The sequence below is a fragment of the Cervus elaphus genome, chromosome 8, assembly GCF_910594005.1.
Source record: "Cervus elaphus chromosome 8, mCerEla1.1, whole genome shotgun sequence".
NCBI lineage: Eukaryota > Metazoa > Chordata > Mammalia > Artiodactyla > Cervidae > Cervus > Cervus elaphus.
The window spans coordinates 16,017,312-16,159,394 of NC_057822.1; the positions used below are offsets into that span (position 1 = coordinate 16,017,312).

The window sequence follows — 142,083 nt, forward strand, 5'->3', positions numbered from 1 at the left end:
GGATGGATATGCTATCAGTGGTGGTCATCTGGATCTGGGGGCCTTTTGACTGCCTCCCTCATGTTATCCAAGAAGAAACATAATGCCTCTCATCCAGACACAAAGTAAAGACGACCAATGAGGCCTCAAGGAAGCGGATGGCTTAGGGGTCAAAGAGGGGCGCTACTACCAAGTTAACTGCTTCATACCGCAGTGTCTCCTTCCCGAACTCAGAGGGTTTCCTGCTGCTGAGGACACCTCTTCTGAACATTCACTGTGTTGATATGGAAAATACTCATGCATATTTCAGACCCAAGCCTGGATGACACAGGCCAGGTGGGAAACTGCAGAGCTCGGAGGGCAGGCCTCCTAGAGTCCAGCAGAGCCAAGAACTTCCAGCTGTTCCCACAATGCTTGGTGCCCCACCCCACCTTCTGCTTCCTTACGAAGTGGCTGAGTGGGTCTGGGAAACAAGCTGTGATGTGTTGGGTGTCAGTTAAGAGCAAGAGGGGCCCCCAGAGGAATAAGCAAGTAGAAGGGTACTGAGGGTGAGTCTGGTGACCACCTAGAGAAGATAGCTGGGCACTTAAGTCCAGAGATCCGGGAGTCTTCATTTCACCCCTGAACACCAGGGGACTCTGAATCTCTGAGCTTCCATTATCTCACATGTAAAGTGAGGATGGCTCTAACAATACTTACCTTACCAATCTCAGGAGACTGTTTAATGGGAGGGATTCAATGACTTACTGTAGATGAAGCCATTCTGTAGAGCACCTTGTGAGTGTTGTTCTTATGACTGTCACTACTATTTGTAAGGAACAGCAGACCTGTGGAGAAGGTGAACCTGGAGCCCCTGAGGGCCTGGGGCAGTCAAACAAGTGCGTGCACACTTCCTGCAAATGAGTCACGTTTCCTAACCTGCTCCCTGGCAGGAAAGAGAAGGATGGATGACCACCTGCAAGAGCAAGTGACTGTTTTGGATCTAGAAGGAATAGGTGGAAAAACCTATAAGGCTGGGAGGTGTTTTTGAGAAATACTGTTTCCAAAAATATCTCCAAAATATGTTCCACCAAAAATTACCAAAAAGGATAGGGTGCTGAGATGAGTGTGGTAACCAGTTCCTCCCCTGGGCCTTCTCTGAGACCTTAACAATGAACTTCCAGTGAGGATATGGGATGCAGGATGTGCCAGATTTATTTAACAACAGAACCCCCTTTCCACAGAGCATCTACCAAAGGGTTTCATGAAACATACTTTGGGAATTAAACCCTCCAGCTGGGCATGTAATACAGGGACATGGATTATAAGAAAGGAAACAAGAACACTTTGTTAACATTCAATCAATGGTAGGCAGCTGCTGGACATTTTGGAAAAAGGAGAGATCTGTTTTTTACCATGGCACTGAAACAGTATCACCTGTTCCCTGAACCCTCTAATTCCAGCCCCTCGAGACCCACCAGCTACGCAACCCCACATTTTACAGTCATGTACATTAAATCTACATTTATTTTTTGTTCTAAAATGTGCTTTTTCTCTCTTTAATATCGCCCCAGGACCTCCACCTCCCCTTAAAAAAAAAAACCCAACGAACACCACCACACACACACATACACACACACCACCCTCCAACCAGGTGAAAATCCCCGGCGATTAGTCTATAACAAATATTGACACGAGGGGGAAAAAAGGCATGTTGAAATGTATTAGAATCAGAACCTGTACAAAAAAAAAAAAAATTAAAATATAACCTGAAACTGTTCAAGTTCAGAAAGGCTACTAGTCAAGTCCTTTTCTCTTGCCAGGAGAATGCCATCATCAGAGGGCTCTGGGTCACCAGCCAGGGAGGGTGGGAAGAAAGAAACAGAAGCAGCAACAAATCCTTCACCAGAGGGGCCGCGACACACCATCCCCACCATGGATGCAGCCGGGAGGAATTAAAGATCTCGGGAGAGCGAATGCTGGCAGACAGCCCCCATGGGCAGCTGGGGCCTTCACACCAAAGGCCAGTCTGAGTAGTCAAAAGGCAGCAGGGAGCGAAGCCAGCAAAGAACACCAGCCGGAAGAGACTTCTGCCACCCAGCAGACCCATGGCAACCCACCACTGGTGCTCAGATCCCAGGGGTAAAGACAGCCCAGTGCTCCCAACTAATGAGAGATTGGAGCTGGGCGTTAAGAGGCTGAAAACCCGCAGGTTTAGTAAACACAGCCCAGCATCGGCATCCCTCCATGGCCTGATCGGAGCTGCCAACAAGGGGTAAGGCAGGAGAGGGAAAACGAAGCATTTTGATACCTGGCTACTAGAGAGCGCCTGCACCTCTGTGGGTACTGTGTACAAGGGGCTGGAGAAGGAAGGCCCCCCCCCCACTCAGAGAGCACCCATCCCTGTGGGCCGGTTAAAGCTGCTTCTGGCTTATGAACAGCCTGACAAAATGACACGAAGCAAAAGGAAAACTAGGAGGGAGACAAGCCCTTAGACAGAGACGAGAACCTCCTGGAGGGAAGCTGGGCAGTGTCGGCCCTGTTGGGATGGCATCCGTGGAGCCCCTGAGTCTGAAGGGAGCAACTGGGGACAGGGGCGGTGGGTTGGTGGGGAGGGACTTAACGGTTCTTCTGGAACAGTACCAACGAGGGGGGAGGCGCTGGTGAGGGGACGGGCAGGTCTGGAACTCACGGAAGGTGGAGAGGGGAGGAAGCAGGCCCTCGGTGTCCCCTCCCCACCTGACCCAGGCCTGGTGAGTGCCAGCTGCCCCAGCCGGCCCTAGTGGCGGCTGGAGACCAGACCTTTCACTTTGGACATCTTCTTAGTGGGCTGCCTCTGCTCGGCGTGAGGGGGACACTCTCGTTCGGCCAATTGCTGTTCCATCTCCTGAGCAGAGGAGGACGCGGTAGCTTTGAGGGTCTTCTTAATGTTGGTAACCTGGAGGGAGACAGAGAATTGGGGTGCTCAGCTCCTACGTGCCAGAAACTCATAAGCTGCTCCTGCAACAATGGGGGCCACTCAGCAAAGAAACCAGAGCCCTCTGCAAGAAGACCTGAGATTATCTTCAGAAACCTACACAAGGGGAGAATGAGCAGGGGCTACTCACAGAAGATACATGGAAATGAATCAAGCAGAAAAAGCGGAACGAATGATGCTTTCTTGGTTGAAAACAGGAAACAAGCCAAGCGGAAGTGGACCATTTGGCAAAAAGGTACAACAGAGCAGGTCAAAGAAAGCACTGGCTAAAATGGCCGCAGAAAAAGAAAGGGTGACACAAGGTGCTATACTCAGCTGACCACTGTTCAGGTATGAAACCGCAGATTGTTTTCACAAGAACTCTGGAATACAATTGCATGAGCCTTTATTTCAGCTTCCCTGGTGGCTTCGATGGTAAAGAATCGGCCTGCAATGCAGGAGACCTGGGTTCAATTCCTGGGTTGGAAAGATCCCCTGGAAAAGGGAATGGCAACCCACTCCGGTATTCTCGCCCGGAGAGTTCCATGGACACAGGAGCCTGGTGGGCTGCATTCCATGGGGTCACAAAGAACACAACTGAGCAACTAATACTTTCTTTCTTGAACAAGCAACTAGAAGGTAAACTTCAGCCAACTAAGTGACCAATGACAAAAAATGTAGTCAAAGAAAAATGTAATCACAGTACTGTTTTCAGCAGACCTTTCTTAACAGATATTTAAGCACCTCCTGAACATATCCTATACAGTAACAAGGATGTACTGTTCTATGATGAATGTTCTACCATTTTTTAATTAGTTCCTAGTTTGCTTTTCACTTACGTATGGTGCTTCAATAAACAGCCTTTGCATACTTTTTTGAACACCCGTGGAGCTTTCCAGATCAAAGGGTTTACACATTTTACTTTAGTAACTACTGCTATACTGCCCTCTGAAACATGACTGTACCAACTTGTCCTACAAACTGTGTGCTCCTATTTATGTGCCCATATTTATACACATTTCCCAACGCCAGTTCCAATGGATCATTGCCCTTCAGCTAACTGAGAATAATAATAAAGGGAAGAAAAACAGAAGAGGAAATATCAACTTTTTTCCCCAATCATTAGAAGGAAGAAAGAGGAGAAGGCTGATGCAGAAAAAGGTGTACGCTTGTTGGTAAGAAAGTAAGTAGCTTCCCCTGTTTTGTGGCTTCTGTGTTCTCTGGGAAGAAGCCCTGGTTTCTTACAGAACAAGAAGGGAGTTATCAGCATCAACACTTCTCAACAGTCACAGTATCAGGAGCTTGAGTAAGAGACAGGCCGAATGCGGAGAGGAAAGCAACATAAAAATTAGGTTCCTGGAGGAGAGCTGTCATCTGGGGAATGGGCCTAGACTAGACTGCAGGTCATTTTTGTTTTCTGTTGTTCTGAGATGTAGGAACAGCCACGCCTCAAAACTGCTGTCCCCTCAGTCATCTCAATGACATTTCTAAGAGGAGCATCAACAGAGGACTGCGGGCAGGGACAGTGGACACAGAGGGCCACCGAGTCCACAGCTGGATGCATCCAGTGTCTGCCAGGCCAAGACATGCCCTCTCAGCATGTGGGCATCCCACCTTCCCGTGCTTACTGCTGCTCTGTTATCTCCTGTTCAGGAGAGTTACCTGGTGAGGTAGTGAGCGAAGAATTTGAAGCAAGTGGACAGCCTGCCAACTCTTTCTCTTAGAAAAGAGCTATTTTGCTTTACTTCAAAGCATATTTTGATGACCGTGGAGGAGAGATTAAGAAATGTGACTTTTCAGTTATCACTGCCCTATAAAACAACACTCCAAGGCTTGTCCAGTTTGCTGTTTTCTAAGCATTCAAGTGCCTATTTACCTCTTCAGTTTCTTATACAAACTATCTCCCAGTAAGCTGATATTTTGGGTGCTCAGTGACACGTGAAGAAATGAGACCTACCTCAAGGACAAATCTGGCTTGTTCTCCATTTCCAACACGCCACTCAAGACCTTGTACCATCTTTCCCTTCACAACATGTGCCCTCCATTTGAGCCATGCCAAGTCCCCGGCCGCACACGTGGAGCAGTCATTTCCCTCTGCCTGGCTGCCTGTCCTACACACCCTATCATTCCAGCCTGGGCAAGCCTCCTCCTTCTCTGGCCCCCTCTGACCCCACCTCTTCCACCCTTCCCACCCTGACCACTCACCCACACTGACCTGTCTCCCCTCAATTACACTGCCTGACAGTACCTCTCACTGTCAGATGGCGGCCTCCTACACGCTGTGTCTCCTCTGTTTCAGGGGTTCACATCTAGCTTCCTACGGTAAGACTACATGCTGAGCCCTCCACAGTCGGGGAAACAAAACACAGAAGAAAAGAGGGCTTCCTGAAGAAATGAGGCCCTTTATCCTCATAAGGCTTCAGCCGGATGTGGTGGGGGTCATGACGTGGCTCACAGTGGGTCGTTATGTATATACCATGCTCAATCAGTTTGACTGTTGGCATTTAAAATACACGGAACTCACAAAGGAGACTGCTGAGCCAGTAACAGACTCTCAGAGTTGAAGGGGAGTTGAGTCAACCAGCTTTCTGTAGTAACTCCCCAGGTCTAACCATAGACACCTCCTTCTAGAACCCAAGAGTGGCCACTCAGGCAGGTCCGCCAATTAAGCCTGTCTCAGCTCCACGGAACAATCCTGAGAAGTCTAACTCTGCCTTCACAGAGACGCCCTTGAAACAATGATTGATATCCCGCAGGCTGATCTTCTTTGGCCTCAATGTCATGCTGCCTTCTAACTTTCTTCCTTGAGCAGTCTGGCTTGCAGGCCAGCGCCATCCCATTACCCCAGATGACCTCGAGTTTGTCAGGTCCCTCAGATTATGAGCACCAGGAATTTTCACATGGGACTGCACCTGTTAACACAATCACAGCCTAGTTCTACTAGAGACTTTAGATATTCAGGTAAAAGGAGAACTGAGACAGCTCTGGGGCAGGAAAACACCTGTGAGCTGTGGGGCCGAGCAAAGGCAGACAGAAGTAGAGCGCACAGTGGGAAAGGGCCACTCAGAGAAAGGAGGACAGGGAGACGGAAAGAAGTCTCTCAGGAAGCACGGGGAAGCACACGCTAACAGCCAATGGGCTCAAGGTCTATCACCAACTCAGCTTCTGGAGGATTCGCCATACTGAAAAAGAAAAGAGTGTACTTTGTCCAGTTATGCTCTATTACCTACCTGAGTGGAAAATGGCCTATTTTGTAAATGTAGCAAGAGCTATACATTGACATTCCACCAAACATCAGACTTATAAGCACATTCAAATATGAAGAAGAATACATTCCAAAATCAAATATAAGTGATGAGGTACTTTGTAGAGGTGACCATTACCTCCCTCCAGAGCATTTGCTCAGAGATGACAAATAGTTCGTGACGTCACTGCTCTATCTCCTGCAGGTATGCTGGCATTGTGACTAATTAGTTCATGTTATTTCTGTGAAAGACTAAAAGGAGAGAATATTCTTAGGCAGTTTGTATGGGGCTGACTTCATTAAGAGGGAAAGCTCTTAAAACTGATAGTCACCAGAAGTTTGCTGTTATAAGATTTGAGGGAAAAAAAACATGAAGTTTTCCCCTCTGAGAACACTAATCTAACTTAAAAATAAATAAAGATCAACTTAGTTGAGAAGATGCCTAAAAAAGTTATGAGTAACAGAAGCATAAATAAAAGCAGAATAGAACAAAATTACAACTTGGTGGTAGACCTGTTTTCAAGTCAACAAATACTTAGTGAGCACCTTCCTCCTTGTGCCTTCAGCCAGGGCACAATCAGCACCCTACATGCAGTAGCCAGATCACGCATTTAGAAAAACTGACAAGGCTCTGGGCTTTGACCATGCTCCCATTCTTCTCATAGCTGTCTAGATTTCCTAGAAGAGTAACAAATTAGTGAAAAGTGAAAGTGTTAGTTGCTCAGTCATGTCTAACTCTTTGTGACTCCATGGACTGTGGCCCGCCAGGCTCCTCTGTCCATGGAATATTTCCCAGGCAAGAATACTGGAGTGGGCTGCCATGCTCTTTTCCAGGGGATCTTTCCGGCCCAGGGATCAAACCCAGGTCTCCTGCATTACAGGCAGATTCTTTACTGTCTGAGCCACCAGAAAAGACCAAATTAGAAGACTGCTTTAATTGGGAGTGGAGGTGACCTTGGTGGTTGTTGTCGCTGTTCAATTACTAAGTTGTGTCCGATTCTTTGTGACCGCATGGACTGTAGAACACCAGGCTTCCCTGTTTCCCTTTAGTTGGCTCAAATTTCTTTCTCTTGCACTTAAGCAAACCCTTACTGCCACCTGGTGGCAGCATCAGGCCCTGCCAGCTGGAGCAGCTGTGTTTCCAGCAGTGGACTGCTGACAGCAAGTCCACATGTGCTGGCTTTCTCGTTTCATAACCGTAATTAGAGTCCACACTGTTGTCTAAGTACTGGTCGGGTTTCAACATTAGGCAGTCATTGCCTTCTTTCAAACAGATGCCACTTATTATGGAAATAAACTGTAGCCACTCAAAGTTCTACGAGTATCATTTATTTTGGCAAGCCACCACAATCAAGCCCACCACCTGCCACACAATCAGCAGCGGTCCAACCACCCCGGTTCGATTCCTGGGTCAGGAAGGTCTGCTAGAGAAGGGATAGGCTACCCACTTCAGTGTTCTTGGGCTTCCCTTGTGGCTCAGCTGGTAAAGAATCTGCCTGCAATGTGGGAGACCTGGGTTCAATCCCTGGGTTGGGAAGATCCACTGGAGAAAGGAAAGGCTACCCACTCCAGTATTCTGGCCTGGAGAATTCCATGGACTGTACAGTCCATGGGGTCGCAAGGAGTCGGACACGACTGAGCAACTTTCACTTCACTTCACTTCACTTCAACCACAATGGGGCAGCCGGCAGTGATCAGGCTCCTCCTGGGCGACCAACCAGGTTAAAGAGCATCTCAGGTGATCCCGGGTCAGGTGGGTGTTTTGCCTCCAAATCTCCTGTTTCCAGGGTCTGATTTACAGGGAAGCGTCAGTGAAGAGGGGAGAGAGAGGTCAGTGAAGAGGAGAGAAAGAGGTTAGCCTTTCCTACTATGCTCAGACATCAATCCCAGGTTAGAGAAGAGACTACAATCTTCAACAAGGGGATTACAGAGTTTGTTGGAGAAGCAGCAGGCTTACTTTCCTAACTGTATTTGTCTTTGACTAATGCTAAATTAAATATAGATCACACTTCTGCAAGAAGTAGGGTTAAAAATTTACAACAGGTGGAACATTCCCAGAGTAGGTGTGCCTATGTAGTATACATGGGTATTTGCGTACATAAAATAAATTCTCTCTAGTTTGTGAAAAGCAGACTTCAGAGTTCACTGATACTTACAGTGTGTGCCTGAAATATACGACAATCATTTGAGCACTTATTATGCATAAGGCATGGGGCAAAGAGCTGGTCTTACAAAGATCAGGTTTTAATTTAAATAAGACACAGGTTTTATTTTCAAGGAATACATACAACAGAGTAGAGGAAATCTTCAAATGTCACAAATCCCCCTCTGAAAGGCACGGCCACTTATTTCTTATGTTCCTTACCTCTAATTCTGGGTTCCAGTCTGCCATACTCTAGGACACCTGACTTTTAAAATTCATTAAATACCATTAATGTCACAAGCTCCATCATACCAGAAAAGAACTTTCAGTGCTAAAATTCTGATCTTCAGGGCTCCAAACAAATTGGGAGATGACTCCCAGGGGTGTCCAGGCCACAGGCTCACAAATGCCCACTCACTGCAGGGCTGGAGCCTGCATCTCCCCAGAGGCTAAAAGTGTCCTAAACAAACAGGTGTCTAATACCACAATCACACACTTTTACCTTCACTTGCGTTTCTTTCACCAAATTTTTTCCCTTTCTTCCTTGTTCAGGATAAAACATATGACACATTTTCAAAGGTTACAACAAACATGCACAGATTAGAGAATAAAACGAACACGGAGCACCCACCACACCGCTGAGGAGCAGAGCAGCATTAGGCCTGGATGCCAGGTGCGTCCACCCAACCTCACCCTCCATCCACCCAGCCTAGTAACCATCAACCTTCCATCCACCCTTAAGGCCATCCCCAAACTTGTTTCTTGTGCTCTGCAGGTGCAAAGTATATGTGAACTGAGGAATTACAACATCCTGGTCTCCAAGCCCACTCACCCTCTGGCGACCGGGAATCAGAAAGGAGACAGAAAGCACCAAGCCCAGGGATGGGTCACACTGTCCTCTACCCGAGCACCTCGCCCAGGGCCCACTCATGAGCGCTTCATCTACACCAAGATTCACGAGACAAGGAACAAACAGGGATACCTGGGAGTGGGGACAGACACTCCCTGCCTTACCTCAGCCTCTACCTGCTGCTGAGTTCGGCTGTGGTTCTCCTTGTACTGGTTGGCTCTCAGAACTTGCTGCTCGATGCCCAGCAGGACTGCCTCGCAGCCATCACACCTACATAGGAGAGAACCAGCCCTGAGCTGCAGAGAAGCCTGGGAGTCCACCAGTCTCCCCAGTCTCCCTCCCCAACTCCACAGACACTTGCTGGAACATTCCGTCTGCCGGGGCTCCTGCCCCTTCACTCCTGCCAAAGGACACGTTGTTACTAAATACCTAAGACAGGGCATATGGAAACAAACACAGAGGACATGAAGCAGTTTCCTAGGAGTTTACTTTTGACCACGGCATGCAGAATGCAGGATCTTGGTTCCCCAACCAGGGATCAAACCCACACCCCCAGCAGTGGGAGCATGGAGTCTCAACCACAGGACCACCAAGGAAGTCCCTGGGGTGGTTTCTTAGAATACAGCTTCAATTTCCAACCTCTGTGTCCCACGGGAAGGTGGCACACACCATGCAATTAAAGGAATTAGGAGAGACTGCACAGGTGGCAATGCTTAATCAGTTTTCTCAACAGAAAAAATTATTTTCTAAAAGCATCCTATTTTGAAGATTGGCCTTTTTCTCAGAAGTGTGTTACTTCCTGGTTGCCACCCACCTCCTCATTATTTCACTTTCCCCACTTTTTATTTTGAAAATTTTAAAATGTTTAAAAAAAAAAAAAGGTTGACAATATAGTACAGTAAATACCCACCTCCCCTCCACTTCAGTCAGCAGTTGTGAACATTCCGCTGTACCTGTGGTACCACTTTATGTATATGTACCAGCTTTGTTTAAAATCTAACTCCAATGCCTAAAAACAAGGGGTAAGAATCTGTACTCGTAGACACTCTGGGATGGGAGGTAGGAGAGCCCCAAGTGCAAATATGTTGACGCCAGATGTTGGAGGTGAAAACTGTTGTCGGTCATCTCAAAGACAGAAACAGACAGCCAACTTCAGCAGGACTAGACACCGAAAGCTTCTCTTCCAGACCTTGTTCATGTTACGGGTATTTTCTAAGTTTATTTCCCTTCTATTCTGACTTAACAGTTTTACAATCTTTTGAAAGCTCCTGTTTGTGTCACATGTTGTAAAGGGAAGGCGTCTGGAGTCACACCTAGGACAGAACCTGGGGTAACGTGTGGGCAGCAAAAGCCTGGGGGTCTGACAGGAGCTGCAGTGAGGGAAGCTCAGAGGGCTTTGGACCTCTGGAAGGTCAAAGCCGGGCTGTACATCCCTGGATATACACGTCTTGTGGCTAAGCCGGAGAGTCAGTCTGTTTAAAGACAATTTTCACCCCTACCTCCACCCCTTGCACAAAGTCTACCTGCCCCGCTTCATGATCTCGAACATGCCATGAGCCCACCTGCAACTGTACTCTCCTCACCTCCAACTGTACTCTCATCCTGGCCCTCCTTCACAACTCGGTTTTTAATAACTGTAACAAATTCTTGTAGAACGTGCAACAGCTCTCACAAGCATCCAATTCTATTAAAATAGAGTATGTGCAAATGTCCCACTCCTTTTTATATACCAGAATACGGTTATCAAATATTCTGTATCTGAATCTATGTCCCAATTTAGAATAACCCATTCCTTGTCTTCAATATCCCTCACGGTGTTTTATAAACACTAGCCCAATGTTACTGATACTGAATATGGTTCTTTTATCCCCAAAATCTTACTGACACGAATTTCCCAGCTTGGTCGAAGGCTGAGGGTGAGTCTGTGAAGCAACAGGATCAGTGTCAGGCTTAAGAGACTCTACCTGCCAACCCTGGGCATTTCATAGCCTACTGCTAAAGAGCCCCCAGTTGCACAGGACAAGAACTATTCTACAACTATGACACTAGGCAGCCTGAAGTGATTCTTGCTGTCACACAGCTATAGTCACAAATGCAGTTTCACACTCTGCTTGCTGTCCCAAGGTCCCAGCACCCAGGCAGCCCCCTCTGATATCTGAAGACCATATTTCTCCAAAAAGAAACACGAAGGCCAGGACAGATATCCCCTTCCTAAAGGCGGAGTCGGGGGGCGGGCAGTTGGCTTCCCCGGTGGCTCAGCAGTGAAGAATCTGCCTGCGGTCCAGGAGATGTGGGTTCGATCCCTGGGTCGGGAAAATCCCCTGGAGAAGGAAATGGCAACCCACTCTAGGATTCTCGTCTGTGAAATCCCATGGACAGAGGAGCCTGGCAGGCTACAGCCCTTGAGGTCACAAAAGAGTCAGACACAACTTAACGACTAAACAACAACAAAGATGGGGGGTGCCTCCTTCCCTGAGCCTCACCATTCATGCAAGGTCTTGACAATATTATTGATATCTCTCTTTCGGATATCACGGCCAATGCAGAAATCCACTTCCAGCAGCTGGTTTCGCTGGTCCAGCTTGCCCTGGATGATGTCAGTGTAGACTGCCTCGATGATGAGGTCCTCCAGTTCCCGGAGGTTCCGCATCTCCAGGTCCTTCAGTAGCACGGAGTAGGGGATACACTGTAGAGAAGGTATGCGTCATACTTACAAAACCACTGGTAAACATTCAAGAAAATTCAGGTTATTACCCAGATAGCCAACGTCTGCCTCAGGGCTTTGGGAAGTGCGGTCCACTGATAATTATTAACATCTACGGTGTGGTGAGATCTGGGCTTCCCTGGTGGCTCAGCTGGTAAAGAATCTGCCTGCAATGCAGGAGATCTGGGTTCCAACCCTGGGTTGCGAAGATCCCCTAAAGAGGGGAAAGGCTATCCACTCTAGTAATTCTGGTCTAGAGAATTCCATGGACTGTATAGTCCATGGGGTCACAAAGAGTCGGACATGACTGAGCGACTTTCACTCAGAGCAACAAGAGGTGGATAAAAGAGCTGTGAGACCTGTGGGATCCAAACCAGACCCACAGTATCTAGGAATGCATTCTCCTCCATCCTCTGCCTCGTGGACGTTGCTCACCTTTCAGCTGAGAAGAGAGAAATACTCAGTATTTGGCACTCTGCTGCCTTCTGGAAGCTTGCAGAATTTGTGTAACATGCCAGGCCATCAAAAAACTCCAAACAATCTCAGACACCAGAGAGACAAACTGGCTGCTTGCCCAGCAGAGCACAAATGTTAAAAACTTACAGGCTAACACACCCACCTACAGGTGGCCACTGGGTACTGCCGGCTCAGAGGTCATCCTGAAATTTACATTTGCTTTCTTAGTCTCTTACCCAACAAAGTCAACTCCCCAATAGTAGTCTTGTAATAGGCTGTACCAAAATTCTGCATGACTTCAAGGAAACTGGATATTTAAATACTCAGTTTTCTGCAAATCCTCTGACACATCACTATTAGCTTGAAAATTAACAGAGCAATCAAATCTGCAGAAACAGACAGGAGGAAGATGTATGCAGAGAATATGACAAACCTACCTGAGGGGTGTTCTATGACTAACGGTCTGAAATCCAGAGTTGGTACATGGGCTTACAGGTTGCAAAAATGAGGTAAAGAGTCACTATTACTCTTTGTTATACTTGAGAAGTCCGTGATCAGGACAAAAGGGGGGAAAAAAGTTCAGGCCCTCATTTCCTAACAAAATAGGCCTCCCACCTGTAATGCCCAGCTGAGAATCAGAAATCTATGATTAGACCAGATAAAATAATATTAAGAAGTGAAAACAACAATCCAAGAACAAACATACATCTTTCTGGCTCAATCACAGAGGGAAAATGAAAAAAAGCAAACTTTTTCAAAGGCACAGCTTCACAAAAACGTAAGACATTTAGGTTAGGATTGAGCAGAGAGCCAAAAACCAACTATAAATTGACTGAATCTGGATCTGGCTATGAGCAGATGGTTGCAAGTCATCTAAACTGAGTGGGGCAAAGAACTCAGAGATATAGTAGAGCGATATTTTACAGAAGGTTAGGGTCAGAAATTAGAGAATTAAAGCAAAAATTCCAATTAGTATATTCAACCTTGAAAATCCCCAGAGGAAGGCAGCCTATTTAAAAATCAACCTCTCAGTAAGTCCAACATACAAGTTATTCCTCCAGCACAGGAACAGTTCACTGTGCATTGAGCAACAGCTGAAGTGGTTAACTTGCCTTGAGACGCCTTGTTGTTTGAAAAATCTGTATCTTGAAACAGCAGTCTCCTTTAAGCATGGCAAAGGCTCAAGCACATGGGGTACCATGGCATGCCAGCACTGAGACCTGCTGATTCACATCCCTCCTGGGCATACTTTCCTGAACAGAATCGTGAGTAATTATCTACACTATTTTAACTGCTATCTTATTCTCTTTTGTCCTTTGCCAGGCAAATTTTATGCATTTATGATGCAACTCTACACTGTGCAGCTGGGAGCTCCCACACTGATGCCAACAAGACACCTGCCTGGAGGTGAGGAAGGAGACAGGAAAGGGCTGGGGCCGTACCTTCATCCTCGACGCCAAGCTCACGATGGTAAGGTGTTTCAGCTTGTTCTGCTGAGCTGTGCTCAGTTCTGGCAGGCTCTCCTTGTTGGCTGCTCAGTCCCACCCACCACAAAAATCAAGACACAAAACAAAATTAGGATTTCTTCATGGAATAAGCACACAAACTCCCCACATCAAACCTACTACTGAATCACTGTCATGACTCTGCACTTACTCATGAGGCAAATGTTCCATAAGCACCTCCTGTCTTCACTCAAAGACCATGTGCTTCCAAAGAAGAAAAAAACTGAATCTCTACACCTAAAAAGCTGGGTCTCCTAAGAAGCCAGGCATGACTGCAAAAAATGGTATGACAATTATCTTAATGGAATACTATTTTCAATGTCTTCCCTAAGTATCTGTTATGTGCAATGCACTGTTTTAAGTGATTCAAGGGGAATGAGATGGGCCTTATCGGGGCTGCCGTGCTTCATAACTCCAGGAGCACCAACCACCACCCAGAGTTGGGCAACTCAATGGCCCTGGACTTGTTCTCAGTTGTCATCGACGTTTCAACAGCTACAAATGCAGGAGAACTACCAGAAGAAAGATACAAATTACCAGAAGATGACAAGAGGGTGAGAAGAAAGGGAAAAAGAGAGAACACAAGTGAATGCAATCACACTGGGGAGGTAGGAGAGAAAAAGAAAAACAGGTGGAGCTTCAGATGCCTGTGGAAGGACGGGCACAATGTGAGCAATGACAATAATGGAAACAACGGCGATGGCAGCTGCCAAGGGAACACAGACGGGAAGTTGTACTTAGTGCAAGTGCACACACAGATCCACACGTATACACACACAACCAGGGAGTCCTCACAGCAACCCCACATTTCAGATTCCAAATGTCTTCAGTTCCTTATCCATAATTCTAGATTCCAATTGGTGAATCCAAACTGCCTTTTTTTCCCCTTGAACACTGTGCTGAAATTCACGTGGTGGCAATTCCTGACCTAAATTGAGTTAGGCTTTTGAATCCCATTTGTTGTGAACAGTCATTTGTTTTGCTGCAAAACTTGAATGTGTCTGATTCCTGGTTTTGCCCACATCTCTCAAGGGTGTTAAATAAAAGAGTATATGCATCATATAACTTTTTTAAAATCATATAACCTTTTTAAAATCCCCGAAATTCTAAATGATGAAACATCCAGCCCAAGAAGTGCAGATAAAGGATTGTGGACCTTTTTATTACTCCCCTTTGACAGATGAGGGGACTGAGGTACAGAAGATCACTTAATTTGCCAAAGGACACACAACTGGTAGAAGTGGAGACAGAGTATAAAAGCCAAGAATCCTGGTTCCAGAGTCTGTAAAATGCTGCTTTTCAGTGAGGATGAAAACAAAGGATTCACTCACTGGAACAAAGTGAAGGTCAGAAAAAACTGGCAAGTGGCAAACTGTCCAGTGTGATGGCAGCACAGAGTTAAGTAGAAGTGACCAGGGAGAAAGAAAGTGAGAGGAAAAGAGAAGTCAGGGATACCACAGTGAAGACCTTGAGTCATACCGCTAAAATAAACTTCCAGGTCTATGTCATACCACTAAAATAAACTAGGAAAGCCAGACAAAAATGGCTTGAGTAGAATGTAAGTTAGTGTTTGGACATGCATGTACCTCACTCCTGACAGTTACAATGACTATGCTGTACAATAACTTACAATGACTCAAATGATCTAGAAAAGAGAACTGGGTAAGTAGATTATGGAGTATTAGATTATGGAATATTAAAAATGACTATAAAGATGTAAAACATGGATAAATGCCTATGAAATAAGTGAATAAAGCAAGATATAAAATTGTACACATAATCTAATTACACCTACAGAAATCATAAGCACAAGGGAGGAAAAGTCCAGCACCATAAAACTAACAGTGGTTATAGGTGGTACAACTACAAGTGACTTTTTCCCCTATTTTCCAAACCTTCTTCAATATGGTGACGGTATTTAGATAATATTTAATGCTTAAAGACTTTCCAAATGGGTATTCTGACATTTCACAATACTCCCAAGTGCTCTACCAACACCAGTCCTTAAGAACCTCATGTGAAAAAAAACAAGGGCTGTATTTATGGATGAGCATAAACATAGTCCCCTTTAACCCACTGGGAAATAAAAGGAGGGAACCAAAGTCCTCATGGGATGTCACCTACAGAGCACAGTGAGATGATAAACAGCCAGGTAAGTGCCCACCCCATTATATCCCAGACCTCAGTGAGCCTCAGGAAGACAACACACCCAGGCAGAGAAACATAATGAAGAGAAGTCTGTGGAGGATCTTAACCAACTCACCTATGTAATCTGGGTATGTTCCATAGGCAAACAGGTTCAGCAACTGCAAATAAGCTGCATTTGCTCCTTCTGCAAGCTGAGGAGGAAAAAAAGGAAACAGTTCACAGACCGAGCTGTCTACCCATCACTGCAGCATTCGAGCAGAGGGCAGGTGATCACGGGCCACAGTTCCATACTGTTTTATTGCTTGGTCCCTGAGATCCCTCCCAACTCTGATTCTTTGGGAAAAAATAAATAAGGTTATTAAAGGCCCATATTTAAATTTTCTCTCTCAGGAATACACACTTTACACTCTATCCAGCTTGCCCAAGGAACTACTTTTGTCACAGAGATGCGCGTACATGCACACAAAGCAATAAGTACTGGGAGCAGGAGGAATTTTCTCAGCGTTCCCACCACTGAAACGAAGACTGGAGCAGCTCTGCAGACACCCCAGCTTGGCAGGAACAGCACAAGTCACTCTGAATCCAAACTGAAAAAGTACAGGGGTGGCTCCAAGTCTCAGGACTACAAGGGGACTGTGAATGCCAGAGATCAGCAAAGCCTAAGATTCAACAATACAGCCCAGCTGGGACAGGAAACCAGGCTATCAGTCAGCCCCAAACAAAACTGTTCATTAAAATTACCTACTCCTCGCTAATACTAAGGGCAAAGAGCCACCTGCGGAAGAAAAAGCAAAGCGGCCCTGCTCTGCTGGGAGCTGCTCCACCCTGCTCTGCTGCCAGTCACCATAACTGTGTGCTTTCCCTACTTGCAAATATGACCTGTTACTCTCCCAATTTACCAAACTCAGCAAAGTCTAAACAGGAACCAAGTGGCATTCTGTGGGCACTGATAATACCACTCAACTTTAAAAGGTTCCAAAAACTACATCTGTAATTTCTGACCACTGAAAGGCAACTAGTTTATTCCCAGCTCACATATGGAAAGAAAACGAACTGTGGGAAGATAAAGGTGTTCTGCTGAGCACTCCAATGAGAACTCTGGCATCCTAATACCCTGGTCTACCTTCTCAGGTTATTGAGAATCTCCTGAGGTCCTGAATCAGAAGTGGATGAGACCGTCAAATCTAGCCCCCACTTTTCAGACAGACAGTTTCAAAACGAGCCATAAAAGACTATTTTCTCTAGGGCAGACACTCCAAAATTTCTCCCACTGGCCTAAATCAGTAACATCTTTCTGACTTTAATTTTCATCCATCTCCTCTTACCCAAACTTCCATAAAAAACAACTACTTGTTTATATTCATTCAGGCTTTTCACAAGCCTGAAGAAACAAATTACTCCTAGCTATCTCTTCTTTTGAAAGATGATGACCTATCAAGCCACAAAAAGACATGGCGGAAATTTAAATGCAATATTACTAAGTGAAAGAAGCCAATCTGAAAAAGCTACATAAGTATGTTTCCAACTATATGACATTCCGAGAAAAGTAAAAACATCAGTGGTTGTCAGGGATTAGAGGGGAGGAAGGGAAGAACAGGCAGAACAGAGAATCTTGGGGGCAGTGAAACGCTCTCCCTGATACTGTAATGGTGGATACATGTCATTGAACACTTCTCTAAATCCATACGGGCTTCCCAGGTGGCGCTGTGGTAAAGAGTCCACCTGCCATTGGAGTGGACACAAGAGATGTTGGTTCAATCCCTGGGTCAGAAAGATCCCCTGGAGGAGGGCATGACAACCCACTCCAGTATTCTTGCCTGGGAAATCCCATGAACAGAGAAGCCTGATAGGCTATAGTCCATGGGGTCTCAAAGAGTCAGACACAACTGAGCACACACACACACACAAAACCCATAGACTGTACAACACCAAGTGTGAACCCTAACGGAAACTATGGTCTTTGAGTGATAATCATGCATCAGTGACATTCCACACTGGTGGGGGATACTGGTAATGGTGCAGGCCATGTATGCATGAGAGCAAGGGATATATTAAAACTCTCTGTACCTTCCTCTCAACTTTGCTGTGAATCTAAAACTGATCTAAAACAATTAAGTCTTAAAAAAAAAGAACTCAAATTTTCTTAAATTTTCCTCACAGGATTCCTTTTCTATCTCTGGTAATTAAATTTTTACTGAATGTCTACCATGTGTCAGCGTACATAAGAAGCTCTAAGGAAACAACAGTGGACAGAATAGACCTTACCCTAACAGAGCTTACAGTCTAGCAAGCCAATCTGATGTTAAATGAAAATTTACAATTTAAAAAAAAGTGAGTCTTTCTGTTTTCAACTGTTTCAGGGACAGGAACTGATGCCATACCCATACATCTGCAAGGGATGACCCAGGGGAACTGCTCGAGCTACCTAATCAAGAGGAATGAGCACATGTACAACAGCAAGTCCAGAAGACCCAACTCCTTCTGCTACAATGGGCTGACTCACAGCAGGGCAATAAGCATGAAGCTGGCAGCCAACGGCAAAGGCGTCTGTCCTACTGTCATGAACTGAAGAACTGGCCAGCAAAAGTCAGTCACCCCATTTATGTGGACCACGATCGACAAGAAAGCCCAAGCAACCCTAAGTAGCATCTTGCACATGATCCTCAAGTACAAGGACCACCCAGACCTGCACATGGCAGCCTTCAGCAGAGCAGGAGTAACACTGGGCAACCAGGAAGAAGCTCTGACAGTGTAGAGGAAGCCAGCCTTCCCCACCAAGAGCTCCTGGTGTAATAAAGTACGTAATACAAAAAAGTATGTAATAAAGATGTCACCAGACTTTTTAATCAATCAACATAAAAGCATCAATCAATAAATATGAAAATATCTCAGGTGGGAAGCAGAGGTGGAAAAGTATGGGATCCTTTACAGCTCCATTCCACCTGGTTATTCTTCTCATTTTTAAGGTACAACAACCAAAGGTGATACCCAAGTTTTTAATAACCACTACCAAACAAACAAACAAGCAAGCAAACAAAGCAAAAATGACTACTTCCCAGCATTTCATGTCATATTGTTTTTACACATCTTCAGCACTACACTGCCCTTTTCACAGAAATAATACATTCTTTATCCATGCCCATCTCATGCTCAATAACAAACACTTCCTGCTATGTATGTGCCTGACCAATCTTCAATGTCCATGTTTACACTGGAGGCTTTTTGTCCCTAAGAATGACTGGAACTACTAGTAACATCATTCATGCTGATACTATACTTTTCTAATTTATAGGTTCAGCTGGATTTGTCCCCTATCTTTCAAATTACTACCACTTCCCCGGTGACTCAGACAGTAAAGAATCTGCCTGCAGTGCAGGAGACCCGGGTTCGATCCCTGGGTCAGGAAGATCCCTTAGCGAAGGGAATGGCAACCCACTCTAGTATTCCTGCCTGGAGAATTCCATGGACAGAGGAGCCTAGCAGGCTACAGTCCACGGGGTCACAAAAAGTGAGACACGACTGAGCAACTAACACTACTACTAATCTCAATTTACTCCAAATTCAGATGAAAATACCAGCCAGAAGGAGCCCAGAATTTCATCCCCACTCTCTTCCCCTGCCTCATCAATTCCCATTCCTCGCTCAAAAATAGCACCTCACAGGTCCACAATGCTTCAGCACCAATAATCCCTTGAAGCCTAGAGAATCTCAGGAAGGTTTAAAACAAAGAAAATAGAGAAATTGTCTGAAAACTGCCCTTACCTCCTGCACATTGGCCAGCTCCAGCAGTTCTCCAAAGACATATACTCCAGGAGCCTCCAAAACTTGGTTTATGAGAGCAGTGAGGGCTGAACCACTGGTACCTTTGGCTAGTAAGATAAACTGTTCCAGGAGGTTACTTGAGGGCTTCTGTTCACCTGCCATTCTCTGGCCTTGAGATCTGTCCAAAAGAAAAGTGTTTCGGTCATTCTTCCTCCTCCTCTGCAAAATCTATGCTTATTTCATGCTGGATCAGACATCAGAATAGTTTGGGGAGTATTCAAAAAGAAAAAACAGCTCCGGAGTCCAGATCTCACTTTGTGACATGGTAGGGTCTAACCTGGAGTTACAGGGATTTATTTGGTCCTTATTCTGAGATTTGAAACATTTAATAAAAGCCACTTCATTCCATCTGACCCTTCCCCAAAGGCAGCACCTTCGAAGCCCTTAAACCTAACCAGGACCTGAAGAAACACACAGGAGTAACTCAGTAGCTCTCTTATATTCACCTCATTTTTAAGACTCTGGTTAAGAAGCAGAGAATCTTGTCAAAACACAGAGGCATCAAATGTAAGCAAAAGCAATCAGTTATAGCTTCCATTGTGCCATTAGAATCCCACCTACAACCAGATACAGATAAGGGAAAACAAAAGGCAGACAAGAAAGATGATGCATTTAATCAACAAAATCACTGACTGAATAGAAAAGGGAAGAGGGGAATCATCTTGAAAGATAAAGAGCAACATATTCAAACTAAGAAAATACATGCACACATGCTGTTTAAGTCCATGTGGAAAATCCCTTTATTTGGCTTCCTACTGGTATTCCTATTTGAATACGACTTCAGAATTTGTAGAAAACCTCCAGAAAACAATAAAAAGATTTGAGGAAACAATGAAGATACAGTATAGCCATCCTGAAGACATTAGGACAAGAGGGTTCCTCGATTGTAAAATCTACTGACTACAAGCTGAGTGTATATGAACACACACACGCTGCATATCTACTCTACAGGAGTCCTACATAAGAAAAGATTACTTCTCTAAGAATGATATATCCTGGGCAGTGTGACAAAATGAAGGAGAATTATATTAGAGGGAAGAGAACAAATCGAAAAAGGATAGCTTGGTCCAAGAGAAACTAAGTTTTCCTTTGGAGGCAGGCACCAAGAGCTGCAGTCCTTTCATAGTATTACAGGAACAAGTATGTCGTTTCACCAGGGTTACCTAAGAAGGTCTTGTTGGAAACAGAAAAAAATGAAGTGCTAAATAAAGAGAATAAAGGTTGCTGAGGGGAGGGGAAACTGGACGGAGAAGAGGACAGGGTATGAGCGAGATGTCGGGGGAGGGTGATGTGTTTGGAGAGGAAAAAAAAACCCCTCCCTTCCAAGTGGAAATGTGTGAAAACACCGAATGATAGGGGATGGAGAAGGGGTAAAAACATGGACAGAACTTCGGTCCCTCAAAAAAAAAAAATCTCGGCCTAAAAAGCAAAGTCCGTGGGGGCAAAGAGATAATAAGGAGGCGCTGATAACCGCTTTCTTCTGGAGTGGGAGGGCCCAAAGAGGCGGCTAGGAACTCAGGCGAGAATTCCCGTCCCGCGGGGGGCGCTATTTTGATGGACCGCAGAGGGGCAAAGCCGCAGCCTTTGCGGGTGGAGAAGCGAGAGCAAGCGCGGTGCCGACGCTGAGGGTCGCGGGCTGGGGTGGGCTTTAGGGCGGGCGGCGTGTACCTCACAGGGCCGCGGGTGCAAGGTGAGGAGCGGAGGGGCGCGCTCCGAGGCGGGGCGGTGTGGCCGCGGGATTTTCCCACGGCTGGCGCTAGGTCTGACGGCCCAGCCGCGCCTGGCGCGCCGGGCCCCACCCTCTCGCCGGCCCCTACCTGTCCTCGGCCGCCTCTCTGTCCTCTCGGTCGCTGGCTTGGCCTCCCGGCGCCTGCCCGCAGGTTGTCAAGCGTCCATGATCGGCCCGGCGTCCGACGCTTTTCTACCTCCGCCGACCCGTTGCCCTTGCGGCTCCCCCGGAAGCCTCCCGCCGCTGCACTCGAGTTCCGCCCACACTAGGTTCCCCCGCCGCATTCGCAGCCTCGGAGCTCTAGTGAGGCCTGCACCAGAGAAAGGGGGTCCGAGCCGGCTGGGGTGGGGGTCCTGAGGAGAGAAATGCAGCGTAGACAGGACTGGGGCCCAAACCATCGCCATCAGCAGTTTGGGGCCCTAAATCCATTCTCCCCGCCGAACTGTGGCTACCCATGGGGTACAGAGCACTTTTGCATATGCCAGGTGCCGTATGCTGTACACCGTCTCGTCGAACTCTTACAACTCCAGGCCTATAACATTATTCCCATTTTTTCAGATCCAAAAGCCAGTGTGTCAAAGTCTGCTTTGAAACCCAGGCTCTCTGAAGCCAAAGACCATGTTCTTCGCCTCTATTCAGAAAATGTTTTAAAATAAGTAAAACACGGGTTGAACCAACCATGATTCTGTGACCAAAAAGATATTTGTGACGTTGCATCTGGTATTTACCAACTCACCTGGAAGATGGCTAGGAATGCCACGCAACTGAACACCTAAGCTGGCTCCTTTAACGTGTACACCAGACTAAGGTCTTGAAAATGAGAAGAAGGGAAAAAAAAAAAAGCCCTATTCACCTTTTGTGAATTCAAGTGCAGAAATCAGACAGCAGAAAAGGTGCAGAGCACCAACACATTCATTTGAAATTTTTCTTTAGTGCCTGTTATATTCTAGAAGGTTCTATGAAGATAAGGTTCTTGCCCTCAAAAAGCTTCAATCTGTTAAGTGCTATGAGAGACAGAGATGACAACACTTTGGAAGCACAGAAGAGAATGCGCTGGGGAAGAGAAAGTGGGCAAGAGCTGAGAAGAAAAGAGGTCTGCGCTATGTAGCATATACTGATGTAAAAAAGAAACCCAGAGTGACTGGAGCCCAGGGATCATGGGTGAGAGATGGGGGCTGCAGAGCTGGCATCAGGTCATCAGTGTTCTTGGAAACCACACGCAAGGCACTATACCCATGACAACCTAAATACAGCAAAGTTCCTACCTGGGAGAGTTCATGGTTCTGGGGGAGACAGGCCTGTCTGGCCAGGACAGATGGTGCCACAGGTATCCCAGGAGTACAGCCAAGGCTCTCCTGACTGTGCCCTGGGGAGAGGCGATTCAAGGCAGCCTTCTGGAGGAAATGAGGCTTGAGTTGAGCCTGAAAGAATGAGCAAGCAAATCAGAAAGAAGACAAGCCCTGTAAAAGAGTTTTGCTTTTATCTTAGAGGCACTGGGGAGCTATTGAGGGTTTTTAAGCTGTGGAGAGGTCTGAATAATTGCCATTTTGGACACTAGCTGCTATAGGAATGTACTGGATATGGAGAAAACTAGAGGCTGGGAAGCCCTCGAGGTGACTGATGGATTCCGGTTAAGAGATTGTGAGATCCTGAACAAAGGTGGCAGCAGTTGGGCTTGAAATAGAAAAGTCCTGGTTGGAGACGTTTAGACCATAGAATCTGTCAGACCTGGCAACCAGCTGAATGCAGGAATAGAGAAGGAAGGTATCACCCAGGATTCTGGCTGGGGAGGCCAGAGCTGTCTGGAGGTGGTGGTAAGTGAATAGGGCTGAGGAGGAGAAGGGACAAATTTGGTGTTGGAAGGAGGACTAATAAGTCTTGTTTAAATTCATAAACATTCTGGCTGTGCCTCTGCTTCCTCCAGAATAATGTTCAAATTTGAAGGCTCAGGATGCCTCCCCCACCCCATCCAGCTTTGTCTCACTGCCTCCCCCCCCCCCCATTAGAGCTCAAACTCCATGCCGTCCCAACCCACCAGGACTCAGATCTTCCCTCTCTGACACCGGGGCCTAGGCTCAGACTTGCTCTCTCCTCCTTTGTGCAATGTTCTTCCCTCACATTTGTCTGCTAAAATTCCACCAACTATGTAGGCAAAGAGTTAAACAATTCAAAAAGCACTAATCATGAAAAGGAAACACTGAACTATGGCCCTTCATTAAAATTAAGAATTGCTTTTTCTCAAAAGACACCAGTACAAGACTAAACGGACAAGCCACAGACTTGGAAAAGATATTTGTAAAGCGTGTATCAGACAAGGAACTCCGTATCTAGACCATATAAAGAAATACAAATCAACAAGAAGAGAATCAGCCCAATTAAAAAACTGGGCAAAAGACTTGAACAAGCACTTCACAAGAGGATATATAGCAAACAGTCAATAAGCATATGACAAGGATTCAACACCAAAGACAATGTAAATAAAAATATAATGGTATACCACTTTCAGTCAAAATGGCTAGGATTTTTAAAAACTGACACCGTTCTCTATTGCCAAGGATAAGAGTCAGCCAGAACTCTCTTATGTTGCTGTTTAAGGTGAAAATTGGTACAAATATTTTGGAAAACTGGCAATATCTACTATTGCTGATCACACACCCTCCACACAAGCCAGCAACTTCTCTCCTAGAAATAAGTGCACGAGTCCACAAAAAAAAAGAACCATTTAAGAATGTTCACTGCAGCTTTGTTAATAAAAGCCAAAAATTGGTAAATGAAAACCTAAATGTCCATCAACAGTAGAGAAGATAAACAGTGCTACATACCTACAATGGAATACTACTTAGCAATTAAAAATAAAAAAAAAAAAACTTAGCTACTGCTACATACAGCATAGATGAATCTCACAAAAATACTGAACAAAAAAAGCCAGACTCATACTGTACATAGTGTATGATTACATAGGAATTCAAAGGACTTCCCTGGTAGTCCAGTGCTTAAGAATTCACCCTCCAATGCAGAGGACATAAGTTCAGTCCCTGGTTTGGGAACTAAGATCCCACAAGCCGTGGAGAAATAGGGCACCACAACTATTGAGCCTGCCAGCCCTAGAGCCCATGCTCTGCAATAAGAGAAACCACCACAATGAGAAGCCAGGGCACTGCAATGAGACAGTAGCCCCCACTCGCCTAAACTAGAGAAAGTCAGCATGCAGCAACACAGACCCAGCTCAGCCAAAAATAAAGAAATAATAAATAAATAAATGAAATTCAAGAACAGGCAAAACTGATCTATGCTAACAGAAGTCAGAAGAGTGATTATCAGGACGGAAGGATGACTGGGAAGGGGAAAAGGGGTGCTGGAAACATTCTCTATCTGGATTTAGGGATTCATGACACAAGTGTATACATAAGCAAAAATTGTGCCCTTGCTGTGTTATATTTCATCAACAAAAACAATTTACAGATAAAAATTTTAATGTAGAAAAATATCCTACCCCTGCCACCTCCTCCATCAAGTTTTGCCAACTGAATATATCTTTCCATGGGGGCCTCTGTAGCATTCTAATGTCCTTTCTTTTGTGCCATTCCTAACAGTTCATCTTGAATTTCAGTGGAATCTCTTTATTTCCCTAACTAGATTGTTATCTTCCTGGTGGCAGTGACCATGTCTTTCACCTTCTACCAACAAAGTCTGGCAAATAACAGAAACTGGAAAAGGTGTTTGCTGAATTACATGGAAGGAAAAATCGGGTGGATGCCCAGATGGGCAAAAGGGATAAAGGAAGAGGAAGGAAGGCCTAGAAAAAGAGTAGCAGATCTCAAACTTTAGCTTAAACTACAGTATTTATCTAGTTTCTGAAATCATATTAAAGCTTTATTGTCTGAACCCTTGAGTAACATAGAACAAATCAAAACACCAAGTCTTACCTAGACTGAGGATAAACAAACACTGCACTCCTTCACTTGCAGGCAAGTCACCAAATAAATGTTCACCTAATATCCACTGAATAAAAATGCACAACCTAAAACTTGCAAGTTATGTTTTATACAGGGACCTTTCTGAGGACTACAGCCCAGGAGACAGCCTCATATAACCCTGAGGAACTGCTCCAAAGAAGTAAGGGAGGAGCCAGGATATATAGCAGTTTTTGCTGAAAAGAGAGCTTGTAGTTGAACATCAAAAGATTACTGCTAATTAACAAGAAACAGACAACTCAAATGAATGATTTCTGTGGTTTTTTATGCATGGGAAGATGCAAGTGTCTGGGCTCATTGAACTCATTCCTTAGATATGCATCGTAATTATCTAGGGCAAGTTCCTATTTTTCTTCATCCAGAATCCTCCTCTGGGCCTATCTTCAGCGGTGGCTTCAGTGACTGATGGCTTGACGGTGGGCAACGTTTGTGAAATGTCAGGCAACATTTTTTTGTCCACAGTAACCTCTGGGTGTTTCAACCTTGACAGGAAAACTTCACCAAGGAGAGTAAGATCGCATAGCCATGTTGCTAAAAATATCATTACTCTAGTGTAGTGCAAAAAGCCCAGACTGCAGCAGTCTTAGAACTGAATTCTAACTCTGTCCCAACTTTCTGTGACCCCGACAATCTCTCTGCCTCTCTGGGCCTCAGTTTCTTCATACGTAAAATAACAGAGGTTGGATTAGCAAATCCTCTGAATTCTGACTGTATTGATAGTCTGAGTACATAACCTTTACATCTCTTGGTCCACCGCGGGAGCACACCAGAAATCCCTGCGAAATACCTAACCTGTTCCCCAGGCCAACAAACAAGTACGACTTGAAGGAGTCATTCTGTTACATTCTCTTTCATGATTTCATCAGTGTTTGTTTGTTGTTTCAGCCTTACCATGATTTGCAGGAGATTTCTGGGTTCCATGTAAATAGAAGTTACCTGTCTGTGGGCTGTCATCTTTTGAGGCTGAAGAGGATGTTCCCGCCAGGTTTCAACCCCTGGGATCCAGAAACCACCAAGTCTACAAGCAGATTTATGGATTTGCGCACACTGCGCGGCACACTGGAATCTAAGTTAGAGGAACTGAGTGAGGGGAAGGCTGGGATTTGTAGTCCCTGGGCTTTCTGTTGCGTGCTGGGATCTGTGGTCCTCCCGGGCGCCCCCTGGAATGCTGGGAAGTGTAGTCTCCACCACATCGCACAGGGCAACCTGCTGTCATCTCAAAGCCCTAATGTACCCAGCCGCAGGAGTGCCTCTGCAAATCTGAAGCAAATTCTCCTCTGGGACAAACTCTAGGCAACCACGCCGAATAAAAATTTTGTCCTACGGGACTTCCCCGTGAGGGCCCTTCCCATTGACGCTCTCCGTCCCCCTGCGAAGCCGCTGAGTGTTTCTATTGGTCCATCAAGATGCCAATCGCCGAGGCGGGTTTTCTATTGGCTTCAGGGCGGGCGCTCAGAGGCTAGAGGGAAGGAGAAGGGATCAGGAGCGGGAGCTGAGGGGAGGGAGAGGCCGGTCTGGGTCTGGCCGCTGCCGCTCTTCGCCCGAGGTCTTCAGGCCGGGCTGCGGTTCCCTCCTCAGTTCCTGGGCACTGTCTGCGAGGCTCCGCCAGGCCAGCGTGAGAGAGCCGCAGGCGGCAGCCGCCGCATCATGTCAGCCAAGGACGAGCGTGCCAGGGAGATCCTGAGGGGCTTCAAACTGTATCCGCCCGGGAGCGGGGCGGGGCCGGGAGGACTCCGGAGGCGGCCGCTCGCTGAGGAGACGGGCCGGGGGCGGGGGCCGCGCCAGGTGGACACCCGGGGAAAGGGTGGCGGGAAAGGAGGAAAGGAACGGCGTCCGGGGGCTCCCGGCGGGACCCGGCGCGGGAGGCGGGGAAAGGGTCGTCCGGAGGGAAGGAGGGGACGTTGATGGGAGCCCCGTGGGTAGAGGCAGAGGAGCCGCCGAATGGGGCTGGAAGAGGCTCCGGGCGTCGGAAACCGGAGTCGGGGAGGCGCGCTTGGGTCCGAGAAGGGAGGCCGGGAAGGGGTTGCGGCCCGTAAGGCAGGGCCGAGGGGGCGCGGTGGGCTGGCCTTGAAGCCCAGCAGCTTCTCTGGCGGGAAGCCCACCGGGCAGCAGGGGGAAAGTGACTTGGAGCGAGTGACCTTGTGTGGGACAAATACAGATGCTGGTGTTGAATTCTCTCAATGCGAGCGCGGTTATCGCATCCCACTCCGCACCCCCCAACCCCGCCCCACCCCTCGCCCCCCACCCCCCGCCACTCCCCTTCTCGTTTCCACAACTTCTTTTCCTCACTTGTGGCTCCTTCCAGGGCTGGAGCGGAGGAAGGTTGGGAGTGAGAAGTCCGAGATGGACCTCATCTTAACTCTCTCTTGGCCCTTGGAGGTGTTGGACGGTCGCTGCTTCTCCCTCAGCTCCTCAGTTCTCTTTCCAGCGAAATGAGGACCCTGGATGTGTGCGTGAGATGCCTTGAGGCGTTTTGGTTTTGCACTGGGACTCCTGGCGAAGGTGTGTCTGCTCGCACGAGTTTGTGTGGTTAAGGCGTAGACACTCTGGAACTGTCCAGCAATTATTTGATTACGTTGGGGACACTGTAGGGTTTAGTAGGGTATAGAAATCATTGTCTCGGCCCTGTTGTGGTGCTGCGGGTACTACCTTCTCTCCTTGCCCTAGTCAAACTGTTTGAATGGAGTGTTCATCTTTGACCATTTGATGCACATGGAAAAAGTGCAATCTTGTCCGTTCCAATCTCACATTTTCCTGCTGACCTTAATCTCTTCTTACATCCTATGTTTACAATATGGAACATTCTTCACTTCGTCTCTTAGTGAAAATATATTCATCCCTGTAGGGCTCCTCCCCTGGAGATTTAGTCAGGCACGGTTCTCTGAGCTGACTGTGTGTTTCCACAGTGTCCATTTCACCCCTGCAAATTTTCATTGCCTTGTCATAATCAGAAACCAAGTTGGTAGTAAGTTTTAGAACCCAACAGCAAAAAAGTTTAACAGGAAGTTTTGGAGGTACAAATTAAGTTTTTCAAAGGGGAACTGACCTCCTTTGCTTTTTTTCAAGGGAAGGCATTATCACCTAAGCTTACTGCCATTCATGATAAACTTGCAGTACTTTTATGCAGTGAAGTTTCCTAACAGCCTCTTTTATGTATTAATAGCTTCATGTACCTTCCCCTGTTTCTCTTCCTAATAGTGCCTATAGATAGGAATGGCTGAAGTGTTACAAAAGCCATGACATGATTTTATTTTTCCCTTAAGTAATTTATATTGTTACTTAACATTTATGCTGTAAACGGTAAACTGAAGGCTATGAAGAATTGAGAGATTTCAGAAGCCATGTTTTTATCTGATTGGAGTTAACATGTTGTGACAATAAGAAAGGGTCTTTTTAATGGCTTTAAACAAACCAAAAAGGGAAAGTTTGAGCTTCTCACCTTCAGTCTTGGTTCTTGAATGTTGTTCAAGAGAAACTTTGGCTCTTGAGAAAGAGGCAAAGGACAAATATGGAAAAGAATAGAAAGTAGAACCTGTGTCGTTTAGTGCATCACGAAACAGGCTTTCAGGGAAAATTTGACCGGGGCTGATTAAATCACATGGGGAGCAGCCACCAAGAAAAGTTAGCATGGAGACAACAGAGTATCATCCTCTGGTAGCTTTTATTCGCATCTGAGAATTAAGAGAGAAAAGGAAAGAGTTCTAGGATTTGTTACTACCTTCAGGGAAAAATAAAATTAATGTTTTAATAAGAAACTACTTGACTGTCATCCACCTTTTATTGGATAAATTGTTCCGAGTATCTTTTTCTGTAAGAAGAGTCATTTCTACAAAAAGAAATCACCATTTTATTCTCCTGCCAACAATGTTGATAGTACTCATTTTCCACATTGACTGTGTTGGTTTTTTTCTTTTTGTCTGTTTGAACAGTAGATGACATCTTGTGTTAACTTGTGTTTCCCTGATACTGCTATCTCTGGAGAGGTAACAGCATAGTGGTTAAGAGATATACTGGCTTGAGAGCTTTACTGTCTGCAATGGAATTCCAGCTTAGGTTGTGTGTCCCTGAGGAGCTTCTTTTAACTGCTGCTACAATTTCCTCAGCAGTTAAAAAAGGATAAAAATAGTACCTTATCTCCTAGAGTTGTTGTGAGAATTAAATGAGTTGATCTCTAAAGCATTTAGCCAAGCACCTGATGCCTGTAAGCACATTGTATTAGCTATTATCATTGTCATTGTTATTAGAAGAAGTCACAAAATCTTCTGTTTGGCCATTTCTTTTTCTATGAATTGTTTGTTGATTTTGTTTTTTGCCCATTTTACTATTGAATCGCATATTTTCCTTATTGCTTTGTAGGTGTTCTTTATTGTAATATCAATCCTTTGTGTATATTACATATTGCCAATGTTTTCTCTCCACATTTTACTTTTTTGTTGTTGAACAGAAGTTTAATACTATAACTTCAGATTCATCAATGTTTTTCACATGGCTTTTGAATTTTATGTCTTGTTTAAGAATACCTTCCTTATCTTACTGTTAAAAAATAACCTCCTATGTTTTTTCTCTTTTCAATGTTTAGCTCTTTAATCTACCTGAAATGTAAATTAAATATACATATGGTATGGGGTAGAAATCTTACTTCCTCTGCTATTTGGATAGACAGTTGTCCACTACCATTTACCAAGTAGTTAGACCATCCTTTCCCCACTGTTTTGAAAGCTATCTTTGTCATGTACTAAGTCTCCTTAAGACCTGGGTGTATTTTTGGAATATTTCTGTTTCAATGCTCCATTTAGCTCTTCCCATTCCTTTACTGTATGCATTGGTTTAATATAGTTTTATAGCGTGATTTAGTATAGTTTACAAGAGGATTGATATGTCACAGACTTATGTGTTTTAAGTCATATAAGTTCCCTATAAATATTCATGTACTCTTTATACAAACAGAACTTTGCCCATGTGCTCATAATAGATACTCAATAAGTATGAATAACATACTTCATAAATCAGGCATAGTCTTTGTGTCTGAGAGAATCCAACATGGGCTTTATATTTGTCATAAGATTTTTCAAAAATGAAATATTAAAAAAAATTTTTTTGGCTGCTCAGCCTTGCAGAATCTCAGTTCCCTGACCAGGGGTCAAACCCATGCACCCTGCAGTAGAAGCTCAGAGCCCTTAACCAGTGGACCACCAGGGGATTCCCAAGATTTCTTTTTCACATCACTTCCACACCACCTGCTTTTAGCTCATACATGTTAGGAACTAAAGTTGTGAATGAAAAATGAGTTGGGGAGCAAATGTGATTCTCCTGCAAGGTTTTGAATTTGAGTATTTAAGTAGCTAATATGGAGATTTTGTTTGTGAATTCTACGTTCCGTATTTTATTCATTCAATAAATATCTGTTGGACGATTTCTGAACAGAGCACTGTGCACTTAAAGGACATAAAAATGAGTGAGTCACAGACCCTTCAGAAATCTAACCATTTTTGTGTCTGTTTAGAAGGGATATCTTATAAAGCAATGCATTTTTTAAAATAGTATTTAATTTTTCTTTTACAGACTCCAGCTACCTAGATATGACCTTTGTTAATATTTTAATATAGTCTTCTAGTGTAGCTAATGCTTATTGTATTTCCTTTTATTAAATGGAATCATAGGTATTATTTTGAAACTTTTTAAACTGAATAAATTTATCATGTTCATAATTGTCAAAGATAGTTATTAATACTTTGAGTTACAGTCAGTGACATAGATTTGTCACGGAAAGCCTTATACTAGTTTTGTAGTGTAGGCTGTAATGCACTATTCTGCCTATCAGATTATTTTTTCCTCAACATAAATCTATAATTTTATTAACTTAATTTCAAGAAACTGACCCACTGCCATAAGAAAGAATTATGCTTTTATGATCTCATTATTTTTAATCTGTCTGGAATTTGCTTTGGTATAAGGTATGAAGCAGTGATTTAATTTTTTTATAAAGACTGCTAATTGTCTTTATTTATTTCCTTATACTCCAAATATTAATATAATATCCAGAATATAAGTGCTACCTACAAATCAATAAGATAAATATTTAATTCAAAATGGGCAAAGGATATGAGAAACAGTTCACAGAAGAAAACTGCAAATGACCAATGAATAGATTCAGAGATGTCCAACCTTCTTAAAACAACAAGGGACTTCCCTGGTGTTCCAGTGGCTAAGACTTCTGCTTCCAGTGTAGGGAGTGTTCCTCGATCTCTGGTTGAGGAACTAAGATCCCACATGCCTCGTGGTGTGACCAAAAAAAAAAAATTATGCCTTTTTTCCCAATTAGTTAACAAAAACTTAAAAGATTGATAATAGTCAGTGTTGGCAACTATTGGGGAAAGGGGTGTTTTGTGTGTGTCTGTGTGTCTATTTAAGACCTTATGGAAAGTAATTGGTATCTATCAAAAGTGTACATGTAGCTGCAGCAAAGCACAGAGCAGTCATTGGAGCATGGACTATTCGTTCAGATTTTATTGCCTCTACCACTGTGACCCTAGGCAGAGCCCTCAACTCTGAACCTCAGTATCCATTTCATTTCTTTAGAGGGTTGTTAAGAGGATTAGATGAGACTGCATATAAAATGCCTAGTACAGTGCCTGGCTCATAGTAAGTAATAAATGTTAACTGCTATATTATTTGTCTTATTAATACTTATTAACACTAATAGTAGTGTTAACATTACTGTAAGTGAAAAAAGTGAAAGTGTTAGTCGCTCAATCATGTTCAACTCTTTGTGACCCCACGGACTGTAGCCTGCTAGGCTCCTCTATCCATGGAATTCTCCAGGCAAGAATACTGGAGTGGATAGGCATTCCCTTCTTCAGAGAATTTTCCCAACCCAGGGATCAAACCCAGGTCTCCTGCATTGCAAGCGGATTCTTTGCTGTCTGAGCCACCAGGGAAAGCCACCTATTTTTCTGAGGTCTAACCAATGACTTCATGCTACCATTCTTTCTCACTGAACAGCTATATCTGTTTTGCCTCTTTGAAGAAATGATTCAGTTAAGTAGCATCGATGTATACCTAGTATTTATCTTATTTTCTAGCAACTAATCACATTCCAATTTATGGCAGTGAGCAAAAAAAAAATAACTAGTTTGATTCAGAGGTTTCTGAAAGCAGCTTTCACTTATGTTCTTCCATTTCCTCTATATAGTTTGTTCCTGGATCCCCCACCTTCTCTTTCTCAGAGCACCTTGATCTTTGACTTTACTTCCAGTCAAAAGTAATTGGTTTTGCGTCATCTATTCACTTAGATTTCCTTGTTAAGAATAGTAGACTAAAAAAAATAATAAAATAAAAAAAAAAAAGAATAGTAGACTGTTGAACTTTTTTTTGAATGTCAGTATTGCCTAAGAGATACCTTGACCAAGTGTTAAAAGTGAGTCTGGAGTTTATAATTCCTAAAATATAGTTTTCATCTTATCAACCCCAAATTTGGGGAAAGTAAAATACACCACCCATACAGCCTGTGAACACACAGACTTTTAAAAATATTGATTGATTTTATGTATCTGGCTGCTCAAAGACTTAGTTGCAGCTTGCAGAATCTTTTTTATTTGGCATGTGGAATCTAGTTCCCTGACCAGGGATCAAACCTGGGCGCTGCCTTGGGAGCACAGAGTCTTAGCCACTGGACCACCAGGGAAGTCCCCAAATAGATTGTTTTGATCATAGATCATAGACTTCATGGAGATTGTGATTGGTAGTTTGTTCTCCAGGACCTTCCTGCGTGGGCTTAGAGAAGTTATTGTTATCCTGAATTGATTAAATAACTATAACATTCTATTGTTTTTGTTATTTAGGATTTTTAAACAGGAATTGCTCCTTTTGCATTTGGGGAAGGAATTTAGAATATAATTAGACACTTAAATTCTTCTTCAGACCTTCTAAATTTCTTTCCAGAATTATGTTTATAGTGAAATACAATACTGACTTCTGGAAAAATGGAACAGAATATGGTAAAACTGTCATGGAAAATTCCAGTTGTATCATCATTGTATTTGATAAAAGACTATCAGTGGTGCTGAGGTTTGCCAGCTGTAGGTTCTTATCAGGCTTGACCTCACTTTTGCCTCACAGGCATCACTTGTCAGCCCTCTGTGTCCACAAATCGCCATGTTAGAGGAGGACTTGACTTCTAAAAGTATGGACCTGTCCCTATTCCTGAGCCTTGGCATCAGAGGAAGATACTATAACGGCAAGGCCATCTTGTCTAATAAAATCTGACTGTTCCAACCATTGCTTGAATGCTTACAACTCAAATTATCAAGATTTTAGTAGCAACATTCTTCTTTTGCTTTTCACCTGCTGATGATTTTGAAGTTGAGAGGAAAAGCAAATATATTTTCTTAAGCCCTATATCCATAAAGAGCTCAGTGGATTGGACTAAAGAAAGAAGTACACTGTTTATAGAGGAATCTGCTTAGACTGCAGTGAGGATGGGGGGACACAGTGAAGTGGAGCTGGTCCAGAGGAGAGACACTTGAAAAATGTCAGCACAATAATTGGAGAACTGAGGGAGATTAACCTGAAGATGAGTTGGACAAAGGATATGAGTGTTGTAAAGTTTTAAAAAACTGTTCTAAAGAGTTAAAATTGAATGTATTCTTTGTGACTCTCAGAGGACACAAGATTAGCAGTTATAAGGGACAGAGTTTAGCTCAGTTGTTTTTTGTCTTGAAGGATTTTGCGGGGTGGGCCTCTGTGCAGCAGGCAGGATCTTAGTTCCCTGACCGGGGATCAAACCTGTACCTCCTGCAGTAGAAGCAGAGTCTTAACTACAGGACCACCAGGGAAGTCCCAGCCCAGTTTTAATAATTAGAATTACCTGAAGAGAAAAAATTTTTCCAGAAAATATTTTAAGCAGCAGATGGATGCCTATCCATCAGGAGTATTGCAGAAGGGAATTATATATGCATCAGACAAGATATTAGAGTACATGGTTTCCAAAAGGACTCAAATCCTTTCAACACTGCAGTTCTTTGATTTGGTGACAAACTTTCTTAGTTAACAAGGACTCTTCAGCAGCTTATTTCTATTGAGATATGTACTACACCTAAAATAGGCAAAACACTTTTTGTGATTTGATATAATGAAAGCATGATAGCGTTTCCTTTTTGTTTTTCAGACAAGTCTTTAGGAACTCAGTATTGTTAATGTGTTTTGTTTAGTGTATTGTGGATCCACTGATTCAAAGTTATGGAGAGCAATTTTTGCCTCTGAATTTGAATAAAGTCTAGAGAACTAAACATAAGTAGTTCTAATATAAAAAACACTTTACATATAGCCATAAGAAGAAAGGGGAGAGTCTAATAATATCTCACATTCTTGTAGTCTTTTTCAGTTTTTCAAAGCCCTTTGATGTATTATTACATTATTATTATATACAACTCTATACAATATTAACCTCACTTTATTAAGGAGAAAAGTAAGGATTGACAAGGTTGTCACTAAGATAAAGCCAGAACCTTAACTTAAACCTTGGCTTGTGTTTCTACAGACTACTATTTTCTATAGCATATCATGATGCCTCTCTGGAGAATTTATTTTTGTTGCTATATTATTGGTTTTGAGTTTGAAAATTTTCCTCAAAAGAAAAAGAAAATTTTCCTCAGTGGTCAAGTCACAGATTTATTTTTCAGTTGGAAATTATTCTCTTCTGTTGTGATCCTACCCCCTATATTCTTCTTTGTTTTTCCTCAATTCTCAGATACAGAGGGCAGGATTTAGCTTGGGGTAAGGGAACATTTCCTAACAATTAGAGTTAGCTGGGGGCGGGGGGAAGATGTTTCCCCCACAGACTGGGGGCCTTAAACAACAGAAATTTATTTCTCACAGTTCTAGTCTCGGAAGTCCAAAACCAAGGTACTGACTGATTTGGTCCCTGGCTCCCACTTGGCCACCTTCTCCCTGAGTCCTCACGTGGTGGAGAGTAGATGGCAAGTCGTAGGAGAGTCATCACTCTACCGTGTGTGGCACTGCTACCTGGCCGGCAGTTCTACTCGGAAAGGATGATTTGTAGACAGGTCACTGCAAAATAAACTTTTTTAAGGGACTTAATCTGAGAATCTAGCCTGATCACTTACCTTCATGGAATAGAAATTGAGAGATTTAAATTAAATGTCTTTTGCTTTTGAGCCACTTTCTGTGAGAAGGATAAAGGCAGAGGAGCTCTGGCCTTAGGACTGCCGCTTACTGGTGGTTCATTCAGATGTTTGTTAGCAGGGTCTGTAAGTGCCTGGTAATTTACTAAACCCAGGAGATGCAGAATAATAAGCCAGTTTCTGTATCCAGAGAGCTTTTATGAGGGAGGGAGAGACCGAGATGGAGATGATAACAAGCAGAATACAATGCAATAAATGCCTAGTAGTATGAAGTACTGAGGAACCTCAGAGTACTGTGGAACCTGCGGCTGGAGGCGTTCTAGAAGACTTCAGAATTGTCATTCGAATGAGGTCTTGGATGATGAGTAGGTGTTGAGCAGTTTAATTTTAAAGATACGCGACAGTAACATAGAGGAAGGAAAGTGATGGCATGGAAAATGAGGAAAGAGGATTTCAGGGGGGAGTTGGGGTCAAAAATGAGAAAGAGGGCTTCCCTGGTGGCGCAATGATCCCTGGTCTGAGAAGATTCCACATGCCTTGGACCAACTGAGCCAGTGCAACACAAATACTGAGTCCATGCTCTAGAGCCCACGAGCTGCAACTACTGAAGCTCATGAGCTTTAGAACCCGCATGCCACAACTACTGAGCCCATATGCCTAGAGCCCAGTGCTCCACAGCAAGAGAAACCCCCACAGTGCCCTGAACAGGTTAAACAGGGTGGCATAGCTACTTCTTTAAACCTCATTCTCTTGTGGAACCTGCAAAATTTGCAAGCTGCAGTAAAATCCTTTATAAAATCCTGAATTAAAAAAGAAAGAGAAGCTACCACAGTAAGCCTGCGCACTGCTACGAAAAGTAGCTGCTGCTTGCTGCAACTACAGAAAGCCCTCTCAAAACAACAAAGACCCTGCACAGCCATAAGTAAATAAATTTTTTAAAAAATGAGAAAGGATGAGGATCAAAAACAAGTCCTTGAGATTGCTGGAAATTTCATTCACTCATTGAATATTTGAGACTCTACTGAAAGTTCCATAATCCTTTCTTGGTGATCTTTTTGAGAATAGCAGCTATTTGGGAAAACAAATTAACTACCAAGATTTTAAAAGTGGATAATAGATGAGGAAATAAATTCAGCAAGAATAGATTACTTTTCCAAGAAATCTGGTGACCTGAGAAAGCAGAGATTAGGGAAGTAGCTTGAGTAGGCAGAGAGATTTTATTAAAGAGTGGAAGTCACTTATTAAAGCTTATCCAACTTTATGCAAGTTGCCTAACACCTATAAGACAAGGATAATGCTTGTTCCATCTGCCTTATAGAGATATTATGAAATTTAAGTGGAATAATATTTGTCACCTCACTTTAAAAACTGTGGCTCTCCAACTAATAAAAATAAATGGAAAAAAAAAATTAAAAGTGTAGCTCTATAGACACATTGTGCTTACTATTACACTGTTATTTATCTTTGCTTTAAATTTCAGGATTGCTTTCTATTTTTCAAATTTTAGATTCCATGTTTCAGGGTGTTGATAAAACCAGAGCCTTAGTGATCCTTTTTTTAAATTCTAGATTAGACATCTGAAGCCTTTTTCATAATTCTGGAGGATAATTATGGCTGCTGGAGTGATGAAATAAGCCCCTTCCATGGCACATATGTCCCATTTGAAAGCCAAAATCATCTTTGGTTTTCTTTTTTTTTTTTTAAGGGTTATAACTTCAGAAAGTTGATTTCTCAATACTGTAGCATTTTTAAAGCTAGGTAAAATTTGGGATCTCTAAATGTTGATTTCAGTAGGATTTAAGGTAATATTCCTGTTCCTCTGAATTATGTATAAGAAACAGCTGCTGATCCTTTTGGACAAGTACCCTGTGTTGTCTCTTCCTCCATCAGGAGGTTTTGGGAAGCAGGTAAAAATGCAAAGGGAAGATCTATGAATCTCTTTGGTTATGTCTCTTCTAGCTTGCTTCTGAGCAGTTTCAGGCACATAACCACACATATATCAGTAGAAGAATACACCTACTAGAAAAAGGTTTGTTTCATTGTTTGTCTTTGCTAGTGAGAAGGCTGTGTTATGTTTCAAATACTGTTCTTTTTCTCATTATAAATTACTTGGCTCCACTCTTTGCCCAGGCCAGTTTGAATTTTGATTGTGCACTTTCTGAGCATAGTACCTCTGCCAGGCCAGAGTATTATTTCACTGTGATATCGCCACTGATCATGGTGTGTGTATTATGTTTCAAGGATACTAAAACCAAGTTTCTCAGGGATCTTTATATTTCGTCACCTTGTCCCCATGCATAAGAGAAATACCACATGGAAAAATCACTGGGAACTTACTGGGCAAAGAAAGATGTTGTTCAGTCGCCAAGTCATGTCCAACTCTTCACAGCTCCATGGACTGCAGGAAGCCAGGCTTCCCTGTCCCTCAGCATCTCTTGGAGTTTAAATGTCCATCAATTAGAACTGGTTCTTTAAACATACTAAAAAGTGGGATGCTCTCTATAACCAATGCTAGGGCAGAAGGAGCCTAGAAGGAGGCTTTTGGTATTTAAGAATTAATGAAAAGCATGGGGAGTTCTCTGGTGGTTCAGTGACTAAGACTCCGTGATCCCAAAGTGGGGGGCCCAGTTTCCATTCCTGGTTAGGGAATTAGATCCCATATGCTACAAATAAAAGAACCCACATGCCACAACTAAAACCCAGTGCAACCAAATAAATAATTTTTTAAAGGATTGCTGAATGAATACCTTATTTAAAAAAAAAAAAGAATGATAATCGGAATAAGAGAAGGAAGTGAATTCAGAAAGTGAACAAAGAAGAGAGGGTTCTAGAGGGGAGAGATCATAAAGTGTTAAAGTACAGAGAACAAGAACAAAAAGAAAAAGCTACAACTAAAAATGAGGAAAGCAGAGCAAAGAAAGGCACTCTATGATGAAAATGCTCAGAATACCACTAAATAGAAATTCCCTTTGTTTACTGCTGGTCATTGCAGCTGCTTCCACCCCAGAGGAATGAGAAGGGGGAGGTTTTTCCTCATGCCTGTGACCTTGGTGTTGAAGATTTGCCTCCTATTGCTCAGGTCAACCATAGTAGATGTTAGCATATGTCATTTGTGCTTAGTCAGCCATTTTGCCTGACAATTCTACTTACCTTGAAATTCCTCCAGACTATAGGTAATGAGCCGCATTCCCATATATAATTTACTGTGCCGAGTGACGAATTCAACTTAATACAGAATGGGCTTTTCATTCTAATGTGTTTTCATGTACAGTTTGGCTTAGTGATGAAACTCTTCTCCCCAAGGAGAATGGGGTTTTGGGGTCTGTCTGTTGCCTTTTGTTTTTTGCCGAGCTCCATCTCTAAGCTGGCCTCTCCATAGCCTATTGGACCCTGAATGAGCAGCTCTACTTGTTTGGCTTTTAGGCACTTTTCAGTGAGCCTTGCTTTCTGGTTCCTCAGCCTGAACAAGAATCTAATCAACCCCTCTGACTTGCTCTCTGATGCTCAGTGTAGTTCAACATGTATTTGAAAGGCTACTATGTGCTGAGCACTGAGAAGAGAAGGGTAAATAATACAGTGCCAATGGAATTTGACTCACAGACTTATATTCATGGTACATTCTGATAAGTAATATGATGCAAGTTTAAACAAGTGTACAAGTGCACTGAGGAGGGATACGAGCTTTGCCTCAGGGTGTGTCAGGGACCACGTCAGAGAGGTTGACAGCAGCGCTGAGTCCTTAAGAAGAGTACTGGATGGGGGGATACACATTCTAGGTGGAGTGGAGCAGTAGTCTGCTAAACACTCAAGCAAAAGAAAATAAGGTCTTTGGGAAGTATAGCAATTAGGGGTAGCTGGAGGGTAGGCTGTACCTAGGAACTAAGGTAGGAGGTGACTGGAGAATGGAAAGGATGGCTGGGACTAGACTCAGTGTCTTCCTCCCTCCAGTAAGCCTTGACTGACCCTCTTAACTTCACTCCAGGCTTTCAGCAGTTCATTATACCTACTACCCTCCTGGCTGCCTGTTGATTTCCTATTCTTTATTAAATTGTCCTTTCTACTTGACCTGCCTTCTTATCTCACCCTTCTTCATTGTTTTTTTTAACCTATTATTAACTTATAACCTTTAAAAAAAGAGTCAGTAGTATTCCCCAAACCTATTTACAAAGCTTGAACTTTATATAAAGTTCCTTAGAAATGTGTGTGTCAGAGGATGGAAAGATTTTTTTTTTTTTTTAATGCTCACATGGGATTAATTGTGCCCATGTCAAGCAAGAGCCAGGGTCTTATCTTTCTGTCCTCTCAAATAGGGGTCCCCAACCTCTGGATCTAACACCCGATGATCTGGGGTGGAGATGATATAATAATAATAGAAATCAAATGCACAGTAATTGTAATGCACTTAAATCATCCTGAAATCATCCCTTACTCCAATCCAGGGAAAAATTATCTTCCACAAAACCAGTCCCTGGTGCCAGAAAGGTTGGGGACTGCAGCTTTAGATCAATGCTACTTAAACTATTACTGTAAAACAATTAAAAAAAAAAAGGGGGGGGATTCCCTGGTGGTCCAGTGGTTAAGACTCTGAGCTCCCAATGGAGGGAGCATGGGTTCTATCCCTGGTTGGGAACTAACATCCCACATGCTGTGTGTCCAATAAATAAAATTAAACTATTACTGGTAACAAGCCAGATTTTTACTTCTAATCCTTTATAGACTGATGTTTTTTATAAAATAAATAAAAATGAGTTATTAGAAAGATGACATACAAAATGTCAAAAATTTTATTATTAGAATCAACATTCAAATTACTCTGCTAAATTCCTGTTAAACTTTTTAGACCCTTGTCATAGACAGGTAACCAGTGCATTCACAAACCAGCACCAGTCTGTGGACCACGTTTTGAGTAACATGTCTGTAGAATCCCCAATACAATTTGTGCCTGATACACAGTCGAACTTCAGTGCGTGTTTAAAGAGTTAAGTATGCATGTTTAAAGAGTAAGTATGTGAATGAGATGGTTAGCATGATTATAGTAGTAGAAAGGGAAAAATGAACAATGGCGGTTCTCTTTAGAGAGTTGAAGGGAAATAATTTAGTAAGAAAGTAAAGAGTACCATAGCAGTGTTACCCTCCATGTAAAACAAGCTATTCACTCTCTGAACATTGTTCCTTTGGCTCTCTAGGCAAATACTAGTAAATCACCTGTGTGAATTTATGAGAAATACTAGTTTTGATCTTGACAAAAATATAAAATTTACTGTGAATGTCTGTAGAAAACTGTCAACCTGCTTATCTGAACTAGTTTTCAGGAGCAAAGCTACAGTTGGCAAGGATTGATTCAGATAGTAACCCTGCTTTTTCAGTCAAAGTACTCCTCCATGTCATAATATGAACCATACTGCCAAATGCTTTCCCTGCCAGAGATTTTCTTGTTTCCTTTTGCATCTTCTCAGAAGATTAGCTGAATAAGGTAAGAAGTCTTTCTATCAAAAACTATAATGAACAAGCTTTCTGTGTCAGGTAAGATAACTTCAGATTGCTTATTACACTACAGATTTTCAGTTCCTTAAAGCAAGTTGTTAAGTCTTGAATTCCTTTCAAATAAGAAATTGATGCTATTTTTCAGAGGATAGAAAAGCAGGAGGTGTACTCTTTAATATTCGAACACACGGATGCATTTCAAGGAGATCATTAATCTAAAATATTTCATTAACTGAATGCAGCTTATAATAGGGGACTTCTGCTGTCGTTAAGTAGAATTGTGTTTCCATTGTGGATCAGTAAAACCAGCCCTCCATATTCATGGGTTCCACATCCAGGAATTCAACCAACTGCATTACCAGAAATATTTAGGGGACTTCCCTGGTGGCACAGTGGTTAGGACTCCACCCTTTCAATGAGGGGGCATGGGTATGATCCCTGGTTAGAGATCTAGAATCCCACATGCCCAGTGGTGTGGCCAAATTTTAAAAAACATATATTCAAGAAAAAAAATTCCAGAAAGTTTCCAAAAAGCAAAACTTGAATTTGCCATGCCAGCAACTATTTACATAGCATTTACATTGTATTATATATTATAAATATTCTAGAGATTATTTAAAGTATAGGGAGAATGTGCATAAGTTGTATGCAAATACTATACCATTTTATAAAGAAGGGACTTGAGCATCCACAGATTATGATGTGAGGGGGTCCTACAACCAGTCCCCCACAGATACTGAGCGTACAGTTGTACAATATCAATAGCTCAATTCATAGTCCTTATTCTCTACTAACCATATCCCAAGAGAACATTGTTAGGTGGAGCAAAAGGACCATTTTGAGGTCTGCCTGCCTTTATCATCCTCTCATCAGTTTCCTCAGCTCTTCTAGCACTGGAGGCCTGTCCTCATAAAGATACCCAGGATCTTGCAGCTGCCTGATGTCACTTCTTTTCAAGAGCATGTAGTATGGACAAGCCTCACCTGAATTCGAGCTGTGTTGACTACCTGAGTACCTTTCTCATGAGTTCCTGAGAAAGGTATTTAACTTCTGAGATCACTACTGTTTCATGTGAGTGTCATTATCAAGTGAGATAAGATTGAAAAATAGAAAAGACAGGGGCTCTTAGGACAGTGCTCAACTGGTATATTGAATGTAGGTACTCAGATAGTAGTTCTTTCCCCTACCTCTTTCTTTGAAAGACCAGCTTTAAGCGATTAATGTAGCCAAATGTCAAATAAGGATGGAAATACTGTTTACCTTTTCCCTGGTACGTTTGCAGTTATCAAGTTGAACAAGACTGCTAGGAAACTGGCTTCTCGGGTGGCTTAGTGGTAACAAATTCGCCTGCTAAGGCAGGCGACGTGGGTTCCATCCCTGGGTGGGGAAGATCCTCTGAAGAAGAAATGGCAACTCACTCCAGTATTCTTGACTGGGAAATTCCATGGACAGAGGAGCCAGGCAGGCTGCAGCCCATAGTGTCCCAAAGAGTTGAACGTGACTGCACACGAATGCATGCTAGGAAGCTAGCTCTGAGAAATGCAAAGAAGTTAGGACTTTCTTTATCTGTCTGCACTGGTAGTGAATCGTTGATTAAGAATTATTGATCTTTGTTGCCACTGTTCAGCTACCTTCAGTGAGGTTTCCCTTAGCCTTTGGAGATTTTTACAGAAGCTCAGTAGAAAGACATGAACCTCAATCTGAGACAGATTTCTTTTTTCCTAGTCCTAACTGGACTAAATTATCCAGCAACCCTCCTTACCATTTGAATGTGGAGGAGACCAACCCCTCAACTAGTACTAGATCTCTTTATCTGGACATGTTGTGACTTTCTTGATTTTATAGAATTATATAATGGTTCAGTAATTTCTGGAAAGCTTGCCTAAGCTAAAAGAAATTATGTCTATAGTCACATAACGTGTCTTCTTTGTAAATATGTCTTCTGCTCATCAAGAATATATAAAAGAGCAAGAATCAGGGACCCCAAAGGTAAATAAGTTCTGACCCATGGAATACACCAGTAGCATAATCTGAGCTGACATGCCACAACACCACACGGCATCCTGTATTCTACAGTGTTTGAAGTACCTTTCCATCCTTGTGTCCCAGGAGAACTGCTTGTCCTGTACCACAAGCTTAGGCATCACAATTTACATTCTATCCCCCAGTCTTGAGTATAGTTTCTCCCTGGTACAGACTTAGCACATAGGAGGGCTGTTTATGTCATATAAATGTTAAGAGAATAGGTGTTGAAATCAGGCACTCAAAAACCAGCTTTATGACATACTGGCTTCATGACCTTTGAGCATGGTACTTGCCATCCCTAAACTGCAGATTTCTCATCCATACGAGGCCTGTAATAATCACGCCTACTTCATAGGGTTGTGCAGATTAACTTAGATGTGGATAAAGCACTTAGCCAACATCTGGCACTCAACACATGTTAACCATCACCGTTACACAGTAAGTAAGTGCTGAATATACAGATCAGTGGGACCATTGTGGTTGGGTATGATTCTGCCAAAGATTCTTACATCCAAGAGATGTGTAACATGAATCATGACATCAGAATTATTTTCATTACTTGGTAAAGTCTTCGCCTTTAGTTTCTTCCTCTTTAGTTTATTTGAACAGAACTTTACTCAGACATGGCTGATCTGATAAGGAATATCTGATAAAGTGTCCCAGCTGATTCAAATAATTCTCCAGTTTTATGCAAAAGTTTTCCTATGTTATTGTTTTTAGAAGTTATTTTGGAGGACAGTCTGGTGACTTATTAATACTTTTATATTTTCTGTTTATGAATACTTACATACTTTGTCATTCTACAAAATAGGCTAAACTTTTCTAATTTTCATGGGAAAGCCCTTGGGGCGGGGGGGGGGGGGGGGCGGGGGGGACCCTTTTTGTTCCATCTCCATTGAAATTTAGAAATCTGAAGTAGAGTGTTGCCAGGAAGCTTCATGCATGCTGAGTCGCTTCATTTGTGTCTGACTCTGCGACCCCATGGACTATAGCCTGCCAGGCTCCTCTGTCCATGGAATTCTCCAGGCAAGAATACTGGGGTGGGTTGCCATTTCCTACTCCAGAGGATCTTCCCAACCTAGGGATCAAACCTGCTTCTCTTATATCTCCTGCATTGGCAGGCAGGTTTTTTACCACTAGTGCCACCTGGGAAGCCCCAAGAAGCTTCATAAGACCCTATGTTTGAGCATCTCAGTGTTCCTTCTCAGAGAAGGCAATGGTACCCCAAACCAGTACTCTTGCCTGGAAAATCCCATGGACGGATTGCATGGGATGGTAGGCTGCAGTCCATGGGGTCGCAGAGAGTCAGACATGACTGAGAGACTTCACTTTCACTTTTCACTTTTATGCATTGGAGAAGGAAATGGCAACCCACTCCAGTGTTCTTGCCTGGAGAAGGCCAGGGATGGGGTCGCACAGAGTCGGACACGACTGAAGTGACTTAGCAGGAGCAGTAACTGTTATTTCTGCACACAGTGAGAAGCATTTGGGCAAATAGTCCACTGTTTGTTTGCTGGTTCCTTAAGTGCTGCCAGGAGAAACTTATACTCCTGGGGTCTCTTTTTTGGTCCCAGGAGTGGGTTGGTGGAGGATGGTTAGTAATCTGCACCAAGTTTATTAGCTGTACTGCTTCCCAAACATGTTTTTGGCAGTGAAATATTCTACAGGTCTCCTTGTAGTGTTTCTCTATCCATTTCCAGCACAACAGCCAAAGATTTTGTTTTTCCCATAACAATTCTTTAGACAGTTGATTTTTTTTTTCCTTACACTGCCAACCTTTCTTGTCTTCATTCTCGCTTGTCCTTCTTTATGCACACAAACTATATAAGCTCTAGCGACTATTTTCCCCTGAAAAATGTAGTTATTCCAGACTTTCACTTCCCTAAAATCCTATTTTTTAGAAACATCTTTTAACTCCCTGTGTCAGTTCTTTGTCCATCTGTGGTAGACTGCCCTCCCTGCCTGGTGGCACAGAGCGTGGGCTTCAGTGGCTATAAATGTTTCTTTCCATTTAAGAGTTTTTCTTCCCAGAACCCTATAGCTACTCAGACCATGGCCCTTGAGCCAATGCTGAATCTCAAGTCCTACGCCAGACGTACTGAGCCAGAATCTAGACTTTGACAAGATTTCCACATGATCTATATGCACATGAAAGTTTAAGAAAGCACTGCTGTAAATCACTGTTTTGCTCAAAGCGGGAAAGCTGTCAAGTGGTGGCTCTTAACCCTGATGTTTAGTGGAATCACCTGGGGAACTCTGAAAACTACTAATACCTAGGTCCCATCTCCAGAGATTTTGATTTAATTGGTCTGTGGGAGTAGTCCAGACATTTGGAATTTTAAATATTCCCCCAGGTGATTCTAATATGCAACCAAGGTTGAAAACCACTTATGTGCATGAATCTTATAATTTACCCTAGTTTCCTAGAATATCATTATATGTTAATCAGTGCAAGACTAATGACTAAGCAAAAGATTAAGCTTTTCACAATTACATTTATTGGGAGGATATATATATACGTAGATAGAAAAAATTGGAAATACCGACACAAATATTAAATAGTAATCTCTGGTTTATAGGAATACAGCTATTGTTTTTTGTCCTCTATTTTCCAAATTTTCTATAATAGCCATGAATCCTTTTGGTAAAAAATCCTCACATATGTATATATACTTTTTAATAAATGTGTTTTGTTAACGCCTTAATTTTAAACTTTTATCTTTTTTCACACACCAATAAATTACAAACATTTTCTCATGCCATTAAATATCATTTAAATAGGCTTTTATATTGTTTAAAGTGAATCTTGACCCAGGGTGACTGTATTTTTACTTAAAAGATACGTTTATATACTGACTAGAATCTTTGAGAGACTAACTCCTGGAGAAAGGTATAGTGTTTGGAAGCTTTCCTTGTCCACAGACGGAACTGTTTATTTATGTATATTTTTTCATTTATTTTTATTAATTGGAGGCTAATTACTTTACAATATTGTAGTGGTTTTTGCCATAGATTGACATGAATCAGCCATGGATTTACATGTGTTCCCCACCCTGATTCCCCCCCCACCCCCCACCCTGCTCACATATTAGGAACTATGTTTAAATGGAGACGTCAGAACTGCAGTGAGGTCAGGTCAGACCTTCCCAGAGGCTTTTGCAACTGTCATCAGTTGAGTACCAGCATTTTTTTGAGCACTTAAACCTAACACAGAAAACTTGACTTTTACCATCCCAGAAGATGCTGCCCCCTAGGGAATCCTTAATGATATTTGGATTGCAGCCTACATGTCCTGTTGAAGGGCATTATATTTTTGAATTTCCTCTGCAAATCCTTTTGGTTTAGTTGGAATTGTGCTTCAAGACAACAAATGCCTCTCACAGTTTGAGTCTCCCCTGCATTACTGTGAACATTATGGTATGTAAAACTAGAATATCCTTTGAGCAAAATCTTGAAAATATCAACGGTGTATTATAGTGCTGTAAATCACCACTATATGTAAATCAAACACATCCAGGCTGTGTTGTAATTAAAGAAATTCAAGTACCTCCTTTTTCCCAAACTTGGGAATAAATACTAGTCCTCCCCCAACTTCAAAAGAAAAAATAAATGATCTGCCTATTCTTCTTGACTATTCTATTGTTGACCCAGACCAGTTGCACTATTAGGGAAAGGAATAATTTTGCTGATAGTCTCTTTACAATTGGAAGAAAGGAGATGCTTTCTATCGTTGGGGAACCTTTTAAAAGAGGCACAGTAACTGACTTTGTGGGAGAAAAATTCTGCTTGTTATTTTTCACTCCATTTAACCTTTTCTCTACCAAAATCTATATAAAAAAGGTTCAGAAATGTACAGTCTTTAATTTCAGAGAAATAAGCTTAATGTTTTATTTGCATATTTTTAGTTCTAACTGAGCTTTTAAACTTAGCTTTTCTTCTGAAGAGAAAGATTTCAAAACAGTTCACAACCTAAAGACTTCAGGAGCTATACCTACTAAGATCATGAGGGAATTTGTGTTCCTTTGAGTAGTATTTGATCTGAGTTTGTGCCTTAACCTGAGACAGTAGTGCTATCAACCTGGGCTATCTTGCCTAGTTATGCAAATCAGGAAGAGAGGAGACACCTGGGTATGGCACAGTATCGAAAGGTGATACAGGTTAGTGAGTGGATATTCAGCTTTAGAGGCATGTTTTGGACACTGATACTTATCTTATCTCACAAGACCTGATCATAAGCAAGCCAAAGATGGTACTTTGTACAAGTCTCCATTATAGATAGTCATTCTCACATTGCATTGTAATTATTCTTTTACCTGATAGTTTTCCCTACCTGGAGGAGCACTCCAGAGAACATGTACACAGTCATGTCTTATTAATCATGGTGTGTGCTAGCCCTGAGCCTAACAGTCATAAATGTTTAGTAAAGTTAGACAAATGAAATCTCCAATTTAGCCCTGTTGTAATACAGAACCCTTTGGCCATATTCAAATGTAGATTCAACGGACTTCTTTCTTTTTTCCCGACAATTATAGGTTGATCACTACTTAACACCAGTGTTTAACAACTGTATAGTAGATGACTGTTCTGGAGTTCTGGACATTCTGGAAGGAAAATAAAAGGGAAATGACTTAGGAAAACTTCTATCTAAAATTATATCAAAATTTGGGGATTAGCTTTTCAGACCATATTTATGTTCAGAATGGTATTCTGTTTTGGAGGACATGCATATACTATGGTATCTGTCATTATAGTGCCTTAATTCTTAAATAAGATATGAAAACACAAATTAAGGAAAGACTGTTTCCTGATATTAGTATATTAGGTAAATTAAATGGATGAGACACACATTTAACTTTTGAATACATAGCAAACTTATTGCCCAAAAGCATTACTTTGACTTCTTAGCCATTGGTCAAAAGCATTATTTTGACTTCTTAGCCATTAGTCAAACTCTGTAGTAGTCAGCTTGGAATTTGTACATTCTGAGTAATTGTTTTTGAGGGGTTTTTTGGCTGCACCACACAGCTTATGGGATCTTAGTTTCCCAACCAGGGATTGAACCTAGGGCCACAGCAGTAACAGTGCCAAGTCCTGACCACTGGACCACCAGGGAACTCCCCGTGTAATTGTTTTTTTATCTTTAAAAATGAAATATATGATTGAAATTAGTATAGAATATATGTTATACTGTATATTAAACTATATTTCAATCTGGACCAAACTGCTATTTAAAATTAGTTCCAAACAGTTTTTGTAAGAGAAAATTCAATAAGAAAAAAATTGTATTTACTAAAAGAATATTGTATACAAAAGAGCAGTTTCTTTATAAACGTAGAAAGTGGCTTAGTAGAGTGAGACCTGTGTTCTAATCTGTCTATACCTCTCACTAGGTGTGAGGCTTTAAATGTCTGTTAATGTTTCTGAGGCTCTTTCTTCATCTTTAAAATGGGAGTGATACCTGCTTTGATAGGATCAGCTGAGATAAAATGTGTAAAAGAGATTTATAAACTTTAAGGTACTATGCAAATGAATGATGGATTTCATTGATGGCCTTAGTAAATCTGATAGCCTAATTCTGTATCTTTTTATTATTATTAGAACAATGATTTAGAAAATACTAGGGTGGAAGGTGTGTTTGGCATGAGAAATAACTACTACTAAGCTTTTCCTGTATCTAAAGAGCCCATGTGCAGACCAGACCTTTTTGTCATTTATTAATATCAAATAAAACTGCAAAAAAAAAAAGTTGTAATAGTTTGTGTTAGACTCTCCCTCTTGTGTTTTCTAAATTTTTTCTAGTTTTATTGAGATAGAATAGACATAAAATGTGTTTTTTAAATTGAAATATAGTTGATTTGCAAAGTTGGTTAATTTCAGGTGTACAGCAGAGTTGTTCAGAGATAGTTCAGTTCAGTCGCTCAGTCATGTCCAACTCTTTGTGAGAGATATTCAGAGATATTCTTTTTCAGATTCTTTTTCATCATAGGTTATTACCGGATATTGAATATAGTTCCCTGTGCTATACAGTAGGTCTTTGTTTATCTTTTATATATATATATTTTTTTTTTCTTTATATCTTTTTTATATATGAAACAAAGTGTTAGTTGCTCAGTTGTGTCCGATTCTTTTCAACCCCATGGACTTTAGCCTGCCAGGCTCCTCTGTCCATATGATTTCCCAGGCAAGAATACTGGAGTGGGTTGCCATGCCCTCCTCCAGGGTATCTTCCCACCAGGGATCAAACCGGAGTCTCCTGCATTGCAGGCAGATTCTTTGCCATCTGAGCCACCAGGGAAACCCAGGGATTAATGTATACACACTACTATATAATGTGGCTCAGATGGCTGCAGTCCATGTGGTCTCAAAGAGTCAGACTGGAGTGAGCCACCAACACTTTCACTTTTCATATGTTATCTCAAACTCCGTCTATCCCTGCCCCCCATAGTGTGTTTTTTAAAAATTTGTTTTTCAGAATAGATCCAGACCAAGAATGTTTTTACTTTCTTTCTATTCCTACAGCTTTCTTTTTCGCATACTTACCAAGTGTTTTTCTGATTATTTTGTGGATTTTTGTTTTTGAAACATTTCCTGACCTTTTCATTAATTTTGAAGGCTTTTTCTTGATATCCCTGTAATTCTTTTTAAAATGCACATTTAACAGCTTTATTGAGATACAGTTCACCCATTTATAATGTATAGTTGAGCGGTTTTTATTCTATTCACAATGCTATGCAGCCATCAACAGTCACTTTGGGAACATTTCATCACCTTTTTAAAAGAAACCTCTGTTTCCTCTTGCAGTCATTCCTCGGCAGTCATTCCTCGTTTCCTCTACCCTCCCATCCCAGCTGTAGGAAACCACTAATCTACCTTCTGCCTCTGTAGATTCCACTATTCTGGATATTTCATACAAATGGAATCAAGGAATTTGGGGGCTTTTGTGACTGATTTCTTTCACTTAATGTTTTCAAGTTTCATCCACACTATAGCATATATATATAAGTGTCTAATTCCATTACAATTCCAGACAATAGTCCATAGTGTGGATGTACCACATTTTGTTTATCCATTCATCGGTTGATGAACATTTGGGTTGTCTTCACTTTTTTTTTAGTTATTAGGACTAATATTGCTATCAACATTCACGTACAAGTTTTTGTGTGAACATATGTTTTCATTTCTCTTGGACATATACCTAGGAGAAGAATAACTGGGCTATAAGGTAACTCTGTTTAACCTTCTGAGAAACTGCCAGACTCTTCCAAAAGTTGCACCATTTTACATTTCCACCAGCAGTGTATGAGGGTTCTAGTTTCTCTACATGGTTGTGAACACATGTCTTCCTACTAATACTCATCCTGGAGGGTGTAAAGTAAATATCTCAGTGTGGTTTTCATCTGCATTTCCCTGGTGACTAATGGTGTTGAGCATCTTTTCATGTCCTTTTGACCATTTCTGTATCTTTGGAGAAATGTCTGTTCAGATTCTTGCCCATTTTTTAATTGGGTTATTTGTCTTATTGAGTTGTAAGAGTTCTTTTTTTTTTTTCTTTTTTCTTTTTTTTTTTTGAGTTGTAAGAGTTCTTTATATATTCTGGATACAATTTGCTCCTCAGATCCACGATCTGCAAATATTTTCTCCCACTATGTAGATTGTTTTTCCATTTTCTTAATGGTGTCTTTTGGAGCATATGAGTTTTTAACTTTAATGAAATCCAGTTTATTTTTCTTTTGTCATCTGTGTTTTTCTAGTCTGTCATATCTAAGAAGGGTTTTAACTTACCCAAGGTCACAAAGAGTTATTACTGTATTTTTCCTAAGAGTTTTGTAATTTTAGCTCTTACATGTGAACCTATGATCCACTTGAAGTTAATTTTTATGTATGATGTGAATGTTGGGGGGTCCAGCTTTATTTTTTTGCATGTAGATAGCCCATTGTCCCAGTACCATCTGTTGAAAAAACTATTCTTTCTCCCATTGAATTGTCTTGGCAGCCTTGTCAGACATCAAGTGACCATAAATGTGAGGTTTATTTATGGACTCTCAGTTCTTCCATTGATCTATATGTCTGTCCTTATGCCAGTACCACACCATCTGATTATTGTAGCTTTATAACAAGTTTTGAAATCAGGAAGTGTGATTTGGCCAACTTTGTTTTCTCTCTCAAGGTTGTTTGAGTTCTCTGAGTCCCTTGATTTCCATATGAATTTTAGGGTCATTTTGTCAATTTCAGCCAAAAAAAAAAAAGCCAGCTGGGATTTTGATAATGATTAAGTTGAATTTGTAGAGCAGTTTGGTAAATATCACCATCTTAATCTGCCCAGTCCTCATAATTCTCTCCTGACATGTAGGAGAGAAGCATTGTAAAGAAAAAAGTTCTTTGCCCTCTTTTCACAAGTAAAGACCCTCCAAGCAGAATCTGATAAGTGGGTGAATGAAGGGAGAAACCTCAAAACTCCTGTTGGTCATCCACCAATCCCAGTCTCCCAACTCAGGAAGTTACCGACACTGAGCCTTAGAGAATCCATGCCCAGGGTTATCTGTCCAGAGGCTGGCAGTGGGCAGCTCCCCTACTGACAGGAATGTATATCTACTCCTTCTGACCTCTAAAGTACCCTTGGTAGTTAAGAGATAGTAAATCGGGGGAGGCATGTTTATTTCCTAAGTAGGTGAGCTTGTTTTGTTTTATGGCTGTTGGTTTCTTTTGTTTGCTTGTTTCAAAGTTCTTTAACCTTTATCAGGCAAAACAGTTTGAGAGTTAGCAAGGTAAAATTTGCAGGTTTCACTCAGAGGCAGTGCTTTCTCACCATCTGGAAACTGTAGGTTCCTGAAGAGGCCTAATGTGTGATGCTTCTACTGGAAATCAGTTTATAACCATAATTACCGTGTCAGTTAATACTGGAACCAGTGGTTCATTTTTATGTTTGTTCAGTTCTTACCAAACAAATCTAGTTGTATGTACTGGCACTCTCATGTAATAAAGATCAGAGTAAATAATACACAGTTGTTGTTAGAAAACGCCGCGGGAGAAAGAAAAAGCCGCCTCTAAGGACCGGTGGTAAAGACCTTTTTATTAAGCGTCGCTCTCGCTCTCGGGCAGAACTCCCGGGGGGCTGGTGAGTGAGGAGACAAAGGGAGTCTGCAAGGTATGAGGGGTGGGGAGGGGTTTTATAGTCCGGGCAGGGCGTCCAGGCCAGGTCTTTTCATATAAGGAAGAAAGCGCGGGCTACAGCGGTGGTCAGTGTCCGAGGGCTCTGTGTTGGTACCTGATTGGACCAGGCTGCAGGGGGCCAGCCCCTGAAAGTTTAGCCAGCCTCCGGAATTTGCCTTGTAGCACTTTCCCGGGGGCATGCCCCGACCTTTCAGTTGTGAGGTCTGTCCTTTTGTCCTTTAGGGTTTTGTCTTTTGACTCTTTAAGACTCACACTCTTTTAAATGTTGCCTTTGGGAAAGGTTGGCCTCTTCTGTACTCAGAAGGCTTGGTTCTATTAAGAGCCTCTCTTTCTCCTCAGAAAGACAGGGTGCTTCTCATTGATGGAAACCTGGTTTTTATTCTGATGCCTTATGGCATGATTTCTCATGCCAGAAATGATCTTCCTCTCTTATAACAAAACATGGGGCTTCTAGTGTGCTTTCTTTCTTAAAGTCAGAGGGTCAGAGCAGTCCCTGGAGGAAAGCACAATCTCTGGCTGTTTGGGGAGTGAAGCTGAAGCCAGATCTGGTGACAGTGCTCAGTTCTCCCTGGGAGAAATCTCCTGGTGAGGGAAGACCAGACCTGACTCATTAGGACTGTCCAGTGATCATTCATGGAAATCATAGACAGTTTTCAACCTTAAAAATAGATCAATCAAAAGAAAATCACCTGCTGCTTCCAGCTGTTTAATATTAGGTTCAGTCTTTAATATCTCCAAATTTAGTTTTCCCACCCAGAAAGTGAAGTGATGGAAGTAACAGTACCTAACCCATGTGATTTTGTATACGTAAAGCACCTAACGTAAAGCTTTACATCCAGTGTTAATGAGTATAAAAAATTTAAATGTAAGAGAGAAAATAGCAGTGCCCATAAGCACCAACTCATAAGAGAAACTTTATACTCAGAGAAAAGAAATGTATTTGGACAGTAATAATGAGTACTATCTAGTGAGCTTCCAGGCATTACTACTGATCTCCTGTGCTCCAGGCACTGTGTTAGTTTTACATACATCAGTTCTCATTGAATCTTCACAAAAATTGTACAAATATTTATTACATTTTGGAGTTGAGGCAAACTAAGCCTTAAGGAAACCACTTCCCTGGTGGCTCTGACGGTAAAGAATCTGTCTGCAATGAGGGAGACCCGGGTTCAATCCCTGGATCAGCAAGATTCCCTGGAGAAGGAAATGGCAGCCCACTCCAGTATTCTTGCCTGGAAAATCCCATGGACAGAGAAGACTGGTGGGCTACAGTCCATGGGGTCACAAAGAGGCGGACATGACTGAAGCAACTTAGCGTTCAAGCCTAAAGAAAGTGACCCCAAGGTCACAAAACTATTAAATAATGGTGCCATGATTATCACCGGGGCTGTGAGAATCCCCTCTTGTGCTTTAAGCACATTGTATACTCACGGGAGAAGAGGGGATGAAACTGAATGTGAAGGAAGGCTAGACCATGGAGAAGTAACAAGGAAAGGGTCGGGAGAAGAGGGGATGAAACTGAATGTGAAAGAAGGCTAGACCATGGAGAAGTAACAAGGAAAGGGTCTTTCGAGTGTAAAATCAGACTTAGGAAAAACATAAAAAAGGTTTTGGGGGGATGGTGGCACATACAGGGACAGGTCTGTGATGGAACCAGTTTGGCTAGAACAGGTGTTTTTGAAATGAACCTGAGACTCCTTGTGGTGTCAGATGAGCGTGTGTGGCTTGACCCAGTGACAGCAGAAAGCACTGAGAGGTTTATGAGCAGGGAGGAGAAAAGATCCAAGTGATATTTTAGAAACATATAGTCTGGCAGTAGTGTGCAGATTGGATGGGGGGGGGGGGAGGTGAAACTGCACTTTATTGGAAGAAAATAGCAGAACTTGCTGACTGACTGGAAAGGAAGGTCAAGAGAGGTCAGGAAGGTCAATGCCCAAAGAAACAAAGCCCTTTGGGCAAGTTTAGCACCAAAATAATTTTGTCAAAAGTTGGAAACTTTTGAGAACAGGCTATAAATGACTCCATAAACTTCCTTTACCCTCCCAAAGCGTAGGCTCCTCCAGGCACCAGTCTATTCTGATGGTCTCACCCTCTTGCCTCTTACTCCACCCAATTCTCCCCAACACCACCCCATCAGAAAGCCCTTTTTTGCTCTAAACACCGTCTCCTCCCTCCAGGAGCACTTCCTGGAGCCCTCCCTTTCCCTGAAACCTGATCCTCCCTCTAGGAGGCACCTCTCCCTCCGGGTTCCAGGGAGGCAGCATTTTCTCTCTCACCTTCTGTGAGGGCCAGGCTGGGCTGGGGGAGTGTGACAGGTGAAAACTTGCATTTCCTGCATTTTTTTGCCTACTGTTCTTTTGAGCCATTTTGTCTTTTTCTCATGTAAGTGCTCCTTCTGTGGTAAAGACATTGTCCCTTTGCTTGTCATATTTTTCTAATTTTTCATTTGACTTAACTTTGTTTATGATGATTTTGAGGTATACAGTGTTCTATGGTTTGACTTTTGAGGTACTTTTTAAATTAAGTAATAGAAATACATTCTTCTTGTAAACAAAGCAGTTTGAAAAACCTAGTCTGCTTCAATCTCTGTCCCCAGAGCACTCTGTCTAGTGAGCACTCTGTCTAGTGCTCGCCCCCTCCTGCTGAAACCACTTGGGTTTTAAACTGTTTTTCTGGAATTTGTACGTACTTTATTCTTCTATGGTTTATTTTCTTTTGCATTTCTTTTTAGAGAAGCCTTCTTTATCCTTAGGTTACATATTCATCTATATTTTCTTTATATGTAATTCTTGAGGCCAATTGTAATATATTATAGTAAACAATATGAGATAATCAACCATTTTTCTTCAATAATTTGGAATTTAACATATGGTATAGAATGAAGCAGGGCTTACCTGGTGGCTCAGACGGTAAATTTCCTGCAATACAGGAGACCTGGGTTCAGTCCTTGGGTTGAGAAGATCTGCTGGAGAAGGAAATGGCAACCCACTCCAGTATTATTGCCTGGGAAATCCCATGGACAGAGGAACCTGGTGGGCTGCAGTCCGTGGGGTTGCAAAGAGTCAAACACGACTGAGCATGCTCATAGTCTTAAATGTCTTAGAAACTACTACTAGTGTAATATACATATGGGTGTCTATTTTTAAAATTTTCAAATTCCATTTTGGAATAATTTTAGGCCACGAGAAGTTGTGAAAATAGAAAGTGAGTTCTCACGTACCTTTCATCCAGTGTCCCTCGATGATAACATCTTACATAGCTATACTACATTATCAAAACTGGGAAAGGGACATTGGTACAGTACCATTAACCACTGTTTTTCCTGGGTCACATACCTTCTAGGATTACCCTGAGAGTCCACTTGGTGAATAACCATGCCAAACAGTCCTGGAACTAGCTGCTTTTCAGCTATCTTATTTACAGTCAGACTCCACAGTGTGTATTAAAAGAAATGAGAAGTGGAGTAAAGAAACCGAGGATATCAAGGAAGCTAGTGGACATTCTGGTCAAAGCCAGCTCTACACAATTTCCTTTTTCTCCTTTCTCTGACAGACTTTTCTGTTGTTCCCCAAGTAGCCAACCAGACGTTTCATAGAATAGCAGATTTCTTGTCCTGTTTGGTATGGATACATCTGTCTCCAGCTTTACCCTGTTTCCAGGCAAGGAGCCAGGAATCAGGTTCGTCAGAGCAGCAGAGGGAATCCATAACCTCTGCTGTTGTTACAAGGTGGAAGCAAACCCTGTTGCCCTCCCCTGTGGCTTCTGACTGAGACAAAGGAAAATAATGTGACAGGAGCGAATTGACAGCAGCCACCTCTGCCAGCAAACACTAATACAGCCGAGAATTTCAGGTTACCTTGGTTGAGTAAACTTAATGCTGCCCTGGACGTTGTTTCTCATGCAGATAATTTGGTCTTGGCACTTGTTTGAGGTCATATTGAAAGAAAATGAAAGTATTAGTTGCTTAGTCATGTATGATTCTTTGCAACCCCATGAACTGTAGCCCACCAGGCTTCTCTGTCCCTGGGATTCTCCAGGCCAGAATATTGGAGTGTGTTGCCATTCCCTTCTCCAGGGGATCTTCCCAACCCAGGGATGGAACCCAGGTCTCCCACACTGCAGGCAGATTCTTTACCATCTGAGCCACCAGGGAAGCCAAGCATATGCTTAATATAAGGTGCCATTGATGTGATAATGATGTACTTCAGGTTCTTAAACTTAGGGGAAAAAAAGGAAACAAAAATGTCACTTTATGAAGACATCAAAGATATCTTTTCTAAGAGAGAGGCCTTGTGTGGTAGGGAAAGATATATTACAGTGATGTAACAAATTAAGTTCTGGCTTTTTAGGGGGTTCAGATCTGAAATATGATTGTATCTAACTGGGATATAATCTTCAGAAGTTGTTAACTAACATGACTGGCATTTTTGCCTATCACAATGAAAACTTACCATGGATGTGCCCTGCCTGAAGAAATCACAGTAAACAGAAATTTGCTTTTAGAGATTTGCTAGTTAATCTCAAATTAGGGCTTTAAACATTTATTTCAGAAAATTTTCTCCATTTATGAGATAACTTATTTGGTACTTTTAAAACAATAAATTCCTGAAGAGCGATTTAAACCATGTAATTTACAAAAAGAAAAAACAAAACCCAAACAAAAACCACACTTCATTTTCACACAACTGTTCTAAACCGCTAACATTAAATTCATCTGCATAAAAAAGCAGGGGCACTCTCCCCTCTCTCACCCCCTCTCTCCCACTTTTCTCTCCCCCTTCCTTCCCTCCCTCCCCCTCCTCTCTCTTTCCCTCCCCCTCTCCATATCTGTCTGTATCTCTGTCTCTCTTCTCTCCCTCTTCTCTCTCTCAATCTCTGTCCTGGTATACAAAGGAATATCACAGGATCTTAAATATGGTACCTCATTCTAGTTAAATGTGTGCATTTGAATGACCAGCAGGCAGACATTTATTTTTACAAACTAGAAAATCTCTAAAAATAGTATGAAAATATAAAGGATACTCTTCTATTTATTTATAATAATAATAGTCCATTTAAAAATGATCCCTTTGTCCTCGGTCAAGTTTCAACCTAATAGAGCTAATGATTTTTGTTTTCTCTGGCATAGTTTAGGAATGTGCCCCTGTTTTGATTTTGGTAGCATCTGTAAGAGACTACATTTTTGAAAGTTTATAATTCTAAACTGTTATTAAAATGGAAAAAAGGGATTATGTCTAGAAATTGATTACTTTTAGGAAGACTGGAAATGAGAACTAAGTGCTGAGTAAACAAGAACTGTACAGTAACTTTAAGATACCTGTTAATAGTGACGTGAAAGTCGCTCAGACGGAATTCTCCAAGCCAGAATACTGGAGTGGGTAGCCTTTCCCTTCTCCAGGGTGTCTTCCCAACCTAGGGATTGAACCCAGGTCTCCTGCATTGCAGGTGGATTCTTTACCAGCTGAGCCACCAGGGAAGAATAAGTGTCATGAAAAAAAGTACTTTACAAAGTAGAATAAAAATAAAATACTAATTAAGAAATTAGTCCCTTTTTTGCCTTAATTCAAGCATTATCCTAAAAGAAAAATCCTTTCCAAGAAAACATACTCTATGAAAACTAATGTTGACTGTCCTTATACAGAGTACCCTAGACTTAATAATTTGGAAGCAAATTCTTATTCATTCTACTTAACCCTATTACCCCATCCCCCCCAAAATTTTTTTTTTTTGCTAATTACTTTTGGCACACTGGAAAGTTATTGATTGATGTGATGCAAAAGCCAGGATAGCCAAAGATTTCCCTGTTTTTTGCTATCAACTCAGTGAGTGGGAATACCTCTGCCTTCAGTAAGTCCATAAACCAAATTAGGGAAACAGTAACTAGTACACAAAACAGCTGCTAAAAGCTTGTGAGTATTCAGAATAAAAGGAATAATGAGGAGCAAGTACTAGAAAATCAGACAGAGGAAGACAAAAATAGACATTCAGGAGGGCCATTTGGCAAGCAGAGGCTCATTTTTAAATCTTGATTCTTTCAGAGATGTTGGATTATAGTGTCTGTCTTAGCCAGGAGATACAAACATGTGACGCAATTATTCTGCCCCTCTTTTTAAAGAAGCCCGCACACCTCTGCCTTTATGAAACCAGTGACACCAGAATTGACCGGGGCAGAAGCTGCTGCAAAGGTTAATCTGATCAAATTCAATAGATCCTCCTGGAATCCTCTCCATCTGCAGAAGTTACCATATTATTAGAGCAGTGAGGGAGCCAGGGCCAAGTCTTCACTACAGAGAAAAGCTTCCAGAGAAAGAAATTCAAGTGACCTAGGGTATGAAAAATTAGGCCTGTTCTTTGGTTAAGAATTAGGAAGTGATTCTTATTGAAGTTATTTGTGCTTTTGTTTTTAAGTAATATACAGATTAAAATGTTTTCAAATAGTGTAAAAGATTATACAGTGAAAACTAAAACTTTTGCAGTGTAAAAGCTGAACTGTGTTTTCTTTAAAAAAAAATCAGATGGAGGAATAATTTATGTATTAAAAGAAATAGCCTCTAGAAGATTTAAATGGGAGGAATAAGACAGTGACAGAAGAAATGAGGATTTCTGGCAGTTTGCAGTTTTGGTCAGAGAAGGAAGAGACTTCTGTAAAGGCTTCTGGATTTTTCATCATATTAGACCTTTCCCAATCCTACATTATAAAAACAATCCCCATATTTCCCTCTGTATTTTTCTCCTTCCTTGCTTTCTTTCTTTTTTAACTTTGATCTGTCTGAAGTACATTTTAATAGAAGGAGTGAGATAGAGATTTAATTTTTCTATATGACCACCCTTTTGTCCTAACACTATTCAATAGTCCCATCGTTTTTTGCTACTGATTTTAAATGTTTCCATTAATATGTTCAGTTCAGTTCAGTTGCTCGGTCATATCCGACTCTTTGTGACCCCATGGACTGCAGCATGCCAGGCTTCCCTGTCCATCACCAACTCTCAGAGTTTGCTCAAACTCATGTCCATCAAGTCGGTGATGCCATCCAACCATCTCACCCTTTGTCGTCCCCTCCTCCTGCCTTCAGTCTTTCCCAGCATCAGGGTCTTTTCAGATGAGTCAGCTCTTCACATCAGGTGGCCAAAGTACTGGAGTTTCAGCTTCAGCATCAGTCCTTCCAATGCATATTCTGAACTGATTTCCTTTAGGATGGACTGGTTGGATCTCCTTACAGTCCAAGGGACTCTCAAGAGTCTTCTCCAACACCACAGTTCAAAAGCATCAATTCTTTGGCGCTCAGCTTTCTTTATGTCCAACTCTCACATCCATACATGACTACTGGAAAAACCACAGCTTTGACTAGATGAACCTTTGTTGGCAAAGTAATGTCTCTGCTTTTTATTTATTTTTATTTATTTATTTATTTTTTTTTAAATATGGAATGCTTCACGAATTTGCGTGTCATCCTTGCGCAGGGGCCATGCTAATCTTCTCTGTATCGTTCCAATTTTAGTATATGTGCTGCCGAAGCGAGCACATGTCTCTGCTTTTTAATATGCTGTCTAGATTTGTCATAGCTTTTCTTCCAAGGAGCAAGCATCTTTTAATTTCATGGCTGCAGTCACCATCTGCAGTGATTTTGGAGCCCCCAAAAATAAAGTCTGTCACTGTTTCCATTGTTTCCCTATCTATTTGCCATGAAGTGATGGGATCAGATACCATAATCTTAGTTTTCTGAATGTTGAGTTCTAAGCCAACTTTTTGACTCTCCTCTTTCACTTTTATCAAGAGGTTCTTTAGTTCTTCTTCACTTTCTGCCATAAGTGTGGTGTCATCTGCATATCTTAGGTTATTGATATTTCTCCCGGCAGTCTTGATTCCAGCTTGTGCTTCACCCAGCCCAGCATTCCTCATGATGTACTCTGCATATAAGTTAAATAAACAGGGTGACAATATACAGCCTTGATGTACTCCTTTCCTGATTTGGAACCAGTCTGTTGTTCCATGTCCAGTTCTAATTGTTGCTTCTTGACCTGCAAACAGATTTCTCAGGAGGCAGGTCAGGTGGTCTGGTATTCCCATCTCTTGAAGAATTTTCCCATCTCTTTAAAAATTCTCTTTAAGAATTTTAATATGTACTGAATTCCATATGATTTTTTTCTCTTCCATTGATCTGTCTAGTCATATTCAACACTATTTTAGTTCTTAAAGCTCTATAAGTTTTAATATCTGTAAGGATATATTTCTTGTTACTTTTTTCTTGTTACTCTTCAGGATTTTCCTGATGATTCTCATACTTTCCATATGAATTTTAAGATCAGTTTTCAGGTTTTTTAAAAATCCTAGAGTTTACATTTATTTGGATTGCATTAAATTTACAGATGAATCTATGATATTAATTTTTTCCATCCAAAATTAGGATATGCTTTTCCATTTATTTAATATTTCTTTTGTGTCCCTCAGTAGCATTTAGAATTTTTTTCTGATAGAGCTTGAGCCAAGCAGCCTTACTTTTATTGTTTATTATTTACAGTAACTTTTCTTTTGATTCTTCTCAGTTTTCCAGATATATAACGATATCACTGGCACATAATGATTATTTTATTTTCTCTTTTCCAATTTTTATATTTCCTATTTCTTTCTCTTATAATTATGTTGTCTAGTACCTCCAGAATAAAATAATAGTGGCACTAGAAGATATCTCTGCCCTACTTCTGACTTTAAAGGGAATGTTTCTAGCGTTTACCCAGTAAGTGTGAATCATGGTTTGTTTTACATAAACACCTTTATTTCTCCTTGCTCAACATTTTTTTGGGGAGTGGGTAAAGTAGAAAAGGGTAGCTTTATTGCTTTGCCAGGCAAAGGGAGCCATAGTAGGCTGATACCCTCAAAGTAAGTACCCCTTACTTAACATTTCTTTCTCTTTTTTTTTTTTAAAGGGGAAATCTTTAATTTGTAAATCTCTTATGTGAGTCGAGAATAAAAAAGAACCAACAACTTCTAAAAATGAAGTAGATAGTATTGGAATATTTAAAGCTTACTGAGTGGGACTTCTTTTTTTTTATTGGGGTATAGTTGATTTGCAACGTTGTATTAGTTTCTGCTGTACAGCAAAGTGAATCAGTTATATATATTCTTATATCCACTTCTTTTTATTTTTTTATTTTGGGGTTTTTTTTTTTTCTGGCCACACCACACAGCTTTTGGGATCTCAGTTCCCCAATCAGGGATTGAACCCAGGCCACAGCCATGAAAGCCCGGAATCCTAACCATTAGGCAACCAGGGAACTCCCTCTCCACTCTTTTTTAGATTCTCTTCTCATGTAGGCCATTACAGAGTACTGAGTATAGAGTTCCCTGTGCTATACAATAGGTCCTTACCAGTTGTCTGTTTTATGTATAGTAGTGTGCGTGTGTGTCAGTCTGGGTCTCCCCATCTATCCCTCCACCCCACCTCTTTTCCCCCTTGTTCACCATAAAGTTGTTTTCTGCACCTGTGACTCTTTCTGTTTTGTAAATAAGTACATTTATACTCCACATTTCTTGACTCACTCTCTCACCTGAATCCGAAACATTTCTTTTCATCCATTGTTAAAAAACTTATATTTGTTCTTCCATTGCCTAATAGTCATCCTCAATTGCATCACCCAAAGACAGTAAAACTCAGGATGTGGATGAATGGGCGAAGTAAAGGAGACCTGAATTAATGGTTGAAAGAATTAAAAGCTCTGTTCTACCTGTGAGTCAGTTTCTTGAGCAATCAGCTTCACCTCGAGTAGGAGCCAGTGACTGAAACTGGAATTGCCATTGGCTTGAGCAGTTTGGTGTTTCTAGAAGTGCTGAAGACTTAAGAGTTTTTCTGGGTCTTCTTAAAAATAAGTTGTTTGGAACTCTCATTAAGAAAAAAACATGGTAGTTTTAAAAATTATAATAGAAGAGTAGATTTTAATCTTTGAAGGATAGGAAAAGAAATTTATTCCCTGTCATGGAGAGACAGTGGGAATAGTGGAAGAATCTTAAGCTTCAGAGTCTGACCATCATTCCAAATCCGGGGCTGCTGCCTCTTGGCTGTGCAACTTTGATTAGGATACTGAGCAGCTCTGCTTTATGGCCTTTTTCTTAGTCATCACATGATGAGGAACTGCCGTTCTTTGGGACAAGTTTTGCTCTACAGCATTTATGGCATTATATGAAAGTGGCATAAATAAATGTTTAAGCCACGAAGAGTGTTTCCTTCTCTCAGTAATGGAAGTGGAGACTAGTCACACTTGATATGTTTTAGAGAGATTTTCTTGGGATGATATGGGGACCATTGCTCTGCAGTTGGTACATCTGGGGCATTTATAGCCGGCCTTTGCCAATGATAATTACTGTGTCTTTGTTGCTCTGCTTCTCTGTCATGGTTGCCTCCACAAGGGTCCTCTGAGCTAAAGACTGGTTTCTTCCCATCTCCTTTTGTCAGCTTGTCTGGTGTGGCCTTGTGGTGATCATAACACTTGATTGGGTTCCCAAAAAGCAGCTTGACTCTCCTGATCTTTCTGGCTCCTCTCATGAGAGACCTCAAACAAGTATCCAGGCTAACCAGAGAGCACAGAGGTGCGTGTGCATGCAGGCCAGATTGCTTCAGTTCTGTCTGACTCTTTGCAACCATAGAGGACCATAGCCTGGCAGGCTTCTCTGTCCATAGGGTTCTCTAGGTAAGAATACTGGAGAGGGTTGCCATGCCCTCCTCCAGAGGATCTTCCAGACCCAGGGATCGAACCTGCGTCTCTTAGGTCCCTTGTATTGGCAGGCGGGTTCTTTACCACTAGTGCTGTCTGGGAAGCCCCTGGAGGTGCATGGGCCACAGTATATTCACTGTGCCTAGATAAGAATGGGGTACAGCAAGGGATTGGAAGGGATATGAAGCAGAAAGGAGACTAGAGAGATGCTGGGGCACAATGTAAAGAACTTTAAATGCCAAGCTAAGAAATTAGCAACAGTGAAAATCTTTTGAAAATTTTTGAAGAGGAAGTAATGATATGATCCAGCTTGTACTTTAGAAGTGTAACTCTAGTCATACATTGTAAAGGCTAGACAAATGGTACTTCAAATTTATTGCACATAAGAATTGCTTTTTAAAATGAGCATCGCCCGGCCTCACCTGAAGAGATTCTGATTAAATAAGACTGAGATGAGGCCTTGGGAACAGCGTTTTTAACAAGATCATCAAACCACACTCTAAGAAAACAATGTGGAGAAGGAAATGGCAACCCACTCCAGTACCTTTGCCTAGAAAATCCCATGGACGGAGGAGCCTGGTATGCTACAGTCCATGGGGTCGCAAAGAATTAGACACGACTGAGCGACTTCACTTTCATCATATTATCCAGTAATTCCACTCTTAGGTATAGAAAAAATGAAAATGCATCCACACAACTTGTAAACAGATGTTTATAGTGGCATTATTTGTAACAGCTAGAAATCAAAACAAGTCAAATACCCATAAATAATAAACAAAATGTGGCATATCCAGACAATGGAATATTATTCAGCAATTAAAAAGAAACTGGGAAAAAAAAAAGAAACTGGGTACTGATACATGCCATGACGTGGATAAACTTCAAGTGAAAGAAGCCAGGCAGGAAAAGCCACATATTGTGTGATTTCATTTGTATGGAATGTCCAGAATTGTCAAATCTCTATATGGAGAAAGTAGATTAGTGGTTGCCTAGGGCTGGGGGATGTTGGGGAGAAGTGGGAGTGACTGCTAATGAATTTGGGGTTTTGGGGAGGGAGATGATGAAAATGTTATAGAATTGATTTTGTGGTAATGGAGGTACTACTCTGTGACTATACTAAAAACCACTGAATTGTGCACTTTGTGTGAATTGTATGGGGTGAGAATTATTTATCAAGTTGTACAAATAAAACTTTATTTTTCTCCTTGAAAAAAAAGAAAAAAGAAAACAATGGACTACAGATTGAAGGAGAAAAATTAGTTGGCAGACTATTGTATCAATAATATACAGGAGAAAAAATCAGAACTAGCTTTAACAAGTACAGTAGAAGAAAAAATCATTTTCTAATGACTTTTCTCAAAAAACAACACCTAATTTTTAATTTTAGTTAATACATATCACTGTAAAGTGAAAGTAAAAATGAAAGTGTTAGTTGATCAGTTGTGTTCGACTCTTTGAGATCCCATAGACTGTAGCCTGCCAGGCTCCTCTGTCCATGAAATTTTCCAGGCAAGAGCACTGGAGTGGGTTGCCATTCCCTTCTCCAGGGGATCTTCCTGACCTAGGAATCAAACCCAGGTCTCCTGCATTGCAGGCAGATTTTTTTTTACTGTCTGAGCCACTAGGGAAGCCCTATCAGTACAAAATGTGAGTCAAACAGAAAACCAGAAGGAGTTATTAATAAAAGTTAGGTTTCATTTCAAATGGAAAAACTAAGAGAGCCATCCCTGCCTTTATTTATTTTTTTTTTCAGGTTAAGGTACTCAAACCCCTAAATACAATTTCTGCTATCTATCTAATATCTAGGATATGTGTATTTACAAATATAAAGTAGGTTTAAGTCTCACCTGTACTCTTAAACGGGCTTCCCAGGTAACACAGTGGTAAAGAATCCGCCTGCCAGTGAAGGAGACCCAAGAGACGTGGGGTCAATCCCTGGGTTAGGAAGATCCCTGGAGTAGGAAATGGCAACCCGCTCCAGTATTCTTGCCTGGAAAATTCCATGGACAGAGGAGCCTGGTGGGCTACAGTCCTTGGGGTTGCAAAGAGACTCAACTGAGCAACTAAGTACACATACATACGTTTAAACAGATGAAGGTGGGAAAAGAAATACTGATTAATATATGAGCAACAAAAAGGACAGCAAGAGATTTTCTAGGAATTATAAGGTTTGAGTGAATAAACCAAAGTCAAACATTAATTCATATAACTAAACTTATAATTTTTCCCTTGTTGAAGATTATACAGCATTTAAGATAATGTGCTTTTATTAGAGAATGTGAAATGGCTCAGAAGAAGCTGCTTCCTTTTTTTTTTCTTTTTCCAATCCTGAATAATTATGATATATTAATGTCATACTTTTGTATCAAGTTTGTGTGTGTGCTCAGTCTTGTCCGACTCTGCAATGCCCATGGACTGTGGCCCACCAGGCTCCTTTGTCCATGCAATTTTCCAGACAAGAATACTGGAGCAGGTTATCATTTTCTACTCCAGGGGTTCTTCCCGACCCAGAGATTGAACCCACATCTCTCGTGTCTCCTGCACTGGCATGCAGATTCTTTATCATGGTGCCTCCTGGAAAGCCCTGTATCAAGTTTATCAGTTTATAAACCATTTTTGTAGGTATTTCATATAATCCTGCAGTAATCTTAAGGCTTAAAGTATTATCAGTAGTTGACAAACTAAAACTTGGGCAGGATTAATGACTTAATCTAAGATCACACAACTATTATATGATAGAAATTGGACTCTCATCCAGGTGTTCTGCTCCAAACCAATTTGGTTTTCCTCTGTCTCAGCTTTTCCTTGTTACTGTCTACTAATATACCCTGTGGTGTCTATCTTCCCCTCTACAATCCAAATGAATCCCTGAGATTTACAGGTGAACATCTTAAAACATTTTTTTTAATATTTATTTACTTTTATTATTCATTTGGCTGAACCAAGTCTTAGTTGAGGCATGCAAACTCTTAGTTGCAGCATGTGGGATCTAGTTCCTTGACCAGGGATGGAGCACAGGCCCTCTTCATTGAGACAGGTGAGGCTCAGCCACTGGACCACCAAGGAAGTCCCATCTTAAATATTTTTAAACAAATTGCTTAGTGTTGAAATATTTTCATGTAGATAGATAGTTTAGGTATCAGAGCACAGTTATTTGATAATAAAACCAACTGAACTGATATAAATAAATAATTTGATTTAAAAATAAATGGGAAAAAAAAGACAAATCTCCATTGCAGAGTTCCAGATAATTCATCTAGTTATTCTTCCCACTGGGACGTGGAGTATAACTTCCTACCCCTTAATTCATGCTGCATACAGTGACTTCCTTCTAAGAGTACAATATGGAAAGAAGGGGAAATGACTGTGTACAATGGAGAAGGCTGACAAGTACTGCCTCAGCCAGACGATTGAGGTCAACATCAACAGTGATAAGTCATGTTGATATTATGTACCCTTGACATGATATGATGGAAATGGCCCTTTACCTCAGTGGTCTTCCTCCTCAAAACCCATAACTCCAATCTAATCATAAGAAAAAACATCAGCCAAACCCTAGTTTTTGGACATCCAGGAAATATCTGACCAGTGCTCCTCAACACTGTCAAGGTCACCAAAAACAAAGAAGGTCTGAGAAATTCTCACAGCCAAGAAGAGCTTCAGGGGACGTCCCTGGTGGTCCAGTGGTTAAGACTTAGTGTTCCCAATGCAGGGGACACCAGTTCAGTCCCTGGATGGGGAACTAAGATCCTGCATGCTACATAGTGGCACAACCAAAATAAATAAATAAAAATAATTTTTAAAAAAAAAAGAACTTCAGGAGACATGACAACTAAATGTAACGTGGATTCCTGAATGGGATCCTGGGACAGGAAAAGGACATTACAGTAAAACTAAGGAAATTTGAACAAACTATGAAGTGAAGTGAAAGTCACTCAGTCGTGTCTGACTCTGCGACCCCATGGACTATACAGTCTGTGGAATTCTCCAGGCCAGAATACTGGAGTGGGTAGCCTTTCCCTTCTCCAGGGAATCTTCCCAACCCAGGGATCGAACCCAGGACTTTAATTAATGATAAGGTATCAGTGTTGGTTCATAAGTTGCGGCAAACATAAGATGTTTATAAAAAGGGAAACTGGTGTTGGGTATATGAGAACTCTACTATCTTACAGCTTTTCTGTAAATCTAAAACTATTCTAAAATTAAAAGTTTTTTTTTTAAAAAAAAAAGGGCTAAAATAGAATAACGCTTGATAAACCAATTCCCTTCTTGGTGAATTGCTGTGAATAGAAATCTTATGTATCTTCCATCCTTAGATTGATATCAGGGTTGCAGTTAATATCATTAGAGAATTATCTCAGTATCATTGCAGATTATCCAGCTTGAGTATGAATTATCTTGAAGGAAGTGAGTAAATAAATTTTTTGGTTTTAAGTAAAGAAAACCCACAAAATTATCAGAATGATGCCTAAATATATGGTGACCCTGAGTATAAGGCAATTTCTTATCTTTCCAATGAAAAACTGTTTTAAAAAGGAATGTGGATAAAATATTTTTACATACATATTTAAGATCATTATTTTAATAATATAGTATGAATTTAGATCTATTATTTCCCTCTACCTGTCACTTTTTTCTTTTTCTTTTTAGTTCTACCAGTTTATTGCTACCAACTCATCTTCCTCCACCCTGATGTACACATGGTCAGTCATGTAACCCCATGGACTGCAGCCCACCAGGCTCCTCTGTCCATGGACTTTTCAAGGCAAGAATACTGGAGTGGGTCACCTGTCACCTTTTATGAGACAACATTGCCTGGATTTTTTCACATGTGACTTTGATGTCAGTCTTCAGCACACAATAGGTTGTCAGTAAACATTTATTAAATGAATGATAGTTTGAAGTCAGATATATGGGGAGCCCTGCATCAGTCTGGGAGGATCCATTGAAGGTTTTTGACCAAGAGAGCAACACACGAAGGTGGAGTGGTATTTAGCCTTTTTTTCAGGGGAGATGGAGGTACTACAAATCCTCTGCTTCTGGGAAGCCAGCTGTGGCCAGGTGTTAGCCTTGGGGCAAGAAGAAACCCTGACCCAGGAGTCAGGCACACCTGGTTTTAGAAACTGCTGGAAACTGAGTGGTCCCAGGTGTCTTTGAGGAGGTGGCACTGAAGCCAGGACCTGAGGGTGTGAAGAGTCAGGACAGAAGCAGGCAGAAAGAGACTCTGTCAGAGATGTAGAAGGAGCCCACTATGAGCAGAACGTAGCAACTGGGGGACCCTGGAACCAGACAAAGGACTTCTTTAATTTTAAGTGCAAAGGAAAAAATGGGGATTGACATCTGATTTACAGTTCTAAAAAACCTCTTCCATCTGTGAGGATGGGCTGGAGGAAGAGGCAGGAATGGAAACAGAACTTCCCTGCTGGGCCAGTGGTTAAGAATCTGCCCGCCAGTTCAGGGGACACAGGTTCGATCCCTGGTCTGGGAAGTTTCCACATGTTCTGGGGCAACTAAGCCAATGTGCCACAGCTGCTGAAGCCCTTGCACCTAGAGCCTGTGCTCTGCAACAAAAGAAACCACAGCAATGAAAAGCCCGAGCACCACAATGAAGAGTAGTCCCCATTCACCACAAGTAAAGAAAGCCCACACAAAGCAATGAACTCTGTGTGGCAAAAATAAATAAATTTTAAAAAAGGAGACTGGAAGCACGGAGGCCAGGTTGGAAATGATAAGCAATAATAATGATAATAACACATGGCTAACTAAATGCCCAGGCACTTTTTAAGCACTTGTGAACCAATTCATTTAAGTGTACCTCCCAGTAAGCACCTCTTTCATTCTCAAAAATACCACAGTTGTTTGTTGTTGTTGTTTTAAATATAGTTGCTGGACAATATTAGATAAGTTGCAGATGTACAATATACAGTGATTCACAATTTTTAAAGGTTATACTCCATTTATGAAAGTGTTCGTTGTTGACTCATGTCCAACTCTTTGCAACCAACCCCATGGACTGTAGCCCATCAGGCTCCTCTGTCCGTGGGATTCTCCAGGCAAGAATACTGAAGTGGTAGCCATTCCCTTCTCCAGGGGACCTTCCTGACCAGGTCTTCTGCATTGCAGGCAGATTATTTACCATCTGAGCCACCAAGGAAGCTATCTATACTCCATTTATAGTTACTATAAAATATGGCTGTATTCCCCATGTTGTTCAATATATCCTTGTAGCTTATTTTATAGCTAATAGTTTGTACTTCCTCTTCACGTACTCCTACATTGCCCCTCAACATACCCTCTCCCCACTGGTAACCACAGTTTGGATAATAAATTCCAGAGAACTATGAATCCAATTAACACTGTCAGAGGGGCTTAATGATTGGATTGCTGTTTCCTTCTCCATCCATCAATTTCAAACCATTCTGTGAAAGCCATTAACCAAAATGCTCTATAGTGCAATATTAAAGTAGAAAAAACTAGAGTCTGATCTCTCAACTTGCTGAACCTCTTCCTTTCTGTTCCCTTCTGTCCTCACCCTGTCTCTTGGTTCTGAGTTTATATGGGCATTTCTGTCTCTTTTTCTCAGTGACTTTTTTTCTTTAACTCTCTCCCTCAAGTCCCTTTTCCTGTTCTTGTGTGCTCTGTGTTTCTTTCTTTCCTCTTTCCCCTCTTTGCCTTCCTCATTCCCTCTTTACTCCCTTGCCTTCCCCTAATGTCCCTCATTTTTCCCTCCCTTAAGTGGCCAGTGAGATACTGCCATGCCCAGTGAATCTGTTCTGTTCAGTATTTTAATGTTGTTAATATAATGTATATTATATATACAGTATAATAATGAATGTTCATCTTATTCAGTAATTAATCAAAAATTAATGTTTACTATTTCCATTTAAAACTAATTAAGACCCACAAGACTCAATGTACTCTTCCAAAATGCTTCTATAGATGATTGTTATGAAGTGTTTTAAGTCTTTTTATCCCAGTTCCCGAACTGACATCTCCAGGAGAAATTTACCTAGTACCCCATTCATCTCCAGGATCCTTGCCTGGAGAATCCCATGGACAGAGGAGCCTGGCAGGCTACAGTCCACGGGGTCGCAGGAGTTGGACACAACTTAGGGACTAAACCACCACCACCACCACTCATCTAACTGGTTTCTTCCAACCCCCACATGCTCCCTCCCCAGCCCGCTACCACCTCTGCACCTCCACTGCCTTCCGTACCTCAGGACTGTCCCCAGCTCCTACGCTGGACTGCATCTAATTCATACCAGATCACATCTGTTCTTTAAAACATTAGAGGACTTATGCAACTGTCCATGTTAAACCAAATGCCTCATTCTTCCATAATGTTTATCTTAGTTTATTTCCTCTGTTAACTTTCATAAAGCTTGATACTTTACAAACTATTGCTTTTGTTCTAAAGCTTCTTTTTAAGATGCATTTATTTTTACATGTAAGAGTGCGTCTCCTTTTGGGTGCCTGGTTCCAAATATGGGGGTTTTGGGGACAACCCTTCTTCCCCAGCAGAGGCTTCCCTTAGTAAAGGAGCGTTCCTCTGTGCTCATCTCATATATAAATCACCAGGGAGCTTTTAAATGAGAAAAGACCCAGCTGACCCAGAAGATGGTATTTATAAATAGTTCTCTAGTTCCCCCTCCTTAAAGCTTGTCCACCTAATCCTCTTCTCTTAAGATAGGAAGTGACTTGAACTTTGAGCCTTAAAATCAGGTTCTTATTTCTTTTAAAAATCTGTTGGAAAAATAAAATAAAATAAAAATCTGGTTGGCAAAAAGCTGTTAAAAAATGTTTTCAGCCACATGATGATCAGTCATAAGAGCTTGTCTTTTATTTCCAGCATTTTTAGGCAAATATGCTTCCTTTGTAGACTAGCTTTTCTCATTGTTATTATTATAAGACACTTTCCTCCATCATTTTTATTTCTTTTTACTGATAGGGTATCCTGGATTTGTATTTTTATGATTTAGAAAGCTGTTCCCAAATGACTGCACAGGAGATGTGGGTTCAATCCCTGGGTCGGGACAATCCCCTGGAGGAGTAAATGGCAATCCACTCTAGTATTCTTCCCTGGGGAATCCCATGGACAGAGCAGCCTGGTGGGCTACAGTCCATGCGGTCACAAAGAGTCGGACATGACTTGGTGTCCGAGTAATGACAACAACAACAAAAAATGACTGCATCTCTGTCATGAGCTAAGAGCCTTTCTTTTCACCCTTAAAATCACAAAACTTGAAGGATCTCTAAGTTACCTTCACCCCAGTATCTTTGAATGGAGCTCTGTTTGTATTTCCCTGATTTTGTGTTGTATGTGTGGATGTGTGTGTATGTATGTGCTCAGTTGCTTAGTCTTGTCCAACTTAGACTTGTGTGACCACTTGGACTGTGGCCCACCAGGCTCCTCTGTCCATGGGATTCTCCAGGGAAGAATACTGGAGTGGGTTGCCATTTCCTCCTCCAGGGGATCTTCTCGACCCTAGGATCAAACCCATGTCTCCTGCATTGGCAGGTGGATTCTTTACCTCTCTGCTACCTGGGAAGCTTTTTGTGTTATTTAATGAGGCTCAAATGTCACAGGTTTAGGATTATGAAATGAACATATGATATAGACACTAGTAAATAATATTCCAGATTAGGGTACACACAGGAAATGCCTAATTGTTGAAGTGGCCAAAGATACTTTTTTTTTAAACTATATTTTCCCCAAAGATAATTAAATCCTTAATCTGATTATTTATAAAGATAAGAGATGCTTATATTAAGGAATTAAGCTATATGTTTTTAGCAGTCTCTCTCCCTTATAAAATGGAGGAAACAAATTCACTATCCACTATCAGACAGAATAATTTAAGTCTATTTTCTTTTTATCCCCTGACAGATTGAAGAGTAAGTCCTGGTCCCAGGCTTTTGTTTGCTGACCTGGGTCAGGGACAATAATGCTTTTTCTAGAAGCTACTAGGTCTGATCCATCTGTTGCTTTGTGAGGAGAACCCCTTCCCCAAGGGTTTTCTTATAGTAGTTTTGCTAGAATGTCCTACTTGCATTGTGAGCCTGGAAATTTAGAAGTAATTTTAGTTCTCTTATTTAAGAAAGGCTGGTGTCCATTGTGGCTATATTAGTACATAAGAGACTGTCTGCAGGAAAAGAATGAAAAGCATGTACACTGCAGGTTGAATGAGTACTGTTGTCTTCTGAGAACCTTGGGCTTAAATGTCTAAGGCAGTTCTGTTTAGATCTGAGTTCAGCATGGACTTGCTAGAGCAGTAGTGCCTGTTTTATTTCTCCAGTTGGGGAAGTTTTATCTTAATACACGGAGACTCTAGAATGGGTAAGTATATATGTATGTTGTTGTTCAGTCGCAAATTTGTGTCTGACTCTTTGTGACCCCCATGGACGCCAGGCTTCCCGGTCCTTCACAATCTCCCAGAGTTTGCTCAAACTCATGTCTATTAAGTCGGTGATGCCATCCAGCCATCTCATCCTCTGTCACCCCCTTCTCCTCCTACCCTCATTCTTTACCAGCATTAGGGTCTTTTCCAATGAGTCAGCTCTTTGTTTCAGCATCATTCCTTCCAGTGAACATTCAGGGTTGATTTCCTTTAGGATTGACTGGTTTGATCTCCTTGCTGTCTAAGGGACTCTCAAGGGTCTTCTCCAGCACCACAATTTGAAAGCATCATTTCTTCGATGCTCAGCCTTCTTTATGGTCCAACTCTTTCATATGTACACAAATACTGGAAAAACCATAGCTTTGACTCTATGGACCTTTGTTGCAAAGTGATGTCTCTGCTTTTTAATATGCTATCTAGGTTTGTCATAGCTTTCCTTCCAAGGAGCAAACATCTTTTAATTCTGTGGCTGCAGTCACCTTCCACTGTGATTTTGGAGCCCAAGAAAAGAAAATCTGTCACCGTTTCCACTTTTTAAGATATGGGCTAAGCAAGGGTGGATACTTTTAACTTGCTTTTAGATTCAGTTGCTAAAATAAAAAAGTGGAATGTAAAAAAAAAAAAGTGGAATGTAGAAATATGAAAGAGGTGAGAAAACCACATAGTTGCAACAGAGCAACCGTATCAAGTGATATAATGAGCTTGCAACAGAATTTGTTAGGATTTCACACACTGAGAGGAGAGTAGCACAACCAACACAACTTCAAAGCAATGGTGGGGTCACGTCGGAAGACAGTGCCCAAGCAGGTCTAGGGCACAGGAGGTTTAGGTACCAGTCACACTCAGGGCACACTACTGGATAACCCTTGATTCTCTTTTGTGACCTTTTTCACAGAGCAGCAAAACTTAGAGTCTCTCCAGAGGGTTAAATGTAGAACCATTCCATACATAATGATGCTCATCAACTATGTTGTTCAGAGTTCTGCACTGCAAGCTACCCAACCCATGGAAAAGACTCTCAGAGGCTCTCTGCTGCTTCAGAACTGACTGGCAGTCAGAGGGACAAGGGACACACTGCAGGAAGTGTCAGGTTGGCACAACCTGCTGCCCCACCCTGAGGAACTGCTGGCTTTTCCTCAAATCCTTGTGTAACAACAGCTTCAGGGCCCCAGGTGTCCCCAGCCTGGGTCATGTGCTTGCCCCCAGCTGCACCGTGACCAGGAGAGAAGAAGCTGAATCTTCTAGTTGCTATAGTGCAGAGCACTCACTGCCTCCCACAGGGGACACGAGGCTGCGGGGTGCTGGTTGGGAAGAAGGTTTGGTTGCTAGACAGCCGGGAGGGAAAAAAAAGACATATAAACTATCAACTGTATTTATCTGAAGTTCAGTCTCTTAACAAATATTAACCATCTTTCTCAGGCTCAGCCATGCATGGAGAATATTAATTTTCTTTTCCTTTAATGCTTTGTTCATTGTTTTTAAAAACAAAAACCAAAAAAAAAAAAAAAAAAGAAAACTTGGGACTATCTTTAAATTTAGTCTTTATTTTTATCAGAGTTGTATGTATACTTCACGTAGAGTCATTGTTCTACCTGGTTTCTAAAGACGAAGAGCATTTCATTGCTCTTTTTCATTGCGATTTTCTACTCCCCAGAGAAAACTATTTTCACTTCTTTCTAACTGATTTATTTGGTGTTTATCTTGATATTTCCAAATAGTGCACTGTGGTTATATCTTAGTGTTTCCCTTTTAAGCATTATTTATCGACTTTCCACGATGAAAATGAGTTTTGTTCTGTCTCAATACTTTACTCTTAATCACACATACATTCTCTTCTCCTTTCCCCTCCTCCCAGGATAAATGTGTTGAATCTATGATCTGTGTTTTTATCATCACTTTGTGAGCACTGCGATGAAGCTGTGTAGTATGCTGTGACTACTCCTTTCTCCAGTACCACATTTAATTTTTCCCTGATGCTAATAATTGTTTTTTTTTTTAATTTGCTTAAATTTTCTATACATCTCACTAATTTGACCCCCAGCCTTCCCCTAATTGAATAAACCCTCTTTCCATATAAACACATCAGATGTTCTATGAATTTCATCTTTTTGTTTTTGCTGTTTTTAATTTCATCTTCTAAAATGTCTCCATGAGTGTTATGGCTTGCTCTTGTCTGGACCCTGGACCAGTCGCCCTCCAGGCCTGCTAAGGAGCTCTTGTCTTGGGGTTTCCTTCACCGTCACTCTGAGGACCCCTTTGCTGTTTCTTGTTTGTAGATCCCTTGCTTCCTGGATTCCATGTCATCCTCTTCCTTGGTCTTCCCTGTCACTTTGAAGGAGCATGTTACCATTAGTTTCTTGAGAAAGTAAAGGTTTATTAGTTTCAGGAATCATTTATTTAAGAATTTTAAAGGCACTGCTCCATTTTTTTCTGTCCTCCAGAGTCCCCGTTGAAAAGTCTTATGCATTCTGATTTTGACCTTTTGGGTAACAACTCATTTTCCTTTTGGAAGCTTGTCTTTAACCTCGATGTTCTGCAAGTTCACAGTGATGTGATTTAAGCCCTTGCTGGACCTTTTCAATCTGGGACATTTTCTTGAATTCATTTTTTTTGATGACTTCTTCTCCTTGTTTTTTTCTGTTCTTAAAGTTATATTAGCTAGTTGTTGGACCTTCTGTACTGGCGTCCAGTTTTTGTATCTTTACGCTCATTTTCTATCCTTTTGTCTTTTTTTCTTTCTAAAAGTATCTCTCAACTTTGTCTTTCATCCCAGGGGACTGGGGCAGTCCCGGGGCAGGGTCCCAGTTCTCACAGCTTATTGTCCCTGACCTGACAATAGGAGGGAACGGCAGAGGTCATCTTGGTCTTGGAAGCTGACTTCTTTGAAATGCAGCCTTCAGTTAAGCTCTTCATGTGTTCAGCTCGATGGCCAACTTCCATCTCTGTCTATGTTGTACTCCTTCATGTTGACTCAAGGAGGCGCCACCTGAGAGTCATCTGTAAAGGCTGGAGATGTGGGGTCACTGTTCTGTGTCTCTGTCTTGGGAATGGGCTGTTTAGTGTTAAAGTGATGTTTGTGAAGCCATTGCCTTGAGGCCCAGAATAACCAAGCATGTAAAATTAGACCAGGGATGAGGTTCAGGTTCGGGATGTTTCAGACTGAGGCACCCACCTGTGAACATTCAGTCATTTTATGTGTTCCAAATGTATTTTTATAATCATATGTGTGACATGTATGTACATATATGCATGTATCTCTCAGGAAGTAGGGAACTGGAAATGAGGATATTATAGCCTCAAAATGGTGGTAAAGAACCCGCCTGCCAAGGCAGGAGATGTGGGAGATGCACTTTTGATCCCTGGGTTGGGAGGAGGACAAGGGGAACCCACTCCAGTATTCTTGCCTGAAGAATTCCATGGACAAAAGAGCCTGGCAGGCTAAGATCCATAGGGTAGCAAAGAGTCGAACATGACTGAAGTGACTTAGAATGCACACAGGCTAAAAATTAGGTAAGAGACATTTGCCTACATGCAATGAATTGTAATAGAAATGTGATCTTCCCATGTCATTGGGAAACTTGTTTTCTGCTCAGCCCTCAGAGAATCATAGATGGTTGGGGTGAGGACTAAGTGAGTCCCTATTGGGTTTTTCTACATAGCAGACAGACAGTATGGCAAGCTTGACGCCTCTCCCATCTTGCTGCCTAGGCTAGGCTTGTCCTGAGAACATTCCACAGCAGTATGGTATCATCCCCGTGACCTTTGGGTCACGTGACCTTTGGCCCAGCTTGAGGAGGCCAAGGTCTACTCAGCAGCTCTTCCTGCTCCCAGGTTAATGGACTTGATAGATCCCTTGTCCCCGCCTCCCCGCTTGTCATGCAGGAAACAACAGCTAGAAAATGCATAAGTGTAAAGACTATGCTGAGCCCATGTGACCCCCTTAGGCTCCCTGCTGGTCTCTGGCTGCCAGTCTCCCAGATTGATACCTCAGTTTTGCCTTTCATGGTTTCTAGGCTAGGGGAGCAGCCTAACCCAGACATAGCCCATTGGCTTCCTTTGCAGCAGCTACTTAACTTGGACAGAGCCGAGGGAACCCCCTTATGCCTGTGGCTATGATGTCTGTCACGGGCCTGGCTCCAGCAAGGAGGACAGCCAAGTTCCAATCTCAGACCCTGGCTTTCCTGAGATTGAGGCCTGGGGCTTACCATTTGGAATACAAAGTGAAGGGGTTTTTGTTCCATTTTTTTTAATGTAAACTTGATAATTTTATTGCCAATTTAAAAATAAATGACTTTATATTGATTGTGAGGGGGGAAGAAAGCTACTTGAGGGAACTCCTTGGCAGTGGTTAGGACTGTAACGCTTTCACTGCTGGGCCCAAGTTCAATCCCTAGTCAGGGAACTGAAATCCCAGAAGCTAAGTGGCACAGCCAAAAAAAAAAAAAAAAGCATTGTTTGAGAGGTCTGGATTTGTGAGTAACGCTTGTGGACTGTGATTTTCACTGTAGGGCGATATCCATGAGTCATGTCCTGGGATTTCTCTCATACCTGTTTCTTTAGGTCTTTTTATCTCAGCTGGCCAGTTTCTGTTGGAAAATTTTAAATTTTGCACTGTTCATTTTCTACCTCTTTCTTGCAATTGCTAGACGTGTACCATCTGTGAGCTCTCATGTTGCAGATAAAAATATCTCCCCTGGGTCTCTGCATCTTCCTTTAGATGTCTTCTGCACTCTATTCCACATTTGTATTTGCTTTCTTGGCACTTAGCGGTCAGGCCAGTTTGCTGAGAAGTAAACAGGAGTCCATAAGAGCAAATCTGAGACACCTGGAGGACGAAGTAGGCAGCTTCAGGGTCTTCTTTTTCCTTAATATACTTGATCAGAAATTGGATGAACCTTCGGGATGCTGAGACAGGGAAGATACTCTGGCAAGGAACAGAAGACCTGTCAGTCCCTGGCGTGGAGCACGAAGGTACTTTCCACCCTTTTCTGCGCAGGGCTGATGACGCAGAGCAAGGCCGGGGCGTCAGGGAGCTGAGTTGACGCAACACCACCAGTGGACAGGCCTCTACAGGCACAGCACGTCCATCCACGTGATGCTGAGATTTCTAGTGCCTTCCTTATGTTTCTTTCTCCTACTTCCCAAAACCAACTCTGTGCTGAAATGTTAGCATTAGAACATACCCAAAGATATAAAGTAAGATCTGGACTTTTTCTCTGAAAGAAAATTTGTGTTTTTATCTCCCTGAAATAAAAGAAAAATCAAGGGGTTAAAACCCACAGGACAGACTAGTAAGAAGGCTCCCGTTCAGCCTCCTTCCTGATAAGAGGAGCTGGGCAAGGCCTTTAGGTGCACTAAATCTGGTGTTCCTTGAAGATCTTTCAGTCAGATGCATTGGACCAGTTTGGGACCTCTGCCTTTAATTAAAAAGTATAATTCTGTTACCGAGGCGTTCTCTGAGAGTTAGCATAGACAAGATATGCTCTAAATCATCTCTAAGAAGCTCCCAGAAATGGTTTCAGTATTTCTTTTTCTTTACCAGCCCGTGTTCCCAAGAAAATCCTCAAATGCAAGGCAGTGTCTCGAGAACTGAACTTCTCTTCAGCAGAGCAAATGGAAAAATTCCGCCTGGAACAAAAAGTCTACTTCAAAGGGCAATGCCTGGAAGGTATTCTGCTGCCTACATGCCTCGTATCTGGGCTTAGGGTGACAGGGGCAGAAGTCAAGACTCAGGGAACTAAAGCCCTGCTTTGATAACATCCATTTTGCAACTCAGCTTGGATAGGGTTCCTACACCCTGGCAGATCGGGAGCTTGGGCAAAAAGCAGAAACAAAGCTGGCATCTGTGAGGGGCTTTGAGCCCAGTGAGAGGATTACTGACCCTGGAGAGCTTGGGGCTGGTGCCGGCTTTGTCACTGACAGGGTCGCAAGGAAGCTGCTGGTTAGGCCCTGGCACAGTGCTCTTCATACTGTCACGTACAGATTCCACCGGCAGGGGCTCCCTGCAGGGAGTTTTCTTCACCGCCAAGTGTAAGAGTGCACTCTGTGTCTTAGATCTGAAGTGACAAGTGAAAAGGCCTGTTCTGTGCCTCTGTGTACAGTTTACATCCAGCCTACTTATAAGAAAATGCTGCTGGTCCTAGTTCTTTAGATCTCAGAGCATGGGGAGCAGGCCTCTGGTGTGGTTCAGGGCACAGCCTGAAGGGGGCTTCCATGTCCTTTCTCATGGTCTCTGGTCTGGGAGGTTTCTGATGGCTTCATTGGTGGTTCCTGCAGTAGGAAGAGGCTTGCTCAAAAGGATGGGGAAACGGAACCCCAAGACTCTGCCCAGGGCGCCAGCTCACCCATTTTTCCTTCTTCCTTCAGAATGGTTCTTCGAATTCGGCTTTGTGATCCCTAACTCAACAAACACCTGGCAGTCCCTGATAGAGGCTGCGCCCGAGTCCCAGATGATGCCAGCCAGCGTGCTAACGTGAGTGAGTGGGCCGCAGGGACGGTGGAGGTGTCTAGAAGCAAGTCCAGGCACATGGGACTCGTGGTTCCATTCAGCAGACAGGCAACCTAGGTTGAGGAGAGGGGTAAAACTGTCCAGGGTATCCGAGGTCACAGCTTACTGACTTCAGTCACGTGAAAAAGACAGTATGATAGAGTGGAAAGAATTAAAAACTTCAGACTAGACCTTTAGACTAAATTCCTGATTAACCCTGACTAGCTGTGTAATCTTCGGCTATGTACTTTACTTCTCTGGGCCTTACTCTTCTCTCTAAACAGAGAATTAATAATCCTGTCTCACAGAGGTAGTAAAGATAAAATGAGATCGTATGGAAGGAAACTAGCACATAACACAAATTAAATCAATGCTAATTTGCTCCCTTTCCTGACTATCAAACTTCTGATACTCTGTACTTCGTTTGACCTTGAGGAGAATGTGGCAAAGTCCTAATTCTGTTTTAGAGGATAATGTTTGATTGTAGTTTTTCAGAGACTCACTTACCATTTTTATAAATTTGCTTCCTGCTCAAAGAATAATTAGTTTGTCCGTTGTCCCCCAAATCAGTCAGTCACTGCCCACCTACCATTTTCTCTTGGGAAAAGATTTTAGTCTTTTAAAGGTTTTAGCAGTACTGCCTGGTTTGCAGCAAATCATGTACATAGATAGATAATGGTGTGATATTGGATCACCTCTTTAAACAGGTCCTTTATGAAAACCACCTTGAATTTGTAAATAGAGGTTTTTTTATTTTATGTCTTGGATAGATTTTTATTTACATAATAGTATAAACTATAAAATACTATAACTTTATATAATAGTATAAATTATAAAATAATATAAATTTATATTTAATCAGTCAGTCAGATCTTGAGTTCCTTATTTACCCATTTTTTTATAATTAATTACCAGCAAAATGTATCTGGTAGATATTAACTACCCTGGGAAAGTACAGTGTCATAGGTAGAAGGGCATTTTTTAGATTTTGTTAACCCTAGCTTGGGTTAGGGTTATAGGCCTATAGGGTTATAGGTTATAGGGTTATAGGCCCTGCTTCTTGGCCAGGCCTGATTTCTTTCAGGTGCTAACACCAGCAAGTCTATGATAATATATTCAGGTTATTTAAGTTCTGTCTTACTTTTTAGAACCCAAATATAGCACCACTCTTGCTTTTAACTCAGTTCAAGAGGAGTTTGATTTGGAAACACTGACATACCCACCAAGAAGAATGAAATTGCACCCTGTGTACAATACAGGTGTATCGTTTGGGGTTATTGAGCCATAAGCCACAGAAACTGACTCTGGCTTACAGAACAGAGTTGAAAGGGTAGGGCTGAGACCTGAGCAGCCAGAGGATACAGGTGGCAGGAATCATGGATGGATTCCTCAAGGAGCAGCCATGGGAATGATATTGCTCAGGGGAGAGATTCTGATTGGCTCAAATTATATTCTGTGCCTCACCTTTGCCAGGTGAGGGAGGGGCCACTTGACTGACCATGGACTGGAGATAGGGTGGTTCCCCTAAGAGAAGAACAGAGTGCTGTTACCCAAAGTGAGGAGAAAGATGCAGGACAGGCCAACCCACAGCTTCCACCAGAGTGAGTTTTATAGGAAAAGATACCACCCCTGCAGTCTCAGGTTTTCATGTGAATCAGAAAGTCGTATTTATAGGCACCTCTGCATGCAGAGCACCTCAGAGGGCCTTGGGTGTACTGTGGGTTAAGACATGCGCCCTCTTCTAATTTCTGAACTTGAAGAAGATGAACCTCATCACATAAGTTAAAGGTCATGTGAGATGTCTAACCCCATGTGATCTTAATATCCCCAAGCCAAGGTTATATACGTGAGTGCATGTCCACAGGCCCAGTCGACCCAGATTGAAACTACTTTGTGGAAATGAAATCTGTTGCTAACACGCTCACTCTTCTGCCCTCTCTTCTGATTTACAGCGGAAATGTTATCATAGAGACAAAGTTTTTTGATGACGATCTTCTCGTAAGCACATCCAGAGTGAAGCTTTTCTACGTTTGAGAGAAGAATGTGTGTGCATTTCAAGAATTCATTTTTTTAGGGGGATGGAGGAAACTGTTTACTTTTTTCCTCTATACCTTTGATTTTTGGCACTTTCACCCCTGATTCCTTCTACGGCAAAACCCACCTGCGGCCACCAGGGGACCAGCTCTGTGTAGGTAACCAGATGGCTTTTTTCTCTTAAGCCACCATCTTCCGTTGACCAGAGTATAAACTCCCAGCCCCAGACCAGGGCAGAGGGCATGCCTCGACTCCTTCCTGGAGTAGACCCGGCGACAGACACACACCACGAGCTGTTCCCGTCACCCTCCCTGCCTCCTTCTTGGGCCCTGCAGGCAACACATCTTCTTTTGGCCCCTGGTTTTGGAAAACTTCATGTTCCTGACCCACGTTTAGTTTTTTCCTACCGTTTCTATTTCATACATTCTCATACATTTAACTTGTAAAATAGACTGATATTATTATTATTAATTAATTAAAACGTGAATTAAAATATTCCTATGTCTTTGGCATGACACTGCTTTCATCTCTCTTTTTTTTGGAATGTGAACCTGGCTCCATGATGGGAAGAAAGACATTTATCAGACTATAGGATCACAGCTCTGTTTTGCTCCAGAGAGGACTGATAGATCTTGCGGTTCCTGAGTGCTTCAGTCACTGCTTTCCAAGAATGTACAACACACTTGAGCAAGACCCATGACCTTGACATTTGTCTTTCAGACGTGGTATTTAGTGGCTCTCTTCTACAACATACATGTGACCTCCGTTTGTCTATTGTTTTTAACTTTTCCCCTTCTTTTATAATGTGCATTTGTTCAAGAGGTTTCCAGAGAGGTTGGAAGTTCTAAGTTGGTCGAGTAAGGACTCTTACCTTCTTAAATGAGAGACTAGAAGTTACAAAATGAAGAAAAGGTCTCCCTAAACTCACCTGGAGAACAATGATGGGGAAGTATCTGGATGGGGAGGGATGCTTGGAGACCTTGAAAACCGAGGTCAGAGGGAACCCATGTAGGGAAGCAGTAGTTATGTCTGCAGTGCTTTTAAGTCTGACAATAGAAAGAAAACTAAAAAGGGTTCTTCTGGGGACCTCCTTGGTAGTTCAGGGGTTAAGCGTCTGCCTTGCAATGCAAGGGATGTGGGTTTGATCCCTCATTAGGAGCTAAGATCCCACATGCTGAGCAGGGTGGCCAAAAGAGTTTAAAAAAAAAAAAAACACAGAACAACAAGAAAGGGTTCTTTTTTAGGAACTTACCTGTGAGCTATCAGTAGCCTTCCCTGTCCTTTATAAAATACCAGCAATGAAAAGTCTTCTGGTTCTGAGACTACCCTGGAGGTCCAGGGGTTAAGACGTCACCTTCCAATGTACATGCCTTCTCATATGTCTCACTACCAAGAAAACAAACTTAAAAGAGAAGCAATATTGTAACAAATTCAATAAAGGACTTTAAAAAATGGTCCATATCCAAAAAAAGATTTTTTTAAGCAAACTTTTCTGGTTCCTAAAGTAGTAAGGTCTGAGGCCAGAGGAGGGAAAATACACTGAGTGGGCCCTCTTGGTGGAGCCCCTGCTCCTAGATCCCTGCTCTCCTTCCATCTGTTACCGCAAAGGGCCTGTTTGCATCTGTGGGTGGGAGGAGAAGCAGAACATTTTTAGTACTGTATCTCCATCTTTCAGTGATGACTCCATTCTTAGATCTGTTATCTTCAAAACCTAATTTTTAAATACCAAAGGTTGGATTAAAAAAAAAAAAGATAAAAGTGAGTCAAGCTTTTCTTTTTCTTTCCAAAAATGCCTTGTCTTTTCTCAGCGTCAACCTGTCTCTTTCCTTCTTCCTGGACTGTGTCTTCTCCCCGGAATCCACCCAGGGAAGGCTCTTGGGCCTGGACACATCCTGATGGAGAAAAGACTTCCCAAGGGGCTTCTCCACCTGCTTAGACTTCCTTTACTGCCCTGCTCCACTCACCCACCCAGCTAGCACTGCTTTGCTAGCTGCTCTGAGAAAAACAAAAAGAACCATGGCCCAGTCCTTCTTAGAAGCTTGCCATCTCTCTAAGGTTCATGTGCTCAGGAAATATTGAACATTTGCAAAGAACTGATGCTTTTTTACTGTGGTTCTCGAGAAGACTCTTGAGAGTTCCTTGGAGATCAAGGAGATCAAACGAGTCAATCCTAAAGGAAATCAAGCCCGAATACTCAATGGAAGGACTGATGCTGATGCTGGGAAAGATTGAAGGCAGGAGAAGAAGGGGACGACGGAGGAAGAGATGGTTGGATGGCATCACCAACTCAATGGACATGGGTTTGAGCAAACTCCAGGAGATAGTGGAAGACAGGGAAGCCTGGCCTGCTGCAGTCCATGGGGTCACAAAGAGTTGGACATGACTGAGCGACTGAACAAAAACAGCAAATCATGAAACAAACAAGGAAGAAAAGCGTGTGCTTTGGGAACAATGCCGATCAAGCGGTTCCAAGCACGAGTGGGACTTGAACTGATGGGGAGGATGGCTGAATGCTACAGTGGGAGGAGAAGGGAGGTGGTACAGGCTGGGCGGAAGGAGAGGACACGGGAGCTGCAGGGACCAGGATCCTTGGTGGGTTCAGGTCAGCCCCTGTAGGGTTAGTGCTGGTCCAAATGCCTGAAAATCTGTGTGGGGTGGGGGGTAGATATATTAAAGATCACAAAATGTTATTGGAAGGAGACGCATTCAGATCAGACCTGGCACAGTGTACAGCCACTCTCTCAAACATTTATGGACATCTGCCCATCCCCAGAGATGATGACTCGGTGGGTGTCAGGCCCAGATACCTGCCTATGGAAGCACCCTGGCTGATTCTGCTACAGCTGGTCTGTAGAACAATCTTTGAAATACAGCACTGTCCCTGTATTTCAACATGGATACAAATACAACACAGTGCATCCCTGACAGTGCTGGCTGGGTGGGTGAGTGGAGCAGGGCAGTGAAGGAAGTCTAAGCAGGTGGAGAAACCTCCCCTGGGAAGTCCTTTCTCCATCAGGATTTGTCCAGGCCCAAGAGCCTTCCCTGGGCAGATTCTGGGGAGAAGACACAGTCCAGGAAAAAGGAAGGAGACAGGTTGATGCTGAGAAAAGACAAGGCATTTTTGGAAAGCAAAATAAAAGCTTGACCCACTTGTACATTTTTTTTTTAATCCAAAATACTGGCATTCAGTATTTTGGATTAGAGACATATAATATTATTAGAGACATAATATGTCCACTGGTGACCATAAGATAAACTGAGATCTCCAAGCAACATGCTTAAGGAACAAAGGCAGTCCCAGTTCTGACCTGTGCAAGTGGCCTGTTCTGACCTGTGCAAGTTCTGACCTGTCCAGTTGCTTGGGGCCATCCAGAGGAACTTTGTCATCTTTAGAGGAGGACAGAAGAGCCCCAGGCAGCATGGCCTTTGAGAAAGACTTGGGAGAACTTAAAAGACTCTTTCAAACACAGACTTCTATTTAGAGAGTTTTGGTTAAGGTTTCCTGTGTGATGTGAGTCAGCCGTCTCATCCACCTTCCCATCTGTGTTACTGGCCAGAGTGCTGGGTGGTTTCTGTGATGGGGCATGTGGTGAAGCCCTGAGTGGCCCCGGGCGAGTGTGGGAGTTGGAGGACGCGCAGTCTGACAGAGGGGATCTGGCCCATTCAGGCTACACTTGTGTACCAGTTAGAGAGCACAGGTCTGTCTTCTCGAGCCTCATCTCCAGTTGAGCAGTTATAAGTGCCTGCCACAAGAGAAGGACAAGGTGGGCATTCAAAGGAAGAGATGACACGCAGTGCAGAAAAAATCAGGAAAGCCCTCTCTTCTCTGGGTCCTTCAACTCTCAGCTGACAAGACATGTTCAAGTTGCCCTAAAAAAAAGACGAATTAAAAAAAAAAAATAAGGCTTTCCTTCAATCCCGCGTAGCCTTCAGCTCCTGCTCCATCCTCTTCCTTCTCCACAGTCAAGCTCCCCAGAATTATCTCCTCACACTCTTTGCACTCTCTGCCTCCTCTCATTTACTGCTCGACCCTCTGCTGTCTGACCTGGCCTGTGGCCACCTCTCCTCCAAGGCATCAGAGAACTCTGAGCCCCTGCCCCCGTCCAGCCCTTCTTGCTTTACCTGCTGGGGTCCTGGGAGCCCCTTTCCTGAGCATTTGCTCCTTGTTCCTTTGCAGGCTTTTCATTTTCTTCCACCTGCCCTGTCCCTAAAATGTTGGTAAATTCTGGATTTTTCTTTTTTTTTTAGTTAGTATATGTTGAAAACATGCTTGTCAAATTTTTTAAGCATTATACATTCACTCCACACATACTTATTGAGCACTTTTTATGTGCCAGACGCTGTTTTAAGTGATGGAGACACTTGCTGGACAAGGTGAGCAAAGTCCCTACCATGTGAGCCTAATGAGAAGAGACAGAAAGCAGATAATTTCAGATTGTAATCAGTTTGCTCTGAAGAAAACAGGGCAGTGCAGTGGCAGCGTGTATGAAAGGAGGAGGTGAAAAAAACGGAAAGAAGTCAGCATTCAGCCCTTGACCCGGAAACGGGATTGACAAGCCCCCCGCAGCAAGCCAGCAGTCTGGATAGCCAGGTTTGACTCAAACAGAAAGATATTTTACACACTTTAACCTGTCATCAACAAAGTAAGAACCAGATGTGCCAGGCTTGATACTTCAAAGACCTCCGGGTGTGACGGGAAAGCCCTGCCCTGTGGGAGGAGTGACCGCCTGCCCCTTCCACCTGGTGAAGGATGGGGAGCAGGGTGAGGAGGAAGCATGGCACAGACACCCATGCTCTCCACCCCTCAGGCCTGGAGGGGATGGCCGGACAGAAACATCTGCCTGGGACTTCCCTGGTGGCTCAGCCGTTAAAGAATCTGCCTGCCAATGCAGGAGTTGCAGGTTCGACCCCTGATCCGGGAAGATCCCACACGCTGCAGAGCAACTAAGCCCGTGCGTCAGGCTACTGAGTCTGTGCTCCTGAGCCCGAGTGCTGCAACTACCGAAGGCGGCGCGCTCAAGAGAGGCAGCGCTCTGCAGCAAGAGGAGTCACTGCAGTGAGAAGCCCAAGCTCGAGGAAGCACCTGCATAGCAGCAAAAGACCCAGCACAGCCAAATAAATAAATTATTAGTTTTTTTCAAATCTGCCCAGGTGTGGGGGATGATGGGGCCTTCTGGAGGTTAGTAGGGAGTGTGGGCTGCCCGTCTTCCAGTAGACGGGAGTCTGTTGACTCACCTTCATAAGCATCTCCCCCATCATGTCCTCCATCCCCACCACCCCTGCTACAGTTCCTATAACCATCTGGGGCCGGTCCAGCCAGCGGCATGCCGGCCCTCCACTCCCATTTATCCTTCACTCCACAACCAGAGAGCGCCCCAGGGCGTGCATATGCTCACCAAGTTTTAGAATTTCTGTAGTGACCTGCTACTCATTTTGCCGCCTTCCATAAATGCACCATTAAAATGGTCCTAAAGTGAAAACATAAAGCCGCTTAGCAGCTCCTTCAGGTGCTTTTATTTGGTCTGAAACTGAGCAGCTTTGACTATGGCTTTAAAGAACCTGAGAAATTCAATGCAGTGGAGTGAGTAGCAGAAATTTAGTAAATATCAGGTTGGCCAAAAAGTCTGTTTGGGCTTTTCCATGGCAGCGTACCAAAAACCCAAATGAACCTTCTGGCCAACCCAATACATTTGTGTCCCAATCTGTACACTGAGGCACCCCAGGGCACTGCAGTGAATTCACAGGGGTGGCACAGGATCTTTTAGTTTTTAAAAGCAATGTAATGGTCAAGGACATCTGTTACACACTGCTGAAAATCACTGTGAAGAGGAAATGGGTGTGGTCCGATCTGACTCCAGTTTGGAAAAGCTGTGCCGGGTCCCACAGGCACACACACTCCATTCGTAAGTCCTTGTGATTATAAATGAAATAAAAATATTTTTGCTCTCAATTTATGTGGCTTTTCTTTTCCCAAAATAATATGATGGCTAGTAAGTAGGACATTAATACTGAATAAGTTGTTCGGACCTAACTACTTAAAAAAGAGAATTGTTAGTTATTTGTTTTGGTCTAGTTGCACTGTGAAAAACATTTCTGAGACAAAGATTTCTGTGAACAGAGAGCATTTGGGGCTCTCTGATAAAACCTTTAGTTTAAAATTATGTCTTTCAGAGGATTAGAAACATACTTAAATACACAAATATCACCATCACTGGCAGCAGTACCAACAAATGGGTATTGAGCACCCAGCTCTGAACTCCGAAACAGCTGCTTGTTTCCATCAGATGCTTTTAAAGTCTTGCAGTTATTTGGAGGAAATGTACTCAAAGTTAAAAAAAAAAATAGCATTTACTTAATTTTTTTAGAATGATTTCTTAGGTGACTTGATTTATTCAAATCAACCCCCAACAGCTCTTCTCAATTATAAGGGAATAAGGAAAATTATTGTCACCTTGAATGTTTCAGGTATATTATAATTATGACTTTTGTGTTGGGCTAAAGTATGTATTTTGAGCTATCAGTATGCCGTCTGCATGGTACACGGGACACCCTGGTAGAATCAAGCTTACGTGATTGGTCTACCTGTTTAGAGAAAAGGAATTTCATTTCACTGCTTTGTGCTACTATTACAGAAGTTGATCATGGTCACTTCTTTTCTTTCCTGGTACATTGTCTGTCATACATATTGGTCACTTGGGACCACAACCCTTCGCTACAACTGGAATCCACCTCATCTCTTCCAGCAGATTGTCTACGAAGAGTTACTCTCTTTTAATTGGCTTGTATTCAGCAACCATCTATAATGTATTTGGTAGAATTAGACTTAGGTTTTTCTTGGAGGGTTTGTGCATGCGTGCAAGCATGCTCAGTCCCTCAGTCATGTCAGACTCTTGGCAACCCTATGGACTGTAGACCACAAGGCTCCTCTGTCCATGGAACTTTCCAGGCAAAAATACTGGACCGGGTTGCTACTTCCTACTTCAGGGCATCTTCCTGACCAAGGGATCAAACGTGCATCTCTTGTGTCTCCTGCAATGGCAGGCTGATTCTTTACCACTGTGCCACCTGGGAAGCTCTTGGAGGGTTCACATTTAGGTAAAAGTAGATGTTTCATGATACTGAAATGGTTTTATGACCAGTAGTGATCCTCAGCGTTTCCAGGCTCTCATATAGTATCATTTTGACCCAGAATTCTGGTAGCTCTGTTGTGGATTTGGCGGTGTTATGGAAGACACACAATTATTTCCAGAGGAAAACCTTGCCTCTGCTCACAAACACCTCCTTGACCTCCCTGGGAGGCCAGTAGCCACTGGGAGTACCCATCTGAAAAATGTCATTGCATAACAAGAGACTACCATTTAAAAGTCAAGTCTGTGATTTTGGCAGGATTTCCACCCCCTCCCCAAGCAGAACAGGAAAATAATAGAAAGCCCACCCACCTAAATAATGGGACCCATTAAGTGCCAAGGTCAATAAAATGTTTTTTCTTTAAAATGGATTCAGGGACTTCCCTGGTGGTGCAATGGTTATAAAGACTGCACTTCCAATGCTGGGACACAGGTTTGATCCCTGGTTGAGGAACTAAGATCCCACATGCTAAAAATGAATAAATAAAATAAATATAAATTTTAAAATGGATCAGACCTCACTGGTCTCCAAGGAAAGGAAGGAGCTTCTCCTGGGGAGAGACACTCACTACCAGGTTGACGAGTACAGAGGCTCACCAGGGACAATGTTGACAAAGGGGTCAGAATTGTAGAAGCCACTGTCACTTCCCCCTGCGACTAGAAACACCCTCCCCCGCCCCCCCATTCTAGAGGCTGGGTGACTGCCCAGCAGGCCAAGCCCCGGGCTTCAGTAGAAACCACGAGAGTCAGATCTGGGACATTGTGGGGAGACTTGCGAGAAGGATACAGAGAATAACTGAGAAGGGGTAGAGATTTTCCTAGGATGCAGAATGGCATTGCGGGTGAATTTCTATCTCAAAAAAGTATGTACATATTTTGTGAATCTTGATATTTAGAGTCAAATGCTTTCTAGAAGGGTCTATACCAGTTCCCCTTTTGTTATCCCCCTAACCTACTGATAGGTCACCTCCCAGGCTGTGTTAACAAGGGCCACTGCTGTGGGCACAGGGTCCCACTGCAGGCCGCCTGCAGTCCAGGGAGCCTGTGTGAGGCCCTTGCAGGGCTCTGAGAGCCAGACTGTGGAACCAGTTCCCAAGAGAATCCTTTCCTATCATCTGCTTAGTTCAGCAAATATTCCCTGAGCCCTGGAGATGGTCCTTGTGCAAGATCAGCTTTTTCTGGGCATGAATGTCCTTCAACATGTTAATAGACTTACTGTGAAAAAAATACAGGTCAAATAAACTTGGGATGAGCTGCATGTTAAACCTTATTCCTGGAGACTCCTTAGTATATTAAAGACCCAGTGAGTTCTGTGGAAAGAAGACACTTTGGACATTGGTTAGCCCAGCACTTCTCCACACAGGGGATCTCACCTCTCAGGCCCACCTTGAGACAGAGAGACAGTTGGCAGGCACTAGGCGGCATTAAGACGGAGAGTCTCACCTCTTATCTCTGGCCTTCGAGAGCAATCGAGTTAGTTTAGTGAGACCCTGACTGTGAGGCACAGATGGGAATGCTGGAAGTTCAGTGAGTCGCTGGGAGATCAGAGGACCAGAGAGTCCTGGGGCTAGAGATGAGGGAAAGGGGGTCTCCAGGCGGGTGATACATGAGGGGCAGCTCAGATGACCCGGGCCCTCTCTCCCCAATGCCCACCCCCAGTTGAGAATGAATCCAGCAGTACTCTGCCATCCTGCTGAGAGATAGGCCATGAGTATCACAGCCTCTTCCGAGGCTGATTCACCTCCCCCTGTTCCCTCTCAACCTCACCAGAGAAGCAATCCCCCACACCTCCATGCTCCTCCTCCTTCAGGCTGTCTTTGTTCATGGAAGCCTGGTTGGCCTTGGAGACCGGAGGCTGGAGCCCTGTATGCACCTGTTTACTGGTATGACTCAGAGACCACAGAAAACCCAACATGAACCAGCCTGAGCTAGGAAGAAATTTACTGACATGTATAATTAACAAGTCAAAAGATTGTTCTAGCTTCAGGCATGGCTAAACTCAGGGGCTCAAGCAAGGTCATCAGAGAACTCAGGGTTCCTCTGCCTCTTGGCTCAACTCTGCTGCTATCTATGTGGGCTGCAGCCTCAGCTTCTTACTCAGCTGCCCAAGTTCAATGCCCAAGGCTCAGAATCAAGTTTGTTCTCTTCCCAACAACTCAGGCAAAAATCTCAGGGCTCACTCTGATTGGATCAACTTGAGCCAATCAGTTTAGCCAGAGGGTGCTTCCAGGCACTGACTGGCCAGGACCGAACCACATCCTTCCTGTGAGGCTTGATTAAGATTGGGAGAGGGGAAATTATCCAGGAGGCAGACTGGACAGTCTCAGGAGATTATTGCCAAGAGAACAGTAAAGACTGCTGGTCGCAAAAACAACAGATGTCCCCAGTACCTTCTGGAATCCTCACTAGCATCTGCTTCCTTCAAGGGATCTGCTCGCTGCCAAGAGCCTCACAGCTGGGCCCCAGCATGGGTGCATGTGAAATGAGCTTGTCTCAAATGACCACCTGGCACTTCATGTTGCTACGGGCAGCAGCCTTGATGGAAAGCTCCCAAGGGCACATACACCCTTCTAGCTGGGTTCTTGGCTATGCCCAGGACTTCGTGGAATCCACACCAGGCACTGGCTGCTAGGTCATCTCCATAAATAATGCACATATTATTCACCCAGTATATAAGGTCAATGTCCCAGGCAGTTTTAGAATGTTTCACCTCTGTTTCCTTATTTGAGCCTTCATCACCTCTCTGAGCTCAGACCAGACCCTGTGGGCATAGACTGAGGTCTCCATAGGCTGAGGACAGCCCTGTCCTTGCCTACAAAGGGTTGACATTGGGAGGGACAAGCAGCCACACTGCAGAATTGGACCAGCTCAAGTAAAGCTGTTACCAGGGTTTTCATCCTCATGAAGCAACTTCCACCAGGAGGGACCAGAGTGGCCAGGGACCTGAGGTAGGAAGGGCTGGCCTGCATCCAGGACACAGGAGGCCACAGGGGAGAGTGGGCATCAGGGTCCTGGAAGGACTGGGACCTGGGAGGCCTTTGGGCCCTTGGGCCAGCAATGGAGCCATGGAGAGGTGACCCCAGATCCTGGCCCTCAGGCCTGGGGCAGCCTGGAAGGGAGGCAGAGTTCCAGGGAGTACAGCTGGGAACCCCCGTCCCCCACCCCCAGATCCAATCAATTGAGGCCCTAGAGCCTCATCAGGGCAGCAGCCACTGTGTGGAGTCCTACAATAGGGCCCAGAGATGGCCAAAAGCTGTGTCTGCCCTAGGAGGACGCTCTGCACACCACGCATTTCAACAGAACTAAACAAGACAGAGGGCTTCCCTGGTATTCAGATGGTAAAGAATCTGCCTGCAATGCAGGAGACCCCGGGTTCAATTCCTGGGTCGGGAAGATCCCCTGGAGAAGGGAAGCGCAATGGACAGAGGAGCCTGGCGGGCTACAGTTTACAGGGTCGCAAAGAGTCGGACATGACTGAGCGACTAACACTTTCAAACAAGAGGGAGTTTGAAACAAGAGGGTCCAGAATCCAGGGGACTCCCATGACTCCAGAGGAGCCAACCCTGGCCTCAGCTCTGGCTCTGGGAGGCCTGCGGTCTCCACTCCAGGAAAAGAAGGATCAGAACCCTGAGATGGGCCATCAGCTGTCCAGAGGGAAGGCTTGGGAAATGACCACCGACTTTCATGTCTGACTGGGGTTCCTTCCTGAGAGGGAGAAAGATCTTGTTTTTGGCGGAGGCTGTGAACGCAAGAGAGCCACATGCAGTTTCTCTATGTCCACCAGGGGGCGCCCATTCCCCACAAATCTTCCAACTCCGAGTCCTTGGGCATCCTGTCCTTCCCTTTGGAGAGAACTTGAATAGGATCCAGGCGACCCTGTACCCCGAGGACAGGTCCCAGGCAGTGATAAATTGTGTACTAAACTCGGGACTACAGAGAAGTGGGTTCTGCTGAAGGCAGCAGGGGCAGTTCCAGACCAAACCTTTGGAGGGGTGAGCAGTACGGATGGGAAGGTGAGTGTGGTGAGCTCACAGTGCAGACTTAAGTAAGACCCTAGGAAAAGCGGCTCTGGGCCGTGGCACACGCCTCATGCTAGTGTTGCCTTCAGGCAGAGTAAGAGATGGAGGCCCAGCAGGGCTGTTATTTGCCCTACACTAACCACCCTTATGGCAGAAAGTGAAGAACTAAAGGGCCTCTTGATGAAAGTGAAAAAGGAGAGTGAAAAAGTTGTCTTAAAGCTCAACATTCAGAAAACTAAGATCATGGCATCCGGTCCCATCACTTCATGGCAAATAGATGAGGAAACAATGGAAACAGTAGCTGACTTTATTTTTCTGGGCTCCAAAATCACTGCAGATGGTGATTGCAGCCATGAAATTAAGATACTTACTCCTTGGAAGGAAAGTTATGACCAACCTAGACAGTATATTAAAAAGCAGAGACATCACTTTGTCAACAAAGGTCCATCTAGTAAAGGCTATGGTTTTTCCAGTGGTCATGTATGGACGTGAGAGTTGGACTATAAAGAAAGCTGAGCGCCGAAGAATTGGTGCTTTTAAACTGTGGTATTGGAGCAGACTCTTGAGAGTCCTCACACCACACACGAAGCTCCTCTGTGGACCCTTCACACCACAAACACGAGGCTCCTCTGTGGACCCCTCACACCACACATGAAGCTCAGCTGTGGACCTCTCACACCACACATACACGAGGTTCCTCTGTGGACCCCACACCACACACACACAAGGCTCCTCTGTGGACTCCTCACACCACACACGAGGCTCTGCTGTAGACCCCTCACACCACACACGAGGCTCCTCTGTGGACCCCTCACACCACACACAAGGCTACTCTATGGACACCTCACACCACACACACACACGAGGCTCCTCTGTGGACCCCTCACACCACACACAAGGGTCCTGTGTGGACCCCTCACACCACACACACACGAGGCTCCTCTGTGGACCCACCCACACTACACACACATGAGGCTCCTCTGTAGACACCCCCCACATGAGGCTCCTCTGTGGACCCCTCACAGCACACACGTGCAGCTCAGCTGTGGACGCACATGACACACATAAGGCTCCTCTGTGGACCCCTCACACCACACAGGAGGCTCCACTGTGGACCCCTCACACCACACACACAAGGCTCCTCTGTGGACCCCTCACACCACACACACACAAGGCTCCTCTGTGGACCCACCCACACTACATACACACAAGGCTCCTCTGTGGACCCCTCACACCACACAGGAGGCTCCACTGTGGACCCCTCACATCACACACACACACAAGGCTCCTCTGTGGGCCCACCCACACTACACACACACGAGGCTCCTCTGTGGACCCCTCACACCACACACACGAGGCTCCTCTGTGGACCCACCCCACCACACAAGGCTCATCTGTAGACCCCAGAAGTTTTTTTTTTCCCCCCAGAAGGTTCTTAAGAGCGCTCTTGACCAGTCACCTCTCTCCCTGAGGGCTTGAGCTTGTCCCTTTGTCCAGTTCGCTCTCCTGACTCACCTGTCTGAAAACTTCAAGCAGCTCACCCATCACCCCTTACAGTGCTGAAGGGGCAGGTGTCTCTCCCTCAACCAAGGTATTTGCTTCTTCTGGAGATCGGGATTTTGAAAAAGAGCAAGGTCGCTAAGGAATGCCCCTGCAATGCAGGAGACCCAGGTTCAATCCCTGGGTCAGGAAGGTCCCCTAGGTAAGAAAATGGCAACCTACTCCAGTATTCTTACATGGGAAATCCCATGGATAGAGGAGCCTGGCAGGCTACAATCTCTGGGGTCCCAAAGGTTGGACAAGACTTAGCTCTTAGTGACTAAACCTAGGCTGCATTCATGTCTGGAATATATGTCCTAAGGGACCAGAAGATGCCACGTGTCACCACCAGGGGGAGCCATTCAGTGGCCAGGATAATCCAGTGAGGCCTTTGAGGTGAAGGGCACGGCTAGCCGTTGTCCCACAGGGAGATGACATCTCTGGGATCTTTGGCCCAAGTTCACACTTGGGCCTGGACCACCCCCCACCCCACCTCCTGGATTCAGAGGGCAGCCCAGCATGTAGCCTGTTCCCCCAGCGTACAGAGGTGTCCGCACCTTTCCAATGAAACTGGGTTAAACAACTTCAGTGGAAGATGCTCTCACTACAATCCTAGGAAGAGATGAAGCTGGTAAGTGGCTCCCTCCTCAGCCCACAGGTCTAGTGCTCCCATCACGTCCCCATTAGCCAGTTGCAGCTCAGTCCTTGACTACAGGATGGCCACCCACCAGACCCTGGTGCCAAGGGGCAACACCTCCCCAAACTGAGGTCTCCAACCCACTGTCCCCAGGAAAGACAGCAGGGTCAGAGTTGAAGATCCTCCCCTCTTCTTGCCCCTGCCCCTCTGGAGAAAGCCTAAAGAAACCAAAACAGAAAAACCAGGCCTGAGACAGCTTTGTTAGAACAACTCAGCAAAATAAAATTCCGGTTTATTGTTGGACAACATTGTTTCACACATACATCAAACAGGCCAAAAAAATAAACAGCAACTTCATAGACAAAAAAAGGAAAAAAAGAAACCTTTTATCTTTGGCCTTTTTAACCATCTCATACAAACCAACTACTTATAGTACAGCTAAGTACATACACAAAAAAAGTTACTGGAATGCTCGGAATAAGATTGTTTTTTTTTGTTGTTGTTTTTGCTTTTTTTACAAGGTTTTTTTTCTCCTTTGAGATTATAATGAACATGGTCACACCACAAGTAAAGTCAGAGTAGGACAGAGAACGCTCCGAAGGCTGGTTTGGTCATCCGAGATCATTAAAAATGGCTGACCCCTAACAATATGTACAAAAATATAAAATGTAAATAAAAAATACAAACAAATTTTCCTTTTTAAAGTACTTTAAGAAAAAAAGCAGGGCCTTGGAAGTTTTGGTTCTTTTTTCCTCCCCTGTTGCAAATTCACGTTGTGGTTTTGGTTGGGTGGTGGAGAGCGCTGTCGTCTGCGGGTGGCGCTGCCCGCCAGGGGCGGGCGGGCCGGACTCTCTACTCGAAGGTGACCACGTTTAGATTCTGAGACGGGAAGTGGAGGGTGAATAGGTCACGGCGGCCTTTTTTTTTTTTTAAGTTTAACTTTTCCTTTTTTGCTGTCTAGTCATCCTCATCAGTCTTCTGCTTCTTGGTATCCACATCGTCATCCTGGGAAGAGAAGGATTGTCAAGGCCTCTTCCAATCCCCTGGGCCCACCCTCCCACTGGCTGAGCTCCTGCTGGCAGAGCTAAAACCAGGCACGCGCGGTTCCAGAGGGCCCCTGTTCCCACTCCAGCTCAGGAGAAGGACCACACACCACATCTTATAACCACTTAAGTTCCATCAGCCCCTCCAGTGTTAGTGTCTCAGATTCCAGCCCTCCCTGCCAACTTGAGCCAGACCAGACCCACCTCGTCATCTTCAGCTGCCCGTTTGCCCGTAGCTGCCTCGGCCTCCTCATCTTCATCTCCATCCTCTTCCTCACCTGGAGAGAACAAAGCCCAGGTAAACCACTCTGCCTTCCTCAACTAACCAGGCACAGTGGGTCCTGGGACTCTCCCACTCATTGGCAGCCACCAACGGTGTGTGTGTGTGGGGGGGGGGGGGGGGGGAGATGGACACGATGACAGGAAAACCACAGCTCCTTGGGCAATCTCCAGTAAGAGTAGCCAGGGTTGAGTGCCACCGAGCCATCTCTGTTGCCTGACAAGCCGGGCAATCGCTGCACCCGCACTGCCCATCACAGGCATCTTGTCATCAGAGGTAAGAAGACCCAAGCGAAACCAGAGAAGCCCCACCAACCAACTGATCAGGGCATGGAGGGCACTCTCCAGTGGGAGTGAGCGTGGTGCTGGGGGCACAGCCCCAGTCACTGGCCTAAAGTGAGGAAGATGCTGGCTCTGCGGCTACAAGCCCAGTTGGAGGTGGTCCCTTGGACCTGCCACCCCCCAGGGAGACCCCAGTCCCTCCCCATCTGCTAGGAAAGACCAGAAAAAGGTACTAGAGGAACAAAGCTACTCACCATCGCCTTCCTCCTCCTCCTCCTCTTCCTCCCCACCTTCCTCCTCTTCTTCGTCTACCTCGTTGTCGGCCTCCTGCTCCCCATTTTCCTCATTCTCCTCGACAGAAAGCAGAGCAGCTTGTTGATGAGGACAGAATTATCACTCTGCCCCCCACGTCCCTTCTTCCAGACCCTGCCCTGGGCTTCTACAGACTAGATCCCCAGAGAGATGCCCCCTCAAGTTCCAGCCAGAGATCCCAGTACAGAACTGACCAAGGCCTCGCCCCCCCCCACCCCTGATTAAGCCCCAAGTCTTTTAAGAACTCCAGGCCAGGAGCTGCTGGGGGTCATGACCACAGCGGACACTCACAGCATTCCCATTTGCAGGTGCCTCTCGCCCATTCTCCGCCTCCTCCACAACTTCCTTCTTCTCCTTTAAGTCCTTCAAAAAGGAAAAGGGAACCATTAAGTCTTCTGAGTAACCTAGGGCTGGCAAAAGGGCCCAAACCTACAGGTAGGAGGGACTCAGTGCCAATCCTGATCTCCCAAGTTACAAGCTCAAAGTTACAGGTGGGAGAGAGCAAAGAATACTACTGTGTGTCTGTGGCCAGGATCTCATCCTACTTCTCTACCCTTAAAAACACACAACACACTTTTTAAAACGGATCCAGGACAGCGGTTCCCACCGCACCTTTACTCATGCTTCTTAGGAAACAAGCCATGTGGCACCACAGCCCGAAACCTGTCTGGCCGGGCAGACAAGCCCAGGAACACTTCACTCACACTCTCTCATCACACACTTGTTTCCAACCAGAGAGCTCCGCCTCTCACAAATCCTTCTTGGAAGACAGCAGGTATGTGCCATAAATAAATAAGGCAATGGGGGAGGGCCCTGACACTGCGGGAGGACTCCCGTGGGTGGACTAGCCTGGGAAGGGAATGGGAGGGAACTAACTGGCAAAACTGGGGAAGCCGCTTCTCCAGCCAGAGGCCCCGCAGCCGAGCTCGGAGCCCACGATCTGGCAAGCACAGGGCTTTCTTTGAAGGAACCAGAATCCCACCGATCCCTCCGTAAGCCACAGCCATCCCAGGAGAAGGCAAACCACAGCCCTGGACATGGTCACGGGCTCAGGCGACACACTCCTGGGCCCAAACCAGGCCTTGCTGCACTCAGGCACGCCGTCCCTGAAATTTGGCACTTGGGAGCGCCAAATTTCCCTCCGTGGCTCTCTCGCCCGTCCGAGGGCCAGCTCGGTGTCCGTCAGGCCGCGCCTTGCCCGTGCCCCAAGGGGCAGCGCCGCCGCGGACACCCCGCAGCCCCGTAATTTTTTCCACCCAGTGCGGCACACTCTGCCGCCAACACAAACAGGCTTCGAGCAGCCCGGGAACCGGAGGCCGCTCGAGCGCCTTCCGGTGAAGGGCCCCGGGGCACCTGCTGGCCCCATCCTCCTGGTGATCCCCGTCCGACACGGCGCAGACCCCGGCACCGCCCGCTCCCGCCCCCTGGCGGCCGGAGCCCCGGGGAGTTGTGGGGGCGGGGAGGTCGTGGCGCGCAGGCGCGCACCCCCGCCCGGCGGGCTTTGCGCGCGGGCCTCTGCACGCAACGCGCGCGCGGAGCACGTGGCCCCGGGCCTCCGAGTGCGCCCCTGACCCTGGAGACCCGGCGCCCGCTGGCTGCACTGGCACCGCCGGGCGCGCGCCAGTTGCTTTCCAGTCTTTCCGGGCCTCTGGGCGCCCCCGCCGCCTCCCCTCGCAGGCCTACGTCTCTGTATTTGGCGGGCAAAGCCCCGCAGGAGGTCGCCCCAAAGTCCGCGGGGTTTTAGCAGCCCCGCAGCCCGAGGCCGTCGGAAACGCATTTCACACGGGCATTTAAGGCTCCTAGCGGGAAATCACCTTGGGGGGGAAAAGCGAACGCCCGCGCTGGGAAGGGCTAACCCTTTCCTTCAAACTAGTTCCCTGGCTGGGCCCAGAGAGGGTCGGAGGGAGCCCGGGCGGAGATCCGTGTCCCAAACCCCGCTCCTCTCGGGCAGTCGCCCCTGGGAAAGAACCAAGGGTGACGCCAGGGGCACAGGGGTTAAGGAGACGCCAAGGTGACTCGCGCCTGTCTCCGCAGGGGCAGGAATAAGCACCAAAGGATAAAAAAAGCGGTCCCTTCGCAAAGTGCCATGCTCCCGCCGAGGGCGGAGACACTCCCCAGGGCAGGCAGCCGGACCGACGCGGCGCGCAGGAGCGGAGCTGCGCCAAACGCGCAGGATCTCAAAACCGAGGGCAGTGAATCCGCATCACCGGGCCTCAACAGCCCCCGGCGCGCGGCTCGGCCCCGCAAGAAGGTAGTCGCGGCCGCAGCTTTTGTTCGCCCGCGTAGTCCCCGAAGCAGCCGCACACTCGGTGCCCCCGGGCAGCCACGGGGGGCGCCCCTCGTCGCCCCGGCGCGCCGCTCCTTCACTTTCCGTTTCCTCCCCTCCAGCGCGTGGGCTCGCCTCCTCCTCAGCGAAGCCTGGTACCGCTGGTGAGTTATTGAGGGTGGCCGGCTGCTCCCGGCACACTCCTGCACACCCCGGGAAACCCACCTCCCGTCCCCGAGGACAGCCAGGGCGGAGACCTTCACACCTCCGCGGGAAGACAACCGACACCGCGGCCCCGCCGCCCTGCTCCGCCTTATCGGAACCTAGTCCAGATAAACCTCCTCGGATCCACTACAAGGCGCGAAAACTCGGCCGCCCGGCGCATAACAAAGAGCAGCGCCGCGGACGGGCGCTCGCCACGGAGCCGCCACTTCCCGCAGCCGGCCCGCGCCCGCACACGCGGGCCCCCCCACCCCGGCACTTCCGATTCCAAAAGCGCTCCAGTTTCAAACTTATCTTCGCGCGCCCCGTGGGCCGACGACCCCCTAGCCAGGCCCCTATCCTCCGGCCGCCACTCCACAGAGTCACAAACAAGTTTCGGGAGCCCGTGCAGCAGCCTCCCCTCGAGCCTGTCGGCCTCCGCACCGGCATCTCCGGGTCCCTGAGGGCCCCCAGGTCACTCCCGGATGGGCATCACGTTTGCCCACTGCGCTTCCCGCCCCCTCCCCCGCACGCGCACAAAGAGTGGGCTACCTAGTAGCCTAGGCCGGGAGCGGGTGGGCTCCTCAGCGAATGATAGGAACAGCGGGCTCCGGGCAGAGCCGGGCGCTGCGCGCCAAACACCGCTCCGGCAGTGGCGGCGCGCGGACCCCAAAAGGGCGGGCGGGCGGCGTCTAACCTCACCTTGGTGGTGATCTCGGAGCTGGTGTCCACGGCCGCGTCTGACATGATGGGGCACTCCGGTGATCCGATGCAACGGACTGAGAAGAAAAGCGGGAGTTGGAGGACTCTGGCGGTAACGCTGCCGGAGTCCGCGGCGGCGGAGATGGCGCGCGGCGGAGGTGGCTGCGGCGAGCGGTGAAGCCGGAGACGGGAACAATGCAAAGATGGCTTTTCAGAGCAGCCAGTGGGGAACTCACGCGGCGCCAGAACCTTTAATATAGATTAGTGGGCGGCGCTCGGCCTCCTTTACCCGAACGCCATTGGCTGCGGGCAGGGAGCGGGCGCTCGCTCATTGGCTCGATTCCGAACAATGGGCAAGCATGCTTAAAGCGGCAGTGCCTTGGTGCGTCCGTGCTGCGCAGTCGCCGGCCGCCCTGTCATTCGGGGTCTGAGTTTGCCGGGTCTCGACAGCACCGACGCCGCGGGGGGAGGGGCGCGCACTCGCATTCGGGGCGCGCGCTCCCGCTGCTGTTTTGCTCGCGGCTGCTGACGCAGAAAGCCAAAGCGCGGCAAAGCTGCCCGCCCAGCCCCCACCTTCCCCCCACCCAGTCCTCACCCCTCCCCGCGGTTGCTCGGAAGGAGGAGGGGAGGGAAGAAGAGGAGGAGGAGGAGGGGGCTGGCCCACACGACGGCTGCCAGCGAGGGGGAGGGGCAGGCCGGGTGCTGGGCTGTGCTCGCCCCGGGCGGTGCCCTGCGTAGCCCGGGGATGCTCACCCCCGCGCCTTGGCACATTCCACCACGAATTTTCCGAGCGCGAGTCGGTGGAAAGCCCCACGACGAGCGATGAGGGCGTGAGGCCGAGACCCGCGTACCTGGGCCACCCCTTAACGTCCTCTACCCGCGTCCAGTTCTGGGTGCCCCGAGTCTTTGGGGAGGTGAACCCTTCGCCCACTACCCAGCCTAGGCGCCCGTCGCCAAAGCCAGCCGACGAGTGGGCTTCGTGCCAAGCATTCACGTTGTGGGTATTCGTGCATCGAGGGGACTCGAGGGCCGGTATGGGCTCTGTCGTCGAGCTGAACAGCCCACGGACGTCGCAACACACAGCGGGTGCCCGCACTTCGGAGCTGTGGTTTGCGCCTGCCCCGAGCGGTCACTGCCGTCGCGACAGCTACTGGGTTGCTTCCAGGGCCCGGCCTTCGAGTCTGTCGCTCTCCCGCCCCACTTAAGGCTCTGTGAAGGGTACTTGAACATATTCCTTGCTAGGTTACTCGAGGGGGCGTAATCGTCCCTCAGACTGGGTGGGCTAGTCCTTGGGGGCTCCTTGAAGTTTTGGGCGCCATTTAGGGAACACGCGGAGCCCGAAGAAGGGAAATCATCCGGACGCCACACTCAAGATGGCGCTGGGCTCGGCGAACGTGGCGTGACGTGGCTACCCAACCCACTCGGACGATCCGAAAACCGTAGGCAACCGTCTTCTTATCGCTATCGCACTTGGCTGTCGAACTGAGACACCAGCTTTGTGGCAGGAAAGATCGAATTGAGTGCAAAGACGTTCGAGAGAAAAATACCTGTGCCACACACAAGATGGCGACAGATAGGGTTCATCTCCGTGTTGCCAGAAGGGGGCGCCCGACACGGAAGGCGGGACTCGGGAGAAGCGAGCGCACACTGGCTGAGAGTGGCGGGCGAACACAAAGTTGACGCTTTGCGTCCTGCCATTGGCAGGTTCCTCTGTCTGTCTCTTGGGGGCCGCCGATTTGGGAATGGAGAAAACCCGGAGTCTGGGATTGCGGAGGAGGGACGATTGCCAAGTCCAGCAGTGCTTGATGTCGGGGGGCAAGGAGAGAGACTGAGTGGGTCGCCCTTCTCTTTTATTTAAGTCAAGGACCCGTGGCCCTAGTCCCACCGCGAGACCCCCCTCCCCTTAACTAAGCTCAGCGCGCACTCGCCTGGCTGCACCCCTTCGGGCCACAGACTCCGCTGCCCAGCCGGGAGCAGGCGGGGAGTGGCGGGGCGCCACTCGGGTCGGGGTCCCCTCCCACTGCCCCTGTCGCTCGCAAGTCAGGCTCGCATCCCCGTTTACATCTGCCTTTCTGGCCGCTGGCCTGTGGGGGCTTTCCCGAGCGAGTTTGTCTTTGGGGAAAAGAGAAGCCCGGACTCCCTGTTCTCCGGCAGAAGGGAACGTGGGGCAGGTGCTGGACAGGACAGGGCACCGCGCCACCTCCCGCTGCCTGGCGGTCGCCATCCTGTCCGGGGTACGCAACCGCGGAGGTGGGGCGCCCGCCGGGTCCCCGCCCTGCCCCAGGGCGCCCCGATGGTTGGAGGTGCGATTCTCCCCCAGGACAGGCGCCTGCCAAACCAAAGAACTGGCAAGTGGTATCCCCCGGGGCCACGCGTCCTAACCTTTTTGTTCACTCCGCTCCCGCCCGCCGTCAGTTGCCTTAATTGAGACGGAGACCGGGGCCGCCCTTCGCCCCAGAGTAGGAAGGGTCTCCTTGGCCGCTGCGGCCGCGACCCTTCCTTTGTATCACAGTATCCCGAGAGGTGGAGGGATTCTGCGGCTCCTACGTGGGGTACAAGAGCGCCTCCTGCGGCGCGACCCTTAAACTCTGGTTACCCTGGAAGGGATTGTTTAGTCCACGGAACGCGGATGCATTGAGAGTTTCTTCTGTGCTGCATTTGAGCGACTGAGTCTTGTTCCCTGTCTGGATAGTGGCCTTGGGCAGTCGTCTCTTGTGTCCACGGCTGAAAACGGGTCACGATTGTTCTGGATTCTGACCTTAGTGAACGGGGGAGGGGGGGCGAGGGGAGGGGGCAGATCCTAGGAGGAACTGGGTGAATGTGAATTTCCCTCGAAGAACTGCTTTGCCTGACGCTGATCCCTGTGCAGCTGGCTTGGCTAGGTGGGTGAGTAAGGCTCATGCGCACCTGGTTCTGGAACCAGCGTTCCGTTCACCGAGCACACACTGGGTGCCTGCTCTGTAGGTGGCAGTGAGCGTCTGGCTCATGCTTCAAGCATTTTTAGGTATTTTCCATACTTTCCAAAGTAGGTAGGACAATTATAGGGTTGGGTTTTATGAAACTGATGTTTTTTTGAAGGTCAAAACTAACTGGAAAAAAAAAAAAAACCAACTGAAAATCGGCAGATTTATAGGTTCAACCTCTAATGTGCTATCACTCTCCTTTTTAACAGGTCAGGAAAGCGGACCAAGAGATTACAGCAAGGGACTTGGGGTAACCAAGTGAATCAGTGACCAAATTGAGGCTAAAACCTTAGAGTGGAGGAATCTTTGTTGTTAAATGAGCTCTGAATCAGCTATGGCTTTGAACCTCCATCTTGCTGTAGGCATGTGGTATTTGACACCTCATAAGTGAAGAAGTTATTTAGGCTAATGGAGAGCTCATTCCAGGACTTCCCTGATGGTCCAGTGGTTAGGAATCCTCCTGCCAATGGAGGGTTCATGGGTTCAATCCCTGGTCTGGGAAGCTCTTATGTGGACCAACTAAGCCCAGGTGCCACAACCACTGAGTCAGTGCTCTGGAGCCCACCAGCCGCAACAACCGAAGCCCATGTGCCTAGCACCCATGCTATGGAGCCCCCACTTACTGCAGCTAGAGAAAGCCTGAGCGCAGCACAGCCAGAAAAAGAAAAAGCCTCGTTTCTCCAGTGGCAGGCAACCCCTCACCTCCTTTGCTCTTTCTGAACAGGTTGTTATCCCCGTCCCGGTCACTTTGACTCACTGGTGCCTCTCTGCCCTTTGCTGCTTCTGTGACCTTTCAACACCCCACCCCCCGCCCAGGACAAACTGGTAATGCCTTGGGAGCCCACATGTCCTGTCCCTGGTGGTTTACAGCCTGAGGCACACTGGCTTGGGTTAGAGCTGCTTTAAGCCAGGGGACCCAGTTGGCCTCCAGGCTAGTTTTGGTTTTAGAGAATTTGCAGGAGGGACACCTCTGCGTGGCCTGCACACTCTCGGCTGGACAACAGGCCTTTCTCTGCTGGCCTGGGGCACACATTTTTTTCAGTTGCCTCACCCTGTAGGCACTTAAGTTTGCAATTCTTGCTCCAAAGCCATTTCCAACATGTTCCTAATTGGTCATCTCACAATTTCAATACCCAAGAGACCAGAAAGAATGTAAATGCTAGTAAAGCTGCCTAGGTTCAAATCCCAGCTCTGCCATATGCTCACTGTGTGAATTTGGGAGAGTTATCTTCCCACCTTTGAAAAATGGAGATGACAAGAATAGTATCTACCTTCCACTGGTTCTGGTGGAAACTGAACAAGTTCATATGCAGAAAGTGCCTAAAAATAGGGTCTGGCACAACCAGGAAAGCTGTCAGTGTTCTCAGGATTCCACTTTCCAGCTGCCATCTGTACCTAAGTGGGTTGGCTTCACAGTTTTCGTAGGACTCTGGACAAAGGAACAGTGTCTTCAGCAAATTCTTCCTGTATTCGGTGGGAAAGGAGGGCACCGGGCGAGTTGAGTTTCTGGAAGCCTGTGACTTGCTGCCTGACATCCTCAGCAGCCCCTGTGGCCTCAGAGGAAGGACAGAGTCTGAGAGGAACAAGCCTCCAAAAGACCCGCCTTTAGAAACCCAGGAGTTTCAGGCTGTGGTTTCCTTGCCCAGGCATCAGGGCCTGGGGAGCTGCCAGGGCCCTTTCAACTCTCCCGCCCTGCTGAGCCCGGATAGGATTGTGTAAGAGCCGCCCTCCACACGCCTGCTCTCTCGTGCAGCACGCCTGGGCCTGCCTATCCTCCCTGGAAGCCGGGCCAGAAGGCCCTGGTACCCACACAGGTCTGGCCACCCAAAGGCTCCTGCCTGGTCGGGAGAGGGAGGGGGACATCTCTTGAAGTTCAGGGCCTGCTCCCGAACTGATGCCAAACTGGAGTTCTGGGGAGGCTTGGGGCGAGAGGGTGTGTGCTGTGTACAAGACCCCGGCCACCCCCTGAGCACACATGCCCTGGTGTCTCCAGGGATCTTCTGCCGGCCTGTACCACTTCCCAGGCCTTCTTCCCTGCATCCTTGTGTGTGTGTGTGTGTGTGTGTGTGTGTGTGTGTGTGTGTGAGCATGAGCGTGCCTCCCTGCATAGCCTGAGTAGGTGTTTTGCGTAAGCTCTGGGTACCGTTTGTGAGTGCGTGGGCCTAGCATCCCGGTGGCAGGTGAAGGTGCTGGCTGGGGGAGAACATGTGTGGGCACACACCCTGTTCCCTGGCTGTGAAAGCAGGGCGTCTGGAGGAAGGTTAATCAGGTATGTGACCGCAAGGAGGCATTTAAGGGGGCATCTCCGCACCTGGCCCCACGTGGAAACCCAGCAAGACAGGAACCAAGAGCGGGCCCCAGCTGAGGACCTCGGTGGTCTGGGCCATGTCAGAAATCTCAACCTGATTAAAGTTGAAGCTGGGAGAGGCTGGCTCTTTGACATCTTGAAGGTTCCTCTTCCCTCTTCTCTGTTAAACTCAAATGGGTCTTTTCTATCTTTCCGTCACCCCTGGCAGAGGAGCCACCCCCAGTCTCGAATAGAGGGGAGAAGATATGAGGGATGGAGGACACACCACCAGCTCCCCCTCTCACAGCCAAGGGGAGTGCAGACAAGGTGATCGATTGGATGGTTCCGGGCTCAGAACACTCAGTGGTCCAACCAGGAAACGCCTGGACATGCCGGATGGCTGGTTACCCAGGTCTGGTCCTTACTCATGTGCTGGTAACTATGGCGTTCCTGCAGAAATCTGAGACACGCGAAGAATGGACCTGCAGCGCTCAGTCCGAGAACAGCTTCCAGCTCCAACGCTGCTTCTCTGCGGTGCAGAAGCCAGGGTGGCTCTGGGAGCATTTGGTTTGCACATGACAGAGCAGAAGGATGGTGAAGCTTAGCAGAGATCCCAGAGCAAGCGGGTGACACCGGGGTCGGGCCTCCTGCACCCTCCTGGGAGGGCTCGCAGCTGCCCGGTGCAGCGCATAGGAATCTGTTGGTTTCCAGATCCAGGTGGGAGTGAAGGGAGGAGATTTCAGCCTCCTTTAAAGCAATGTTCTCTCCTCCAAGAGGTTTTCTGAGGGTTTCACAGGGGGAAAAAAGTGAGGCTTGGACAATTCCATAGGAAAGTCTCAAAATAGGATGAAAGGTTACTCCAGAGAGCAAACCTCCCCAGGGAAGGGAAAGAAGAGCACCCTTTCTAAGGAAGTGCAAGCTCCATGGGCATTTAGAGCTTGAGAGGAAAGTCAGAGCTCACACACATGAACCAAGAGCCCCAGGCCGCCTCAGCTGCAGCACATTCTTAACTTACAGTGTTGTGGCCAGGCCTACAATTGTGACTGTGTACTGGCTCTTGGCAGCTTTCTCCAGGGCAGGCCACTCTCTCTTACCACTTAGGTGCTTCAAGAGTGTTACTTTGAAAGCATGGGCTAGACACCTCGCCATCCACCTGGCTGCTGGCAAGGCCTCGCTTTTCCCACTAGCTAAGTGGAGGGAAGAATATAGTCCAGGTTCCAGGGAGGGAGCAGCACGGCTATTGGTACCCCCTCCTTCCTGAGTCGTTCACGGGGCCACATCAAAGTCCTTGGCCAAGACACAGTTTTGAGACACCCCCCCCAGGCCCCCCACGAAGTACCTATCACTGAGGGAGTAACCAGTGTCCTCTTGGGCCGTATGTGATAGGTTGGAGGTTTCCTCAATGAAGAATTTTAGGATGATAAAATGTATTCCAGAATGTTCTTCAAAGTCACCACTATAATTAAACAAGGGGCAGCCATGATGGAAGTAAAATGTGTTCTGAATACCTGTAGAAACAGATAAAAGGGAAGTCAGAAATTAATGATTAATGTTAATAAGTGAGCCTGCATGAAACGAGTGTCGAGCGTTAGTCGCTCAGTTGTGTCCGACTCTTTGTGACCCTATGAATTGTAGGCCACCAGTCTCGCCTGGAGAATCCTCTGTCCATGGGATTCTCCAGGCGAGAACACTGGAGTGAGTTGCCGTGCCCTCTTCAGGGGATACTCCTGACCCAGGGGTTGAACCCATATCTCTTGCATTGGCAGGTAGGTTCTTTACCCCTAGGAAGCCCCTTTACTACCTGGGAAGCCCCACTTGAATTGAAATGGCTCTCAAAGCAGGCAAGGACCAGCATTAAGAAATATCCATCCTGGAGAAGGAAATGGCAACCCACTTCAGTATTCTTGCCTGGGAAATCCCATGGAGAGAGGAGCCTGACAGGCTACAGTCCATGGGTTCACAAAGTCAGACACGACTTAGTGAGTAAACAACAACAATTAGCTTTTCTACAAAAGAATGACAGGAGTTGAATCTTTCAGAAGGAAAGGAATGATGACATTATTTATCAATGAAAAAATTGTGAATCACTACATTGTACACCTGTAGCTTATATAATATTGCATATCAACTATACTTCAATAAAAATAAATAAATAATTTTTTTAAAAAAAGAAATATCCATAGCTGAGAACCCCAGCTACTGGTTATTGGAAGCTTTCAGCTTCATGCAGGCCTGGCACCTGGCAGTGGTGGGGGTCCTCCATGACTCCTCGCTTCAATCCCACCTCTCCCCTTCACGGAGCCACCGGTAGGAGTTGGGGCATGCTAGGGACTGGAGGATGCCTAGGACGAGGAGTGCCTAGGCTTGAGTGACACTGGTTCTAAGCAAATTTCTTTATCCTCGCCACCTGGTTCCCATCACCTGGGCTGAATTGAGAGGGGATCTCTGGGCATAAGTTCAGGCTGGAGGTGGCAGGGGCAGGTCTGGTTGTATCCCCCCATTTGGCGTGGCCCTGTGTTCTGTACATCTGGCTATACTTCATCAAGAAGTGACCATTCTATTTCTCTGAATCAAGTGGAATTAGGCCCAACATTCCACTGAGCCAGCCCTGATCCTGGATGTGAACACCTGCTCCATGCCAGAGGAAAAGAGAAAACCTGAACGTGCTTCAGACAGTTATGGCAAGCGCCTCTGCAAATGCAGAGAATGGAAAAGAGCCTCCTTTTACAGGTGGGGTTGCTGGGACCCAGAATAGGTGCCTGATTTGCCAGCAGAGTGGCCCCTGGCCAGGAAGAGAGCCCCTTGGCCCCAGCTGCCAGGGCTCCATGCCACCCACCCTCCCTCTTGATGAGTGACGGGGTCCCTGGCAGACGCTGGCTCTGAAAACTCAAAGGCCCAGGGCAGAGGTGCTTCCTGGAGCATATCAGGCTTGGCAAGAAGCTAAGGTCAGGGAAAGAAGTAAGGGAGAGAGCAGAGGCAAGGGAGCCTGGGCAGCTCCAACAAGGAAACCAGCCAGATAGGCGCATGAACACGAGGGTGAGGCAGGAGGGTCAGAGGGGAGAGGGCGCCTCTGAAAGCTGCCTTGCCCCAAACAAGCAGAGAAGTTCCAAACGTGCCCTTCCACAAGTGGGGCCTGGCTACTGGGCTAGAACCCTGAAGACCCGCCCCAGCAGGGGCACAGCAAGGGACAGAACTACAAGGTGTAAGCAGTAGAGAGGGCGGTGAGACAGGCAGCTCCTGTTTACTGAACAAAGTCTGGGTCAGACATGACTCTGGACTCCAGACCCACGTTAACCCATTCAGTCCTAGGTGGCGTGTTACCCACACTCACGGAGGTCAACTCTGCGTTATTCACTGGAAGGACTGATGCTGAAGCCGAAGCCCCAATACTTTGGCCACCTGATGCAAAGAACTGACTCACTGGAAAAGGCCCTGATGCTGGGAAAGACTGAAGGCAGCAGGAGAAGGGGACAACAGAAGACAAGATGGATGGTATCACCGACTCAATGGACATGAGTTTGAGCAAACTCTGGGAGATCATGATGGACAGGGGAGCCTGGCGTGCTGCAGTCCATGGGGCTACAAAGAGTCAGACATGGCTGAGCAACTAAACAACAATACAAGAGAGGAAACAGAGGCAGAGTGGGTGGATGTTGCCCAGGGTACCTGTCAGAGCTGGGTTTTAAAACCAGATGTAGCTCCTGCTTTCAAAGGGAAAAGCTGCTGGTCACAAGCAATCCTGCCCCCACCAGCCTGTGCCCACCCCTGCCTCCTCCAAAGGCACGGATAGGCTCTTGGACTTTCCTCTGTCAGTTGGTAAGGAGTTTATTTTCACCAGCTGAGGGGCTCATCCTCCAGTAGATAGATGCCTTTCAGGTTGCAGAAGGAGCAGAGAATCCTCCCCAGATGGGTGATTTCTGGTTGCAAGGCAGGATTCCTTCTGGTGGGATATAATGACCCGGGGAGAACAGCATTTTGTAACTGTTTGTAGCCAAGGACTCACCAGTAAGTTAGCCTACTGAAAAATAAATACGCCCGGGCTGTTTCATTGAGCTTTTTCGTGACATCAGTAGACAGTTGGCAACAATGCCTTGAACATTTCTCCAGGCTACCATTGATCGTGGCCTTGCTCTGGGCTCTGGAAGCCCAACATTGCACAATGTTCCTTTATAGTGACCCACAGGACAAATTCCTTTCAGGCCCCAACACCAGCAGGGCAGTGTAGCCTGGTGGTTAGAAGCACAAACTCCAGGTCCCTCTCCTGTCCTCTTGTTGGGGGGGGGGTGGGGGCAGGAGCCCATCAGAGCAGGGTTCCTTGCCTGCCTCTGTGGCTTAGCATGTGAGTCCTTGGGCAAGGTGTAACCTCCATGAGCTTCAGTTTTCTCACCTGTAAAATGGGAATAAATAACACCCTCCTGAGACGTGTCCTGGGGAATTCCCTGGTGGGCCGGTAGTTAGGACTCCGCACTTTCACTGCCCGAGTTCGATCCCTGGTTGGGGAACTGAGGTACTGCCTACAAAATGGTGCAGTAAAAAAAAAAAAAAAGATTTCTCCCAGATAACTTGCTTTAGTTTTTCTTTATAGACCCTCTGTGTCTTGTATCTAAGCACATTTCCCTCCCTGTCTGGGCTGCCAGAGGCCCAGCACCCACCTTGAGGGCACTCCCCAGTTCCAGAGCATGCTGAGGTGGATGGGATCAACCCTACCCTCTCTTACTTCCTACCTTGTTTTCCCTTAACCTAACCTCCTCAGTCATTTTTTTTTCCTGTTGGCCTTTTGGTATTTCTATGAACTTCAGAACACGGGCCCCCAACCTCGAGGCCATGTACCGGTTGGTACCTCCTGTCAGACCAGCAGCGGCATTAGATTGGAAATAAAAGGGCACAATAAATGTAATGCACTGGAATCATCTCAAAACCATCCCGGTCCATAGGAAAATGGTCTTCCACGAAATCGGTTGTTATTCAGTCACTCTTTTGCAACTTTATGGACTGTATCCTGCCAGGCTCCTCTGTCCATGGGATTTTCCAGGCAAGAATACTGGAGCGGGTTGCCCTTTCCTTCTCCAGAGGATCTTCCCAGACCGGGGATCGAACCGGTAGTCTCCTGCATTGGCAGGCAGATTCTTTACCGCTGAACCAGCAGGGAAGGCCCACAAAAATTGGTCCCTGGTGCCAAAAAGATTGGGGACCACTGCTTTAGAACTAAGGCCTAAATTAATTATCGTGATAAAAAGACTGGAGCCCTTTATACCAAAGCACTTCCTCACAAGTTATATGCTGTTTAAGCCTCACGCCAGTCCAGGTAGATGCCCCATTTTACAGGAGAGGAAATGGAGGCCCCTGGAAGGAACTGGCAGGGTGCACACAGGTCATTCCACGCCACCTGGGGGGAGCCGCCCACCACCGGTCTCCCCTGGCCCCTGCCCTGGCTCCGTAAGTAGCCGGCCCCTACTCTCCCAGCCCTTTCCAGAATCCCCCACCTGCGCCCACGCAGCTGAGTGATTCTGCCCCTCCCTCACACTTCCGTCCCATCCCACTCCATTTCCCTGTTATCATTCTCTTGACTTTGGGGGGACTTTCCAAGAAATGGTAAAATCCACTGTATTATTTAAGGATGATTGAAAAATCCGCCTCTGCTCTCCATGGCCCCCTCTGTGGTGCTTCCACCAGATAGTTCAGCTTTGGCTCTCTCCTCCTCAACAGGGAAGGGACGGCCCGAGTGCAGGCACACTGCTCAGGACAAGAAGTTGTGGCCCAACCCTCCCAGGAACAAGCCCCAGGAGGGCGGAACACAGGGGCCACCGACTGCCTCCCTACCTCTTTCTTAGAACTGTCAACCTGGGTGTTTCCCCGGCTGAACCCCGGCTAGTCCCTCAGGGGACCCCGCAGCGCGCTGGAAAGAGCCACCACCCAGTCTGGTGCCCCTTCATTCCCTGAACTGGCTTCCTGGGGAAGGCCACGGGCTCCCGAGGGGCTCACAAGTTACCAGTGCAATGTGGAGGGGACCCTTTTCAAATTCCAAGCTGCCGTCTGAGGCTCAGAGCCTTTGAGTCCTGCTGAGTTTTGAAGCCCCAGATGTGCCCATGCAGACCTAGAGCTGAGCTGGGGTCAGATGGAGAGAACTGAAGTGCTTGTGGAATACGGGGAGGGAGACTGGAGCTCTTGCAAGACACTGGGCGGCAGTCATTTTGTTCACATCTGAATAAGGAAGCAACCCACAACTTAGAGCTTGTTGTGTGTCTGCTCAGTCATGTCCAACACTTTGTGACCCTGTGGACTATAGCCCGCCAGGCTCCTTTCCTCAAAATTCCTTGCCAGGAATTTTCCAGGCAAGAATCCTGGACAGAATCGCCATTTTCTTCTCCAGGGGATCTTCCTGACCCAGGGATCAAATTTGCATCTCTGGAGTCTCCTGCATTGGCAGGCGTGTTCTTTCCCAGCCAAGCCACCAGGGAAGCCCCTTTATTATTATTTGGTGGTAATTTTTCTTCTCCGCACACAGAGCTCACGATGGTTGCCTTTCAAGGAACTGTGGCGGTGTGGTTGGTGGTATTAGCCCCAAGGTCACCCAGCTCCACCCTGAAGGCTCTGATCCCTGCCCACGGGTCCACCTCCCAGGGGACCTCAGTCCTTATCTGTCCACAGTGGCTATGCCCGTGTGTACGTCATCCAGGAGCCACAGGGGCCGGTAGGAAAGGCCAGGAAGTGTCGCAGCCTGAAACCCCAGAAATAGGGTCAGGGAGCCCCAACCCTGGTGGCTTCCTTCTGGGCTCTCCATTGATGGGGGGCCTGGCTTGCCAATCAAGATAGAAGCACACAGTGAAAGTGACAGCTGGGGGCAGGCCTGGTGCTGGCCTGGACACCCTTGGCAGACAGGCACACGGCCGGGGCACAGCAGCCACACGCCTGGCCTTGGCCCAACTTCTCTTCTCTGGACCAGGTCCCATTCCAGGCCTCCCACCTCCTGATGGGTGTGCACGTGCCTTGGAAGTGCAACTGTGAACACATAGCCATGTCTGGCGACAGGTTTCCTTATTGTGAGCCAGACATGCGTGTTCACGCATGCGCGAATCTGAGCGCGCGCTTGCTGCGTTTGCAGTCACGGTGGCGCCCCGCCCATCTCGGGTTAGGCGCACAGAGCCGCTCTCCACAGGTACACGGGTGTTTGCTTTAGTTTCCTTTGTATTTCTCTGTATTTTTAAGCAGTCCCAAATGTTAGCATCCACCCACAGGCTCCCTCCCTGGTCACCACCCACTGAGGGAGGCAGGCACAGTCTGGAAAGTATACACTGTAACAAGGACCACAACAGCGGGAACCCCCGGGAGAGAGCAGACAAGTTCTGCTGAGCAGTCAGGGAGGGCTTCGCAGAGGAGGCATGTTCCGAACTGGACTCAAAGATGAGGCGGCTGCTCTGGGCGGACTGGGGGTCTCCCCTGCGGATCACTCCTCCCTGCCGCGTCCCCTTCACACAGGCTCTGCTTTGCTGTCACCGCCTCCAATTCTCACGTCTCTGTGCTCCTGGGCCCGGTCCACGTACCTCCCTCGTGCCTCAGTTTTCTGACCGAAACAACAGCACAGAAGCAAATCCAACAAACAGCTAATAAAACAGTCTATCTGGGTGCAACTGGAAGCAATGGAAGCACTGCTTTCCATTCCAATGGAAGCATTTCATTTGGCCCAGTCTTTTTCTAGAAGTTTCTGAGTCACCTAAACCTAAGAACAGAAAGGGATCTTGAAATTAAACTGGTTCCTCATCTCACGCTGGGAGGTATGACCCCTAACTAAGCCCCCTTTGGGGGTCACCTGGTCTCAGCCTGAATGCCTACCTGCACCCACAGGTGAGCATACAATCCTGCCTGGACACCCTCACACCTGGTGAAATGCCCCCTCCCCACCAGCCGTCAGATCCCAGACAGCCTCCATGTCTTCTGCCAGGCTCTCTGTGCCTCCCGCCCCTGCCCAGAACTGGGGACACGGTACCTGGGGACACAGTGGCCTGGGGACCCGCCGGCCCCACAGTCTGGGGAGGGGTGAGCTCTGCCTCCTTGCTCACTGTGTGGTCTTAGCGAAGTTCATTAACTTCTCTGAGCCTCAGTTTCTCAGGTGGGAGGGAGGGTGCGGGAAGAGTTACAGTGTGTAAACTGCTCTGCAGATGCTATTTATTATGATTAAACCATTTGAGAGCAATTATAGAGCAACCATCAAGGATTATAGAACAATACAGGGGAAATTGCCCACATATGTGCTAGGGAGCCCCCCCAGGAAGAACACTTGGAATGAGTCCGCGGTGGCTGTCTTTGGGTGGTATCTCGATGCCCTGTGTTCCCTGTACAAGATAAAACGCGTCTAATCCTCAGAGTCAGCCTGAGGGACGGCAAGCCCCGCACGACCATGGGGAACAGCTGGCTCAAAGGGGTGATCATCCAGCTCGTGGACAATCGGCTGGCCCCGGAATTCAGGTCTCTGGCCATGAAATGTGGATGCTCTCCAATCAGCAGCTGCAGGAGGAAGGTTTTCAAGCTGGAGAGATTTGACAAGATGTGAGTCACAAGTGTTGACGAAGAGAAGTCGCTTCTGTGTGGGGAGGGCATCCACTCATTCATTCAGCAGCACTGGCCTCTCAACACCTGGCTCCTGCTGAGTAAATGAAAGTGCAGAGGGTGGTCATCGAGGGGACGTGTGTGGGCTCCTAAGGGCTTCTGTGGCAGAGACCAAGGTTGTGCCTTCCCCACCCACCTTAGTTCTAAGAAGGAGGGGGGCCCTGGCCTGAGGGCCCCTGGCAGGAACTGGCCCCAGGCAGCTAGCTACCAGGAACCTCCTATGCATAGACAGAGCTTCTGTTTTTCATCAAGACCAGTTAAGTGTATCCCAGGGCTTCGGTTGAGGGGGGTCAGGAAGGCACAGAAGGAGGAGGGAAAAGGATGAGGGGGCCTCCCTCGGGTTACTCAAGGTACACAGGGGACAAAGGGAGCAGGAGACAGAGCCTGGCGGGGCAGGCCAGGTTGGCGGAAGCCGGGCGCGGATCCAAGGCCACCAGGCCTGCATGTGGGAGGGGCTGGTGGATGGAGGCAAGCGGCACGGAGCCAGCGGGGAGCAGCCCGATGAATAGGATGACAGGGGCAGATGGACGGGCAGCCTGGGCTGCTCTGGGTACCAGCCCTGCGCCCCGGCCTCCAGTCAGGCTGCTGGGCTGGGGGCAGGGATGCTGCTGGCCTCTGGCAGGGGTGAGGCTGTGTTCAATGAATCACTGGCCGGTGCCAGGAGCCTGCAGGCCTCAGCGCTCACTCCCTGAGGACCAGCTAATTCACTTGGAGTGAGGCCGGCCGCTAATGACGAGAGCAGCCTCCTGGGCCCTGCCGAGCCCCACGCACGGCTGACCACTGAGCAAGGGGCCAGGCCAGGGGCGAGGGCAGGAGCGCCCACCTCTGCCACAGGCTTGGCCAGGGCTCCCCACCTGCCTGCACGAAGGCAGCAATGCCCCTGAGGGCGGGTGGACCCTCTCCCTGGGCGAGCCTGAGTCTGGGGGTGGAGAGGAAGCACAGACACCCCCTCCCGAGCCACAGAGAGCCTAATTATGGTGGACAACTGGGAAGGGGGTGGGGAGGAGTGGACAGCGAGAGCCAGCCGAGCCCCCCGCTCCTGAACAAGGAGGAAGAACCGGGTTATGAGCCCAGCCCCACATCCCGGAGAAACCAACCACTTGAAAAACATGGCCTGGCATCTTGCCAGGCTCTTCCCTGACACGTGCAGTCTGCTGATGGCACAGGTGCAGCGTCCCCAGGCTGCCCCATCCTGGGCAGGTCCCAGGGTTTAGTGAGCATGTACTGTGGGGCTCTCTACTGGGGTCCAAACTCTGTCCAGGGGCTCAGTCAGGAAAGGGGTCAGCACACAGGAATCACCACAAGGACAGAAGCCAGCTTCCACTCACTGTGCGCCGGGCCCCACGCCAGGTATCCACCGACTTGTGTATCCTCACATCCACCTGCAAGGTAGGGAGTGTCAGGGAAGCCCATTTTACAGATGGGAAAACTGAAGCTCAGAAGGGTCATGCACTCACCCAAGGCCCTGAACTTAGCAGCAGCAGAGGCAGGTCTTGAATGACTCCAGTGTGTATAATCTCTGCCTAGCACAGCTCCAGGACTCCAGGTTTCAGGGTGAGAGGAGAGGGAGGCCCCCAGGCTTCTGTTCTTTAGGAATCAAAGTCCTCACTGGAAGCTCCTTGGGGCCAGAAGAGCTGGACACTGGCAGAAGGAGAGGACGGAAGGCTTGCCTTTGGGATTCTTGCTCCCTTTTCAATGTTCTGGGTGGCCCCCTCCCAGGGGAGAACACTTAACAAACTTTCAGGGAGATGAGGGGGCAGGGGCAGGGGGCAGGGCTGCAGGCCTGTGAGGCGGTGGGCTTGCGGAGGCCCGGGGGTCGCATGGTCCTGCCTGGACCGGTAGTGGGCGATGATGAGCTGGCTCTCCCTCCTAGTGGTCGTGGCGGTCCGTGTGCCGGGACTCGGTCATCTCCGGGACCAAGACGAGCGCGCAGGATCGGCGCCTGGAGAACACTGTAGCTGGGTGCTTCCCCGGTGCGGCGGCCTCTTTCCGGGTGGGGGAACAAAGGGGACTTAGCTTGGGAGGGCGGACGGTGGGTGGCACCCGCGCGCGCTCCCTCCCGCCAGGGCTGGGCCTGGACGGAAGGGGCCTCGGGCGCCCCCTGCCGGCCTGGGGGCTCTAGGAGGAAGGCGGTGGCAGCTGGGGGACCTAGATTAGCAGTCCCTCCGCCCGCGCTGAGGCCTGGCAGGGTTGTGCACTGGTGGGTCCTTGTGTGTGCAAGTATGTTCTGTGTGTGCAAGTGTACCTATGTGTCTCTGAGGGTGGGTCTTATGTGAGTGGGTCTTGGGTGCATGTGTCTGCAGATGTGCCTGTGGGTGCATGTGTGTCTGTGTGTCTGTGAGCGTGCATGTGTAGATGTGTGCACATCTGACTGTGTAGAAATGTGTCAGTGTGTGTGCACACGTGTGTTTGTGTGTGCAGGTGTGTTCAAGTGCCTGTGTCTGTGTGGGTGCCTCTCAGCACACATGTGTCTCCCTGGGCTCAGGGGCAGGTGAATGGGGCCTGGCTTGCTCTGAAGCAGTTGCCTGTTCTGAAAGCACCCTGGCCAGGTGGTCCCTGGAGTGGACAGCTCACGTGGGCATCGGCAGAAGGCTGCGGTGGGCAGAGTTGGCCACTGGCCGCTCTAATGTTTATTTGCTGCCTACGAGAGGAAAGAGAGGAAGAACCCTTTTGTCCTAAGCAGTTCTGCATGAGAGCAGTTACAATCTAGCATGATAATTAAGATGATAAGGACACTGGAGGTGCCTGCAAAATGCAGGGAGAGCCTGGGAGGGCCTCAACTGGCCTGGAGAAATCCTAGAAGGCTCTGTGGGGGAGGCAAGCTGAGCTGAGGCTTGAGGGGTAGGGAAACCCTGAAAACAGGCAGGCAAGGTGGGTGGGGAGCCCAGTGGGCTCTGGGCAGAAAATCAGAGAGGGAGTGGGGGCGTGCCAGGTGAGTGGAAGCTGTGGTTGGGGGTGGAGAGCAAAGCCTGAGAGGTGGGCCAGCCACAGGTGCCCTGATTCTGCCTGGTACTGGAGGGTCACTGAGGAAGTCTAGGCAGGGTTGAGACCATCCATTATGAGGGCAGAGGGGGGGGCCCTCTGCCTCCTGCCAACACCTGGGAGAGAAGGTCCAGGGTGTTTCCTTCTGGGCTGTGTGGGCCCTGAGTCAGATGCCCCACCTGCCTGCCACATGGAAGCCTCTCAGGGAGAGGATGCCTGGGGTTCCCTCACTGACCCCAGATGCTCAGACATGGGCCCTGGAGCCCGAGGATCATCCTTCTTCCCCTGCCAGCCCAGTGATGCCCACGCTGCCCCAGCTGCAGCAGCCTCTGGACGCCTCTTTTGCCATCAATGCCTCCTCTGTGGCCTGGGTCTGGGAGGGTGGGCCGGGTGAGACTTTGAGCCCCAGCCAGCCTGGTCCCTTCTCGGGGTGGCACTGGGCTGGCCTTCTCAGCACTGGGCTTGGGGTCTTAAGCGGGCCTTCTCCATCCTAAGGGTGCAACCCCTGGACACGAACTCATTCAGGTTTGGCAAAATGGGCGCCTGAGCACACACTGGGGATGGGAGAGCTTCCTCTCTGCACTCTGACAGCCTTCAAGGTCCAGCCCCACTCACCATCTGGACCATTGTGGGGTGCTGGCTTCCTGACCCTGCCCCGCTTTTTCCCTGTGGCACCCAGGCTTCTGCGGGCCACCGCGGCAGCAACCCTGTTCTTGCCCAGGTCAAGCTTGGGCTCAGGGACACATCCTGCACTTCTGAGCCCCACCCCCCAGCCCATCAACCTTCTCCGTGTGCGCCCACCGCCCCCCACCCCCAGGAGGGGAAGTGAGCCCCCGTGTGCTGCTCTGACCTCGCAGAGGCCACCTGTGACTCAGGAGCCCGAGCCCCATTCAAGCCACTCCTCCTCCCACCAGTGACAACAGTTCACCTTCAGGAGCACTCCCGTGTGCCTTCCATCTCCAACCCTCCTGATTAACCTGCCAGGGAGGCCTCATAGCACCCACAGATTACAGCTGAAGGAGGTGAGCCCCAGAGAGGCTCAGGATGTGGACTGGGAGCCAGGCCTTCGTGACCTCAGGACCCCCGGTGATATCCCTACACCAGGACCACGACTCCTCTGCGCCCAGATCCACCTGGCCGCCACCTCTCGCTGGACTGTGGCCAAGGTCTCCCCACAGCCCTGTCTGTCTCACTGCTTCTTCCTCAGCATCTTCTGTCGTTCTGTACCACGGACCTCAGGACAAACACGCCTTGGCACTCAAGCCTCCTGCTCAGCGTCTCCTATGCCCCTCCCAGTCCCACTGCCTAGCCTTTGCCCAGCTCTCCCAGCTCCCTGGACTGCCCTCCTTCTCTCCCACGGCACCCAGTCCCCCTCCAGGCTTGAGAGAAGGAGAGTCAATGGCTGAGAAGGAGCCCCGAGGGTCAGTCCTCTCTCCAGCGGTGTCTGGCCGGCCGGGGGCTCAGGTTCCACAAGGGGGAGGTTTCCCCGAGGCTGCCCCCTGCAGAGTGTGGCCCTCTGCTCCTTAGCGTCTGGCCTGCAGAAGCCCAAAGCCCCAGGAGGTGCAGTGTGCTGGATCCTGGCTCTCGGTCTTGGAGCCAACCGTCTTCTGGAGCAGGTGTTAACAGGGAGCTTGGGCATGGGGTGGGGGTGGAGGAGGGGAGGGCATGGGAGCTGCCCTCCCCGCCTGGTGCTGCCTCTCCCAGCCCCTGGGAGCCTGTTGCTAGGCTGGCACACGCTCCTTCACAGGCTCAGCCTGTCAGCTGCACCCACAGCCCCCATGGCAGGAGCCGGGTATGGGAGAGGGGAGCTCTTTGCCCCGGGGAGATGCTGAAGGGCCCGCCAGACTCTGGGGGCTCAGGAGATGGGCACAGATGGAGCAGGAATCTTCTGTGACCCTCCCAGCAGGCGTGACTGGAGTGGAGGTCCCACTCCTGACACCCAGGGTCCCAGCTGGTCTTCCTCAGGCCTTGTTTATCTGCCCCCTGTCTGATGGGCGACCCAGGGACCCTCTGGCATGACTGGGGGCCGGGGGCCGGAGTGGGGGCAGCTGACGGGAGCCTTCCGGCCTTCCCCCTCAGCCCTGGTCTGTCGCTCTGCCCCTGTGGGAGGCCTGGGGGTCAGCAGATTCGTCCCGGCCTCCCATCTGGGAGCCTCGTCTCCTCTCCAAGCTCTGGGCCCTCCGAGCTCCACTCAGGTCCTCCGTTCTGGCCGGGAGCTCGGAGGCAGGGAGTCTTGGCCGGCTCTGAGTCCTCGGGCACCCTTGGGCCCCCCTAGGTCCCAGCCCTTCCAGTGGGCTTCCCCAGGACTGCTCTCAGGACGTGTGTGGCCCGAGGGGGAGGATTTGAGCCTTGGGCTGGGGGGCCAGATCCGCCCCCCCACGGCCACAGTCCTGGGGGCAGATGTACAGCTGGGTGCGAGCAGGGAGGGCCCAGGCTTGGGGGCGGCGGAGGGAGGGGCACGGTGATCCTGGGCAGACTCTTCAGCTGGCAGAGGCTCCTGCCAAGACAGTTCCTGCCCCACCCCCGCCCCTCCACTCATTATCAACTTGGGGTTTGTGTGCAAACAGCAGCTGGTCTCTTTTGTCAGCTTCCCCTCCTCTCCTCCCCCTGCGCCCCTTCCCTCCTCGCCCAGGCCTCCCAACTGGCTCTTTCAGCCTAGGCCCTGCCCCGCCCCCAGGTGATTTCACCTGGGATGGGGGGCAGCCCCTGCCCATTCTTGGCCCTGAGTCCTGTGTTCTCCTCTGGCCCTTCAAAGAGATGGTATTAAACCCATCTGGGACATGAGAGCCAGAGAGGGTGACTCACAAAGCCAAAGTCACAAAGCAGGCAAGTGCAGAGCCATAACCCAGACCCAGGCGTGCCTGAGTGCAGAACCTGTTTGCTAAGCTGGTTCTACTTCACAGTCTTCACTGTTCCTCTGACCGCCCCGTGCCTGGCATCACTCTTCTGCGGAAGCCCTGGGAAGGTGGACCCACTCCTAGGCTCCTCGCGGTGTCAAGGGCTATCGACTGAAGTACTCATGTGCCTGTGGCTGAGACGGGAAGGCAGGCAGGCCTGGGTGGCAGGGCCCTTCCAGTTACACCCAGGAGTTGGACCTGGATGCTGAGACCAGGGGGAGGAGGAATCTCGTAAGCAGTGGGCCCTGCAGAACTGGGGAGGCAGAGAGCAAGAGGCCAATTAGAAGAGATGGTAAAAAGGACAAGAGTATGGGCCAAGGAAGACACCGGCCCTGGGAGAGTGGGACAGCCAGACCTGGGAGCCAAAGACATGGTCAGAGTGGATGGTGAGCAAGCAGGTGGGGGTGGGGATGACACCTGGGTCACACCTGGGCAGTGGTGAAGATGTGAGTCCTTTACAGGCATAGGAGCAGGTGTGGCTGGATGAAGACCTTGAGTTTACCACAACCTGGGTTTGAGGTGCTGAGTGATGTCCAGGTGGAGGTCTCCAGGGGACCCAGGAGACAAGTCCAGGCTGGGCAGGTGGAGGTCTGGGAGTGCATGAGCTCATGGAGGAAATAAGGGGAGAAGGGGACTGAGGATGGAGTCCTGAGCAGAAGGCCCGGAGGTCTTGCGGGGGGACTGAAAGGAGGGGACGAAGAGCAAGAGGAACATCCACTGGATTCGGGAACTTGGAAGAGGCAGGGACTCTGGGAGGGCAAGCCAGGGCAGTCTGTGTGGGTGATCAGGTACTCACTCTTTTCTTTGCAGATTTTAGCTTTTTTAATCCCTTCAGCAGGCCTGGGATAACAAGCCTCCGTTTCAGGTGGAACCAAGAATAGGTCTGAAGGTCTGTGTGACCCCCCCAAGTATTTGGGATGAGGACTTGGTGCTGCCAAGTCTAAGGCCCTTGGCGGTTGATGCGGATCCCAGACTAGAGGGGACCACGTGATGGTGATGGGTGAGTGATGGGGACACGGGGAGGGAGGAATCTGCCACCCTCACAGGCGTCACAGAGAATGTGACCCCCAGGGCAGGTCTGGAGGGAAGACTCCTTGTTCATCAGGTGCAGGTATCCCAGGTGGCTCAGTGGCAAAGAATCCGCCTGCCAGTGCAGGAGACGCGGGTTTGATCCCTGGTCCAGGAAGAACCCCTGGAGAAGGGAACGGCAACCCACTCCAGTATTCTTCACCTGGGAAATCCCATGGACAGAGGGGCCTGGCGGGCTACAGACCACGGGGTCACAAAGAGTCCCACACAACTTAGCAACTAAACAACAACAATCTGAAAGGCAGCAGACAAGGAAGCAGCCTGAGCAAAGGCAAGGAAGCGTCAGAGAGCGAGGAAAACCGCGGCCCAGGAAGGAAAGGTGGGGCCTCAGCTGGACCACTGCCCAGTCCTGGTGCTCACTCGGAGCCCCCCGCCCATGGTCAAAGTCCAGCCTCTCGGAAGAGCTCTCCTGGGGCTTTGGCCAGGCCATCTAGGGTCATGCGAGTGGGTAAGGCCTGTGCTGGTGGCCGGACCCGGAGTGTCCCTGGGGCAGGCAGGGCGGACCCGGCACACACGCGCGTGCACACACCGCGTACACGGGCACGTGCCTGCTGCTGGGTCCGCGCAGGCCGGAAGTCTCAAGGCCAGAGGCCGGGGCCGGGAGCCGGGCCGCCGGGGCCGCCGGGGCGAGCGGGAACAAAGGACGCGGCGGGGCGGGGGCGGCCGGGCCGGGCCGCGATTGGCTGCTGTCCGCTGGGGGAGGCCGGGTCGGGCGGTGATTGGCCGCGGCCTCAGAGGGCCCCTTGCGGCCGAAACCCGAGCCCCAAACCGTGGCCCTGGACCGCCCGCACCCCGCCATCTGCGCCGGGGGCGGGGCGCAGGCGAGGGTCGGGTTCCTGCCCACCCCCCAGGCTGGTCCTCCGAAGAGTCTCGCAATGTGTGCGCCCAACCCCACCCCCACCCCACCCAGCGCCCAGCTGGGCGCGGGGTCCCCGGGGACCCAGGCAGGGCAGGGCGGTCTGGGCCAACGCCCCGCGGGGACTCCCAGAGGGCCGGGTCGCCCAAGTGGAAAAGGGCTAGGGCCCAGGAAGCTGTCCCTTCCGAGAGGCTGGCCGGCGCCTGTGTTTGCACTGGGAGAGAAGTCAGAGGACACTCTCGAGAGGACGGGCTAGGGATAAAACGAGTTGAGGCTGCGAACTGCAGGATGGCTCAGAGGAGGGGTGTTTGGATGACCTGAGACCCAAGTACCCAAGCCGAGAGGCTCGGGAAGTCGCTGGGACTGACGGTGGCGCCAGAAAGCCAGACAGGGTCCTGGCAGGGCTCGCAGTACGGGACGGAGTTAATTGAGCTCACTGCCAGCCAGTCCACCGCTAGGTGCTTAAGGGTTTGGGATGAAGGGCCTTCTCCACTCCAGCCCTCTTTCCCAGCTGCCTGGGAGGTGAGAGAGAAGGGGTGGAGCGAGGTACCCGGGCCACCAATCACAGCCTCTGCGCCTCTTTGAATCTGGCCTGGCGGGCTCAGGCCGCCCGGCACCAGGTGTGCTGGCGCCCTCTTTGTCCCCGCTCGCCGGCCCAGGCGTGTCTTACTCCACCCCCCACCCACTGGGAGATTCTGCGGGCCACCCAGCTGGTTCCCCTATCTGGGACTGACACTGGACCCTGCTTCTGCCGAGGACCCTGGCGACTCCAAACCAGGAGTCACCCATTCCTTCTCAGCTCTGCACACAGTCGGTGGTGGCTCAGAGAGTAAAGAATCCTCCTGCAAAGCAGGAAACCTGGGTTGGGAAGATCCCCCGGAGAAGGAAATGGCTACCCACTCCACTACTTTTGCCTAGAGAATTCCATGGACAGAGGAGCCTGGCGGCCTATAGTCTGTGGGGTCGCAAAGAATCGGACACAACTGAGCAACTCACACACACTCCCATCCCTTCTCAGCGCCACACATGCTCACAAGCTACAGGGCACAGCTGCCTCCACCTCCCTAAGATGGCCACCAAGAGTCCAATAGTTCTGGGAGTGGAGGGGGTAAAAGCCCATGATTTGCAGCAAAAGTCTTGGCAGAGGGACCCAGGGCAGGCCCCTTACTTCCAAGGTGGCGCCCTCAGTTGTGAAACCTAGATAAGGGCCTAACTCCAGGTTGCGGTGAGGATTAAATGAGAGCTTGTAGAGGAGCAGGCTTTGTGAGGCTGAAGCCTCAACATTGAGGAGGGGAGGGGGATGTTTTCTCACTGTCCGAATGCTGCAGACGGTTGGTGGGATGCCTGCATTCTGCCCTGTGGGCAAGAGCCAGGGTGCTAGGTAGGATGGGAGAGACCGGTGCAGTGCCAGCCATGGAACCCAGAGCCCCATAGTCCCTTGCTGTCACACCATCCCCAGGCTCTCTAGAAAACATGGGGCAGAGGGATCTGGGGCTGCTTTTCTTTTGTCTTCAGCCCTAAGTGTATGGAGCCCTCTCCTAGGTGACAGTCAGAAGGCAGGTGGGAGCCCCACACGCCCCTACCCTCTCCCCACTCTGCTTCCCCACCCACTGCTTTCTGCCCCCTCCTTCCTCCAACTCTGGCTTGAAATCGGGCACCAAGATCTCCAGGCTGCTTCCCTCACATCTTTCAAATCTGTCTTCTCTCCACCCTCTACTGCCCTCCTGGTCCTAGGTGGGACCTTGGTCTCACCCGACCAGTCCCCCTCTCACCAGGCTTGCCCACCCTACAGCCAGCATGAGACTCAAATTAGGTCTCATCTCATCCCTACTAAAATTCTCTCTCCCCAGGAGGCCCTGATTGGATCTACCAGGAAATTCTAGTAACTGAGTAAGCGCACACTCTGGGACCAGCCTGCTTAGGATTGCCTCCTTGTGACCTGGGCCTTGTTTTCCCCATCTGTAAAATGGATACGATGGTAACAGCTGGGCAGTGTTCCAAGTGCTTTGCACATAATCATATTGATCCATTTACTCTATACAACAACTTTATTCAGTAAGTGCTAGCTTTACTGCACCCACAATAAAAGTTGAATAATGGAGTACCTATTTCATACAGTTATGGATTAAATGAATTAATGCATATAAAAATTTCGAAGAGCTTGAAACACTGCTGGTGCTCAGTACAATCAATCTAGCTGTTATCTTTGACCCAGCCTCTCTTGCCAACACCTTCCCCATCTAACTTCCAGTCCTGCCTTTTCGCTTGCCCTGTCCATCCACTCCCCACCGACCCACGCCCCAACCTTTCTTCTCTGGGTCCTATCATCTGGTACAGAATGAGTGCTTAAGACTATTTAAGAATGAATGAAAAAGGTTTTGGAAGGAGGCTAGGCTGAAAAGGATTAGTCAGTGCTCGTGCGCCCCCTGGTGGTCATTCTGGGCATTCACGCCTTGGCCCATCCTTTAAAACAAATAAGAAGGCAGAAAGCAGTCTCAAAACCTGGGAGGCCATGACTGAGGACAGACTGCGACCTAGGGGGTTGATCCCAGGGCTTAGGCACAAATTTACACGTGGTTCCAGAGATTCACAGCCCCTAGCCAGCTTGACCTTTTTTCCCCCTTGTCTGAGGGCTCTGTGTGTGTGTGTGTGTGTGTGTCTGTACACTTGTCAGTGTGAGCTGCACTATGTGCCCAAGAGGCCAAGAGTTCAGCGGTGTCTGCAGAGAACCGATGATGGCAGAGGTTCTGTCTTCAGAAGATATATGTGAGAGCGGGGCGTGTGTGACCAAGCCTGTGTTCATGTGTGTGTCCCCTGCTTGCATGTGGCTGTCACCAAAGCCTGTGCGGGTTTAGAACGCTAGGCCTCAGTTGGCACTGAGCCGAGGGGAGACTGCAGCCAGTCGCTGGAACTTTCTGGACCTTAGTGTCCTGCATGGTGTCAACGGGTCTATGTTCTAGAAGGACCAATACCCAAGCTCCAAGCTGTCTTGCACACAAGCAGCTACTGGGTCACCCTGGGCCTATGTGTATACCTGGGCAGGAAGCTGGCTTAACTCTCCCTTTCTCTCATATTTGTGTATTCACCATGCTGGTATAACTGGCCTGTCATAGTGCCACTTACTTCTGGCGAGCACCTGCTGTGTGTGCTCCTGGTGCAGGAAGGAGCTGAATACCCTGACTCATGAGCATACTCATACCTCTCCTAGTTATTTTGACAGGTCGTCTTCCTGTGCATAGGCCAGCTTGCATAAGAGCAAGGAATTTGGAGTCAGACATGTTTGAGTTCAAACTCAGGCTTCCCCTAGCTGGGTGATTTTAAACAAGGGATTTAAATTCACTGAGCCTCAGTTTCCTCATCTGCTACATTTGGATAATAATAACAACCATTTCCTATGTTGTTGTGAGAAGTAAAGAGATGAAGGATAGAAGGCCTGCAACATGGTGAAAGGCACACCAAAGGCGCATGATAAATGGTGATGATTACTGGTTCCAGTGTGCTTTTGGCTTCTAGCTGGGCTTCCTGTCCCTGTGTCCTGTGACCCATGATACAAAGCAGGGTGTAAGGCCAGGCCCTGCAGACAGTCCTTCACCCGTGTTTGGAATGGCTGTCAGCAATTGCCCACAGCCTAGCTAAGGGTAGTTTACACCTGGACCACACACAGTTCACAGCAGTGAACACACATCCAGGTGACCTGATTTTCCAAACCTCAAACTGGAACACCTGGTCTGACCAGGCAGATGTATTTATCAGGCTAAAGGGGCAAGATATCTGAAGGGAGTCCTTGCACACGCCCCAGCTTCAGGCCTTGGCACATTTGGCCACCTGGGGGAGCCCTGTGTCCCCTCTGGTCAGAAGGAGTGGAGGGGGTTATTTGTGAAGAGGGAAGGGGTGCCAGCTGCTTTGGGGGCCGAGGAAAGTCCACGAACAGAGGAGGGAGCTAGGTGCCCTAGGAAGCGTCTCTTCCAGGAGCCAGGCCAGGCGGTTAACCTATCTACTGCCAGCCTCCACCCCTTAGGCTCCGGGTTCATGGTGGGCGAGGCTGGGGGGATTTGACCTCCTTGGGAGCAGTGCCAGCTGAGGGGAGAACAAGGTATCCTGGATCATGGCCACTCCTAAAATGACTCAAGAACGAGTGACACATGGAGTATGCGAGCACGGGTGTGACTTCTCAGATGGCAGGGAGCCCCAGGTCCGCCAGACTGCCTGACCTGACAGCCCTGGGAAGGCCTCAGTGAACCTTCGCCTGCTTATCTGGCCAGTGGCTGTCCCTGAAGCCCAGCTCCAGGCTCCGGCAGGCAGAGCTCAGAGCTCTGTCTAAGCCGCAGCCGCCCTGGGCTGGCCCATGACGGAGGGAAGACCAGTGCTTCCAGACCCTCACGGGACCTGGCGGGTCACCTCTGTGTTGTCCTCCCCACTTGACAGCTGAGGAGACCGGGGCACAGAGGAAAAAGGAACTGTCCAAGGCCGCCCAGCTGGTAGGCCGGGAAGCCTCTTGGTACCCCGGGTGTCTGATGTCAGTGCCCAGGTCCCTGCCCGCCCCCAACCTTCTGCCGCTCTTGGGGGAGAACTCTGACCCAGGCAGACAGAGGGACATGTCTGGGGAGGACAGGAAGGACTGGGGGAGAAGAAGGAAGAGGACCACGGCAAGGGGGACACAGCGCTGCGGAGACCCGCCTCTGAACCGCCCTGGGCTAAGGAATGAGGAAGGCAGGAGGAAGTGGAGGCAGGTGTGGACATCTCTTTCTGGAGGGTGGCTGTGGGGGAAGGAAGGGTGGGCTCTTCCCACCAAGGGACAGGTGGGCTCGGGGCACTCCCACGAACAGGGGAGGGACTTGGCGGCTTCGGTATTGAGGGGAGGAGGCCGCCATTGAGGATCCATGTGGAGTCAGGTGCCCAGCGGGGTGGGGCAGGGAAGGGAGCCAGCACAGTAGCAGGGTCACCTCTGCTTCCTCATTGGGGACAGGGCTTCCAGCTGCTGGCAGGTGACAGAAGCAGGAAGGGGGGTGCCCTCTGGCGAGCGGCTCTCTTTTCTCTGGGACCTGGAGGGTGGGGGTAGGGGAGGGAGCACGGCTTCCCAGCTGGGGGCGGTCAGAGGCCAGAGCCCTGAGGGGACAGGGCCCCGAGACCCGCCCCGAGACCCGCCCTCCCACCTGTAACCGTCCCCTATGCCTTCCTTTTCCCCCTGAGGCCCTCACTCAGCTCTTCAGGGGGACTCCAAAACCTCCAAAGAACTGAGAGGCTCATCTATTTGGGTGGAAAAGAAGAGTTTCAGTAAAATGGGGACCTCCAGGGCCCGAAAGTGAAAGTGAAGTCCCTCAGTCGGGTCCGTGGACTGTAGCCTACCAGTCTCCTCTGTCCATGGGGTTCTCCAGGCAAGAATACTGGAGTGGATTGCCATTTCCTTCTCCAGTCCAAGGCCTGAAGGGGCTTTGAAAAGGCCAGGTGGTCTAGGTTCAAGGTTGTCTGAGGTGCCCTCTACTAGGCAGGGGAAGGAAGGAGGTGGGGGTGGACCCCCTACCTTCCCGTGGGGACTAACCGTCTTTTTCTGGCCTCATTCCTGCCCCTCCACACAAATTCCCAGGGGCTTGCTCTGTGCAGAGGTCTTGAAACCCATTTCTTCCTCAGTGCACTCAGCACCCATCCGTTAACCCTGGGAGCCTGTTCCCAGAGGAGGGCGGGCGGCCTGGGGGACCCTGTGTGCTGGTGCTTGGAAGGCCCTCCCTGTAGCCGGTTCTGCTCCCCACAGCCCGCAGCCTGGGGAGCAGATGGCCCGGTCTCTCCCTCCCAGATAGCTCTACCCTGAATCCCAGGGGGCTCTTTGGCTCCTCCTTGTGGCCTACCCAGTCCTCTCCTCCCACTGTGGGAAGCAACGAGCTGAAAAGAGACAACATCTGGGTCTCCCCAGGGCCCCGGTGGCCCAGCTGCCTGACTGGCTGGCAGCCTTAGCAACCACCCCCTTTCCCAGTGCCGGTGTCACAGAACAATCCCCCTCCCCTGGTCTCATGTGAAAGCCTCGCATCCTTGGAGGCAGGGGTCCTGAGCCTGGCGCCAGAGAGACCCCTGCCCAGAGCCACAATTGTCCCTGTTAATAGTAGGTGACCAGCCAGCTCCTCAAAGATCTTTGCCATATGAGTCCCCAGACTCAGAGGGCCAACTCAGCCCCAGGCTGAAAGACATTCTTCTCTGAACCGGAGGGAGGGGGGACAGATGCCACCCACAGTGTGTGGGATGACACAGGACACAAATGACTGCAGATGGGGCAGAATGCTGTGTGTCTCATTGGGCTGGGCACCGAGGGTCCTGGGCTTAGGTAGTGGAGAGATGATCAATGCCATCATGAGCCCAGGTGCCCAGCCCACTTCCCTCTGCGAGGACACCCAGGGGCCAGGTCACAGGCACTCTCGGAGGCATCTGGGTCTCCCTGGGTCTTGTCAGAAGTGAAGGAACAAACACTGATTTACATACTGGGCTCCCATTTGCATTTCACCCAGGCTCTGGCCTTGACCTTCTCCACCTGGCTCCTTCCCAATTGGGCAAGGTTCACATGGCCCACTTTCTGAGAATCACAACAATTACATACTGGCCAACAGAGCTGAGATCCAGGGACTGACGGCCAGTGAGCAGCGTGACCTTCCTGAGGTCATCCAGCCAGTTAGGGTCAGGGCTGGACCTTGACCCTGGCCCTGAAAACCCATCCAGGAATCTCCCCCAGCACCTGCCACCCAGCCGCCTGCGTTAGATGGACCACAACAGGTTTCAGGGGCTCTTTCAGGCTCTCTCAGGCCTGAGGCAGGACGGGAGCTCTGGGCAGAGCCCACCTGCAAATCCACACCACTCTTAGCAGCCAGGGAGGGAGACACTTGCCTGCACTGGGAGTCAACAGTGCAGAGAGGCTGACGGGAGCGTGTCAGTGTCAAGCATCCAGTATATCGTAGCTGGGTGGAGGGTGGGGGAAGTAAGGAGGGGTCTGGGTGAGCCCTGGCTCTCCCGGGCATGTCTGGGCCCCCCCGCTGAGCCCCGTGGTGTAAGGACTGAGCAGGTGTCCTCCTGGAGGTGAGCCAGCTGCCCCAGTGCCCACCCTCTGCCCTCTGCTGGGACAGGAGTTGGATTCTGCTGGTGGAGAGGGGCCTCTCCCAAGCCTTCCTTCCTTTCTCAGACTTTTCCTTTCGGTTGCCCTGCACTGACCTTGTGGGTTTCTGGGGCTTCCTCTCTGTCACAAGGATCCTGCAGTGGGTGTCAGCAGGAGCAGTGATCCCGCCCTGCCCTCCCCTTCTGCCCTTGCGCCCCTCCCCCGCTGCCCGCCCCCCCCTCCTCAGGCCAGGCTGGCTCAAGCCCCGCCCACTGCCCCATGAGCTCCTCCCACTGCACCCTCAGGCACTTGCTGACCTGGGGTGCACCCTCCCTGACTGACAGCCATTCTAGAGGGTGGACACTCAAGTGGCATAAAGCCCCTTCTGGGGAGAAAAACCCCTCTGTATAGAGCCCCCCTCATCCTTCCTTCTGGGACCTTGTAGACCTTTACCCACCTTCCACCTAGAAGTTCAGGCCAGGCCTGGTCCCAGGCTGACTCCAGTCCACCCGCAGCCGCCTCGGGGGCAGAGCCTCCTCTCATCACCCTTCATCAGATCCACAAACTGGGGGCAGGGCGCGGGATTCTGACCTGGTCCCAAACTGCAGAGGGGGCAGGAAGGAGCAGGTGTCCAAGGTGGGGACACTGACCAAGGATTGCTCTCCACCTCCTAGCTATCCAGGAGTCAGACAACAAACACATATGTACCCCGAGCTGTGTGTTCACAGCTACCCTGCACCTGCTCAGCTTTGGGTGAGGGCAGAGCTGAGCCACAGCGTCCGGAAGCCCTGGGGCCCCAAGGGGCTCCCACCAACGGTGATCAGGGACCTGCTGAATACCCGAACACGGGTCTTCGCTTGGGGTCTCAGGGAGAGCCCCAAAGTGTGCTGAGCCAAAGTCACACCTTGGCATCTTCTTTGCCCAAGCCAGAGTCTTGGCCCCATGAACAGGTCTTTGGGTTCAGTTGCTCAGTTGTGTCAGACTCTTCGCGACCCTCTGGACTGTAGCCCGCCAGGTTCCTCTGTCCATGGGATACTTCAGGCAAGAATACTGGAGTGGGTTGCCATGATCTCCTCCAGAGGATCTTCCTGACCCAGGGATTGAACCCGCTCTCTTGAGTCTCCTGCTTTGCAGGTGAATTTACCACTGAGCCACCAGGGAAGCCCGTGAGCAGGTCCTACCCAGGAGCATTTGGGCTGCCAGTCCCCAGCCCAGCCTCCTGAGATGCCAACTGGAACCACAGGCCCTTCCCAGGGCACAGCACCATTGCCACATGCAACACGGAGCCCTCTCTGTTGAAATTGTAAAAGTTACAGCAGTGCCATACAAGGGACCAATCTCGGGCTCAGACAGATGCAACCACAGCAGGATGTTAACAATAAGGCCTGGCAGGGTCAGGCCTCGTGGATGATAGCATAGAGCACACAGTGAGAGAGACAAGCCCCACTCCACTTCTGTGCCGCTCACTGCAGGGGCCTTTGCTGAGAAGAAATGCTGACACCCCGAGGCAGCAGTGGGGTGGGAAGGATGAAGAATGTTCTGGAAACCAAGTTTCATATGGGATGGGGAGTGGGGGAAATCTGGTGTGGTTTAGCACAGAGTGGAGGGCTCCAAGTAGCTCTTGGGCAAACATTCAATATGGTTTCATCATTCATTCTGACCACACGTCCACTGAACACCCCTGTGCTCCAGCGCTGTGGGCAGCAGCAGGACTCACAGGGACCCACCCCACCCTCACAGGACACACAGTCAGACAGACAACAACCATGACGACGGACGTAAAAGAAGGCAGATTTCAACTCTGTTGTATAAGACAGAACACACTGAAAGAGTGAGCTCCCTGCCGCTGAAAGCAATCTAGGAATTCAGAGGCGATTTCTGCTCCAGGTATTATAGTTGGAGTGAATGAGGAGCCTACTAAAGTCCCTTCTAATCTGAGACTTGGCCTTTTCATCCGCAGACGGATAACTGAGTGTCTCATGCTTTTGAGTATCCATTTCCCTGTCTCCCTTCTTCAGATTCCTTAGGGATCTTTCCCCAGTGTGAAAGGAGGAGAATCTCAAAACTGGACAGTCTACCACTGAGGCACTGTTTCAGTCCACTGGGAAAGGAGGGCCATTGCCATTTTACTAACAGGATTAGGGTTGGTTTTTTAAAAAAACTTTCTGGCCTTGATTTCTGGCATGCAAGATCTCAGTTCCCGGACCAGCGATGGAATCAGTGCCCCCTGCAGTGGAAGCTGTGTGGAGTCTTAACTGTTGGGCCACCAGGAAGTGCTAGCATTCTTTACTTCAGCTCCAGAAACCTCCTGTCCCACAGTTCAGTTCAGTCGCGTCCCCATGACACAACTCTTTGAGACCCCCATGAACCACAGCACGCCGGGCCTCCCTGTCCATCACCAACTCCCAGAGTCCACTGAAACCCATATCCATCGAGTCAGTGATGCCATCCAACCATCTCATCCTCTGTCGTCCCCTTCTCCTCCTGCCCAAAATCTCTCCCAGCATCAGGGTCTTTTCAAATGAGTCAGTTCTTCTCATCAGGTGACCAAAGTATTGGAGTTTCAGCTTCAACATCAGTCCCTCCAATGAACACCCAGGACTGATCTCCTTTAGGATGGACTGGTTGGATCTCCTTGCAGTCCAAGGGACTCTCAAGAGTCTTCTCCAACACCACAGTTCAAAAGCATCAATTCTTCGGCGCTCAGCCTTCTTTATAGTCCAACTCTCACATCCATACATGACCACTGGAAAAACCATAGCCTTGACTAGACAGATCTTAGTTGACAAAATAATGTCTCTGCTTTTTAATATGCTGTCTAGGTTGGTCATAACTTTCCTTTCAAGGAGCAAGCGTCTTTTAATTCCATGGCTGCAATCACCATCTGCAGTGATTTTGGAGCCCAGAAAAACAAAGTCAGCCACTGTTTCCACTGTTTCCCCATCTATTTGCCATGAAGTGATGGGACCGGATGCCATGATCTTAGTTTTCTGAATGTTGAGCTTTAAGCCAACTTTTTCACTCTCCTCTGTCCCATAGAAGAGTGTTCCTCTAACTGGGTGGCCAGAACCCTGCCTGGTCCCACTGCACCAGGATAGGGATGAAGGTGATGCTCCCTGTGTTTGGGAGTTAACAGCCATGGCTGGGGCAGGCCGCTTGGCCATGAGTGCCCTGAGACTCAGGAACAGACCTAAGGGAGCCAGGGATCAGGGGCTGCAGGAGGAGGGACGGGAGTCACAGGAAGGAGGAAGCAGGGGGCAGATGGAGAGACTTTCTTTTCTCTCAGTCCGCTGAGGGAGGGGGGCGCTGCACCAAAGGCCTCCCTGACTGGATGGGGATTATCTCAGCCACTAGCCTCCAAATAGGGTCCTTGAAATCAGACCTACTAGAGAGTCACTGAGGTGAGCGCCCCACTAATAGCCCTATTTAAAAATTATCCCACGGGGAAACTGCCCTGTCAGATATCAAAGTCTACTCAGTATTGGAGAAGTGAGGTAATGACCCAAGAATCCAGGGTAGTTCAGGGAAGTCAGAGCAGACACCCCAGAACCAGGCCGAGGGGAGGGGGGCAGTGGTCAGAGCCAAGGATGCACTAATCAGGTTCTGGGAAGCTGGGGTGCCTGTCTAAGTCACTGTCCCTGCGTCCCCCAGGGTGGGGACCCCAGAGTCCTGGCCTTGCAGTGGGAAGGCTGCGCTTTCTCCATGTTTTTGATGTCAAAGCCCTCCTGGAGCCCGAAGCCCGCCAGGAACGGATGGAGCCGCATTTCCTGGGATGCAGCTCCTTCACGTCCCACCCCAGGGCTGTCCCTCCCATGAGTCACCCTGTTATCCCCTCCCGGCCAAATATAGCTCCCAAGGCAGAGGAGGGTGCTGCGCTCTGCGCTTTGGGCAGACGGGCCAGGGAGGGGCCCAGGCACCCCACCCTTCTGCACCCAGGCCCCAGGTCTCGGCCTGAACCTCAGCCCTCGGGGACACCTTCCCACCAACGCGGGGCAAGTCGGGGGGTGTGGGGAAGAGAGGGTCCCGCCGAGACGCAGGGACCGCTTCCTCCTAGGGGGATGTGGGACGCGCTCCACAGGACAAAGGACAGGGCAGGGGGCCTTTCCTTTGTCTAGCCCTGGGGATGAAGCCGAGATCCCGACGAGCCGCGATCACCCGGGGCGGGTCTAGCTCCCCCTCCCACCACCACCCCGGGCGTCGCCCCGGCCCTCGGAGCCACCACATAAGGAAATGTTTGTGCCTGGGCGGCGCGGCCTCTGGGCAGCGGCTCGACTAAGCTCCCTCCCCCCTCTCCGCCCCGGCCGCCTCCGGACCCGCCGGGCTGGGGCGGCCTGACCCCGAGGAACCGCCCAGAGCGGGGCGGGGGGGACCCGCCCAGCCCCGGACTGGCCTCGGCGGAGGGCGGGGAAGTGGGCGGGCAGGGACAGTGATCGGTGGTCTCTGGGCCGGGCTGCCCGAGGGGGACACCCGGCCGGCGAGGGGGAGAAGGCCTCCGGAAGCCTCTTCCTGCGCCCCCGACCCCAGCCCACTGCTGGAGCCCCGAGGCTGCCCTGGGTTGGGGGGCAGGGAGGACCTGGCTTCGCCCCCTCAGAGGCGCCACACCCTGGAGTCTCCCAACAGGAACCGCCGGGGGGCAGCGCGGAGGAAGGGTCTCCCTGGAAAAACTCCACACACACCACCCCCCCCCGCCCCCAACAAGTTGTCCGTCCCCAAGAGCCCAGAGCTATGGCTTTTCTTTCTGTGGGCTGTGACTGAGGCACCCTGACTCCCAGCCACAGCGTAAAGAGGAAACATTTTATAACCTGTCTGCTGGCTCACAAGGTCAGGCTCACATGGTCTGCGTCCCCTTCTGGAGTTTTCCATTAAATTATTTACACAGAAGCAGCCCACAGACCTCTGCAGGAAGTCGGCAGACACAAGGTGGCATTTATTCTTCTGCACAGTCTCATTTTTCTGAGGGATCCCTCCTTTCTTAGAAGTGACCCTCTGGAGGTAAGAAGCTGCCTAAGGGTGGAGCCTTCTAGGTCCTTGTGGTTTATTTTTAGGAGCTAGAGAATCCCGCGCTCCCCACCCCACCCCCAGGTATTTCCTGGGGCACAGACTTCCATGCCCACCACAGAATTCAGAGGGGGCAGCTCTGGCCCCTGCTCTGCTTGGGAACTGGGGTGTCGGAGAGCCCACCTCTAGAGCTCATATTCCAGGAAAAGGCCATTGAGGGAGGGTGACATCACCCAGACCCTTGGGCCTTTGGGAAATGTGAGGAATGTAGAGCAGTGATCCAGTACAACTGGCCCCTTCAGCAGGAGAGGCATGGAGATAACCTCTCCTACTTCCAGGTTAGACAAAGTTTATTTAGATCAGCTCTCGGGAGGCTCCAGCCTGCAGCCCTGCTGGTGAGTTAAAACGGTGGAAAAACCTGCCCCAAGCCTGAGGGACATAAGATCCCCAGCCCTGGGAGGCAGGGCTGCCCAGAAGCTGGCTCATAAGAGGGCTCAGCAGAATCGCCCCCACCCCTCAGGCCAGCCGAGGTGTCCTCCCTGTCCACAGCCCTATGTCTGAGGAGGATCCCTCCTGGTTCTTTCTATAAAAGTGGCCAGTGCTTCTCAGCATGGGTGAGTTCCTGCCATCCCCAATTGGATGAACTGTGGACCATGCCCAGGCCAGGGACAGCTGTGAAAAGTATGGGGGAGAGGGAGGCTGTGCTTAACAAGATCACTACCCTGCAGGGGAGTGGAGGGCACGTGCCTGTCCAGTCCCCAACCCCAAAGACCCCTACAGTATTAATTCAAGATGAAGGGGGGTACCTCAGAGCGCTGTAACAACACACTGCATGGACTTCCAGCATGAACACATCAAGTATGAAGCAGCTGTGTCTGCTCTTGGACCCTGGGACCCTGCAGTTTGGGTCTCTAAGCTCCTGGATATAGGAACTGTTTGGTTGCTGTAACCCTAGCCCTAACACAGGCCCAATATACAGCATGTGCTCAGAAAGTATGTTTTGGGTAACAGGAAAAATAAAATAAAATCCTTCATTTTAGAGCGCAAACATCTGGGTCTCACTAAAAAGGCTATCCTGTGAGATGGCCCTTTCTTCCTCATGAGATTCAAGGGGGTGGGTGTTTCACGTTGTAGAAGGCTTCTCAATGGGAATGTCAGTGGTATGTTAGAGGAGAGGTGGACTTTTATGCCCTTAAAATATACCTGGTCATACTGAGCACAACAGAACATCCCATAAATTTATGAAAGATAGGGCAATGTGGTGGTTCTCCGATGGAAGGGAAAGAAGGTCCAGGCAAGACAACTTCGGAGTCACTTCATTTCAAAGGCTAGCATCCCATGTTCATCAACAGTTACTCTGTGCCTGGACTGCTCTCTTGCAAGCCAGATCTCCCTCCATCCACACTGACCCAGACCCCTGCCCAAAGCCCAGCTGTAAAAGGCAGTGCTGGAGCCTGAGTTTGTGCCTCTCTTCTGGGGAGAAAACTGCTTGCAACACAGAAGAGCCAGAAGCAGGGGGTGTAAACCAGAGCCACCATGGTCCTTCCGTCCTGCTTTCCCTCCTTTCCTGGGGAGGTCACTTCCCTGCTGAGCTGGGTCTCCCCAGGTCTTTTGCCTCCTGGGCCCCACAAACAGCCCTCTTTCCCCATACACCCTTCTCTCCATCACCTGCCCCTTTTCAGTCCCTTGTGTTCTCAAATGTGAATCTGATAGTATTTCCTGTTGAAATGCCTCTCAGATCAAAGTTTTCAGGCTTGAGCCCAAACTTGGGGCTTGACCCCTGATATTTCCTTCAGCTAAGGCCTGACCAGCTAAACTGGCCTTGGTTCTTGGCTTCCTCTCTGAAGCCTTTTTTAATTTTTTGGGCCAGGGGCCTGCAAAGCTGCATCAGGTTGCCTTTAACTGCCCACTTCTCTGTCAGTTTCCCTCACTAGCCCTGTCTTTGTAACCAGGTGCCCACAGTGCAAAGTCAGGTCCACGGCAGGAGGCCAATAAAGGAGACCTTAATAACAGAGAAAAGGTTAAGAATAGCATACAAGGTGGGGGCAGGGGGACTTGCCTGGCCCCTGCTCAGGGAACTAAGGCTCCACGACTCTCTGCAACCCTAAGGACTGTACCCCACCAGGTTCCTCCGTCCATGGGATGCTCCAGGCAAGAATATTGGAGTGGGTTGCTATTTCCTTCTCCAGGGGGATCTTCCCAACCCAAGGATCCAACCGGTGTCTCTTTTGTCTCCTGCACTGACAGGCGGGTTCTTTGGCACTAGCGCCACCTGGGAAGCTGCAAGTCCCATGGTGTGACCAAATTAAAAAAAAAAAAAGCAAACGGTAGCAGATGGGTGGTTATGATTTGCACATAAACTCTGCAAGAGGGAAAAAGAACCCAAGATCGTTTCCGCGGTGCTGCAATTGCACTCCTGGGTCTGCGAACATCCTGGGTCACGAAAACAGGGTGGTGCATACCCCAGATTCAGTAGGGCACGCGTCTATACACATACCGGGTTAGTGCAAACACGAGTTCGCGCACACCCAGGCCTGTATAAGCAGCCAGAGAGTGCAAACGCCAAGTGTGCATATACTCAGGTCGAGTACATTAGAACGCGTGGAAACCCACGGGTTCGTGCACGCCCGAGGCCGCAAACACGAAACTGGGAATCCTATGGCCACAAAGCTCCCAAGGTTGAGCATACTTCGGAAGAATGCACATTCCCGGTGGTGCACACACGAGGCCGTGCGTGGCACTGAAGCCAGCTCGCGGGCCCATCCATAGGAAGTGGAAGCGCTCACTTCCCTCCCTACTCGGGCACAGCTGCAGTCTCTGAGCGCCATCTTCGCCCAGCGGGCAGCGGAAGGACCTGCAGGCCGCGCAGCCCTTGCGCCCGGGCCTTTGTTGTCCTGGTTTCCGGGCATCCATCACGCGGTGGCCGCGAGCGCCGGAGCACGAAATGGCGGCCGCGGCGGGGGCGAGGCGAGGGCGGGGCGTCCGGGAGCAGCAGCCATTCCCGATTCCCGCCTGGGCGCGCCGCCCGCCCTCTGGCGCAGGCGCACGGCGCGGCGCGCGTTCCCGCGTTCCCCCCGACGCGCGCCAGGACACAAAGGGCTGGACGTAAAGCACGGAGAGCGGCAGCGCCCGGAGCGGCCGGCGGGCTGGAGCGGCCTGGAGCGGACTGCCGGGCCGGAGCCGGACTCACCGGAACCGCGCGCTGGGGCGCCGGGTGGGGCGTGGTGCGGCCCTCCTGCCCCTCCCCTCGGCCTCCCTCAACGGCCGTAACGGCCTGGCGGGCCGAGGTTGGCGCGCAGGGCGCAGGCGCTGCGCTCGCGGTCGCCGTGCGGCCGACCGAGGGCCTCCATTTTCCCTCGCGCTCCCTAATGGCGCGAGCTGGGCACCTTTTCCTCAGAGCAGAGCGAGGGCTCGCCTCCAGGGACGCCCGAGGCCTTCTCCACGAATTCTTTCTTCCGTCCGTGCATTTTAGCGCGGAAGCGGGACGAAGTAGCTCTTTAGAAAGTTTTTCGGACGTGATTCCCATAGTTTTTCATAAAAGGAAAGCAGACCGCTCCGCAAAGTACTATATAGTTTGCAGCTTGCTGCTTGAAATTAGGAATGTGGTTTTGGGGGAAGGGTGAAGACACGGACGAACAAAAAGTAACTTTTTTTCAATTAAAGAGAGGTCTTTAAAAACAAAAATTAAAAAAAAAATTTTTCATCATACAAATAATGCATATTCTTGGTAGAGTATTTCGAAAGAAATAAATGGCATGCCACTGACTACTTCCAATGCCGGGTCCTGTTTTAAGTGCTTTAATTTTCATCACCAGATACAGATGGAAAAACCGAAGCACAGAGGTTAAGTACACAAATGTACTTCAAGTTCAGGAAAGCAGGAAAAGTAGTAAACCCAACTTTCCAGGTAAACTGCTCTTGAATCAACTGGCGTGGTTCCCGCCAATGTTTTTCTGTGCCTTAAGAAGTTTGGTTCATGTTATACACACAGCCTGTGGCATTATTTGATTAAGTGGGAGAGCTGTGGGTGGGCAAATGGGAAAGGAGCTAGGAGGGGCTTGGGAAGTTCCCTGTTCCTCCGGTTGCTCGCTCTCTGTGGGGCCTCTTGGTCTTGTGCAGTTCGGAGACTGCACTGGGTAATGTCTGAGGAGCACCCCAGCTCTAGAATGTTGCCATCTCATGGTCCAGAAGAATTCTTGCCACTCGTGATCATTTCTGGGGGTTGGGAGGAAAAGCCTCCATAGTCCTCCCTCCTTTCTCTTCTTGCTGTAGCACATTTTCAGCTCATAAATGCCTTACTTGAGTTTCCCAAGCTCCTTTGATTCTATGAGGAATGAAATTTTGCAGATCAGAATAGGGTCAGTTCAAGAGGAGGGAAGGAATGATTTCTCATTTACAGGCTTCCCACGTGGCTCAGTGGTAAAGAACCCACCTGCCAATGCAGGAGAGGCAGGTTTGATCCCTGGGTTGGGACGATTCCTTGGAGAAGGAAATGGCAACCCACTCCAGTATTCTTGCCTGGGAAATACCATGGGCAGAACAACCTGGGGGGCCATAGTCTGTGGGGTCGCAGAGTCAGACGTGACTGAACAACTGAGCACAGCTGGGATTTAGGGTTGTAAGTCTTGCCCAAGTTCATAAACTAATCCACAGTGGAGCAGAGATGCTTCATCCAGCTGGAGGCATCTGCTTTGCAACCTCAGTCACCAAGTCTGCGGCTTCCATCCGATCTATAATTATGTCCATGCTTATTTGTCTAAACTTTAGCAAGGTGGGAATGCCAACACCCAGCATTACCGATAAATGGTAGCTGCGTCTCTTGCTTAGTGAAAGATTGTCTATTTTTAACAGTTGAGCGGAAAGAAGCTAGCTTTTCTCGCTTAAGAAAGTAGCAGGATCAACTCGCTGGGTTGCCTTTGAGAAAACAGTACTGTAGCTCCCTGCAGATCACAGCTGTGTACCTAGTTCCTCCCCAAACAACATCCAAGATTGCTCAAACTTCTAGTCAAGGAAAGAGAAGCTTTAAAATTCATTTGAGAAACAAGTCAAGTGCTTGATGCATCAGGCATGTGCGTTATCTAGAGTAAAATACAGAAGTTCTCTGTGAAGTGGAACCAGGTAAGGTCTGACTCTCAGCTTTGAAAGGGCCTGGAGAATGGGGCTCAAGATGAATTGAGACCCCCAGGGAAGGACCTCTGTCTACTTAAAGCAACAGGGGTCCCTGAAAGCCACAGTGCTCTCTCTCTCTGCGACTGGGTCCTGAGGTCTCTGTTTCTAAGTGCCTTCTCTGTTTGTGTGCTGGTGGCAGGGGATGGAACAGTGAACAAGATAACCCATCCCTGCCCTCATGGAGCCTAAAGTTTAACAAGAAAGCCATTCCCTGAGCAAATAACCAGGATGATTAAGTGTAGGATGGTGAGGTGGTACATGAGGTGGCAGGGGCCCTGACTTAGGCAGAGGACCAGGGAGGCTCCCTGGAGGCAGTGATCCTTCAGCTGAGCCCAGCATTCTCCGAGACTTTGAAGAAGAAAAGGACACATTACGCTTGAAATACTGAAGTCCAGAAGTCTGGGCATGGGAGGCAGGGGGAGGGAGTGACAGGAACTGAGACAGAGAAAGGAAAAGCCGGACAATGAAGGTTTCTGCAGGAGAAGAAAAAGAATCTTTTCCCTCTACCCATCCTAAGTTCTCTGACCAGAGCCCTGTACACTAACAAAAGATCACCAAGAGAAAAATAAACAAGTTTATTAAAATGTAATGACATGTACACAAGGGAGCACCCAGTGAGGAGTAACTTGATGGGGCGGTAGAACTGGAGCTTATTGTAGAGCATCTTGACACAAGAACAATGAACTTTTTAGAGAAGTGGCAAGAGAAAGGAAAGGACTTTGAGTTTCAAGGGGAACAAATTGTACGAAGGTAAATATATAGGGTACTAGTGGTAGATAATGGCTAGTTTTAACAAGGTTTGTCATTTAAGTTCCTCTCTTGGCATCTCAAGACTGGTGTCTAGGATTGTCTCCAGTGATTAACTTCTTCCTGGTAGACAGGAGAGGAGCCATCTCTGCAAATTTATGTCCAAATAAGAAGAGGGCTTCCTAGGTGGCTCAGTGGTAAAGAATCCTCCTGTCAATGCAGGAGACACAGGAGATGCGGGTTCGATCCTTGGGTCGGGAAGATCCCCTGGAGGAGGAAATCACAACCCCCTCTAGTAGTCTTGCCTGGAAAATCCCATGGACAGAGAAGCCTGGCGGACTACAGTCCAGGGGGTTGGAGAATCAGACACGGCAGAGCATGCACACACTTGTTTAGCTCAAAATAATCCTTACACCAAAGTGGCATATTTGAGGGTAGCATATTCTGCCACCCTTTACCAGCTTTGGTTTACTAAATGTTCAGTATTCTCCTTATTTGTCCAGAGATATAATCTACATACCATAAAATCTACCCTGTTAAAAGTATATATAACTCAGTTGTTTCTAATATATTCATATAGTTGGGCAGCCATCACCCCAAAAAGAAACCTGGTACTCCTCAGTAGTCACCCCTCATCTGCCCCTCCTTCAACCCCACCACGGATCTACTTACTGTTTCTGTGGATTTGCCTATGCTAGATACTTCATATAAATGGAGGTCCAGGATATATGTTCATTGTGTCTGGCTTCTTTCACTTAGTATAATGTTTTTAAATTCATCAAGGTTGTAGCAGGTAATAGTACTCCAGTCTTTTTTATGGCGGAATACTCCTCCGCTGTGTGGATATGCCTCAGAAAACTCTAGAGGGTTAGGATTTCATACCATGTAGGGACAAGTGCCCTGGGGCCTGGCCCCAATATGAGAAACACTGTGCTTAGAACAGCAATGGATTGCCTGGGCTCAGCTCCAACTGGCTGTGTGACCTTGGCAAGTTACTTCCTTTGAGCTTCATTTTTCCTCTCATAAATAGGGATAATAGTAGTAACTCTTGTAGGGTTGGTGAAAAATTGAGTTAATGCATTTAAAGGGCTAAGAAAAGTGCTTGGTTCAAAGGTCCAATGGTTCTTATGGGAAAAACATCTGACAAATGCAGAGCTCCCTACTGAACTACTTAGTGAGCACATTGTCCTTTATTCCAGAATCTTCCAAATGGCTACAGGGCTACTTTATAAAACTGGAAATTACAACTAGGTCTGATATGAGGGGATGAACTGAAGATAGTAGTTTCTATGCTTTCCTTAGGCATCTAGAATTTTATAGTTCTTCAGACTTTCAAATTTGTTGTGAGTGATAATGAACCAAGAGACTTTTTCTATATATGTACTTTTAAGGTCATCTGCCTTGAGAACAAACTGCTTTAAATTGTAAAAAATGTATATAAAATTTTCAACATATGAAAAAGTAGAAGAGTATGATTCCTCGTATACTGTCAACAACACGTTTCCATTTTTGAGTACTTGACTAATGGCTTTTGTTCCCCAGATGGATGGAGGAGGCACACCCTACAGGTAGGAGCCATCTTGCAAGGACCTGGAGAAACTGGTTTTATGGGCAGGTTGAGAAATGTATGCTTTGCCTTGGCAGCTGAGGCACTTCGTGGAAGGTAGGGGTCAGGGTGGAGGGTTGCAGGCCCACTGCAGCCCAGACGCCTCCATGGGACCAGGCCTAGGATGAGAAGACTTCCTCTGGGGAGCTGGCACTAGTAGCATGATGACATTGTCTCCAAATTCTGCCAATCCATCAGGAGTAAGGGATGTGGTGGTTCTGTTCATACTGATTCCACTAGGAACTGTCCAGCAGCCGCATTTTATTTTTTTTAATTATTTATTTCTTGTTTTTATTTTTTAGGTTGCACTGGATCTTCGTTGCTGCACACAGGCTTCCTCTAGTTGCAGCGAGCAGGGGCTTCTCATTGCAATGATTTTTCTTGTTGCAGAGCACAGGCTCTAGGGTGTGCCGGCTTCAGTAGTTGCAGCACACAGGCTCAGTAGTTACAGAGCACAGGCTTAGTTGCTCCACAGCATGTGGAATCTTCCAGGACCAGGGATCGACGAATATGTGTCTCCTGCATTGGCATGCGGATTCTTATCCATTGTACCATCAGGGAAGTCCCAGCAGCCACATTTTAATAGACATTGACAAACTGTGGAAATGCAAAGGAGCAAGATTAGGAACCAGGAACGTAAGGGACCCTCTAGGTCAAGTACTCCAGATCCTCCCTTCTCAAGTGAGGCCGTGGGTCTGGGAGCTGGTGGTTGTTGTTGTTCAGTCACTTAGTCGTGTCCAACTCTTTGCAACCCCATGGACTGCAGCACGCCAGGCCTCCCTGTCCTTCAGCACCTCCTGGAGCTTGCTCAAGCTCATGTCCATTGAGTCAGTGATGCCATCCAGCCATCTTGTCCTCTGTCATCCCCTTCTCCTCCTGCCCTCAATCTTTCCCAGCATCAGGGTCTTTTCCAGTGAGTTGTCTCTTCCCATCAGCTGGCCGGAGTATTGGAGCTTCAGCATCAGTCCTTCCAATGAATATTCAGGGAGCTGGTTAGGAATGCAGAGTCTGGGGCCCCACCCCAGACTACAAAAGCCTCCAGCAGTTCCTTGCACATTTTACCATGGAGAAGTACTGCTCTAAAGAACTCAAAGCGTGCCGTGTTGGAGGGAAGATTTGGGGTGCTGGAACCCCAGCAATGCTGGGTTGGCAAGCAGCTGGTCCAGTCCTTAGCTGAAGATGCATAAATTCCTTCAACAAAGTCCTGGAGAAGAGGACCTTCTCCCAGATAGTCTCGAAACACGTCCATTCACAGGCAACTCGCTAGCTGGGCAACAGCTATCCATCTCTGATAAACTACTGTTGGGAAGGCGGGCTGTGGGTTCACATTACATCTGGGCTGGCATCGGGAACCTTCTTAACTAAAGAAGACCCAGCTGAGAATATTCCTTTTTGTTGTCCCTGTTGGAAATTCCAAGCCCTCCAGCTAGTTTGAGGAAAACTTCCTGTATTAATTGTAATACCAA

General features: G+C 47.4%; 3 protein-coding genes, 2 long non-coding RNA genes and 2 other non-coding genes across 9 annotated transcripts; 1 reads left to right on the plus strand and 6 right to left on the minus strand.

The window, feature by feature from the left end:
- Window positions 1–1,658: 1,658 nt before the first annotated feature.
- Window positions 1,659–26,572, minus strand: COPS7B (COP9 signalosome subunit 7B). 2 transcript variants are annotated; one of them, XM_043909693.1, is made up of 9 exons: window positions 26,426–26,572; window positions 22,781–22,936; window positions 21,604–21,868; window positions 19,727–19,904; window positions 16,080–16,155; window positions 13,754–13,842; window positions 11,635–11,837; window positions 9,316–9,421; window positions 1,659–2,896 (listed from the first exon to the last, which is right to left on the minus strand). In XM_043909693.1, exons 4-9 carry the CDS (start codon window positions 19,886–19,888, stop codon window positions 2,738–2,740), a joined length of 795 nt encoding a protein of 264 aa, XP_043765628.1. In that variant the 5' UTR covers window positions 19,889–19,904; window positions 21,604–21,868; window positions 22,781–22,936; window positions 26,426–26,572; the 3' UTR covers window positions 1,659–2,737. The 2 variants fall into 2 exon arrangements, with proteins under 2 accessions (XP_043765628.1, XP_043765629.1); XM_043909694.1 differs by lacking the exon at window positions 22,781–22,936 and having other exon boundaries at window positions 26,426–26,536.
- Window positions 26,573–26,935: 363 nt separating this feature from the next.
- PDE6D (phosphodiesterase 6D) lies at window positions 26,936–81,455 on the plus strand. The gene is made up of 5 exons (XM_043909695.1): window positions 26,936–27,186; window positions 77,302–77,390; window positions 77,962–78,087; window positions 78,786–78,891; window positions 80,859–81,455. Exons 1-5 carry the CDS (start codon window positions 27,137–27,139, stop codon window positions 80,938–80,940), a joined length of 453 nt encoding a protein of 150 aa, XP_043765630.1. The 5' UTR covers window positions 26,936–27,136; the 3' UTR covers window positions 80,941–81,455.
- On the minus strand, window positions 48,181–48,253 carry TRNAN-GUU. Its single transcript has one exon. It is a non-coding gene; the product is annotated as a tRNA-Asn (tRNA).
- On the minus strand, window positions 59,728–59,834 carry LOC122699047. Its single transcript, XR_006342533.1, has one exon. It is a non-coding gene; the product is annotated as a U6 spliceosomal RNA (small nuclear RNA).
- Window positions 63,697–74,369, minus strand: LOC122698545. Its single transcript, XR_006342360.1, has 3 exons — window positions 74,359–74,369; window positions 70,689–70,694; window positions 63,697–63,978 (listed from the first exon to the last, which is right to left on the minus strand). It is a non-coding gene; the product is annotated as an uncharacterized LOC122698545 (long non-coding RNA).
- Window positions 81,456–94,519: 13,064 nt separating the features above from the next.
- PTMA (prothymosin alpha) lies at window positions 94,520–99,596 on the minus strand. Of its 2 annotated transcripts, none has more exons than XM_043909697.1 (5): window positions 99,348–99,596; window positions 96,470–96,541; window positions 96,121–96,214; window positions 95,510–95,583; window positions 94,520–95,267 (listed from the first exon to the last, which is right to left on the minus strand). In XM_043909697.1, exons 1-5 carry the CDS (start codon window positions 99,390–99,392, stop codon window positions 95,220–95,222), a joined length of 333 nt encoding a protein of 110 aa, XP_043765632.1. In that variant the 5' UTR covers window positions 99,393–99,596; the 3' UTR covers window positions 94,520–95,219. The 2 variants fall into 2 exon arrangements, with proteins under 2 accessions (XP_043765632.1, XP_043765631.1); XM_043909696.1 differs by having other exon boundaries at window positions 96,121–96,217.
- A 13,142-nt stretch (window positions 99,597–112,738) lies between these two features.
- Window positions 112,739–115,279, minus strand: LOC122698547. The gene is made up of 3 exons (XR_006342361.1): window positions 114,659–115,279; window positions 114,530–114,583; window positions 112,739–113,238 (listed from the first exon to the last, which is right to left on the minus strand). It is a non-coding gene; the product is annotated as an uncharacterized LOC122698547 (long non-coding RNA).
- Window positions 115,280–142,083: the final 26,804 nt, after the last annotated feature.

Excerpts from the sequence above, each read along its gene's own strand:
- COPS7B (XM_043909693.1), bottom strand. The coding sequence starts at position 19,888 with ATGGCAGGTGAACAGAAGCCCTCAAGTAACCTCCTGGAACAGTTTATC. Across the intron at positions 13,843-16,079 it reads AACATACCCAGATTACATAG|CCAACAAGGAGAGCCTGCCA; the intron begins GTGAGTTGGTTA and ends GGGACTGAGCAG. Across the intron at positions 9,422-11,634 it reads GTCAAGACCTTGCATGAATG|GTGTGATGGCTGCGAGGCAG; the intron begins GTGAGGCTCAGG and ends TCTCCTATGTAG.
- PTMA (XM_043909696.1), bottom strand. The coding sequence starts at position 99,392 with ATGTCAGACGCGGCCGTGGACACCAGCTCCGAGATCACCACCAAG. Across the intron at positions 96,542-99,347 it reads GCTCCGAGATCACCACCAAG|GACTTAAAGGAGAAGAAGGA; the intron begins GTGAGGTTAGAC and ends TCCTTTTTGAAG. Across the intron at positions 95,268-95,509 it reads GGGCAGCTGAAGATGACGAG|GATGACGATGTGGATACCAA; the intron begins GTGGGTCTGGTC and ends TTCTCTTCCCAG.
- PDE6D (XM_043909695.1), top strand. The coding sequence starts at position 27,137 with ATGTCAGCCAAGGACGAGCGTGCCAGGGAGATCCTGAGGGGCTTCAAA. Across the intron at positions 27,187-77,301 it reads ATCCTGAGGGGCTTCAAACT|AAATTGGATGAACCTTCGGG; the intron begins GTATCCGCCCGG and ends ATACTTGATCAG. Across the intron at positions 78,892-80,858 it reads ATGCCAGCCAGCGTGCTAAC|CGGAAATGTTATCATAGAGA; the intron begins GTGAGTGAGTGG and ends TCTGATTTACAG.